The sequence below is a fragment of the Hippocampus guttulatus genome, chromosome 14, assembly GCF_054856545.1.
Source record: "Hippocampus guttulatus isolate MCC_2025c chromosome 14, RoL_Hgut_1.0, whole genome shotgun sequence".
Lineage (NCBI taxonomy): Eukaryota > Metazoa > Chordata > Actinopteri > Syngnathiformes > Syngnathidae > Hippocampus > Hippocampus guttulatus.
In genome coordinates this window covers 20,026,646-20,170,824 of record NC_141274.1, presented here as the reverse complement: position 1 = coordinate 20,170,824, position 144,179 = coordinate 20,026,646, and positions in this window count along the sequence as shown.

Below are 144,179 nucleotides of genomic sequence, written 5' to 3'. Positions count from 1 at the left end.
TGTCACGCCTAAACCAAAGGACTTATGCACACACTTGAACATGTATTTTGTTCAGGATGACCTCCTGAAGCCTAAATGAGCAATAATTTGACCACACAACTCATTCCTATGAAGATACATTCAAAGTCAGAAAGCGCGCTCAGCTTGGGCTGAAAATGCATTTAAAGCAATAAAAACTCAAATTGAGTGTCACGCCTAAACCAAAGGACTTATGCACACACTTCAACATGTATTTAGTTCAGGATGACCACCTGAAGCCTAAATGAGCATTAATTTGACTACACAACTCATTCCTATGAAGATACATTCAAACTCACAAAACGTGCTCAGCTCGGGCTGAAAATGCATTTAAAGCAATAAAAACTCAAATTGAGTGTCACGCCTAAACCAAAGGACTTATGCACACACTTCAACATGTATTTTGTTCAGGATGACCACCTGACGCCTAAATAAGCATTAATTTGACCACACAACTCATTCCTATGAAGATACATTCAAACTCACAAAACGTGCTCAGCTCGGGCTGAAAATGCATTTAAAGCAATAAAAACTCAAATTGAGTGTCACGCCTAAACCAAAGGACTTATACACACACTTCAACATGTATTTTGTTCAGGATGACCTCCTGAAGCCTAAATGAGCAATAATTTGACCACACAACTCATTCCTATGAAGATACATTCAAAGTCAGAAAGCGCGCTCAGCTCGGGCTGAAAAAGCATTTAAAGCAAAAAAAACTCAAATTGAGTGTCACGCCTACAACAAAGGACTTATGCACACACTTCAACATGTATTTAGTTCAGGATGACCACCTGAAGCCTAAATGAGCATTAATTTGACCACACAACTCATTCCTATGAAGATACATTCAAACTCACAAAACGTGCTCAGCTCGGGCTGAAAATGCATTTAAAGCAATAAAAACTCAAATTGAGTGTCACACCTAAACCAAAGGACTTATGCACACACTTCAACATGTATTTTGTTCAGGATGACCTCCTGAAAACCATATGAGCATTAATTTGACCACACAACTCATTCCTATGAAGATACATTCAAACTCACAAAACGTGCTCAGCTCGGGCTGAAAATGCATTTAAAGCAATAAAAACTCAAATTGAGTGTCACGCCTAAACCAAAGGACTTATGAACACACTTCAACATGTCTTTTGTTCAGGATGGCCTCCTGAAGCATAAATGAGCATTAATTTGACTACACAACTCATTCCAATGAAGATACATTCAAAGTCACAAAACGTGCTCAGCTCGGCCTGAAAATGCATTTAAAGCAATAAAAACTCAAATTGAGTGTCGCGCCCAAACCAAAGGACTTATGCACACACTTCAACATGTATTTTGTTCAGGATGACATCCTGAAGCCTAAATGAGCATTAATTTGACCACACAACTCATTCCTATGAAGATACATTCAAACTCACAAAATGTGCTCAGCTTGGGCTCAAAATGCATTTAAAGCAATGAAAACTTAAATTGAGTGTCACGCCTAAACCAAAGGACTTATGCACACACTTCAACATGTATTTAGTTCAGGATGACCACCTGAAGCCTAAATGAGCATTAATTTGACCACACAACTCATTCCTATGAAGATACATTCAAACTCACAAAACGTGCTCAGCTCGGGCTAAAAATGCATTTAAAGCAATAAAAACTCAAATTGAGTGTCACACCTAAACCAAAGGATTATGCACACACTTCAACATGTATTTTGTTCAGGATGACCTCCTGAAGCCTATATGAGCATTAATTTGACCACACAACTCATTCCTATGAAGATACATTCAAACTCACAAAACGTGCTCAGCTCGGGCTGAAAATGCATTTAAAGCAATAAAAACTCAAATTGAGTGTCACGCCTAAACCAAAGGACTTATGCGCACACTTCAACATGTATTTTGTTCAGGATGACCTCCTGAAGCCTATATGAGCATTAATTTGACCACACAACTCATTCCTATGAAGATACATTCAAACTCACAAAACGTGCTCAGCTCGGGCTGAAAATGCATTTAAAGCAATAAAAACTCAAATTGAGTGTCACGCCTAAACCAAAGGACTTATGCACACACTTCAACATGTATTTTGTTCAGGATGACCTCCTGAAGCCCATATGAGCATTAATTTGACTACACAACTCATTCCTATGAAGATACATTCAAACTCACAAAACGTGCTCAGCTCGGGCTGAAAATGCATTTAAAGCAATAAAAACTCAAATTGAGTGTCACGCCTAAACCAAAGGACTTATGCACACACTTCAACGTGTATTTTGTTCAGGATGACCACCTGAAGCCTAAATGAGCATTACTTTGACCACACAACTCATTCCTATAAAGATACATTCAAACTCACAAAACGTGCTCAGCTCGGGCTGAAAATGCATTTAAAGCAATAAAAACTCAAATTGAGTGTCACGCCTAAACCAAAGGACTTATGCACACACTTCAACATGTATTTTGTTCAGGATGACCACCTGAAGCCTAAATGAGCATTAATTTGACCACACAACTCATTCCTATGAAGATACATTCAAACTCACAAAACGTGCTCAGCTCGGGCTGAGAATGCATTTAAAGCAATAAAAACTCAAATTGAGTGTCACGCCTAAACCAAAGGACTTATGCACACACTTCAACATGTATTTTGTTCAGGATGACCTCTGAAGCCTAAATGAGCATTAATTTGACCACACAACTCATTCCTATGAAGATACATTCAAACTCACAAAACGTGCTCAGCTCGGGCTGAAAATGCATTTAAAGCAATAAAAACTCAAATTGAGTGTCACACCTAAACCAAAGGACTTATGCACACACTTCAACATGTATTTTGTTCAGGATGACCTCCTGAAGCCCATATGAGCATTAATATGACCACACAACTCATTCCTATGAAGATACATTCAAACTCACAAAACGTGCTCAGCTCGGGCTGAAAATGCATTTAAAGCAATAAAAACTCAAATTGAGTGTCACGCCTAAACCAAAGGACTTATGCACACACTTCAACATGTCTTTTGTTCAGGATGGCCTCCTGAAGCATAAATGAGCATTAATTTGACTACACAACTCATTCCAATGAAGATACATTCAAAGTCACAAAACGTGCTCAGCTCGGCCTGAAAATGCATTTAAAGCAATAAAAACTCAAATTGAGTGTCGCGCCCAAACCAAAGGACTTATGCACACACTTCAACATGTATTTTGTTCAGGATGAGATCCTGAAGCCTAAATGAGCATTAATTTGACCACACAACTCATTCCTATGAAGATACATTCAAACTCACAAAATGTGCTCAGCTTGGGCTCAAAATGCATTTAAAGCAATGAAAACTTAAATTGAGTGTCACGCCTAAACCAAAGGACTTATGCACACACTTCAACATGTATTTAGTTCAGGATGACCACCTGAAGCCTAAATGAGCATTAATTTGACCACACAACTCATTCCTATGAAGATACATTCAAACTCACAAAACGTGCTCAGCTCGGGCTAAAAATGCATTTAAAGCAATAAAAACTCAAATTGAGTGTCACGCCTAAACCAAAGGACTTATGCACACACTTCAACATGTATTTTGTTCAGGATGACCTCCTTGAAGCCTAAATGAGCGATAATTTGACCACACAACTCATTCCTATGAAGATACATTCAAAGTCAGAAAGCGCGCTCAGCTCGGGCTGAAAATGCATTTAAAGCAATAAAAACTCAAATTGAGTGTCACACCTAAACCAAAGGACTTATGCACACACTTCAACATGTATTTTGTTCGGGATGACCACCTGAAGCCTAAATGAGCATTAATTTGACCACACAACTCATTCCTATGAAGATACATTCAAACTCACAAAACGTGCTCAGCTCGGGCTGAAAATGCATTTAAAGCAATAAAAACTCAAATTGAGTGTCACACCTAAACCAAAGGATTATGCACACACTTCAACATGTATTTTGTTCAGGATGACCTCCTGAAGCCTATATGAGCATTAATTTGACCACACAACTCATTCCTATGAAGATACATTCAAACTCACAAAACGTGCTCAGCTCGGGCTGAAAATGCATTTAAAGCAATAAAAACTCAAATTGAGTGTCACGCCTAAACCAAAGGACTTATGCACACACTTCAACATGTATTTTGTTCAGGATGACCTCCTGAAGCCTATATGAGCATTAATTTGACCACACAACTCATTCCTATGAAGATACATTCAAACTCACAAAACGTGCTCAGCTCGGGCTGAAAATGCATTTAAAGCAATAAAAACTCAAATTGAGTGTCACGCCTAAACCAAAGGACTTATGCACACACTTCAACATGTATTTTGTTCAGGATGACCTCCTGAAGCCCATATGAGCATTAATTTGACTACACAACTCATTCCTATGAAGATACATTCAAACTCACAAAACGTGCTCAGCTCGGGCTGAAAATGCATTTAAAGCAATAAAAACTCAAATTGAGTGTCACGCCTAAACCAAAGGACTTATGCACACACTTCAACGTGTATTTTTTTCAGGATGACCACCTGAAGCCTAAATGAGCATTACTTTGACCACACAACTCATTCCTATAAAGATACATTCAAACTCACAAAACGTGCTCAGCTCGGGCTGAAAATGCATTTAAAGCAATAAAAACTCAAATTGAGTGTCACGCCTAAACCAAAGGACTTATGCACACACTTCAACATGTATTTTGTTCAGGATGACCACCTGAAGCCTAAATGAGCATTAATTTGACCACACAACTCATTCCTATGAAGATACATTCAAACTCACAAAACGTGCTCAGCTCGGGCTGAAATGCATTTAAAGCAATAAAAACTCAAATTGAGTGTCACACCTAAACCAAAGGACTTATGCACACACTTCAACATGTATTTTGTTCAGGATGACCTCCTGAAGCCCATATGAGCATTAATATGACCACACAACTCATTCCTATGAAGATACATTCAAACTCACAAAACGTGCTCAGCTCGGGCTGAAAATGCATTTAAAGCAATAAAAACTCAAATTGAGTGTCACGCCTAAACCAAAGGACTTATGCACACACTTCAACATGTCTTTTGTTCAGGATGGCCTCCTGAAGCATAAATGAGCATTAATTTGACTACACAACTCATTCCAATGAAGAGTCACCAGAGACCAACCAGCCGAACGCCAGCGAGCGTGAGGGAGCCGGCAACCCCACTTGCCACGTTAGAAACACCCAGCAGCAAGCCCACTGGACACGTCACAAACTAGCATACAACTGGCTAGCAACGAGACCCGACAAAATGCCACCCAAACAGAAGCAAGACACAAAGCAGGATGAGGATTTCCTGACCCTCACTCAAGTAAACGAATTACTCCAGCAACAAAAAGAGCTTTTTACGGCGCTCTTGCAACAACAACAGGAAAATTTCAAAGGATTTGTCAAGATGATAATAGACTCAACAAACTCACGACTTGACACTTTTACCAGGGAAGTCCAAGAAATAAAAACCAGCATCAACTTTACCCAAAAAGAGGTAGACGACATTAAAAAAAATCTAATCTGTCAAACTGGCCATTCCAAAGACATGCAAACAGAATTCTACAAAATATGTGACGGCATGCTTGTATTAACAGACAAGATGGACTACTTGGAAGGACAGTCAAGAAGAAACAACTTGGTAATTGATGGAATTGAAGAAAAACCGGGAGAAACGTGGACTGAAACAGAGGAAAAAGTTCAAAAAATCCTCAAGGAGAAGCTGCTGATACAGGGGCAAATTGAGGTGGAGAGAGCTCACCGCACAGGAAGACAAGAACCTGGAAGACCTCGTCCGAGGCCAGTTGTGGTGAAATTTCTCAAATACAAGGACAGATCAAGGATCCTACAAAAAGCAAAATACTTAAAAGGCTCCAACATCTACATCAACGAAGACTTTACAGATGCCGTACGACAAAAAAGAAAAGAGCTCCTCCCAAAATTAAAAGCTGCACGTGACAGAGGGGAAACTGCCTACTTAAGACATGACAAACTTATCGTCCACCCCCGCACCAGTACTCCAACACAACAGGCTCGAGTTCAACACCATCAAGCAGCATACTGAGAATTATTCACCACCCGAAGATATAAACTCTGACCCTACTGAAGCAGGAAATTCACATACCAAAAACATGGACTTCGAACCCTTTGATGACCCTTCCAACCCTTTGATGACTTCCAACCCTACTGACCACAAGATATTTGACCCTGAGAACAACTTGGACCCGGACAATAACTTTTTCAAGACCGACCGACCGCGAGGGAGCCAGCGACGACCGACCGTGAGGGAGCCAGTGATGACCGCGAGGAAGCCAGCGACGACTGCAGGGAAGCAAGCGACCGCGAGGAAGCCGGGAGACAACCAGCCAGCGACCACCGCGAGGGAGCCAGCGACGACCGCAAGGGAGCCAGAGACGACCGAGAGGAAACCAGCGACGACTGCAGGGGAGCCAGTGACCGCGAGGGAGCCGGGAGACAGCGAGCCTGAGGGAGCCGGGAGACAACCAGCCAGCGCGCGTGAGAGAGCCGGGAGGCAGCCAGCCAGCGAGCGTGAGGGAGTCGGCGACGACCGCAAGGGAGCCAGCGACCACGAGGGACCCAGAAGACGTCCAGCCAGCAACCGCGAGGGAGCCAGTGATGACGGCGAGAGAGCGAGCGACGACAGCGAGGGAACCAACGACGACCGCGAGGGAGCCAGCGACGACCGCGTGGGAGCGGGAAATTCACATCCCAAAAACATGGACTTCCAACCCTTTGAAGATATTGACTATAAGCCATTCGATCCCGAGAACAATTTGGACCCAGACAACAACTTCTTCCAGAACAAACAAAGGGTAACAAACTCTGACTATTACCTGGATGAACAATTCAACACTAATATAAAATTGGAAAATGCACTTTCAGTAATACACTTAAACAGTAGAAGTCTCTATAAAAACTTCACAAAAATCAAAGAATACCTGACTAAATTCAATAAATTTAAAATAATTGCCATATCAGAAACTTGGCTTGATGAAGATAAAACAACTGAAATGGAAATAGAAGGTTATGAAATGTTTGCAACTAATAGGGAAAACAAAAAAGGAGGGGGGGTTGCAATATATGTAGACAAAGCACTTAAATGCAGTAAAATCGAGAGATTGACAAACACAATAGAAAACCTAATGGAATGTCTAACCATTGAAATACATAATAAAAAGGCATCAAATATCATCATAAGTTGCATCTATAGGACACCAGGATCATGTATTGACACATTCAATAAAAAACTAACAGATATGCTCAGTTACAACAACGATAAGAAAACACGAATAATATGTGGTGACTTTAACATTGACTTATTAAACCCAAATGGACACAAAAAAACAACCGACTTCATAAATACTATGTACAGCAACAGCTTTTTCCCAGTAATCCTGAAACCTAGCAGAATAACAGTTGACACGGCCACATTAATAGATAACATATTTATAAATAAGATTGACCATAAAATGGAAAGTGGACTTCTCATTAATGACATAAGTGACCACCTACCTGTTTTTGCAGTTTTTCATCATTATTTTGATAGAAAAGCTAAGTCAACAACTCACATAACAGAAATAAGACTAAGAACCCAACGCTCCACCGACGCCTTTAAGCAAGACCTAGAAAAACAAAACTGGACCGAGGTCTACTCAAACGAAGACCCAAATACAGCGTTTGAAGTATTTCAGTCTACCATAATCTCTTTATATGATAAACATTTTCCATTAACTAAAGTCTCCAAAAAGTATAAAGACCCAAGTAAGCCATGGATAACGAAAGGCATAGAAAACGCATGTAAAAAGAAAAACAATTTATATAAATTGTTTTTAAAATTGAGAACTGAAGAAGCAGAAAAAAAATATAAGACCTATAAAAATAAACTAGTAAATATTATAAGAACCAGTAAAAGAGATCATTATCATGCACTATTAGAGCAGAATAAAAGTAACACACAAGAAATATGGAAGATACTTAACCAAGTAATCAGAAATAGTCCTAAAAAAATGTATTATCCAGAGTATTTTATCAAAGGCAAAAATACTATTTTGGAAAAAACTGCAGAAATAGCAACTGAATTTAATGAGTATTTTGTCAACATCGGCAGTAACCTAGCAAAACAAATTCCTGATCCAACAAACTTGTTTGAAATAGATAGATATGTAGAAAAAAACTCCTCCACGATGTTCCTTACTGCTGTAAAACAAGAAGAAGTATCAAATATTATAAAAACTTTTAAAAATAAAAAGTCAACTGATTGCTTTAATATTGACATGACAATAATAAAGCAGATTATAGAATATGTAGTGCGACCTTTCACGCACATATGCAACCTGTCATTCAAAGCTGGTATCTTTCCATCAAAAATGAAAATTGCTAAAGTTATTCCAATCTATAAAAGTGGAGAAAGACATCGGTTTACAAATTATAGACCAATATCACTACTACCACAATTTTCAAAAATATTAGAAAAACTATTTTCTCGCAGACTTGATAGCTTTATACAAAAGCATGCGCTGTTAAGTGAGAATCAATATGGCTTCAGGGAAAAACGGACCACCTCAATGGCAGTTATGGAGTTTGTGGAAGCATTAGCCACTAATATAGACAACAAAGAATTTACTGTTGGGGTTTTCCTAGATCTAAAAAAAGCTTTTGACACAATAGATCACAGTATATTATTGAAAAAACTAGAAAGATATGGCATTAGAGGTGTAGCTTATAAATGGATAAAAAGTTATTTAGAAAACAGATATCAGTACGTGCAACTCAACAATAAAAAAACGAATCAACTAAAAATCACTCACGGAGTTCCTCAGGGGTCAGTGCTTGGTCCAAAACTATTCATCTTATATATAAATGATATCTGCAAGGTCTCAAAACAATTTAAATGTGTCCTATTTGCTGATGATACAACTTTCTACTGTTCTGGAATAAATCTGAAACAGCTCCTGACAACCGTAGAAAACGAATTAAACAAATTAAAAAACTGGTTCGACAGAAATAAATTGTCACTTAACCTGAAAAAATCGAAGTTAATTGTTTTTGGCACAAGACCAATCAAACACCAAGCTAAAATTATGGTAAACTCAATTGAGATAGAAAGAGCGTATGAAACCAAGTTTCTCGGATTAGTAATAGACTCAAAACTATGTTGGAAGCCACATATCGATAACGTAAAAAGAAAAATAGCCAAAACCGTAGGGATCCTCTACAAAACCAAGGAAGTGCTAAATAAGAGATCTTTGTACACATTATACACTTCATTATTATTACCATATATGACCTACTGTGTGGAAATATGGGGAAATGCCTGCAAAACAAACACACTCCCTATTCTCAACCTACAAAAAAAAGCAATTCGAATTATTAATAGATCAAAATATACGGAACCCACAAATCCACTATTTATCAAATTAAATACGATGAAATTTTATGACCTGGTTGACTTTAAAATCGCCCAATTAATGTACAAAGCACACAATAACCTGCTCTGCCAAAACATTCAGAAGTTTTTCGAAATTCGAGAAAGCAGCTATGATTTAAGAGGTACCAACTTATTCAAAAAACTCAAAACAAGAACAAACATCAAGCAAAGAAGTGTATCTATCAAAGGTGTTAATCTGTGGAATAATCTCGAAACGGACCTGAAAATGAGTAAATCGCTTGCTGAGTTCAAAAACAAATTCAAAAAAATAGTACAAACAACCTACATCAATCAGAGTTACAATGATAAATTCAAAACATTAAATATAATGATAAATCAGAACTAAGTTGATAAATAGAGAAAGGTATATAAATATCCATTATGAATACAAGAGAAAATTGACACAAGAGTGTCAGGGTGTGGAAGTATATAATCCCGATACAAACCAAAAGTTGTAAAAATATCACGGTTAAGGGTAAAGTATGAGCCTTAATGGAGACTTCTTTCTTCTTACTTTTTTCTTTTCTGATTGATATAAAAATGATTTATTAGATACAATCACATAACGGGGTAGGACTAGATAAGTTTTTTACTTCTTCCTACTCCCTTGAACATAATAACTGTGTTGTATGAAGATTGATTTCTTTCTTTTTTTATCTACCTTATTTTCTGTCAAATTATTACTGTATATGTGTTTTATGTTCAATAAACAAACCAAACCAAACCAAACCAAGATACATTCAAAGTCACAAAACGTGCTCAGCTCGGCCTGAAAATGCATTTAAAGCAATAAAAACTCAAATTGAGTGTCGCGCCCAAACCAAAGGACTTATGCACACACTTCAACATGTATTTTGTTCAGGATGACCTCCTGAAGCCTAAATGAGCATTAATTTGACCACACAACTCATTCCTATGAAGATACATTCAAACTCACAAAACGTGCTCAGCTCGGGCTGAAAATGCATTTAAAGCAATAAAAACTCAAATTGAGTGTCACGCCTAAACCAAAGGACTTATGCACACACTTCAACATGTCTTTTGTTCAGGATGGCCTCCTGAAGCATAAATGAGCATTAATTTGACTACACAACTCATTCCAATGAAGATACATTCAAAGTCACAAAACGTGCTCAGCTCGGCCTGAAAATGCATTTAAAGCAATAAAAACTCAAATTGAGTGTCGCGCCCAAACCAAAGGACTTATGCACACACTTCAACATGTATTTTGTTCAGGATGACCTCCTGAAGCCTAAATGAGCATTAATTTGACCACACAACTCATTCCTATGAAGATACATTCAAACTCACAAAATGTGCTCAGCTTGGGCTCAAAATGCATTTAAAGCAATGAAAACTTAAATTGAGTGTCACGCCTAAACCAAAGGACTTATGCACACACTTCAACATGTATTTTGTTCAGGATGACCTCCTGAAGCCTAAATGAGCATTAATTTGACCACACAACTCATTCCTATGAAGATACATTCAAACTCACAAAACATGCTCAGCTCGGGCTAAAAATGCATTTAAAGCAATAAAAACTCAAATTGAGTGTCACGCCTAAACCAAAGGACTTATGCACACACTTCAACATGTATTTTGTTCAGGATGACCACCTGAAGCCTAAATGAGCATTAATTTGACCACACAACTCATTCCTATGAAGATACATTCAAACTCACAAAACGTGCTCAGCTCGGGCTGAGAATGCATTTAAAGCAATAAAAACTCAAATTGAGTGTCACGCCTAAACCAAAGGACTTATGCACACACTTCAACATGTATTTTGTTCAGGATGACCTCTGAAGCCTAAATGAGCATTAATTTGACCACACAACTCATTCCTATGAAGATACATTCAAACTCACAAAACGTGCTCAGCTCGGGCTGAAAATGCATTTAAAGCAATAAAAACTCAAATTGAGTGTCACACCTAAACCAAAGGACTTATGCACACACTTCAACATGTATTTTGTTCAGGATGACCTCCTGAAGCCCATATGAGCATTAATATGACCACACAACTCATTCCTATGAAGATACATTCAAACTCACAAAACGTGCTCAGCTCGGGCTGAAAATGCATTTAAAGCAATAAAAACTCAAATTGAGTGTCACGCCTAAACCAAAGGACTTATGCACACACTTCAACATGTCTTTTGTTCAGGATGGCCTCCTGAAGCATAAATGAGCATTAATTTGACTACACAACTCATTCCAATGAAGATACATTCAAAGTCACAAAACGTGCTCAGCTCGGCCTGAAAATGCATTTAAAGCAATAAAAACTCAAATTGAGTGTGACGCCTAAACCAAAGGACCTATGCACACACTTCAACATGTATTTAGTTCAGGATAACCACCTGAAGCCTAAATGAGCATTAATTTGACCACACAACTCATTCCTATGAAGATACATTCAAACTCACAAAACGTGCTCAGCTCGGGCTGAAAATGCATTTAAAACAATAAAAACTCAAAATGAGTGTCACGCCTAAACCAAAGGACTTATGCACACACTTCAACATGTATTTTGTTCAGGATGACCTCCTGAAGCCTAAATGAGCAATAATTTGACTACACAACTCATTCCTATGAAGATACATTCAAAGTCAGAAAACGTGCTCAGCTCGGAATGAAAATGCATTTAAAGCAATAAAAACTCAAATTGAGTGTCACGCCTAAACCAAAGGACTTATGCACACACTTCAACATGTATTTTGTTCAGGATGACCTCCTGAAGCCCATATGAGCATTAATTTGACTACACAACTCATTCCTATGAAGATACATTCAAACTCACAAAACGTGCTCAGCTCGGGCTGAAAATGCATTTAAAGGAATAAAAACTCAAATTGAGTGTCACGCCTAAACCAAAGGACTTATGCACACACTTCAACGTGTGTTTTGTTCAGGATGACCTCCTTGAAGCCTAAATGAGCGATAATTTGACCACACAACTCATTCCTATGAAGATACATTCAAAGTCAGAAAGCGCGCTCAGCTCGGGCTGAAAATGCATTTAAAGCAATAAAAACTCAAATTGAGTGTCACGCCTAAACCAAAGGACTTATGCACACACTTCAACATGTATTTTGTTCAGGATGACCTCCTGAAGCCCATATGAGCATTAATTTGACTACACAACTCATTCCTATGAAGATACATTCAAACTCACAAAACGTGCTCAGCTCGGGCTGAAAATAAATTTAAAGCAATAAAAACTCAAATTGAGTGTCACGCCTAAACCAAAGGACTTATGCACACACTTCAACGTGTGTTTTGTTCAGGATGACCACCTGAAGCCTAAATGAGCATTACTTTGACCACACAACTCATTCCTATGAAGATACATTCAAACTCACAAAACGTGCTCAGCTCGGGCTGAAAATGCATTTAAAGCAATAAAAACTCAAATTGAGTGTCACACCTAAACCAAAGGACTTATGCACACACTTCAACATGTATTTTTTTCAGGATGACCTCCTGAAGCCCATATGAGCATTAATTTGACCACACAACTCATTCCTATGAAGATACATTCAAACTCACAAAACATGCTCAGCTCGGGCTGAAAATGCATTTAAAGCAATAAAAACTCAAATTGAGTGTCACGCCTAAACCAAAGGACTTATGCACACACTTCAACATGTATTTTGTTCAGGATGACCACCTGAAGCCTAAATGAGCATTAATTTGACCACACAACTCATTCCTATGAAGATACATTCAAACTCACAAAACGTGCTCAACTCGGGCTGAAAATGCATTTAAAGCAATAAAAACTCAAATTGAGTGTCACGCCTAAACCAAAGGACTTATGCACACACTTCAACATGTATTTTGTTCAGGATGACCACCTGAAGCCTAAATGCGCATTCATTTGACGACACAACTCATTCCTATGAAGATACATTCTAACTCACAAAACGTGCTCAGCTCGGCCTGAAAATGCATTTAAAGCAATAAAAACTCAAATTGAGTGTCACGCCTAAACCAAAGGACTTATGCACACACTTCAACATGTATTTTGTTCAGGATGACCTCCTGAAGCCCATATGAGAATTAATTTGACCAGACAACTCATTCCTATGAAGATACATTCAAACTCACAAAACGTGCTCAGCTCGGGCTGAAAATGCATTTAAAGCAATAAAAACTCAAATTGAGTGTCATGCCTAAACCAAAGGACTTATGCACACACTTCAACATGTATTTTGTTCAGGATGACCTCCTGAAGCCTAAATGAGCATTAATTTGACCAGACAACTCATTCCTATGAAGATACATTCTAACTGACAAAACGTGCTCAGCTCGGCCTGAAAATGCATTTAAAGCAATAAAAACTCAAATTGAGTGTCACGCCCAAACCAAAGGACTTATGCACACACTTCAACATGTATTTAGTTCAGGATGACCACCTGAAGCCTAAATGAGCATTAATTTGACCACACAACTCATTCCTATGAAGATACATTCAAACTCACAAAACGTGCTCATCTCGGGCTGAAAATGCATTTAAAGCAATAAAAACTCAAATTGAGTGTCACGCCTAAACCAAAGGACTTATGCACACACTTCAACATGTATTTTGTTCAGGATGACCACCTGAAGCCTAAATGAGCATTAATTTGACCACACAACTCATTCTATGAAGATACATTCAAACTCACAAAACGTGCTCAGCTCAGGCTGAAAATGCATTTAAAGCAATAAAAACTCAAATTGAGTGTCACGCCTAAACCAAAGGACTTATGCACACACTTCAACATGTATTTTGTTCAGGATGACCTCCTGAAGCCTAAATGAGCAATAATTTGACCACACAACTCATTCCTATGAAGATACATTTAAACTCACAAAACGTGCTCAGCTCGGGCTGAAAATGCATTTAAAGCAATAAAAACTCAAATTGAGTGTCACGCCTAAACCAAAGGACTTATGCACATACTTCAACATGTATTTTGTTCAGGATGACCACCTGAAGCCTAAATGAGCATTAATTTGACCACACAACTCATTCCTATGAAGATACATTCAAACTCACAAAACGTGCTCAGCTCGGGCTGAAAATGCATTTAAAGCAATAAAACCTCAAATTGAGTGTCACACCTAAACCAAAGGACTTATGCACACACTTCAACATGTATTTTGTTCAGGATGACCTCCTGAAGCCCATATGAGAATTAATTTGACCAGACAACTCATTCCTATGAAGATACATTCAAACTCACAAAACGTGCTCAGCTCGGGCTGAAAATGCATTTAAAGCAATAAAAACTCAAATTGAGTGTCACGCCTAAACCAAAGGACTTATGCACACACTTCAACATGTATTTTGTTCAGGATGACCTCCTGAAGCCTAAATAAGCATTAATTTGACCACACAACTCATTCCTATGAAGATACATTCAAACTCACAAAACGTGCTCAGCTCGGGCTGAAAATGCATTTAAAGCAATAAAAACTCAAATTGAGTGTCACACCTAAACCAAAGGACTTATGCACACACTTCAACATGTATTTTGTTCAGGATGACCTCCTGAAGCCCATATGAGCATTAATTTGACCACACAACTCATTCCAATGAAGATACATTCAAACTCACAAAACGTGCTCAGCTCGGGCTGAAAATGCATTTAAAGCAATAAAAACTCAAATTGAGTGTCACGCCTAAACCAAAGGACTTATGCACACACTTCAACATGTATTTTGTTCAGGATGACCTCCTGAAGCCCATATGAGCATTAATTTGACCACACAACTCATTCCTATGAAGATACATTCAAACTCACAAAACGTGCTCAGCTCGGGCTGAAAATGCATTTAAAGCAATAAAAACTCAAATTGAGTGTCACGCCTAAACCAAAGGACTTATGCACACACTTCAACATGTATTTTGTTCAGGATGACCTCCTGAAGCCTAAATGAGCAATAATTTGACCACACAACTCATTCCTATGAAGATACATTCAAACTCAAAAAACGTGCTCAGCTCTGGCTGAAAATGCATTTAAAGCAATAAAAACTCAAATTGAGTGTCACACCTAAACCAAAGGACTTATGCACACACTTCAACATGTATTTTGTTCAGGATGACCTCCTAAAGCCCATATGAGCATTAATTTGACCACACAACTCATTCCTATGAAGATACATCCAAACTCACAAAACGTGCTCAGCTCGGGCTGAAAATGCATTTAAAGCAATAAAAACTCAAATTGAGTGTCACGCCTAAACCAAAGGACTTATGCACACACTTCAACATGTATTTTGTTCAGGATGACCACCTGAAGCCTAAATGAGCATTAATTTGACCACACAACTCATTCCTATGAAGATACATTCAAACTCACAAAACGTGCTCAACTCGGGCTGAAAATGCATTTAAAGCAATAAAAACTCAAATTGAGTGTCACGCCTAAACCAAAGGACTTATTTACACACTTCAACATGTATTTTGTTCAGGATGACCTCCTGAAGCCCATATGAGCATTAATTTGACGCCTAAACCAAAGGACTTATGCACACACTTCAACATGTATTTTGTTCAAGATGACCTCCTGAAGCCTAAATGAGCATTCATTTGACGACACAACTCATTCCTATGAAGATACATTCTAACTCACAAAACGTGCTCAGCTCGGCCTGAAAATGCATTTAAAGCAATAAAAACTCAAATTGAGTGTCACGCCCAAATCAAAGGACTTATGCACACACTTCAACATGTATTTAGTTCAGGATGACCTCCTGAAGCCTAAATGAGCAATAATTTGACCACACAACTCATTCCTATGAAGATACATTTAAACTCACAAAACGTGCTCAGCTCGGGCTGAAAATGCATTTAAAGCAATAAAAGCTCAAATTGAGTGTCACGCCTAAACCAAAGGATTTATGCACACACTTCAACATGTATTTTGTTCAGGATGACCTCCTGAAGCCCATATGAGAATTAATTTGACCAGACAACTCATTCCTATGAAGATACATTCAAACTCACAAAACGTGCTCAGCTCGGGCTGAAAATGCATTTAAAGCAATAAAAACTCAAATTGAGTGTCACGCCTAAACCAAAGGACTTATGCACACACTTCAACATGTATTTTGTTCAGGATGACCACCTGAAGCCTAAATGAGCATTAATTTGACCACACAACTCATTCCTATGAAGATACATTCAAGCTCAGAAAACGCGCTCAGTTCGGCCTGAAAATGCATTTCGCAATAAAAACTCAAATTGAGTGTCACGCCTAAACCAAAGGGCTTATGCACACACTTCAACATGTATTTAGTTCAGGATGTCCTCCTGAAGCCTAAATGAGCATTAATTTGACTACACAACTCATTCCTATGAAGATACATTAAAAGTCAGAAAGCGCGCTCAGCTCGGGCTGAAAATGCATTTAAAGCAATAAAAACTCAAATTGAGTGTCACGCCTAAACCAAAGGACTTATGAACACACTTCAACATGTATTTTGTTCAAGATGACCTCCTGAAGCCCATATGAGAATTAATTTGACCAGACAACTCATTCCTATGAAGATACATTCAAACTCACAAAACGTGCTCAGCTCGGGCTGAAAATGCATTTAAAGCAATAAAAACTCAAATTGAGTGTCACACCTAAACCAAAGGATTTATGCACACACTTCAACATGTATTTTGTTCAGGATGACCTCCTGAAGCCCATATGAGAATTAATTTGACCAGACAACTCATTCCTATGAAGATACATTCAAACTCACAAAACGTGCTCAGCTCGGGCTGAAAATGCATTTAAAGCAATAAAAACTCAAATTGAGTGTCACGCCTAAACCAAAGGACTTATGCACACACTTCAACATGTATTTTGTTCAGGATGACCACCTGAAGCCTAAATGAGCATTAATTTGACCACACAACTCATTCCTATGAAGATACATTCAAGCTCAGAAAACGCGCTCAGTTCGGCCTGAAAATGCATTTCGCAATAAAAACTCAAATTGAGTGTCACGCCTAAACCAAAGGGCTTATGCACACACTTCAACATGTATTTAGTTCAGGATGTCCTCCTGAAGCCTAAATGAGCCTTAATTTGACTACACAACTCATTCCTATGAAGATACATTAAAAGTCAGAAAGCGCGCTCAGCTCGGGCTGAAAATGCATTTAAAGCAATAAAAACTCAAATTGAGTGTCACGCCTAAACCAAAGGACTTATGCACACACTTCAACATGTATTTTGTTCAAGATGACCTCCTGAAGCCTAAATGAGCATTCATTTGACGACACAACTCATTCCTATGAAGATACATTCTAACTCACAAAACGTGCTCAGCTCGGCCTGAAAATGCATTTAAAGCAATAAAAACTCAAATTGAGTGTCACGCCCAAATCAAAGGACTTATGCACACACTTCAACATGTATTTTGTTCAAGATGTCCTCCTGAAGCCTAAATGAGCATTAATTTGACCACACAACTCATTCCTATGAAGATACATTCAAACTCACAAAACATGCTCAGCTCGGGCTGAAAATGCATTTAAAGCAATAAAAACTCAAATTGAATGTCACGCCTAAACCAAAGGACTTATGCTCACACTTCAACATGTATTTAGTTCAGGATGACCACCTGAAGCCTAAATGCGCATTAATTTGACTACACAACTCATTCCTATGAAGATACATTCAAACTCACAAAACGTGCTCAGTTCGGGCTGAAAATGCATTTAAAGCAAAAAAAAACTCAAATTGAGTGTCACGCCTAAACAAAAGGACTTATTCACACACTTCAACATGTATTTTGTTCAGGATGACCTCCTGAAGCCTAAATGAGCATTAATTTGATCAGACAACTCATTCCTATGAAGATACATTCTAACTCACAAAACGTGCTCAGCTCGGCCTGAAAATGCATTTAAAGCAATAAAAACTCAAATTGAGTGTCACGCCTAAACCAAAGGACTTATGCACACACTTCAACATGTATTTTGTTCAGGATAACCTCCTGAAGCCTAAATCAGCAATAATTTGACCACACAACTCATTCCTATGAAGATACATTCAAAGTCAGAAAGCGCGCTCAGCTCGGGCTGAAAATGCATTTTAAGCAATAAAAACTCAAATTGAGTGTCACACCTAAACCAAAGGACTTATTCACACACTTCAACATGTATTTTGTTCAGGATGACCTCCTGAAGCCCATATGAGCATTAATTTGACTACACAACTCATTCCTATGAAGATACATTCAAACTCACAAAACGTGCTCAACTCGGGCTGAAAATGCATTTAAAGCAATAAAAACTCAAATTGAGTGTCACGCCTAAACCAAAGGACTTATGCACACACTTCAACATGTATTTTGTTCAGGATGACCACCTGAAGCCTAAATGAGCATTAATTTGACCACACAACTCATTCCTATGAAGATACATTCAAAGTCATAAAGCGCGCTCAGCTCGGGCTGAAAATGCATTAAAAGCAATAAAAACTCAAATTGAGTGTCACGCCTAAACCAAAGGTCTTATGCACACACTTCAACATGTTTTTTGTTCAGGATGACCTTCTGAAGCCTAAATGAGCATTAATTTGACCACACACTCATTCCTATGAAGATACATTCAAACTCAGAAAACGCCCTCAGTTCGGCCTGAAAATGCATTTCGCAATAAAAACTCAAATTGAGTGTCACGCCTAAACCAAAGGGCTTATGCACACACTTCAACATATATTTAGTTCAGGATGTCCTCCTGAAGCCTAAATGAGCATTAATTTGACCACACAACTCATTCCTATGAAGATACATTCAAACTCACAAAACGTGCTCAGTTCGGGCTGAAAATGCATTTAAAGCAAAAAAAAACTCAAATTGAGTGTCACGCCTAAACAAAAGGACTTATTCACACACTTCAACATGTATTTTGTTCAGGATGACCTCTTGAAGCCTAAATAAGCATTAATTTGACCACACATCTCATTCCTATTAAGATACATTCAAAGTCAGAAAGCGCGCTCAGCTCGGGGTGAAAATGCATTTAAAGCAATAAAAACTCAAATTGAGTGTCACGCCTAAACCAAAGGACTTATGCACACACTTCAACATGTATTTAGTTCAGGATGACCTCCTGAAGCCCATATGAGCATTAATTTGACCACACAACTCATTCCTATGAAGATACATTCAAACTCTCAAAACGTGCTCAGCTCGGGCTGAAAATGCATTTAAAGCAATAAAAACTCAAATTGATTGTCACGCCTAAACAAAAGGACTTATGCACACACTTCAACATGTATTTTGTTCAGGATGACCTCCTGAAGCCTAAATAAGCATTAATTTGACCACACAACTCATTCCTATGAAGATACATTCAAACTCACAAAATGCGCTCAGCTCGGGCTGAAAATGCATTTAAAGCAATAAAAAAATCAAATTGAGTGTCACGCCTAAACCAAAGGACTTATGCACACACTTCAACATGTATTTTGTTCAGGATAACCTCCTGAAGCCTAAATCAGCAATAATTTGACCACACAACTCATTCCTATGAAGATACATTCAAACTCACAAAACGTGCTCAGCTCGGGCTGAAAATGCATTTAAAGCAATAAAAACTCAAATTGAGTGTCACGCCTAAACCAAAGGACTTATGCACACACTTCAACATGTATTTTGTTCAGGATGACCTCCTGAAGCCTAAATGAGGATTAATTTGACTACACAACTCATTCCTATGAAGATACATTCAAAGTCAGAAAGCGCGCTCAGCTCGGGCTGAAAATGCATTTAAAGCAATAAAAACTCAAATTGAGTGTCACGCCTAAACCAAAGGACTTATGCACACACTTCAACATGTATTTAGTTCAGGATGACCACCTGAAGCCTAAATGCGCATTAATTTGACCACACAACTCATTCCTATGAAGATACATTCAAACTCACAAAACGTGCTCAGTTCGGGCTGAAAATGCATTTAAAGCAAAAAAAAACTCAAATTGAGTGTCACGCCTAAACAAAAGGACTTATGCACACACTTCAACATGTATTTTGTTCAGGATGACCTCCTGAAGCCTAAATAAGAATTAATTTGACCACACATCTCATTCCTATTAAGATACATTCAAAGTCAGAAAGCGCGCTCAGCTCGGGGTGAAAATGCATTTAAAGCAATAAAAACTCAAATTGAGTGTCACGCCTAAACCAAAGGACTTATGCACACACTTCAACATGTATTTAGTTCAGGATGACCTCCTGAAGCCCATATGAGCATTAATTTGACCACACAACTCATTCCTATGAAGATACATTCAAACTCTCAAAACGTGCTCAGCTCGGGCTGAAAATGCATTTAAAGCAATAAAAACTCAAATTGAGTGTCACGCCTAAACAAAAGGACTTATGCACACACTTCAACATGTATTTTGTTCAGGATGACCTCCTGAAGCCTAAATAAGCATTAATTTGACCACACAACTCATTCCTATGAAGATACATTCAAACTCACAAAACGCGCTCAGCTCGGGCTGAAAATGCATTTAAAGCAATAAAAAAATCAAATTGAGTGTCACGCCTAAACCAAAGGACTTATGCACACACTTCAACATGTATTTTGTTCAGGATAACCTCCTGAAGCCTAAATCAGCAATAATTTGACCACACAACTCATTCCTATGAAGATACATTCAAAGTCAGAAAGCGCGCTCAGCTCGGGCTGAAAATGCATTTAAAGCAATAAAAACTCAAATTGAGTGTCACACCTAAACCAAACGACTTATGCACACACTTTAACATGTATTTAGTTCCGGATGACCACCTGAACCCTAAATGAGCATTAATTTGACCACACAACTCATTCCTATAAAGATACATTCAAACTCACAAAACGTGCTCAGCTCGGGCTGAAAATGCATTTAAAGCAATAAAACCTCAAATTGAGTGTCACGCCTAAACAAAAGGACTTATGCACACACTTCAACATGTATTTTGTTCAGGATAACCTCCTGAAGCCTAAATCAGCAATAATTTGACCACACAACTCATTCCTATGAAGATACATTCAAAGTCAGAAAGCGCGCTCAGCTCGGCCTGAAAATGCATTTAAAGCAATAAAAACTCAAATTGAGTGTCACGCCTAAACCAAAGGACTTATGCACACACTTCAACATGTATTTTGTTCAGGATGACCTCCTGAAGCCCATATGAGCATTAATTTGACTACACAACTCATTCCTATGAAGATACATTCAAACTCACAAAACGTGCTCAGCTCGGGCTGAAAATGCATTTAAAGCAATAAAAACTCAAATTGAGTGTCACGCCTAAACCAAAGGACTTATGCGCACACTTCAACATGTATTTTGTTCAGGATGACCACCTGACGCCTAAATGAGCATTAATTTGACCACACAACTCATTCCTATGAAGATACATTCAAACTCACAAAACATGCTCAACTCGGGCTGAAAATGCATTTAAAGCAATAAAAACTCAAATTGAGTGTCACGCCTAAACCAAAGGACTTATGCTCACACTTTAACATGTATTTAGTTCAGGATGACCACCTGAAGCCTAAATGAGCATTAATTTGACTACACAACTCATTCCTATGAAGATACATTCAAACTCACAAAACGTGCTCAGCTCGGGCTGAAAATGCATTTAAAGCAATAAAACCTCAAATTGAGTGTCACACCTAAACCAAAGGACTTATGCACACACTTCAACATGTATTTTGTTCAGGATGACCTCCTGAAGCCCATATGAGCATTAATTTGACTACACAACTCATTCCTATAAAGATACATTCAAACTCACAAAACGTGCTCAGCTCGGGCTGAAAATGCATTTAAAGCAATAAAAACTCAAATTGAGTGTCACGCCTAAACCAAAGGACTTATGCACACACTTCAACATGTATTTAGTTCAGGATGACCACCTGAAGCCTAAATGAGCATTAATTTGACCACACAACTCATTCCTATGAAGATACATTCAAACTCACAAAACGTGCTCAACTCGGGCTGAAAATGCATTTTAAGCAATAAAAACTCAAATTGAGTGTCACGCCTAAACCAAAGGACTTATGCACACACTTCAACATGTATTTTGTTCAGGATGACCTCCTGAAGCCCATATGAGCATTAATTTGACTACACAACTCATTCCTATGAAGATACATTCAAACTCACAAAACGTGCTCAGCTCGGGCTGAAAATGCATTTAAAGCAATAAAAACTCAAATTGAGTGTCACGCCTAAACCAAAGGACTTATGCACACACTTCAACATGTATTTTTTTCAGGATGACCACCTGACGCCTAAATGAGCATTAATTTGACCACACAACTCATTCCTATGAAGATACATTCAAACTCACAAAACGTGCTCAACTCGGGCTGAAAATGCATTTAAAGCAATAAAAACTCAAATTGAGTGTCACGCCTAAACCAAAGGACTTATGCTCACACTTCAACATGTATTTAGTTCAGGATGACCACCTGAAGCCTAAATGCGCATTAATTTGACCACACAACTCATTCCTATGAAGATACATTCAAACTCACAAAACGTGCTCAGTTCGGGCTGAAAATGCATTTAAAGCAAAAAAAAACTCAAATTGAGTGTCACGCCTAAACAAAAGGACTTATGCACACACTTCAACATGTATTTTGTTCAGGATGACCTCCTGAAGCCTAAATAAGAATTAATTTGACCACACATCTCATTCCTATTAAGATACATTCAAAGTCAGAAAGCGCGCTCAGCTCGGGGTGAAAATGCATTTAAAGCAATAAAAACTCAAATTGAGTGTCACGCCTAAACCAAAGGACTTATGCACACACTTCAACATGTATTTAGTTCAGGATGACCTCCTGAAGCCCATATGAGCATTAATTTGACCACACAACTCATTCCTATGAAGATACATTCAAACTCTCAAAACGTGCTCAGCTCGGGCTGAAAATGCATTTAAAGCAATAAAAACTCAAATTGAGTGTCACGCCTAAACAAAAGGACTTATGCACACACTTCAACATGTATTTTGTTCAGGATGACCTCCTGAAGCCTAAATAAGCATTAATTTGACCACACAACTCATTCCTATGAAGATACATTCAAACTCACAAAACGCGCTCAGCTCGGGCTGAAAATGCATTTAAAGCAATAAAAAAATCAAATTGAGTGTCACGCCTAAACCAAAGGACTTATGCACACACTTCAACATGTATTTTGTTCAGGATAACCTCCTGAAGCCTAAATCAGCAATAATTTGACCACACAACTCATTCCTATGAAGATACATTCAAAGTCAGAAAGCGCGCTCAGCTCGGGCTGAAAATGCATTTAAAGCAATAAAAACTCAAATTGAGTGTCACACCTAAACCAAACGACTTATGCACACACTTTAACATGTATTTAGTTCCGGATGACCACCTGAACCCTAAATGAGCATTAATTTGACCACACAACTCATTCCTATAAAGATACATTCAAACTCACAAAACGTGCTCAGCTCGGGCTGAAAATGCATTTAAAGCAATAAAACCTCAAATTGAGTGTCACGCCTAAACAAAAGGACTTATGCACACACTTCAACATGTATTTTGTTCAGGATAACCTCCTGAAGCCTAAATCAGCAATAATTTGACCACACAACTCATTCCTATGAAGATACATTCAAAGTCAGAAAGCGCGCTCAGCTCGGCCTGAAAATGCATTTAAAGCAATAAAAACTCAAATTGAGTGTCACGCCTAAACCAAAGGACTTATGCACACACTTCAACATGTATTTTGTTCAGGATGACCTCCTGAAGCCCATATGAGCATTAATTTGACTACACAACTCATTCCTATGAAGATACATTCAAACTCACAAAACGTGCTCAGCTCGGGCTGAAAATGCATTTAAAGCAATAAAAACTCAAATTGAGTGTCACGCCTAAACCAAAGGACTTATGCGCACACTTCAACATGTATTTTGTTCAGGATGACCACCTGACGCCTAAATGAGCATTAATTTGACCACACAACTCATTCCTATGAAGATACATTCAAACTCACAAAACATGCTCAACTCGGGCTGAAAATGCATTTAAAGCAATAAAAACTCAAATTGAGTGTCACGCCTAAACCAAAGGACTTATGCTCACACTTTAACATGTATTTAGTTCAGGATGACCACCTGAAGCCTAAATGAGCATTAATTTGACTACACAACTCATTCCTATGAAGATACATTCAAACTCACAAAACGTGCTCAGCTCGGGCTGAAAATGCATTTAAAGCAATAAAACCTCAAATTGAGTGTCACACCTAAACCAAAGGACTTATGCACACACTTCAACATGTATTTTGTTCAGGATGACCTCCTGAAGCCCATATGAGCATTAATTTGACTACACAACTCATTCCTATAAAGATACATTCAAACTCACAAAACGTGCTCAGCTCGGGCTGAAAATGCATTTAAAGCAATAAAAACTCAAATTGAGTGTCACGCCTAAACCAAAGGACTTATGCACACACTTCAACATGTATTTAGTTCAGGATGACCACCTGAAGCCTAAATGAGCATTAATTTGACCACACAACTCATTCCTATGAAGATACATTCAAACTCACAAAACGTGCTCAACTCGGGCTGAAAATGCATTTTAAGCAATAAAAACTCAAATTGAGTGTCACGCCTAAACCAAAGGACTTATGCACACACTTCAACATGTATTTTGTTCAGGATGACCTCCTGAAGCCCATATGAGCATTAATTTGACTACACAACTCATTCCTATGAAGATACATTCAAACTCACAAAACGTGCTCAGCTCGGGCTGAAAATGCATTTAAAGCAATAAAAACTCAAATTGAGTGTCACGCCTAAACCAAAGGACTTATGCACACACTTCAACATGTATTTTTTTCAGGATGACCACCTGACGCCTAAATGAGCATTAATTTGACCACACAACTCATTCCTATGAAGATACATTCAAACTCACAAAACGTGCTCAACTCGGGCTGAAAATGCATTTAAAGCAATAAAAACTCAAATTGAGTGTCACGCCTAAACCAAAGGACTTATGCTCACACTTCAACATGTATTTAGTTCAGGATGACCACCTGAAGCCTAAATGAGCATTAATTTGACTACACAACTCATTCCTATGAAGATACATTGAAACTCACAAAACGTGCTCAGCTCGGGCTGAAAATGCATTTAAAGCAATAAAAACTCAAATTGAGTGTCACACCTAAACCAAAGGACTTATGCACACACTTCAACATGTATTTTGTTCAGGATGACCTCCTGAAGCCCATATGAGCATTAATTTGACTACACAACTCATTCCTATAAAGATACATTCAAACTCACAAAACGTGCTCAGCTCGGGCTGAAAATGCATTTAAAGCAATAAAAACTCAAATTGAGTGTCACACCTAAACCAAAGGACTTATGCACACACTTCAACATGTATTTAGTTCAGGATGACCACCTGAAGCCTAAATGAGCATTAATTTGACCACACAACTCATTCCTATGAAGATACATTCAAACTCACAAAACGCGCTCAGCTCGGGCTGAAAATGCATTTAAAGCAATAAAAACTCAAATTTAGTGTCACACCTAAACCAAAGGACTTATGCACACACTTCAACATGTATTTAGTTCAGGATGACATCCTGAAGCCCATATGAGCATTAATTTGACTACACAACTCATTCCTATGAAGATACATTCAAAGTCAGGAAGCGCGCTCAGCTCGGGCTGAAAATGCATTTAATTTCAAGCAATAAAAACTCAAATTGAGTGTCACGCCTAAACCAAAGGACTCATGCACACACTTCAACATGTATTTTGTTCACGATGACCACCTGAAGCCTAAATGAGCATTAATTTGACCACACAACTCATTCCTATGAAGATACATTCAAACACACAAAACGTGCTCAGCTCGGCCTGAAAATGCATTTAAAGGAATAAAAACTCAAATTGAGTGTCACGCCTAAACCAAAGGACTTATGCACACACTTCAACATGTATTTTGTTCAGGATGACCACCTGACGCCTAAATGAGCATTAATTTGACCACACAACTCATTCCTATGAAGATACATTCAAACTCACAAAACGTGCTCAGCTCGGGCTGAAAATGCTTTTAAAGCAATAAAAACTCAAATTGAGTGTCACGCCTAAACCAAAGGACTTATGCACACACTTCAACATGTATTTTGTTCAGGATGACCTCCTGAAGCCTAAATCAGCAATAATTTGACCACACAACTCATTCCTATGAAGATACATTCAAAGTCAGAAAGCGCGCTCAGCTCGGGCTGAAAATGCATTTAATTTAAAGCAATAAAAACTCAAATTGAGTGTCACGCCTAAACCAAAGGACGTATGCACACACTTCAACATGTATTTAGTTCAGGATGACCACCTGAAGCCTAAATGAGCATTAATTTGACCACACAACTCATTCCTATGAAGATACATTCAAACTCACAAAACGTGCTCAGCTTGGGCTGAAAATGCATTTAAAGCAATAAAAACTCAAATTGAGTGTCACACCTAAACCAAGGGACTTATGCACACACTTCAACATGTATTTTGTTCAGGATGACCTCCTGAAGCCCATATGAGCATTAATTTGACTACACAACTCATTCCTATGAAGATACATTCAAACTCACAAAACGTGCTCAGCTCGGGCTGAAAATGCATTTAAAGCAATAAAAACTCAAATTGAGTGTCACGCCTAAACCAAAGGACTTATGCACACACTTCAACATGTATTTAGTTCAGGATGACCACCTGAAGCCTAAAGGAGCATTAATTTGAGCACACAACTCATTCTATGAAGATACATTCAAACTCACAAAACGTGCTCAGCTCGGGCTGAAAATGCATTTAAAGCAATAAAAACTCAAATTGAGTGTCACGCCTAAACCAAAGGACTTATGCACACACTTCAACATGTATTTTGTTCAGGATGACCACCTGAAGCCTAAATGAGCATTAATTTGACCACACAACTCATTCCTATGAAGATACATTCAAACTCACAAAACGTGCTCAACTCGGGCTGAAAATGCATTTAAAGCAATAAAAACTCAAATTGAGTGTCACGCCTAAACCAAAGGACTTATGCACACACTTCAACATGTATTTAGTTCAGGATGACCACCTGAAGCCTAAATGAGCATTAATTTGACCACAAAACTCATTCCTATGAAGATACATTCAAACTCACAAAACGTGCTCAACTCGGGCTGAAAATGCATTTAAAGCAATAAAAGCTCAAATTGAGTGTCACACCTAAACCAAAGGACTTATGCACACACTTCAACATGTATTTTGTTCAGGATGACCTCCTGAAGCCTAAATGAGCATTAATTTGACCACACAACTCATTCCTATGAAGATACATTCAAACTCACAAAACGTGCTCAGCTCGGGCTGAAAATGCATTTAAAGCAATAAAAACTCAAATTGAGTGTCACACCTAAACCAAAGGACTTATGCACACACTTCAACATGTATTTAGTTCAGGATGACCACCTGAAGCCTAAATGAGCATTAATTTGACCACACAACTCATTCCTATGAAGATACATTCAAACTCACAAAACATGCTCAGCTCGGGCTGAAAATGCATTTAAAGCAATAAAAACTCAAATTGAATGTCACGCCTAAACCAAAGGACTTATGCACACACTTCAACATTTACTTAGTTCAGGATGTCCTCCTGAAGCCTAAATGAGCATTAATTTGACCACACAACTCATTCCTATGAAGATACATTCAAACTCACAAAACGTGCTCAGCTCGGGCTGAAAATGCATTTAAAGCAATAAAAACTCAAATTGAGTCTCACGCCTAAACCAAAGGACTTATGCACACACTTCAACATGTATTTTGTTCAGGATGACCTCCTGAAGCCCATATGAGCATTAATTTGACTACACAACTCATTCCTATGAAGATACATTCAAACTCATAAAACGTGCTCAGCTCGGGCTGAAAATGCATTTAAAGCAATAAAAACTCAAATTGAGTGTCACGCCTAAACCAAAGGACTTATCCACACACTTCAACATGTATTTTGTTCAGGATGACCTCCTGAAGCCCATATGAGCATTAATTTGACTACACAACTCATTCCTATGAAGATACATTCAAACTCACAAAGCGCGCTCAGCTCGGGCTGAAAATGCATTTAAAGCAATAAAAACTCAAATTGAGTGTCACGCCTAAACCAAAGGAATTATGCACACACTTCAACATGTATTTAGTTCAGGATGACCACCTGAAGCCTAAATGAGCATTAATTTGACCACACAACTCATTCCTATGAAGATACATTCAAACTCACAAAACGTGCTCAGCTTGGGCTGAAAATGCATTTAAAGCAATAAAAACTCAAATTGAGTGTCACGCCTAAACCAAGGGACTTATGCACACACTTCAACATGTATTTTGTTCAGGATGACCTCCTGAAGCCCATATGAGCATTAATTTGACTACACAACTCATTCCTATTAAGATACATTCAAACTCACAAAACGTGCTCAGCTCGGGCTGAAAATGCATTTAAAGCAATAAAAACTCAAATTGAGTGTCAAGCCTAAACCAAAGGACTTATGCACACACTTCAACATGTATTTAGTTCAGGATGACCACCTGAAGCCTAAATGAGCATTAATTTGACCACACAACTCATTCCTATGAAGATACATTCAAACTCACAAAACGTGCTCAGCTCGGGCTGAAAATGCATTTAAAGCAATACAAACTCAAATTGAGTCTCACGCCTAAACCAAAGGACTTATGCACACACTTCAACATGTATTTTGTTCAGGATGACCTCCTGAAGCCCATATGAGCATTAATTTGACTACACAACTCATTCCTATGAAGATACATTCAAACTCATAAAACGTGCTCAGCTCGGGCTGAAAATGCATTTAAAGCAATAAAAACTCAAATTGAGTGTCACGCCTAAACCAAAGGACTTATGCACACACTTCAACATGTATTTTGTTCAGGATGACCTCCTGAAGCCCATATGAGCATTAATTTGACTACACAACTCATTCCTATGAAGATACATTCAAACTCACAAAGCGCGCTCAGCTCGGGCTGAAAATGCATTTAAAGCAATAAAAACTCAAATTGAGTGTCACGCCTAAACCAAAGGAATTATGCACACACTTCAACATGTATTTAGTTCAGGATGACCACCTGAAGCCTAAATGAGCATTAATTTGACCACACAACTCATTCCTATGAAGATACATTCAAACTCACAAAACGTGCTCAGCTCGGGCTGAAAATGCATTTAAAGCAATAAAAACTCAAATTGAGTGTCACGCCTAAACCAAGGGACTTATGCACACACTTCAACATGTATTTTGTTCAGGATGACCTCCTGAAGCCCATATGAGCATTAATTTGACTACACAACTCATTCCTATGAAGATACATTCAAACTCACAAAACGTGCTCAGCTCGGGCTGAAAATGCATTTAAAGCAATAAAAACTCAAATTGAGTGTCACGCCTAAACCAAAGGACTTATGCACACACTTCAACATGTATTTAGTTCAGGATGACCACCTGAAGCCTAAATGAGCATTAATGTGACCACACAACTCATTCCTATGAAGATACATTCAAACTCACAAAACGTGCTCACCTCGGGCTGAAAATGCATTTAAAGCAATAAAAACTCAAATTGAGTGTCACGCCTAAACCAAAGGACTTATGCACACACTTCAACATGTATTTTGTTCAGGATGACCTCCTGAAGCCCATATGAGCATTAATTTGACCACACAACTCATTCCTATGAAGATACATTCAAACACACAAAACGTGCTCAGCTCGGCCTGAAAATGCATTTAAAGCAATAAAAACTCAAATTGAGTGTCACGCCTAAACCAAAGGACTTATGCACACACTTCAACATGTATTTTGTTCAGGACGACCACCTGACGCCTAAATGAGCATTAATTTGACCACACAACTCATTCCTATGAAGATACATTCAAACTCACAAAACGTGCTCAGCTCGGGCTGAAAATGCATTTAAAGCAATAAAAACTCAAATTGAGTGTCACGCCTAAACCAAAGGACTTATGCACACACTTCAACATGTATTTAGTTCAGGATGACCACCTGAAGCCTAAATGAGCATTAATTTGACCACACAACTCATTCCTATGAAGATACATTCAAACTCACAAAACGTGCTCAGCTCGGGCTGAAAATGCATTTAAAGCAATAAAAACTCAAATTGACTGTCACACCTAAACCAAAGGACTTATGCACACACTTCAACATGTATTTTGTTCAGGATGACCTCCTGAAGCCCATATGAGCATTAATTTGACTACACAACTTATTCCTATGAAGATACATTCAAACTCACAAAACGTGCTCAGCTCGGGCTGAAAATGCATTTAAAGCAATAAAAACTCAAATTGAGTGTCACGCCTAAACCAAAGGACTTATGCACACACTTCAACATGTATTTTGTTCAGGATGACCTCCTGAAGCCTAAATAAGCATTAATTTGACCACACAACTCATTCCTATGAAGATACATTCAAACTCACAAAACGCGCTCAGCTCGGGCTGAAAAAGCATTTAAAGCAATAAAAACTCAAATTGAGTGTCACACCTAAACCAAAGGACTTATGCACACACTTCAACATGTATTTTGTTCAGGATGACCTCCTGAAGCCCATATGAGCATTAATTTGACTACACAACTCATTCCTATGAAGATACATTCAAACTCACAAAACGTGCTCAGCTCGGGCTGAAAATGCATTTAAAGCAATAAAAACTCAAATTGAGTGTCACGCCTAAACCAAAGGACTTATGCACACACTTCAACATGTATTTTGTTCAGGATGACTTCCTGAAGCCCATATGAGCATTAATTTGACTACACAACTCATTCCTATGAAGATACATTCAAACTCACAAAACGTGCTCAGCTCGGGCTGAAAATGCATTTAAAGCAATAAAAACTCAAATTGAGTGTCACGCCTAAACCAAAGTACTTATGCACACACTTCAACATGTATTTAGTTCAGGATGACCACCTGAAGCCTAAATGAGCATTAATTTGACCACACAACTCATTCCTATGAAGATACATTCAAACTCACAAAACGTGCTCAACTCGGGCTGAAAATGCATTTAAAGCAATAAAAACTCAAATTGAGTGTCACGCCTAAACCAAAGGATTTATGCACACACTTCAACATGTATTTTGTTCAGGATGACCTCCTGAAGCCCATATGAGCATTAATTTGACTACACAACTCATTCCTATGAAGATACATTCAAACTCACAAAACGTGCTCAGCTCGGGCTGAAAATGCATTTAAAGCAATAAAAACTCAAATTGAGCGTCACACCTAAACCAAAGGACTTATGCACACACTTCAACATGTATTTTGTTCAGGATGACCTCCTGAAGCCTAAATAAGCATTAATTTGACTACACAACTCATTCCTATGAAGATACATTCAAACTCACAAAACGTGCTCACCTCGGGCTGAAAATGCATTTAAAGCAATAAAAACTCAAATTGAGTGTCACACCTAAACCAAAGGACTTATGCACACACTTCAACATGTATTTTGTTCAGGACGACCACCTGAAGCCTAAATGAGCATTAATTTGACCACACAACTAATTCCTATGAAGATACATTCAAACTCACAAAACGTGCTCAGCTCGGGCTGAAAATGCATTTAAAGCAATAAAACTCAAATTGAGTGTCACACCTAAACCAAAGGACTTATTCACACACTCCAACGTGTATTTTGTTCAGGATGACCTCCTGAAGCCCAAATAAGCATTAATTTGACTACACAACTTATTCCTATGAAGATACATTCAAAATCACAAAACGTGCTCAGCTCGGGCTGAAAATGCATTTAAAGCAATAAAAACTCAAATTGAGTGTCACGCCTAAACCAAAGGACTTATGCACACACTTCAACATGTATTTTGTTCAGGATGACCTCCTGAAGCCTAAATAAGCATTAATTTGACCACACAACTCATTCCTATGAAGATACATTCAAACTCACAAAACGCGCTCAGCTCGGGCTGAAAATGCATTTAAAGCAATAAAAACTCAAATTTAGTGTCACACCTAAACCAAAGGACTTATGCACACACTTCAACATGTATTTAGTTCAGGATGACATCCTGAAGCCCATATGAGCATTAATTTGACTACACAACTTATTCCTATGAAGATACATTCAAACTCACAAAACGTGCTCAGCTCGGGCTGAAAATGCATTTAAAGCAATAAAAACTCAAATTGAGTGTCACACCTAAACCAAAGGACTTATGCACACACTTCAACATGTATTTTGTTCAGGATGACCTCCCGAAGCCCATATCAGCATTAATTTGACCACACAACTCATTCCTATGAAGATACATTCAAACTCACAAAACGTGCTCAGCTCGGGCTGAAAATGCATTTAAAGCAATAAAAACTCAAATTGAGTGTCACGCCTAAACCAAAGGACTCATGCACACACTTCAACATGTATTTTGTTCAGGATGACCTCCTGAAGCCCATATGAGCATTAATTTGACTACACAACTCATTCCTATGAAGATACATTCAAACTCACAAAACGTGCTCAGCTCGGGCTGAAAATGCATTTAAAGCAATAAAAACTCAAATTGAGTGTCACGCCTAAACCAAAGGACTTATGCACACACTTCAACATGTATTTAGTTCAGGATGACCACCTGAAGCCTAAATGAGCATTAATTTGACCACACAACTCATTCCTATGAAGATACATTCAAACTCACAAAACGTGCTCAACTCGGGCTGAAAATGCATTTAAAGCAATAAAAACTCAAATTGAGTGTCACGCCTAAACCAAGGGACTTATGCACACACTTCAACATGTATTTTGTTCAGGATGACCTCCTGAAGCCCATATGAGCATTAATTTGACTACACAACTCATTCCTATTAAGATACATTCAAACTCACAAAACGTGCTCAGCTCGGGCTGAAAATGCATTTAAAGCAATAAAAACTCAAATTGAGTGTCAAGCCTAAACCAAAGGACTTATGCACACACTTCAACATGTATTTAGTTCAGGATGACCACCTGAAGCCTAAATGAGCATTAATTTGACCACACAACTCATTCCTATGAAGATACATTCAAACTCACAAAACGTGCTCAGCTCGGGCTGAAAATGCATTTAAAGCAATACAAACTCAAATTGAGTCTCACGCCTAAACCAAAGGACTTATGCACACACTTCAACATGTATTTTGTTCAGGATGACCTCCTGAAGCCCATATGAGCATTAATTTGACTACACAACTCATTCCTATGAAGATACATTCAAACTCATAAAACGTGCTCAGCTCGGGCTGAAAATGCATTTAAAGCAATAAAAACTCAAATTGAGTGTCACGCCTAAACCAAAGGACTTATGCACACACTTCAACATGTATTTTGTTCAGGATGACCTCCTGAAGCCCATATGAGCATTAATTTGACTACACAACTCATTCCTATGAAGATACATTCAAACTCACAAAGCGCGCTCAGCTCGGGCTGAAAATGCATTTAAAGCAATAAAAACTCAAATTGAGTGTCACGCCTAAACCAAAGGAATTATGCACACACTTCAACATGTATTTAGTTCAGGATGACCACCTGAAGCCTAAATGAGCATTAATTTGACCACACAACTCATTCCTATGAAGATACATTCAAACTCACAAAACGTGCTCAGCTCGGGCTGAAAATGCATTTAAAGCAATAAAAACTCAAATTGAGTGTCACGCCTAAACCAAGGGACTTATGCACACACTTCAACATGTATTTTGTTCAGGATGACCTCCTGAAGCCCATATGAGCATTAATTTGACTACACAACTCATTCCTATGAAGATACATTCAAACTCACAAAACGTGCTCAGCTCGGGCTGAAAATGCATTTAAAGCAATAAAAACTCAAATTGAGTGTCACGCCTAAACCAAAGGACTTATGCACACACTTCAACATGTATTTAGTTCAGGATGACCACCTGAAGCCTAAATGAGCATTAATGTGACCACACAACTCATTCCTATGAAGATACATTCAAACTCACAAAACGTGCTCACCTCGGGCTGAAAATGCATTTAAAGCAATAAAAACTCAAATTGAGTGTCACGCCTAAACCAAAGGACTTATGCACACACTTCAACATGTATTTTGTTCAGGATGACCTCCTGAAGCCCATATGAGCATTAATTTGACCACACAACTCATTCCTATGAAGATACATTCAAACACACAAAACGTGCTCAGCTCGGCCTGAAAATGCATTTAAAGCAATAAAAACTCAAATTGAGTGTCACGCCTAAACCAAAGGACTTATGCACACACTTCAACATGTATTTTGTTCAGGACGACCACCTGACGCCTAAATGAGCATTAATTTGACCACACAACTCATTCCTATGAAGATACATTCAAACTCACAAAACGTGCTCAGCTCGGGCTGAAAATGCATTTAAAGCAATAAAAACTCAAATTGAGTGTCACGCCTAAACCAAAGGACTTATGCACACACTTCAACATGTATTTAGTTCAGGATGACCACCTGAAGCCTAAATGAGCATTAATTTGACCACACAACTCATTCCTATGAAGATACATTCAAACTCACAAAACGTGCTCAGCTCGGGCTGAAAATGCATTTAAAGCAATAAAAACTCAAATTGACTGTCACACCTAAACCAAAGGACTTATGCACACACTTCAACATGTATTTTGTTCAGGATGACCTCCTGAAGCCCATATGAGCATTAATTTGACTACACAACTTATTCCTATGAAGATACATTCAAACTCACAAAACGTGCTCAGCTCGGGCTGAAAATGCATTTAAAGCAATAAAAACTCAAATTGAGTGTCACGCCTAAACCAAAGGACTTATGCACACACTTCAACATGTATTTTGTTCAGGATGACCTCCTGAAGCCTAAATAAGCATTAATTTGACCACACAACTCATTCCTATGAAGATACATTCAAACTCACAAAACGCGCTCAGCTCGGGCTGAAAAAGCATTTAAAGCAATAAAAACTCAAATTGAGTGTCACACCTAAACCAAAGGACTTATGCACACACTTCAACATGTATTTTGTTCAGGATGACCTCCTGAAGCCCATATGAGCATTAATTTGACTACACAACTCATTCCTATGAAGATACATTCAAACTCACAAAACGTGCTCAGCTCGGGCTGAAAATGCATTTAAAGCAATAAAAACTCAAATTGAGTGTCACGCCTAAACCAAAGGACTTATGCACACACTTCAACATGTATTTTGTTCAGGATGACTTCCTGAAGCCCATATGAGCATTAATTTGACTACACAACTCATTCCTATGAAGATACATTCAAACTCACAAAACGTGCTCAGCTCGGGCTGAAAATGCATTTAAAGCAATAAAAACTCAAATTGAGTGTCACGCCTAAACCAAAGTACTTATGCACACACTTCAACATGTATTTAGTTCAGGATGACCACCTGAAGCCTAAATGAGCATTAATTTGACCACACAACTCATTCCTATGAAGATACATTCAAACTCACAAAACGTGCTCAACTCGGGCTGAAAATGCATTTAAAGCAATAAAAACTCAAATTGAGTGTCACGCCTAAACCAAAGGATTTATGCACACACTTCAACATGTATTTTGTTCAGGATGACCTCCTGAAGCCCATATGAGCATTAATTTGACTACACAACTCATTCCTATGAAGATACATTCAAACTCACAAAACGTGCTCAGCTCGGGCTGAAAATGCATTTAAAGCAATAAAAACTCAAATTGAGCGTCACACCTAAACCAAAGGACTTATGCACACACTTCAACATGTATTTTGTTCAGGATGACCTCCTGAAGCCTAAATAAGCATTAATTTGACTACACAACTCATTCCTATGAAGATACATTCAAACTCACAAAACGTGCTCACCTCGGGCTGAAAATGCATTTAAAGCAATAAAAACTCAAATTGAGTGTCACACCTAAACCAAAGGACTTATGCACACACTTCAACATGTATTTTGTTCAGGACGACCACCTGAAGCCTAAATGAGCATTAATTTGACCACACAACTAATTCCTATGAAGATACATTCAAACTCACAAAACGTGCTCAGCTCGGGCTGAAAATGCATTTAAAGCAATAAAACTCAAATTGAGTGTCACACCTAAACCAAAGGACTTATTCACACACTCCAACGTGTATTTTGTTCAGGATGACCTCCTGAAGCCCAAATAAGCATTAATTTGACTACACAACTTATTCCTATGAAGATACATTCAAAATCACAAAACGTGCTCAGCTCGGGCTGAAAATGCATTTAAAGCAATAAAAACTCAAATTGAGTGTCACGCCTAAACCAAAGGACTTATGCACACACTTCAACATGTATTTTGTTCAGGATGACCTCCTGAAGCCTAAATAAGCATTAATTTGACCACACAACTCATTCCTATGAAGATACATTCAAACTCACAAAACGCGCTCAGCTCGGGCTGAAAATGCATTTAAAGCAATAAAAACTCAAATTTAGTGTCACACCTAAACCAAAGGACTTATGCACACACTTCAACATGTATTTAGTTCAGGATGACATCCTGAAGCCCATATGAGCATTAATTTGACTACACAACTTATTCCTATGAAGATACATTCAAACTCACAAAACGTGCTCAGCTCGGGCTGAAAATGCATTTAAAGCAATAAAAACTCAAATTGAGTGTCACACCTAAACCAAAGGACTTATGCACACACTTCAACATGTATTTTGTTCAGGATGACCTCCCGAAGCCCATATCAGCATTAATTTGACCACACAACTCATTCCTATGAAGATACATTCAAACTCACAAAACGTGCTCAGCTCGGGCTGAAAATGCATTTAAAGCAATAAAAACTCAAATTGAGTGTCACGCCTAAACCAAAGGACTCATGCACACACTTCAACATGTATTTTGTTCAGGATGACCTCCTGAAGCCCATATGAGCATTAATTTGACTACACAACTCATTCCTATGAAGATACATTCAAACTCACAAAACGTGCTCAGCTCGGGCTGAAAATGCATTTAAAGCAATAAAAACTCAAATTGAGTGTCACGCCTAAACCAAAGGACTTATGCACACACTTCAACATGTATTTAGTTCAGGATGACCACCTGAAGCCTAAATGAGCATTAATTTGACCACACAACTCATTCCTATGAAGATACATTCAAACTCACAAAACGTGCTCAACTCGGGCTGAAAATGCATTTAAAGCAATAAAAACTCAAATTGAGTGTCACGCCTAAACCAAAGGACTTATGCACACACTTCAACATGTATTTAGTTCAGGATGACCACCTGAAGCCTAAATGAGCATTAATTTGACCACACAACTCATTCCTATGAAGATACATTCAAACTCACAAAACGTGCTCAGCTCGGGCTGAAAATGCATTTAAAGCAATAAAAACTCAAATTGAGCGTCACACCTAAACCAAAGGACTTATGCACACACTTCAACATGTATTTTGTTCAGGATGACCTCCTGAAGCCTAAATAAGCATTAATTTGACCACACAACTCATTCCTATGAAGATACATTCAAACTCAGAAAACGCGCTCAGCTCGGGCTGAAAATGCATTTAAAGCAATAAAAACTCAAATTGAGTGTCACACCTAAACCAAAGGACTTATGCACACACTTCAACATGTATTTAGTTCAGGATGACCTCCCGAAGCCCATATCAGCATTAATTTGACCACACAACTCATTCCTATGAAGATACATTCAAACTCACAAAACGTGCTCAGCTCGGGCTGAAAATGCATTTAAAGCAATAAAAACTCAAATTGAGTGTCACGCCTAAACCAAAGGACTCATGCACACACTTCAACATGTATTTTGTTCAGGATGACCTCCTGAAGCCCATATGAGCATTAATTTGACTACACAACTCATTCCTATGAAGATACATTCAAACTCACAAAACGTGCTCAGCTCGGGCTGAAAATGCATTTAAAGCAATAAAAACTCAAATTGAGTGTCACGCCTAAACCAAAGGACTTATGCACACACTTCAACATGTATTTAGTTCAGGATGACCACCTGAAGCCTAAATGAGCATTAATTTGACCACACAACTCATTCCTATGAAGATGCATTCAAACTCACAAAACGTGCTCAACTCGGGCTGAAAATGCATTTAAAGCAATAAAAACTCAAATTGAGTGTCACGCCTAAACCAAAGGACTTATGCACACACTTCAACATGTATTTAGTTCAGGATGACCACCTGAAGCCTAAATGAGCATTAATTTGACCACACAACTCATTCCTATGAAGATACATTCAAACTCACAAAACGTGCTCAGCTCGGGCTGAAAATGCATTTAAAGCAATAAAAACTCAAATTGAGCGTCACACCTAAACCAAAGGACTTATGCACACACTTCAACATGTATTTAGTTCAGGATGACCACCTGAAGCCTAAATGAGCATTAATTTGACCACACAACTCATTCCTATGAAGATACATTCAAACTCACAAAACGTGCTCAGCTCGGGCTGAAAATGCATTTAAAGCAATAAAAACTCAAATTGAGCGTCACACCTAAACCAAAGGACTTATGCACACACTTCAACATGTATTTTGTTCAGGATGACCTCCTGAAGCCTAAATAAGCATTAATTTGACCACACAACTCATTCCTATGAAGATACATTCAAACTCAGAAAACGCGCTCAGCTCGGGCTGAAAATGCATTTAAAGCAATAAAAACTCAAATTGAGTGTCACGCCTAAACCAAAGGACCTATGCACACACTTCAACATGTATTTTGTTCAGGATGACCTCCTGAAGCCTAAATAAGCATTAATTTGACCACACAACTCATTCCTATGAAGATACATTCAAACTCACAAAACGTGCTCAGCTCGGGCTGAAAATGCATTTAAAGCAATAAAAACTCAAATTGAGTGTCACGCCTAAACCAAAGTACTTATGCACACACTTCAACATGTATTTAGTTCAGGATGACCACCTGAAGCCTAAATGAGCATTAATTTGACCACACAACTCATTCCTATGAAGATACATTCAAACTCACAAAACGTGCTCAACTCGGGCTGAAAATGCATTTAAAGCAATAAAAACTCAAATTGAGTGTCACGCCTAAACCAAAGGATTTATGCACACACTTCAACATGTATTTTGTTCAGGATGACCTCCTGAAGCCCATATGAGCATTAATTTGACTACACAACTCATTCCTATGAAGATACATTCAAACTCACAAAACGTGCTCAGCTCGGGCTGAAAATGCATTTAAAGCAATAAAAACTCAAATTGAGCGTCACACCTAAACCAAAGGACTTATGCACACACTTCAACATGTATTTTGTTCAGGATGACCTCCTGAAGCCTAAATAAGCATTAATTTGACTACACAACTCATTCCTATGAAGATACATTCAAACTCACAAAACGTGCTCACCTCGGGCTGAAAATGCATTTAAAGCAATAAAAACTCAAATTGAGTGTCACACCTAAACCAAAGGACTTATGCACACACTTCAACATGTATTTTGTTCAGGACGACCACCTGAAGCCTAAATGAGCATTAATTTGACCACACAACTAATTCCTATGAAGATACATTCAAACTCACAAAACGTGCTCAGCTCGGGCTGAAAATGCATTTAAAGCAATAAAACTCAAATTGAGTGTCACACCTAAACCAAAGGACTTATTCACACACTCCAACGTGTATTTTGTTCAGGATGACCTCCTGAAGCCCAAATAAGCATTAATTTGACTACACAACTTATTCCTATGAAGATACATTCAAAATCACAAAACGTGCTCAGCTCGGGCTGAAAATGCATTTAAAGCAATAAAAACTCAAATTGAGTGTCACGCCTAAACCAAAGGACTTATGCACACACTTCAACATGTATTTTGTTCAGGATGACCTCCTGAAGCCTAAATAAGCATTAATTTGACCACACAACTCACTCCTATGAAGATACATTCAAACTCACAAAACGCGCTCAGCTCGGGCTGAAAATGCATTTAAAGCAATAAAAACTCAAATTTAGTGTCACACCTAAACCAAAGGACTTATGCACACACTTCAACATGTATTTAGTTCAGGATGACATCCTGAAGCCCATATGAGCATTAATTTGACTACACAACTTATTCCTATGAAGATACATTCAAACTCACAAAACGTGCTCAGCTCGGGCTGAAAATGCATTTAAAGCAATAAAAACTCAAATTGAGTGTCACACCTAAACCAAAGGACTTATGCACACACTTCAACATGTATTTTGTTCAGGATGACCTCCCGAAGCCCATATCAGCATTAATTTGACCACACAACTCATTCCTATGAAGATACATTCAAACTCACAAAACGTGCTCAGCTCGGGCTGAAAATGCATTTAAAGCAATAAAAACTCAAATTGAGTGTCACGCCTAAACCAAAGGACTCATGCACACACTTCAACATGTATTTTGTTCAGGATGACCTCCTGAAGCCCATATGAGCATTAATTTGACTACACAACTCATTCCTATGAAGATACATTCAAACTCACAAAACGTGCTCAGCTCGGGCTGAAAATGCATTTAAAGCAATAAAAACTCAAATTGAGTGTCACGCCTAAACCAAAGGACTTATGCACACACTTCAACATGTATTTAGTTCAGGATGACCACCTGAAGCCTAAATGAGCATTAATTTGACCACACAACTCATTCCTATGAAGATACATTCAAACTCACAAAACGTGCTCAACTCGGGCTGAAAATGCATTTAAAGCAATAAAAACTCAAATTGAGTGTCACGCCTAAACCAAAGGACTTATGCACACACTTCAACATGTATTTAGTTCAGGATGACCACCTGAAGCCTAAATGAGCATTAATTTGACCACACAACTCATTCCTATGAAGATACATTCAAACTCACAAAACGTGCTCAGCTCGGGCTGAAAATGCATTTAAAGCAATAAAAACTCAAATTGAGCGTCACACCTAAACCAAAGGACTTATGCACACACTTCAACATGTATTTTGTTCAGGATGACCTCCTGAAGCCTAAATAAGCATTAATTTGACCACACAACTCATTCCTATGAAGATACATTCAAACTCAGAAAACGCGCTCAGCTCGGGCTGAAAATGCATTTAAAGCAATAAAAACTCAAATTGAGTGTCACACCTAAACCAAAGGACTTATGCACACACTTCAACATGTATTTAGTTCAGGATGACCTCCCGAAGCCCATATCAGCATTAATTTGACCACACAACTCATTCCTATGAAGATACATTCAAACTCACAAAACGTGCTCAGCTCGGGCTGAAAATGCATTTAAAGCAATAAAAACTCAAATTGAGTGTCACGCCTAAACCAAAGGACTCATGCACACACTTCAACATGTATTTTGTTCAGGATGACCTCCTGAAGCCCATATGAGCATTAATTTGACTACACAACTCATTCCTATGAAGATACATTCAAACTCACAAAACGTGCTCAGCTCGGGCTGAAAATGCATTTAAAGCAATAAAAACTCAAATTGAGTGTCACGCCTAAACCAAAGGACTTATGCACACACTTCAACATGTATTTAGTTCAGGATGACCACCTGAAGCCTAAATGAGCATTAATTTGACCACACAACTCATTCCTATGAAGATACATTCAAACTCACAAAACGTGCTCAACTCGGGCTGAAAATGCATTTAAAGCAATAAAAACTCAAATTGAGTGTCACGCCTAAACCAAAGGACTTATGCACACACTTCAACATGTATTTAGTTCAGGATGACCACCTGAAGCCTAAATGAGCATTAATTTGACCACACAACTCATTCCTATGAAGATACATTCAAACTCACAAAACGTGCTCAGCTCGGGCTGAAAATGCATTTAAAGCAATAAAAACTCAAATTGAGCGTCACACCTAAACCAAAGGACTTATGCACACACTTCAACATGTATTTTGTTCAGGATGACCTCCTGAAGCCTAAATAAGCATTAATTTGACCACACAACTCATTCCTATGAAGATACATTCAAACTCAGAAAACGCGCTCAGCTCGGGCTGAAAATGCATTTAAAGCAATAAAAACTCAAATTGAGTGTCACACCTAAACCAAAGGACTTATGCACACACTTCAACATGTATTTAGTTCAGGATGACCACCTGAAGCCTAAAAGAGCATTAATTTGACCACACATCTCATTCCTATGAAGATACATTCAAACTCACAAAACATGCTCAGCTCGGGCTGAAAATGCATTTAAAGCAATAAAAACTCAAATTGAATGTCACGCCTAAACCAAAGGACTTATGCACACACTTCAACATGTATTTTGTTCAGGACGACCACCTGAAGCCTACATGAGCATTAATTTGACCACACAACTCATTCTATGAAGATACATTCAAACTCACAAAACGTGCTCAGCTCGGGCTGAAAATGCATTTAAAGCAATAAAAACTCAAATTGAGTGTCACACCTAAACCAAAGGACTTTTGCACACACTTCAACATGTATTTGTTCAGGATGACCTCCTGAAGCCCATATGAGCATTAATTTGACCACACAACTCATTCCTATGAAGATACATTCAAACTCACAAAACGTGCTCAGCTCGGGCTGAAAATGCATTTAAAGCAATAAAAACTCAAATTGAGTGTCACGCCTAAACCAAAGGACTTATGCACACACTTCAACATGTATTTTGTTCAGGATGACCACCTGACGCCTAAATGAGCATTAATTTGACCACACAACTCATTCCTATGAAGATACATTCAAACTCACAAAACTGGCTCAGCTCGGGCTGAAAATGCATTTAAAGCAATAAAAACTCAAATTGAGTGTCACGCCTAAACCAAAGGACTTATGCACACACTTCAACATGTATTTTGTTCAGGATGACCTCCTGAAGCCTAAATCAGCAATAATTTGACCACACAACTCATTCCTATGAAGATACATTCAAAGTCAGAAAGCGCGCTCAGCTCGGGCTGAAAATGCATTTAATTTAAAGCAATAAAAACTCAAATTGAGTGTCACACCTAAACCTAAGGACTTATGCACACACTTCAACATGTATTTTGTTCAGGATGACCTCCTGAAGCCCATATGAGCATTAATTTGACTACACAACTCATTCCTATGAAGATACATTCAAACACACAAAACGTGCTCAGCTCGGCCTGAAAATGCATTTAAAGCAATAAAAACTCAAATTGAGTGTCACACCTAAACCAAAGGAATTATGCACACACTTCAACATGTATTTAGTTCAGGATGACCACCTGAAGCCTAAATGAGCATTAATTTGACCACACAACTCATTCCTATGAAAATACATTCAAACTCACAAAACGTGCTCAGCTCGGGCTGAAAATGCATTTAAAGCAATAAAAACTCAAATTGAGTGTCACGCCCAAACCAAAGGAATTATGCACACACTTCAACATGTATTTTGTTCAGGATGACCACCTGAAGCCTAAATGAGCATTAATTTGACCACACAACTCATTCCTATGAAGATACATTCAAACTCACAAAACGTGCTCAACTCGGGCTGAAAATGCATTTAAAGCAATAAAAACTCAAATTGAGTGTCACGCCTAAACCAAAGGACTTATGCACACACTTCAACATGTATTTTGTTCAGGATGACCTCCTGAAGCCCATATGAGCATTAATTTGACCACACAACTCATTCCTATGAAGATACATTCAAACACACAAAACGTGCTCAGCTCGGCCTTCAAATGCATTTAAAGCAATAAAAACTCAAATTGAGTGTCACGCCTAAACCAAAGGACTTATGCACACACTTCAACATGTATTTTGTTCAGGATGACCACCTGACGCCTAAATGAGCATTAATTTGACCACACAACTCATTCCTATGAAGATACATTCAAACTCACAAAACGTGCTCAGCTCGGGCTGAAAATGCATTTAAAGCAATAAAAACTCATATTGAGTGTCACGCCTAAACCAAAGGACTTATACACACACTTCAACATGTATTTTGTTCAGGATGACCTCCTGAAGCCTAAATCAGCAATAATTTGACCACACAACTCATTCCTATGAAGATACATTCAAAGTCAGAAAGTGCGCTCAGCTCGGGCTGAAAATGCATTTAATTTAAAGCAATAAAAACTCAAATTGAGTGTCACGCCTAAACCAAAGGACTTATGCACACACTTCAACATGTATTTAGTTCAGGATGACCACCTGAAGCCTAAATGAGCATTAATTTGACCACACAACTCATTCCTATGAAGATACATTCAAACTCACAAAACGTGCTCAGCTCGGGCTGAAAATGCATTTAAAGCAATAAAAACTCAAATTGAGTGTCACGCCTAAACCAAAGGACTTATTCACACATTTCAACATGTATTTTGTTCAGGATGACCTCCTGAAGCCTAAATAAGCATTAATTTGACCACACAACTCATTCCTATGAAGATACATTCAAACTCACAAAACGCGCTCAGCTCGGGCTGAAAATGCATTTAAAGCAATAAAAACTCAAATTGAGTGTCACACCTAAACCAAAGGACTTATGCACACACTTCAACATGTATTTAGTTGAGGATGACCACCTGAAGCCTAAATGAGCATTAATCTGACCACACAACTCATTCCTATAAAGATACATTCAAACTCACAAAACATGCTCAGCTCGGGCTGAAAATGCATTTAAAGCAATAAAAACTCAAATTGAATGTCACGCCTAAACCAAAGGACTTATGCACACACTTCAACATGTATTTTGTTCAGGATGACCACCTGAAGCCTAAATGAGCATTAATTTGACCACACAACTCATTCCTATGAAGATACATTCAAATTCAAAAAACGTGCTCAGCTCGGGCTGAAAATGCATTTAATTTAAAGCAATAAAAACTCAAATTGAGTGTCACACCTAAACCAAAGGACTTATGCACACACTTCAACATGTATTTTGTTCAGGATGACCTCCTGAAGCCCATATGAGCATTAATTTGACCACACAACTCATTCCTATGAAGATACATTCAAACTCACAAAACGTGCTCAGCTCGGGCTGAAAATGCATTTAAAGCAATAAAAACTCAAATTGAGTGTCACGCCTAAACCAAAGGACTTATGCACACACTTCAACATGTATTTTGTTCACGATGACCACCTGAAGCCTAAATCAGCATTAATTTGACCACACAACTCATTCCTATGAAGATACATTCAAACTCACAAAACGTCCTCAACTCGGGCTGAAAATGCATTTAAAGCAATAAAAGCTCAAATTGAGTGTCACGCCTAAACCAAAGGACTTATGCACACACTTCAACATGTATTTTGTTCAGGATGACCTCCTGAAGCCCATATGAGCATTAATTTGACCACACAACTCATTCCTATGAAGATACATTCAAACACACAAAACGTGCTCAGCTCGGCCTGAAAATGCATTTAAAGCAATAAAAACTCAAATTGAGTGTCACGCCCAAACCAAAGGACTTATGCACACACTTCAACATGTATTTTGTTCAGGATGACCTCCTGAAGCCCATATGAGCATTAATTTGACCACACAACTCATTCCTATGAAGATACATTCAAACTCACAAAACGTGCTCAGCTTGGGCTGAAAATGCATTTAAAGCAATAAAAACTCAAATTGAGTGTCACGCCTAAACCAAAGGACTTATGCACACACTTCAACATGTATTTTGTTCACGATGACCACCTGAAGCCTAAATGAGCATTAATTTGACCACACAACTCATTCCTATGAAGATACATTCAAACTCACAAAACGTGCTCAACTCGGGCTGAAAATGCATTTAAAGCAATAAAAGCTCAAATTGAGTGTCACGCCTAAACCAAAGGACTTATGCACACACTTCAACATGTATTTTGTTCAGGATGACCTCCTGAAGCCCATATGAGCATTAATTTGACCACACAACTCATTCCTATGAAGATACATTCAAACACACAAAACGTGCTCAGCTCGGCCTGAAAATGCATTTAAAGCAATAAAAACTCAAATTGAGTGTCACGCCTAAACCAAAGGACTTATGCACACACTTCAACATGTATTTTGTTCAGGATGACCACCTGACGCCTAAATGAGCATTAATTTGACTACACAACTCATTCCTATGAAGATCCATTCAAACTCACAAAACGTGCTCAGCTCGGGCTGAAAATGCATTTAAAGCAATAAAAACTCAAATTGAGTGTCACGCCTAAACCAAAGGACTTATGCACACACTTCAACATGTATTTAGTTCAGGATGACCACCTGAAGCCTAAATGAGCATTAATTTGACCACACAACTCATTCCTATGAAGATACATTCAAACTCACAAAACGTGCTCAGCTCGGGCTGAAAATGCATTTAAAGCAATAAAAACTCAAATTGAGTGTCACACCTAAACCAAAGGACTTATGCACACACTTCAACATGTATTTTGTTCAGGAAGACCTTCTGAAGCCCATATGAGCATTAATTTGACTACACAACTCATTCCTATGAAGATACATTCAAACTCACAAAACGTGCTCAGCTAGGGCTGAAAATGCATTTAAAGCAATAAAAACTCAAATTGAGTGTCACGCCTAAACCAAAGGACTTATGCACACACTTCAACATGTATTTTGTTCAGGATGACCTCCTGAAGCCTAAATAAGCATTAATCTGTCCACACAACTCATTCCTATGAAGATACATTCAAACTCACAAAACGCGCTCAGCTCGGGCTGAAAATGCATTTAAAGCAATAAAAACTCAAATTGAGTGTCACACCTAAACCAAAGGACTTATGCACACACTTCAACATGTATTTAGTTCAGGATGACCACCTGAAGCCTAAATGAGCATTAATTTGACCACACATCTCATTCCTATGAAGATACATTCAAACTCACAAAACATGCTCAGCTCGGGCTGAAAATGCATTTAAAGCAATAAAAACTCAAATTGAGTGTCACGCCTAAACCAAAGGACCTATGCACACACTTCAACATGTATTTTGTTCAGGATGACCTCCTGAAGCCCATATGAGCATTAAATTTACCACACAACTCATTCCTATGAAGATACATTCAAACTCACAAAACGTGCTCAGCTCGGGCTGAAAATGCATTTAAAGCAATAAAAACTCAAATTGAGTGTCACGCCTAAACCAAAGGACTTATGCACACACTCCAACATGTATTTTGTTCAGGATGACCTCCTGAAGCCCAAATAAGCATTAATTTGACCACACAACTCATTCTATGAAGATACATTCAAACTCACAAAACGTGCTCAGCTCGGGCTGAAAATGCATTTAAAGCAATAAAACTAGAATTGAGTGTCACACCTAAACCAAAGGACTTATGCACACACTCCAACATGTATTTTGTTCAGGATGACCTCCTGAAGCCCAAATAAGCATTAATTTGACCACACAACTCATTCTATGAAGATACATTCAAACTCACAAAACGTGCTCAGCTCGGGCTGAAAATGCATTTAAAGCAATAAAAACTCAAATTGAGTGTCACGCCTAAACAAAAGGACTTATGCACACACTTCAACATGTATTTTGTTCAGGATGACCTCCTGAAGCCTAAATAAGCAATAATTTGACCACACAACTCATTCCTATGAAGATACATTCAAAGTCAGAAAGCGCGCTCAGCTCGGGCTGAAAATGCATTTAATTTAAAGCAATAAAAACTCAAATTGAGTGTCACACCTAAACCTAAGGACTTATGCACACACTTCAACATGTATTTTGTTCAGGATGACCTCCTGAAGCCCATATGAGCATTAATTTGACTACACAACTCATTCCTATGAAGATACATTCAAACACACAAAACGTGCTCAGCTCGGCCTGAAAATGCATTTAAAGCAATAAAAACTCAAATTGAGTGTCACACCTAAACCAAAGGAATTATGCACACACTTCAACATGTATTTAGTTCAGGATGACCACCTGAAGCCTAAATGAGCATTAATTTGACCACACAACTCATTCCTATGAAAATACATTCAAACTCACAAAACGTGCTCAGCTCGGGCTGAAAATGCATTTAAAGCAATAAAAACTCAAATTGAGTGTCACGCCCAAACCAAAGGAATTATGCACACACTTCAACATGTATTTTGTTCAGGATGACCACCTGAAGCCTAAATGAGCATTAATTTGACCACACAACTCATTCCTATGAAGATACATTCAAACTCACAAAACGTGCTCAACTCGGGCTGAAAATGCATTTAAAGCAATAAAAACTCAAATTGAGTGTCACGCCTAAACCAAAGGACTTATGCACACACTTCAACATGTATTTTGTTCAGGATGACCTCCTGAAGCCCATATGAGCATTCATTTGACCACACAACTCATTCCTATGAAGATACATTCAAACACACAAAACGTGCTCAGCTCGGCCTTCAAATGCATTTAAAGCAATAAAAACTCAAATTGAGTGTCACGCCTAAACCAAAGGACTTATGCACACACTTCAACATGTATTTTTTTCAGGATGACCACCTGACGCCTAAATGAGCATTAATTTGACCACACAACTCATTCCTATGAAGATACATTCAAACTCACAAAACGTGCTCAGCTCGGGCTGAAAATGCATTTAAAGCAATAAAAACTCATATTGAGTGTCACGCCTAAACCAAAGGACTTATACACACACTTCAACATGTATTTTGTTCAGGATGACCTCCTGAAGCCTAAATCAGCAATAATTTGACCACACAACTCATTCCTATGAAGATACATTCAAAGTCAGAAAGTGCGCTCAGCTCGGGCTGAAAATGCATTTAATTTAAAGCAATAAAAACTCAAATTGAGTGTCACGCCCAAAACAAAGGACTTATGCACACACTTCAACATGTATTTTGTTCAGGATGACCTCCTGAAGCCCATATGAGCATTAATTTGACCACACAACTCATTCCTATGAAGATACATTCAAACTCACAAAACGTGCTCAGCTTGGGCTGAAAATGCATTTAAAGCAATAAAAACTCAAATTGAGTGTCACGCCTAAACCAAAGGACTTATGCACACACTTCAACATGTATTTTGTTCACGATGACCACCTGAAGACTAAATGAGCATTAATTTGACCACACAAGTCATTCCTATGAAGATACATTCAAACTCACAAAACGTGCTCAACTCGGGCTGAAAATGCATTTAAAGCAATAAAAGCTCAAATTGAGTGTCACGCCTAAACCAAAGGACTTATGCACACACTTCAACATGTATTTTGTTCAGGATGACCTCCTGAAGCCCATATGAGCATTAATTTGACCACACAACTCATTGCTATGAAGATACATTCAAACACACAAAACGTGCTCATCTCGGGCTGAAAATGCATTTAAAGCAATAAAAACTCAAATTGAGTGTCACGCCTAAACCAAAGGACTTATGCACACACTTCAACATGTATTTTGTTCAGGATGACCACCTGAAGCCTAAATGAGCATTAATTTGACCACACAACTCATTCTATGAAGATACATTCAAACTCACAAAACGTGCTCAGCTCAGGCTGAAAATGCATTTAAAGCAATAAAAACTCAAATTGAGTGTCACGCCTAAACCAAAGGACTTATGCACACACTTCAACATGTATTTTGTTCAGGATGACCACCTGAAGCCTAAATGAGCATTAATTTGACCACACAACTCATTCCTATGAAGATACATTCAAACTCACAAAACGTGCTCAGCTCGGGCTGAAAATGCATTTAAAGCAATAAAAACTCAAATTGAGTGTCACGCCTAAACCAAAGGACTAATGCACACACTTCAACATGTATTTTGTTCAGGATGACCACCTGAAGCCTAAATGAGCATTAATTTGACCACACAACTCATTCCTATGAAGATACATTCAAACTCACAAAACGTGCTCAGCTCGGGCTGAAAATGCATTTAAAGCAATAAAAACTCAAATTGAGTGTCACGCCTAAACCAAAGGACTTATGCACACACTTCAACATGTATTTTGTTCAGGATGACCACCTGACGCCTAAATGAGCATTAATTTGACCACACAACTCATTCCTATGAAGATACATTCAAACTCACAAAACGCGCTCAGCTCGGGCTGAAAATGCATTTAAAGCAATAAAAACTCAAATTGAGTGTAACGCCTAAACCAAAGGACTTATGCACACACTACAACATGTATTTTGTTCAGGGTGACCTCCTGAAGCCTAAATAAGCATTAATTTGACCACACAACTCATTCCTATGAAGATACATTCAAACTCACAAAACGCGCTCAGCTCGGGCTGAAAATGCATTTAAAGCAATAAAAACTCAAATTTAGTGTCACACCTAAACCAAAGGACTTATGCACACACTTCAACATGTATTTAGTTCAGGATGACATCCTGAAGCCCATATGAGCATTAATTTGTCTACACAACTCATTCCTATGAAGATACATTCAAACTCACAAAACGTGCTCAACTCGGGCTGAAAATGCATTTAAAGCAATAAAAACTCAAATTGAGTGTCACGCCTAAACCAAAGGACTTATGCACACACTTCAACATGTATTTAGTTCAGGATGACCACCTGAAGCCTAAATGAGCATTAATTTGACCACACAACTCATTCCTATGAAGATACATTCAAACTCACAAAACGTGCTCAGCTCGGGCTGAAAATGCATTTAAAGCAATAAAAACTCAAATTGAGTGTCACACCTAAACCAAAGGACTTATGCACAAACTTCAACATGTATTTTGTTCAGGATGACCTTCTGAAGCCCATATGAGCATTAATTTGACTACACAACTCATTCCTATGAAGATACATTCAAACTCACAAAACGTGCTCAGCTCGGGCTAAAAATGCATTTAAAGCAATAAAAACTCAAATTGAGTGTCAGGCCTAAACCAAAGGACTTATGCACACACTTCAACATGTATTTTGTTCAGGATGACCTCCTGAAGCCCAAATCAGCAATAATTTGACCACACAACTCATACCTATGAAGATACATTCAAAGTCAGAAAGCGCGCTCAGCTCGGGCTGAAAATGCATTTAATTTAAAGCAATAAAAACTCAAATTGAGTGTCACGCCTAAACCAAAGGACTTATGCACACACTTCAACATGGATTTAGTTCAGGATGACCACCTGAAGCCTAAATGAGCATTAATTTGACCACACAACTCATTCCTATGAAGATACATTCAAACTCACAAAACGCGCTCAGCTCGGGCTGAAAATGCATTTAAAGCAATAAAAACTCAAATTTAGTGTCACACCTAAACCAAAGGACTTATGCACACACTTCAACATGTATTTAGTTCAGGATGACATCCTGAAGCCCATATGAGCATTAATTTGACTACACAACTCATTCCTATGAAGATACATTCAAACTCAAAAAACGTGCTCAGCTCGGGCTGAAAATGCTTTTAAAGCAATAAAAACTCAAATTGAGTGTCACGCCTAAACCAAAGGACTTATGCACACACTTCAACATGTATTTTGTTCAGGATGACCTCCTGAAGCCCATATGAGCATTAATTTGACCACACAACTCATTCCTATGAAGATACATTCAAACTCACAAAACGTGCTCAGCTCGGGCTGAAAATGCATTTAAAGCAATAAAAACTCAAATTGAGTGTCACGCCTAAACCAAAGGACTTATGCACACAGTTCAACATGTATTTAGTTCAGGATGACCACCTGAAGCCTAAATGAGCATTAATTTGACCACACAACTCATTCCTATGAAGATACATTCAAACTCACAAAACGTGCTCAGCTCGGGCTGAAAATGCATTTAAAGCAATAAAAACTCAAATTGAGTGTCACGCCTAAACCAAAGGACTTATGCACACACTTCAACATGTATTTTTTTCAGGATGACCTTCTGAAGCCCATATGAGCATTAATTTGACTACACAACTCATTCCTATGAAGATACATTCAAAATCACAAAACGTGCTCAGCTCGGGCTGAAAATGCATTTAAAGCAATAAAAACTCAAATTGAGTGTCACGCCTAAACCAAAGGACTTATGCACACACTTCAACATGTATTTTGTTCAGGATGACCTCCTGAAGCCTAAATAAGCATTAATCTGACCACACAACTCATTCCTATGAAGATACATTCAAACTCACAAAACGCGCTCAGCTCGGGCTGAAAATGCATTTAAAGCAATAAAAACTCAAATTGAGTGCCACACCTAAACCAAAGGACTTATGCACACACTTCAACATGTATTTAGTTCAGGATGACCACCTGAAGCCTAAATGAGCATTAATTTGACCACACATCTCATTCCTATGAAGATACATTCAAACTCACAAAACATGCTCAGCTCGGGCTGAAAATGCATTTAAAGCAATAAAAACTCAAATTGAGTGTCACGCCTAAACCAAAGGACCTATGCACACACTTCAACATGTATTTTGTTCAGGATGACCTCCTGAAGCCCATATGAGCATTAATTTGACAACACAACTCATTCCTATGAAGATACATTCAAACTCACAAAACGTGCTCAGCTCGGGCTGATAATGCATTTAAAGCAATAAAACTCAAATTGAGTGTCACACCTAAACCAAAGGACTTATGCACACACTCCAACATGTATTTTGTTTAGGATGACCTCCTGAAGCCCAAATAAGCATTAATTTGACCACACAACTCATTCTATGAAGATACATTCAAACTCACAAAACGTGCTCAGCTCGGGCTGAAAATGCATTTAAAGCAATAAAAACTCAAATTGAGTGTCACACCTAAACCAAAGGACTTATGCACACACTTCAACATGTATTTTGTTCAGGATGACCCTCTGAACCCCATATGAGCATTAATTTGACTACACGACTCATTCCTATGAAGATACATTTAAACTCACAAAACTTGCTTAGCTCGGGCTGAAAATGCATTTAAAGCAATAAAAACTCAAATTGAGTGTCACGCCTAAACCAAAGGACTTATGCACACACTTCAACATGTATTTTATTCAGGATGACCACCTGAAGCCTAAATGAGCATTAATTTGACCACACAACTCATTCCTATGAAGATACATTCAAACTCACAAAACGTGCTCAGCTCGGGCTGAAAATGCATTTAAAGCAATAAAAACTCAAATTGAGTGTCACGCCTAAACCAAAGGACTTATGCACACACTTCAACATGTGTTTTGTTCAGGATGACCTCCTGAAGCCCATATGAGCATTAATTTGACCACACAACTCATTCCTATGAAGATACATTCAAACACACAAAACGTGCTCAGCTCGGCCTGAAAATGCATTTAAAGCAATAAAAACTCAAATTGAGTGTCACGCCTAAACCAAAGGACTTATGCACACACTTCAACATGTATTTTGTTCAGGATGACCACCTGACGCCTAAATGAGCATTAATTTGACCACACAACTCATTCCTATGAAGATACATTCAAACTCACAAAACGCGCTCAGCTCAGGCTGAAAATGCATTTAAAGCAATAAAAACTCAAATTGAGTGTCACGCCTAAACCAAAGGACTTATGCACACACTACAACATGTATTTTGTTCAGGGTGACCTCCTGAAGCCTAAATAAGCATTAATTTGACCACACAACTCATTCCTATGAAGATACATTCAAACTCACAAAACGCGCTCAGCTCGGGCTGAAAATGCATTTAAAGCAATAAAAACTCAAATTTAGTGTCACACCTAAACCAAAGGATTTATGCACACACTTCAACATGTATTTAGTTCAGGATGACATCCTGAAGCCCATATGAGCATTAATTTGTCTACACAACTCATTCCTATGAAGATACATTCAAACTCACAAAACGTGCTCAACTCGGGCTGAAAATGCATTTAAAGCAATAAAAACTCAAATTGAGTGTCACGCCTAAACCAAAGGACTTATGCACACACTTCAACATGTATTTTGTTCAGGATGACCTCCTGAAGCCCATATGAGCATTAATTTGACTACACAACTCATTCCTATGAAGATACATTCAAACTCACAAAACGTGCTCAGCTCCGGCTGAAAATGCATTTAAAGCAATAAAAACTCAAATTGAGTGTCACGCCTAAACCAAAGGACTTATGCACACACTTCAACATGTATTTTGTTCAGGATGACCTCCTGAAGCCCATATGAGCATTAATTTGACTACACAACTCATTCCTATGAAGATCCATTCAAACTCACAAAACGTGCTCAGCTCGGGCTGAAAATGCATTTAAAGCAATAAAAACTCAAATTGAATGTCACGCCTAAACCAAAGGACTTATGCACACACTTCAACATGTATTTAGTTCAGGATGACCACCTGAAGCCTAAATGAGCATTAATTTGACCACACAACTCATTCCTATGAAGATACATTCAAACTCACAAAACGTGCTCAGCTCGGGCTGAAAATGCATTTAAAGCAATAAAAACTCAAATTGAGTGTCACACCTAAACCAAAGGACTTATGCACACACTTCAACATGTATTTTGTTCAGGAAGACCTTTTGAAGCCCATATGAGCATTAATTTGACTACACAACTCATTCCTATGAAGATACATTCAAACTCACAAAACGTGCTCAGCTAGGGCTGAAAATGCATTTAAAGCAATAAAAACTCAAATTGAGTGTCACGCCTAAACCAAAGGACTTATGCACACACTTCAACATGTATTTTGTTCAGGATGACCTCCTGAAGCCTAAATAAGCATTAATCTGTCCACACAACTCATTCCTATGAAGATACATTCAAACTCACAAAACACGCTCAGCTCGGGCTGAAAATGCATTTAAAGCAATAAAAACTCAAATTGAGTGTCACACCTAAACCAAAGGACTTATGCACACACTTCAACATGTATTTAGTTCAGGATGACCACCTGAAGCCTAAATGAGCATTAATTTGACCACACATCTCATTCCTATGAAGATACATTCAAACTCACAAAACATGCTCAGCTCGGGCTGAAAATGCATTTAAAGCAATAAAAACTCAAATTGAGTGTCACGCCTAAACCAAAGGACCTATGCACACACTTCAACATGTATTTTGTTCAGGATGACCTCCTGAAGCCCATATGAGCATTAAATTTACCACACAACTCATTCCTATGAAGATACATTCAAACTCACAAAACGTGCTCAGCTCGGGCTGAAAATGCATTTAAAGCAATAAAAACTCAAATTGAGTGTCACGCCTAAACCAAAGGACTTATGCACACACTCCAACATGTATTTTGTTCAGGATGACCTCCTGAAGCCCAAATAAGCATTAATTTGACCACACAACTCATTCTATGAAGATACATTCAAACTCACAAAACGTGCTCAGCTCGGGCTGAAAATGCATTTAAAGCAATAAAACTCAAATTGAGTGTCACACCTAAACCAAAGGACTTATGCACACACTCCAACATGTATTTTGTTCAGGATGACCTCCTGAAGCCCAAATAAGCATTAATTTGACCACACAACTCATTCTATGAAGATACATTCAAACTCACAAAACGTGCTCAGCTCGGGCTGAAAATGCATTTAAAGCAATAAAAACTCAAATTGAGTGTCACGCCTAAACAAAAGGACTTATGCACACACTTCAACATGTATTTTGTTCAGGATGACCTCCTGAAGCCTAAATAAGCATTAATTTGACCACACAACTCATTCCTATGAAGATACATTCAAACTCACAAAACGTGCTCAGCTCGGGCTGAAAATGCATTTAAAGAAATAAAAACTTAAATTGAGTGTCACACCTAAACCAAAGGACTTATGCACACACTTCAACATGTATTTTGTTCAGGATGACTTCCTGAAGCCCATATGAGCATTAATTTGACTACACAACTCATTCCTATGAAGATACATTCAAACTCACAAAACGTGCTCAGCTCGGGCTGAAAATGCATTTAAAGCAATAAAAACTCAAATTGAGTGTCACGCCTAAAAAAGGACTTATCACACACTTGCACATGTATTTAGTTCAGGATTACCTCCTGAAGCCCATATGAGCATTAATTTGACCACACAACTCATTCCTATGAAGATACATTCAAACTCTCAAAATGTGCTCAGCTCGGGCTGAAAATGCATTTAAAGCAATAAAAACTCAAATTGAGTGTCACACCTAAACCAAAGGACTTATGCACACACTTCAACATGTATTTTGTTCAGGATGACTTCCTGAAGCCCATATGAGCATTAATTTGACCACACAACTCATTCCTATGAAGATACATTCAAACTCTCAAAATGTGCTCAGCTCGGGCTGAAAATGCATTTAAAGCAATAAAAACTCAAATTGAGTGTCACGCCTAAACCAAAGGACTTATGCACACACTTCAACATGTATTTTGTTCAGGATGACCACCTGAAGCCTAAATGAGCATTAATTTGACCACACAACTAATTCCTATGAAGATACATTCAAACTCACAAAACGTGCTCAGCTCGGGCTGAAAATGCATTTAAAGCAATAAAACTCAAATTGAGTGTCACACCTAAACCAAAGGACTTATTCACACACTCCAACGTGTATTTTGTTCAGGATGACCTCCTGAAGCCCAAATAAGCATTAATTTGACCACACAACTCATTCTATGAAGATACATTCAAACTCACAAAACGTGCTCAGCTCGGGCTGAAAATGCATTTAAAGCAATAAAAACTCAAATTTAGTGTCACGCCTAAACAAAAGGACTTATGCACACACTTCAACATGTATTTTGTTCAGGATGACCTCCTGAGGCCTAAATAAGCATTAATTTGACCACACAACTCATTCCTATGAAGATACATTCAAACTCACAAAACGTGCTCAGCTCGGGCTGAAAATGCATTTAAAGCAATAAAAACTCAAATTGAGTGTCACGCCTAAACCAAAGGACTTATGCACACACTTCAACATGTATTTTGTTCAGGATGACCACCTGACGCCTAAATGAGCATTAATTTGACCACACAACTCATTCCTATGAAGATACATTCAAACTCACAAAACGTGCTCAGCTCGGGCTGAAAATGCATTTAAAGCAATAAAAACTCAAATTGAGTGTCACGCCTAAACCAAAGGACTTATGCACACACTTCAACATGTGTTTTGTTCAGGATGACCTCCTGAAGCCCATATGAGCATTAATTTGACCACACAACTCATTCCTATGAAGATACATTCAAACACACAAAACGTGCTCAGCTCGGCCTGAAAATGCATTTAAAGCAATAAAAACTCAAATTGAGTGTCACGCCTAAACCAAAGGACTTATGCACACACTTCAACATGTATTTTGTTCAGGATGACCACCTGACGCCTAAATGAGCATTAATTTGATCACACAACTCATTCCTATGAAGATACATTCAAACTCACAAAACGCGCTCAGCTCAGGCTGAAAATGCATTTAAAGCAATAAAAACTCAAATTGAGTGTCACGCCTAAACCAAAGGACTTATGCACACACTACAACATGTATTTTGTTCAGGGTGACCTCCTGAAGCCTAAATAAGCATTAATTTGACCACACAACTCATTCCTATGAAGATCCATTCAAACTCACAAAACGTGCTCAGCTCGGGCTGAAAATGCATTTAAAGCAATAAAAACTCAAATTGAGTGTCACGCCTAAACCAAAGGACTTATGCACACACTTCAACATGTATTTAGTTCAGGATGACCACCTGAAGCCTAAATGAGCATTAATTTGACCACACAACTCATTCCTATGAAGATACATTCAAACTCACAAAACGTGCTCAGCTCGGGCTGAAAATGCATTTAAAGCAATAAAAACTCAAATTGAGTGTCACACCTAAACCAAAGGACTTATGCACACACTTCAACATGTATTTTGTTCAGGAAGACCTTTTGAAGCCCATATGAGCATTAATTTGACTACACAACTCATTCCTATGAAGATACATTCAAACTCACAAAACGTGCTCAGCTAGGGCTGAAAATGCATTTAAAGCAATAAAAACTCAAATTGAGTGTCACGCCTAAACCAAAGGACTTATGCACACACTTCAACATGTATTTTGTTCAGGATGACCTCCTGAAGCCTAAATAAGCATTAATCTGTCCACACAACTCATTCCTATGAAGATACATTCAAACTCACAAAACACGCTCAGCTCGGGGTGAAAATGCATTTAAAGCAATAAAAACTCAAATTGAGTGTCACACCTAAACCAAAGGACTTATGCACACACTTCAACATGTATTTAGTTCAGGATGACCACCTGAAGCCTAAATGAGCATTAATTTGACCACACATCTCATTCCTATGAAGATACATTCAAACTCACAAAACATGCTCAGCTCGGGCTGAAAATGCATTTAAAGCAATAAAAACTCAAATTGAGTGTCACGCCTAAACCAAAGGACCTATGCACACACTTCAACATGTATTTTGTTCAGGATGACCTCCTGAAGCCCATATGAGCATTAAATTTACCACACAACTCATTCCTATGAAGATACATTCAAACTCACAAAACGTGCTCAGCTCGGGCTGAAAATGCATTTAAAGCAATAAAAACTCAAATTGAGTGTCACGCCTAAACCAAAGGACTTATGCACACACTCCAACATGTATTTTGTTCAGGATGACCTCCTGAAGCCCAAATAAGCATTAATTTGACCACACAACTCATTCTATGAAGATACATTCAAACTCACAAAACGTGCTCAGCTCGGGCTGAAAATGCATTTAAAGCAATAAAACTCAAATTGAGTGTCACACCTAAACCAAAGGACTTATGCACACACTCCAACATGTATTTTGTTCAGGATGACCTCCTGAAGCCCAAATAAGCATTAATTTGACCACACAACTCATTCTATGAAGATACATTCAAACTCACAAAACGTGCTCAGCTCGGGCTGAAAATGCATTTAAAGCAATAAAAACTCAAATTGAGTGTCACGCCTAAACAAAAGGACTTATGCACACACTTCAACATGTATTTTGTTCAGGATGACCTCCTGAAGCCTAAATAAGCATTAATTTGACCACACAACTCATTCCTATGAAGATACATTCAAACTCACAAAACGTGCTCAGCTCGGGCTGAAAATGCATTTAAAGAAATAAAAACTTAAATTGAGTGTCACACCTAAACCAAAGGACTTATGCACACACTTCAACATGTATTTTGTTCAGGATGACTTCCTGAAGCCCATATGAGCATTAATTTGACTACACAACTCATTCCTATGAAGATACATTCAAACTCACAAAACGTGCTCAGCTCGGGCTGAAAATGCATTTAAAGCAATAAAAACTCAAATTGAGTGTCACGCCTAAAAAAGGACTTATCACACACTTGCACATGTATTTAGTTCAGGATTACCTCCTGAAGCCCATATGAGCATTAATTTGACCACACAACTCATTCCTATGAAGATACATTCAAACTCTCAAAATGTGCTCAGCTCGGGCTGAAAATGCATTTAAAGCAATAAAAACTCAAATTGAGTGTCACACCTAAACCAAAGGACTTATGCACACACTTCAACATGTATTTTGTTCAGGATGACTTCCTGAAGCCCATATGAGCATTAATTTGACCACACAACTCATTCCTATGAAGATACATTCAAACTCTCAAAATGTTCTCAGCTCGGGCTGAAAATGCATTTAAAGCAATAAAAACTCAAATTGAGTGTCACGCCTAAACCAAAGGACTTATGCACACACTTCAACATGTATTTTGTTCAGGATGACCACCTGAAGCCTAAATGAGCATTAATTTGACCACACAACTAATTCCTATGAAGATACATTCAAACTCACAAAACGTGCTCAGCTCGGGCTGAAAATGCATTTAAAGCAATAAAACTCAAATTGAGTGTCACACCTAAACCAAAGGACTTATTCACACACTCCAACGTGTATTTTGTTCAGGATGACCTCCTGAAGCCCAAATAAGCATTAATTTGACCACACAACTCATTCTATGAAGATACATTCAAACTCACAAAACGTGCTCAGCTCGGGCTGAAAATGCATTTAAAGCAATAAAAACTCAAATTTAGTGTCACGCCTAAACAAAAGGACTTATGCACACACTTCAACATGTATTTTGTTCAGGATGACCTCCTGAGGCCTAAATAAGCATTAATTTGACCACACAACTCATTCCTATGAAGATACATTCAAACTCACAAAACGTGCTCAGCTCGGGCTGAAAATGCATTTAAAGCAATAAAAACTCAAATTGAGTGTCACGCCTAAACCAAAGGACTTATGCACACACTTCAACATGTATTTTGTTCAGGATGACCACCTGACGCCTAAATGAGCATTAATTTGACCACACAACTCATTCCTATGAAGATACATTCAAACTCACAAAACGTGCTCAGCTCGGGCTGAAAATGCATTTAAAGCAATAAAAACTCAAATTGAGTGTCACGCCTAAACCAAAGGACTTATGCACACACTTCAACATGTGTTTTGTTCAGGATGACCTCCTGAAGCCCATATGAGCATTAATTTGACCACACAACTCATTCCTATGAAGATACATTCAAACACACAAAACGTGCTCAGCTCGGCCTGAAAATGCATTTAAAGCAATAAAAACTCAAATTGAGTGTCACGCCTAAACCAAAGGACTTATGCACACACTTCAACATGTATTTTGTTCAGGATGACCACCTGACGCCTAAATGAGCATTAATTTGATCACACAACTCATTCCTATGAAGATACATTCAAACTCACAAAACGCGCTCAGCTCAGGCTGAAAATGCATTTAAAGCAATAAAAACTCAAATTGAGTGTCACGCCTAAACCAAAGGACTTATGCACACACTACAACATGTATTTTGTTCAGGGTGACCTCCTGAAGCCTAAATAAGCATTAATTTGACCACACAACTCATTCCTATGAAGATCCATTCAAACTCACAAAACGTGCTCAGCTCGGGCTGAAAATGCATTTAAAGCAATAAAAACTCAAATTGAGTGTCACGCCTAAACCAAAGGACTTATGCACACACTTCAACATGTATTTAGTTCAGGATGACCACCTGAAGCCTAAATGAGCATTAATTTGACCACACAACTCATTCCTATGAAGATACATTCAAACTCACAAAACGTGCTCAGCTCGGGCTGAAAATGCATTTAAAGCAATAAAAACTCAAATTGAGTGTCACACCTAAACCAAAGGACTTATGCACACACTTCAACATGTATTTTGTTCAGGAAGACCTTTTGAAGCCCATATGAGCATTAATTTGACTACACAACTCATTCCTATGAAGATACATTCAAACTCACAAAACGTGCTCAGCTAGGGCTGAAAATGCATTTAAAGCAATAAAAACTCAAATTGAGTGTCACGCCTAAACCAAAGGACTTATGCACACACTTCAACATGTATTTTGTTCAGGATGACCTCCTGAAGCCTAAATAAGCATTAATCTGTCCACACAACTCATTCCTATGAAGATACATTCAAACTCACAAAACACGCTCAGCTCGGGCTGAAAATGCATTTAAAGCAATAAAAACTCAAATTGAGTGTCACACCTAAACCAAAGGACTTATGCACACACTTCAACATGTATTTAGTTCAGGATGACCACCTGAAGCCTAAATGAGCATTAATTTGACCACACATCTCATTCCTATGAAGATACATTCAAACTCACAAAACATGCTCAGCTCGGGCTGAAAATGCATTTAAAGCAATAAAAACTCAAATTGAGTGTCACGCCTAAACCAAAGGACCTATGCACACACTTCAACATGTATTTTGTTCAGGATGACCTCCTGAAGCCCATATGAGCATTAAATTTACCACACAATTCATTCCTATGAAGATACATTCAAACTCACAAAACGTGCTCAGCTCGGGCTGAAAATGCATTTAAAGCAATAAAAACTCAAATTGAGTGTCATGCCTAAACCAAAGGACTTATGCACACACTTCAACATGTATTTTGTTCAGGATGACCTCCTGAAGCCTAAATAAGCATTGATTTGACCACACAACTCATTCCTATGAAGATACATTCAAACTCACAAAACGCGCTCAGCTCGGGCTGAAAATGCATTTAAAGCAATAAAAACTCAAATTGAGTGTCACACCTAAACCAAAGGACTTATGCACACACTTCAACATGTATTTAGTTCAGGATGACCACCTGAAGCCTAAATGAGCATTAATTTGACCACACAACTCATTCCTATGAAGATACATTCAAACTCACAAAACGTGCTCAGCTCGGGCTGAAAATGCATTTAAAGCAATAAAAACTCAAATTGAGTGTCACGCCTAAACCAAAGGACTTATGCACACACTACAACATGTATTTTGTTCAGGGTGACCTCCTGAAGCCTAAATAAGCATTAATTTGACCACACAACTCATTCCTATGAAGATACATTCAAACTCACAAAACGCGCTCAGCTCCGGCTGAAAATGCATTTAAAGCAATAAAAACTCAAATTTAGTGTCACACCTAAACCAAAGGACTTATGCACACACTTCAACATGTATTTAGTTCAGGATGACATCCTGAAGCCCATATGAGCATTAATTTGTCTACACAACTCATTCCTATGAAGATACATTCAAACTCACAAAACGTGCTCAACTCGGGCTGAAAATGCATTTAAAGCAATAAAAACTCAAATTGAGTGTCACGCCTAAACCAAAGGACTTATGCACACATTTCAACATGTATTTTGTTCAGGATGACCACCTGACGCCTAAATGAGCATTAATTTGATCACACAACTCATTCCTATGAAGATACATTCAAACTCACAAAACGCGCTCAGCTCGGGCTGAAAATGGATTTAAAGCAATAAAAACTCAAATTTAGTGTTACACCTAAACCAAAGGATTTATGCACACACTTCAACATGTATTTAGTTCAGGATGACATCCTGAAGCGCATATGAGCATTAATTTGTCTACACAACTCATTCCTATGAAGATACATTCAAACTCACAAAACGTGCTCAGCTCGGGCTGAAAATGCATTTAAAGCAATAAAAACTCAAATTGAGTGTCACGCCTAAACCAAAGGACTTATGCACACACTTCAACATGTATTTTGTTCAGGATGACCTCCTGAAGGCCATATGAGCATTAATTTGACTACACAACTCATTCCTATGAAGATACATTCAAACTCACAAAACGTGCTCAGCTCCGGCTGAAAATGCATTTAAAGCAATAAAAACTCAAATTGAGTGTCACGCCTAAACCAAAGGACTTATGCACACACTTCAACATGTATTTTGTTCAGGATGACCTCCTGAAGCCCATATGAGCATTAATTTGACTACACAACTCATTCCTATGAAGATACATTCAAACTCACAAAACGTGCTCAGCTCGGGCTGAAAATGCATTTAAAGCAATAAAAACTCAAATTGAGTGTCACGCCTAAACCAAAGGACTTATGCACACACTTCAACATGTATTTAGTTCAGGATGACCACCTGAAGCCTAAATGAGCATTAATTTGACCACACAACTCATTCCTATGAAGATACATTCAAACTCACAAAACGTGCTCAGCTCGGGCTGAAAATGCATTTAAAGCAATAAAAACTCAAATTGAGTGTCACACCTAAACCAAAGGACTTATGCACACACTTCAACATGTATTTTGTTCAGGAAGACCTTCTGAAGCCCATATGAGCATTAATTTGACTACACAACTCATTCCTATGAAGATACATTCAAACTCACAAAACGTGCTCAGCTAGGGCTGAAAATGCATTTAAAGCAATAAAAACTCAAATTGAGTGTCACGCCTAAACCAAAGGACTTATGCACACACTTCAACATGTATTTTGTTCAGGATGACCTCCTGAAGCCTTAATAAGCATTAATCTGACCACACAACTCATTCCTATGAAGATACATTCAAACTCACAAAACGTGCTCAGCTCGGGCTGAAAATGCATTTAAAGCAATAAAAACTCAAATTGAGTGTCACGCCTAAACCAAAGGACTTATGCACACACTTCAACATGTATTTAGTTCAGGATGACCACCTGAAGCCTAAATGAGCATTAATTTGACCACACAACTCATTCCTATGAAGATACATTCAAACTCACAAAACGTGCTCAGCTCGGGCTGAAAATGCATTTAAAGCAATAAAAACTCAAATTGAGTGTCACGCCTAAACCAAAGGACTTATGCACACACTTCAACATGTATTTTGTTCAGGATGAGCTTCTGAATCCCATATGAGCATTAATTTGACTACACAACTCATTCCTATGAAGATACATTCAAACTCACAAAACGTGCTCAGCTCGGGCTGAAAATGCATTTAAAGCAATAAAAACTCAAATTGAGTGTCATGCCTAAACCAAAGGACTTATGCACACACTTCAACATGTATTTTGTTCAGGATGACCTCCTGAAGCCTAAATAAGCATTGATTTGACCACACAACTCATTCCTATGAAGATACATTCAAACTCACAAAACGCGCTCAGCTCGGGCTGAAAATGCATTTAAAGCAATAAAAACTCAAATTGAGTGTCACACCTAAACCAAAGGACTTATGCACACACTTCAACATGTATTTAGTTCAGGATGACCACCTGAAGCCTAAATGAGCATTAATTTGACCACACAACTCATTCCTATGAAGATACATTCAAACTCACAAAACGTGCTCAGCTCGGGCTGAAAATGCATTTAAAGCAATAAAAACTCAAATTGAGTGTCACGCCTAAACCAAAGGACTTATGCACACACTACAACATGTATTTTGTTCAGGGTGACCTCCTGAAGCCTAAATAAGCATTAATTTGACCACACAACTCATTCCTATGAAGATACATTCAAACTCACAAAACGCGCTCAGCTCCGGCTGAAAATGCATTTAAAGCAATAAAAACTCAAATTTAGTGTCACACCTAAACCAAAGGACTTATGCACACACTTCAACATGTATTTAGTTCAGGATGACATCCTGAAGCCCATATGAGCATTAATTTGTCTACACAACTCATTCCTATGAAGATACATTCAAACTCACAAAACGTGCTCAACTCGGGCTGAAAATGCATTTAAAGCAATAAAAACTCAAATTGAGTGTCACGCCTAAACCAAAGGACTTATGCACCTATTTCAACATGTATTTTGTTCAGGATGACCTCCTGAAGCCCATATGAGCATTAATTTGACTACACAACTCATTCCTATGAAGATACATTCAAACTCACAAAACGTGCTCAGCTCGGGCTGAAAATGCATTTAAAGCAATAAAAACTCAAATTGAGTGTCACACCTAAACCAAAGGACTTATGCACACACTTCAACATGTATTTTGTTCAGGAAGGCCTTCTGAAGCCCATATGAGCATTAATTTGACTACACAACTCATTCCTATGAAGATACATTCAAACTCACAAAACGTGCTCAGCTCGGGCTGAAAATGCATTTAAAGCAATAAAAACTCAAATTGAGTGTCACGCCTAAAAAAGGACTTATCACACACTTGCACATGTATTTAGTTCAGGATTACCTCCTGAAGCCCATATGAGCATTAATTTGACCACACAACTCATTCCTATGAAGATACATTCAAACTCTCAAAATGTGCTCAGCTCGGGCTGAAAATGCATTTAAAGCAATAAAAACTCAAATTGAGTGTCACACCTAAACCAAAGGACTTATGCACACACTTCAACATGTATTTTGTTCAGGATGACTTCCTGAAGCCCATATGAGCATTAATTTGACCACACAACTCATTCCTATGAAGATACATTCAAACTCTCAAAATGTGCTCAGCTCGGGCTGAAAATGCATTTAAAGCAATAAAAACTCAAATTGAGTGTCACACCTAAACCAAAGGACTTATGCACACACTTCAACATGTATTTTGTTCAGGATGACCACCTGAAGCCTAAATGAGCATTAATTTGACCACACAACTAATTCCTATGAAGATACATTCAAACTCACAAAACGTGCTCAGCTCGGGCTGAAAATGCATTTAAAGCAATAAAACTCAAATTGAGTGTCACACCTAAACCAAAGGACTTATTCACACACTCCAACGTGTATTTTGTTCAGGATGACCTCCTGAAGCCCAAATAAGCATTAATTTGACCACACAACTCATTCTATGAAGATACATTCAAACTCACAAAACGTGCTCAGCTCGGGCTGAAAATGCATTTAAAGCAATAAAAACTCAAATTTAGTGTCACGCCTAAACAAAAGGACTTATGCACACACTTCAACATGTATTTTGTTCAGGATGACCTCCTGAGGCCTAAATAAGCATTAATTTGACCACACAACTCATTCCTATGAAGATACATTCAAACTCACAAAACGGGCTCAGCTCGGGCTGAAAATGCATTTAAAGCAATAAAAACTCAAATTGAGTGTCACGCCTAAACCAAAGGACTTATGCACACACTTCAACATGTATTTTGTTCAGGATGACCACCTGACGCCTAAATGAGCATTAATTTGACCACACAACTCATTCCTATGAAGATACATTCAAACTCACAAAACGTGCTCAGCTCGGGCTGAAAATGCATTTAAAGCAATAAAAACTCAAATTGAGTGTCACGCCTAAACCAAAGGACTTATGCACACACTTCAACATGTGTTTTGTTCAGGATGACCTCCTGAAGCCCATATGAGCATTAATTTGACCACACAACTCATTCCTATGAAGATACATTCAAACACACAAAACGTGCTCAGCTCGGCCTGAAAATGCATTTAGAGCAATAAAAACTCAAATTGAGTGTCACGCCTAAACCAAAGGACTTATGCACACACTTCAACATGTATTTTGTTCAGGATGACCACCTGACGCCTAAATGAGCATTAATTTGATCACACAACTCATTCCTATGAAGATACATTCAAACTCACAAAACGCGCTCAGCTCAGGCTGAAAATGCATTTAAAGCAATAAAAACTCAAATTGAGTGTCACGCCTAAACCAAAGGACTTATGCACACACTACAACATGTATTTTGTTCAGGGTGACCTCCTGAAGCCTAAATAAGCATTAATTTGACCACACAACTCATTCCTATGAAGATACATTCAAACTCACAAAACGCGCTCAGCTCGGGCTGAAAATGCATTTAAAGCAATAAAAACTCAAATTGAGTGTCACGCCTAAACCAAAGGACTTATGCACACACTTCAACATGTATTTTGTTCAGGAAGACCTTCTGAAGCCCATATGAGCATTAATTTGACTACACAACTCATTCCTATGAAGATACATTCAAACTCACAAAACGTGCTCAACTCGGGCTGAAAATGCATTTAAAGCAATAAAAACTCAAATTGAGTGTCACGCCTAAACCAAAGGACTTATGCACACACTTCAACATGTATTTTGTTCAGGATGACCTCCTGAAGCCCATATGAGCATTAATTTGACTACACAACTCATTCCTATGAAGATACATTCAAACTCACAAAACGTGCTCAGCTCCGGCTGAAAATGCATTTAAAGCAATAAAAACTCAAATTGAGTGTCACACCTAAACCAAAGGACTTATGCACACACTTCAACATGTATTTTGTTCAGGATGACCTCCTGAAGCCCATATGAGCATTAATTTGACTACACAACTCATTCCTATGAAGATACATTCAAACTCACAAAACGTGCTCAGCTCGGGCTGAAAATGCATTTAAAGCAATAAAAACTCAAATTGAGTGTCACGCCTAAACCAAAGGACTTATGCACACACTTCAACATGTATTTAGTTCAGGATGACCACCTGAAGCCTAAATGAGCATTAATTTGACCACACAACTCATTCCTATGAAGATACATTCAAACTCACAAAACGTGCTCAGCTCGGGCTGAAAATGCATTTAAAGCAATAAAAACTCAAATTGAGTGTCACACCTAAACCAAAGGACTTATGCACACACTTCAACATGTATTTTGTTCAGGAAGACCTTCTGAAGCCCATATGAGCATTAATTTGACTACACAACTCATTCCTATGAAGATACATTCAAACTCACAAAACACGCTCAGCTCGGGCTGAAAATGCATTTAAAGCAATAAAAACTCAAATTGAGTGTCACGCCTAAACCAAAGGACTTATGCACACACTTCAACATGTATTTTGTTCAGGATGACCTCCTGAAGCCCATATGAGCATTAATTTGACTACACAACTCATTCCTATGAAGATACATTCAAACTCACAAAACGTGCTCAACTCGGGCTGAAAATGCATTTAAAGGAATAAAAACTCAAATTGAGTGTCACGCCTAAACCAAAGGACTTATGCACACACTTCAACATGTATTTTGTTCAGGATGACCTCCTGAAGCCCATATGAGCATTAATTTGACCACACAACTCATTCCTATGAAGATACATTCAAAGTCAGAAAGCGCGCTCAGCTCGGCTGAAAATGCATTTAATTTAAAGCAATAAAAACTCAAATTGAGTGTCACGCCTAAACCAAAGGACTTATGCACACACTTCAACATGTATTTAGTTCAGGATGACCACCTGAAGCCTAAATGAGCATTAATTTGACCACACAACTCATTCCTATGAAGATACATTCAAACTCACAAAACGTGCTCAACTCGGGCTGAAAATGCATTTAAAGCAATAAAAACTCAAATTGAGTGTCACGCCTAAACCAAAGGACTTATGCACACACTTCAACATGTATTTTGTTCAGGATGACCTCCTGAAGCCCATATGAGCATTAATTTGACCAAACAACTCATTCCTATGAAGATACATTCAAACACACAAAACGTGCTCAGCTCGGCCTGAAAATGCATTTAAAGCAATAAAAACTCAAATTGAGTGTCACGCCTAAACCAAAGGACTTATGCACACACTACAACATGTATTTTTTTCAGGGTGACCTCCTGAAGCCTAAATAAGCATTAATTTGACCACACAACTCATTCCTATGAAGATACATTCAAACTCACAAAACGCGCTCAGCTCGGGCTGAAAATGCATTTAAAGCAATAAAAACTCAAATTTAGTGTCACACCTAAACCAAAGGACTTATGCACACACTTCAACATGTATTTAGTTCAGGATGACATCCTGAAGCCCATATGAGCATTAATTTGTCTACACAACTCATTCCTATGAAGATACATTCAAACTCACAAAACGTGCTCAACTCGGGCTGAAAATGCATTTAAAGCAATAAAAACTCAAATTGAGTGTCACGCCTAAACCAAAGGACTTATGCACACACTTCAACATGTATTTTGTTCAGGGTGACCTCCTGAAGCCCATATGAGCATTAATTTGACTACAAAACTCATTCCTATGAAGATACATTCAAACTCACAAAACGTGCTCAGCTCGGGCTAAAAATGCATTTAAAGCAATAAAAACTCAAATTGAGTGTCACGCCTAAACCAAAGGACTTATGCACACACTTCAACATGTATTTTGTTCAGGATGACCACCTGACGCCTAAATGAGCATTAATTTGACCACACAACTCATTCCTATGAAGATACATTCAAAGTCAGAAAGCGCGCTCAGCTCGGGCTGAAAATGCATTTAATTTAAAGCAATAAAAACTCAAATTGAGTGTCACGCCTAAACCAAAGGACTTATGCACACACTTCAACATGTATTTAGTTCAGGATGACCACCTGAAGCCTAAATGAGCATTAATTTGACTACACAACTCATTCCTATGAAGATACATTCAAACTCACAAAACGTGCTCAGCTCGGGCTGAAAATGCATTTAAAACAATTAAAACTCAAATTGAGTGTCACACCTAAACCAAAGGACTTATGCACACACTTCAACATGTATTTTGTTCAGGATGACCTCCTGAAGCCCATATGAGCATTAATTTGACTAAACAACTCATTCCTATAAAGATACATTCAAACTCACAAAACGTGCTCAGCTCGGGCTGAAAATGCATTTAAAGCAATAAAAACTCAAATTGAGTGTCACGCCTAAACCAAAGGACTTATGCACACACTTCAACATGTATTTTGTTCAGGATGACCTCCTGAAGCCCATATGAGCATTAATTTGACTACACAACTCATTCCTATGAAGATACATTCAAACTCACAAAACGTGCTCAGCTCGGGCTGAAAATGCATTTAAAGCAATAAAAACTCAAATTGAGTGTCACGCCTAAACCAAAGGACTTATGCACACACTTCAACATGTATTTTGTTCACGGTGACCACCTGAAGCCTAAATGAGCATTAATTTGACCACACAACTCATTCCTATGAAGATACATTCAAACTCACAAAACGTGCTCAACTCGGGCTGAAAATGCATTTAAAGCAATAAAAGCTCAAATTGAGTGTCACGCCTAAACCAAAGGACTTATGCACACACTTCAACATGTATTTTGTTCAGGATGACCTCCTGAAGCCCATATGAGCATTAATTTGACCACACAACTCATTCCTATGAAGATACATTCAAACACACAAAACGTGCTCAGCTCGGCCTGAAAATGCATTTAAAGCAATAAAAACTCAAATTGAGTGTCACGCCTAAACCAAAGGACTTATGCACACACTACAACATGTATTTTGTTCAGGGTGACCTCCTGAAGCCTAAATAAGCATTAATTTGACCACACAACTCATTCCTATGAAGATACATTCAAACTCACAAAACGTGCTCAGCTCGGGCTGAAAATGCATTTAAAGCAATAAAAACTCAAATTGAGTGTCACGCCTAAACCAAAGGACTTATGCACACACTTCAACATGTATTTTGTTCACGATGACCACCTGAAGCCTAAATGAGCATTAATTTGACCACACAACTCATTCCTATGAAGATACATTCAAACTCACAAAACGTGCTCAACTCGGGCTGAAAATGCATTTAAAGCAATAAAAGCTCAAATTGAGTGTCACGCCTAAACCAAAGGACTTATGCACACACTTCAACATGTATTTTGTTCAGGATGACCTCCTGAAGCCCATATGAGCATTAATTTGACCACACAACTCATTCCTATGAAGATACATTCAAACACACAAAACGTGCTCAGCTCGGCCTGAAAATGCATTTAAAGCAATAAAAACTCAAATTGAGTGTCACGCCTAAACCAAAGGACTTATGCACACACTTCAACATGTATTTTGTTCAGGATGACCACCTGACGCCGAAATGAGCATTAATTTGACCACACAACTCATTCCTATGAAGATACATTCAAACTCACAAAACGCGCTCAGCTCGGGCTGAAAATGCATTTAAAGCAATAAAAACTCAAATTGAGTGTCACGCCTAAACCAAAGGACTTATGCACACACTACAACATGTATTTTGTTCAGGGTGACCTCCTGAAGCCTAAATAAGCATTAATTTGACCACACAACTCATTCCTATGAAGATACATTCAAACTCACAAAACGCGCTCAGCTCGGGCTGAAAATGCATTTAAAGCAATAAAAACTCAAATTTAGTGTCACACCTAAACCAAAGGACTTATGCACACACTTCAACATGTATTTAGTTCAGGGTGACCTCCTGAAGCCTAAATAAGCATTAATTTGACCACACAACTCATTCCTATGAAGATACATTCAAACTAACAAAACGTGCTCAACTCGGGCTGAAAATGCATTTAAAGCAATAAAAATTCAAATTGAGTGTCACGCCTAAACCAAAGGACTTATGCACACACTTCAACATGTATTTTGTTCAGGATGACCTCCTGAAGCCCATATGAGCATTAATTTGACTACACAACTCATTCCTATGAAGATACATTCAAACTCACAAAACGTGCTCAGCTCGGGCTGAAAATGCATTTAAAGCAATAAAAACTCAAATTGAGTGTCACGCCTAAACCAAAGGACTTATGCACACACTTCAACATGTATTTTGTTCAGGATGACCACCTGACGCCCAAATGAGCATTAATTTGACCACACAACTCATTCCTATGAAGATACATTCAAAGTCAGAAAGCGCGCTCAGCTCGGGCTGAAAATGCATTTAATTTAAAGCAATAAAAACTCAAATTGAGTGTCACGCCTAAACCAAAGGACTTATGCACACACTTCAACATGTATTTAGTTCAGGATGACCACCTGAAGCCTAAATGAGCATTAATTTGACCACACAACTCATTCCTATGAAGATACATTCAAACTCACAAAACGTGCTCAGCTCGGGCTGAAAATGCATTTAAAGCAATAAAAACTCAAATTTAGTGTCACACCTAAACCAAAGGACTTATGCACACACTTCAACATGTATTTTGTTCAGGATGACCTCCTGAAGCCCATATGAGCATTAATTTGACCACACAACTCATTCCTATGAAGATACATTCAAACACACAAAACGTGCCCAGCTCGGCCTGAAAATGCATTTAAAGCAATAAAAACTCAAATTGAGTGTCACGCCTAAACCAAAGGACTTATGCACACACTTCAACATGTATTTTGTTCAGAATGACCACCTGACGCCTAAATGAGCATTAATTTGACCACACAACTCATTCCTATGAAGATACATTCAAACTCACAAAACGCGCTCAGCTCGGCCTGAAAATGCATTTAAAGCAATAAAAATTCAAATTGAGTGTCACGCCTAAACCAAAGGACTTATGCACACACTACAACATGTATTTTGTTCAGGGTGACCTCCTGAAGCCTAAATAAGCATTAATTTGACCACACAACTCATTCCTACGAAGATACATTCAAACTCACAAAACGCGCTCAGCTCGGGCTGAAAATGCATTTAAAGCAATAAAAACTCAAATTTAGTGTCACACCTAAACCAAAGGACTTATGCACACACTTCAACATGTATTTAGTTCAGGATGACATCCTGAAGCCCATATGAGCATTAATTTGTCTACAAAACTCATTCCTATGAAGATACATTCAAACTCACAAAACGTGCTCAACTCGGGCTGAAAATGCATTTAAAGCAATAAAAACTCAAATTGAGTGTCACGCCTAAACCAAAGGACTTATGCACACACTTCAACATGTATTTTGTTCAGGATGACCTCCTGAAGCCCATATGAGCATTAATTTGACTACACAACTCATTCCTATGAAGATACATTCAAACTCACAAAACGTGCTCAGCTCGGGCTGAAAATGCATTTAAAGCAATAAAAACTCAAATTGAGTGTCACGCCTAAACCAAAGGACTTATGCACACACTTCAACATGTATTTTGTTCAGGATGACCACCTGAAGCCTAAATGAGCATTAATTTAACCACACAACTCATTCCTATGAAGATACATTCAAACTCACAAAACGTGCTCAGCTCGGGCTGAAAATGCATTTAAAGCAATAAAAACTCAAATTGAGTGTCACGCCTAAACCAAAGGACTTATGCACACACTTCAACATGTATTTTGTTCACGATGACCACCTGAAGCCTAAATGAGCATTAATTTGACCACACAACTCATTCCTATGAAGATACATTCAAACTCACAAAACGTGCTCAACTCGGGCTGAAAATGCATTTAAAGCAATAAAAGCTCAAATTGAGTGTCACGCCTAAACCAAAGGACTTATGCACACACTTCAACATGTATTTTGTTCAGCATGACCTCCTGAAGCCCATATGAGCATTAATTTGACCACACAACTCATTCCTATGAAGATACATTCAAACACACAAAACGTGCTCAGCTCGGCCTGAAAATGCATTTAAAGCAATAAAAACTCAAATTGAGTGTCACGCCTAAACCAAAGGACTTATGCACACACTTCAACATGTATTTTGTTCAGGATGACCACCTGACGCCTAAATGAGCATTAATTTGACCACACAACTCATTCCTATGAAGATACATTCAAACTCACAAAACGCGCTCAGCTCGGGCTGAAAATGCATTTAAAGCAATAAAAACTCAAATTGAGTGTCACGCCTAAACCAAAGGACTTATGCACACACTACAACATGTATTTTGTTCAGGGTGACCTCCTGAAGCCTAAATAAGCATTAATTTGACCACACAACTCATTCCTATGAAGATACATTCAAACTCACAAAACGCGCTCAGCTCGGGCTGAAAATGCATTTAAAGCAATAAAAACTCAAATTTAGTGTCACACCTAAACCAAAGGACTTATGCACACACTTCAACATGTATTTAGTTCAGGATGACATCCTGAAGCCCATATGAGCATTAATTTGTCTACAAAACTCATTCCTATGAAGATACATTCAAACTCACAAAACGTGCTCAACTCGGGCTGAAAATGCATTTAAAGCAATAAAAACTCAAATTGAGTGTCACGCCTAAACCAAAGGACTTATGCACACACTTCAACATGTATTTTGTTCAGGATGACCTCCTGAAGCCCATATGAGCATTAATTTGACTACACAACTCATTCCTATGAAGATACATTCAAACTCACAAAACGTGCTCAGCTCGGGCTGAAAATGCATTTAAAGCAATAAAAACTCAAATTGAGTGTCACGCCTAAACCAAAGGACTTATGCACACACTTCAACATGTATTTTGTTCAGGATGACCACCTGACGCCCAAATGAGCATTAATTTGACCACACAACTCATTCCTATGAAGATACATTCAAAGTCAGAAAGCGCGCTCAGCTCGGGCTGAAAATGCATTTAATTTAAAGCAATAAAAACTCAAATTGAGTGTCACGCCTAAACCAAAGGACTTATGCACACACTTCAACATGTATTTAGTTCAGGATGACCACCTGAAGCCTAAATGAGCATTAATTTGACCACACAACTCATTCCTATGAAGATACATTCAAACTCACAAAACGTGCTCAGCTCGGGCTGAAAATGCATTTAAAGCAATAAAAACTCAAATTTAGTGTCACACCTAAACCAAAGGACTTATGCACACACTTCAACATGTATTTTGTTCAGGATGACCTCCTGAAGCCCATATGAGCATTAATTTGACCACACAACTCATTCCTATGAAGATACATTCAAACACACAAAACGTGCTCAGCTCGGCCTGAAAATGCATTTAAAGCAATAAAAACTCAAATTGAGTGTCACGCCTAAACCAAAGGACTTATGCACACACTTCAACATGTATTTTGTTCAGAATGACCACCTGACGCCTAAATGAGCATTAATTTGACCACACAACTCATTCCTATGAAGATACATTCAAACTCACAAAACGCGCTCAGCTCAGCCTGAAAATGCATTTAAAGCAATAAAAACTCAAATTGAGTGTCACGCCTAAACCAAAGGACTTATGCACACACTACAACATGTATTTTGTTCAGGGTGACCTCCTGAAGCCTAAATAAGCATTAATTTGACCACACAACTCATTCCTATGAAGATACATTCAAACTCACAAAACGCGCTCAGCTCGGGCTGAAAATGCATTTAAAGCAATAAAAACTCAAATTTAGTGTCACACCTAAACCAAAGGACTTATGCACACACTTCAACATGTATTTAGTTCAGGATGACATCCTGAAGCCCATATGAGCATTAATTTGTCTACAAAACTCAATCCTATGAAGATACATTCAAACTCACAAAACGTGCTCAACTCGGGCTGAAAATGCTTTTAAAGCAATAAAAACTCAAATTGAGTGTCACGCCTAAACCAAAGGACTTATGCACACACTTCAACATGTATTTTGTTCAGGATGACCTCCTGAAGCCCATATGAGCATTAATTTGACCACACAACTCATTCCTATGAAGATACATTCAAACACACAAAACGTGCTCAGCTCGGCCTGAAAATGCATTTAAAGCAATAAAAACTCAAATTGAGTGTCACGCCTAAACCAAAGGACTTATGCACACACTTCAACATGTATTTTGTTCAGGATGACCACCTGACGCCTAAATGAGCATTAATTTGACCACACAACTCATTCCTATGAAGATACATTCAAACTCACAAAACGCGCTCAGCTCGGGCTGAAAATGCATTTAAAGCAATAAAAACTCAAATTGAGTGTCACGCCTAAACCAAAGGACTTATGCACACACTACAACATGTATTTTGTTCAGGGTGACCTCCTGAAGCCTAAATAAGCATTAATTTGACCACACAACTCATTCCTATGAAGATACATTCAAACTCACAAAACGCGCTCAGCTCGGGCTGAAAATGCATTTAAAGCAATAAAAACTCAAATTTAGTGTCACACCTAAACCAAAGGACTTATGCACACACTTCAACATGTATTTAGTTCAGGATGACATCCTGAAGCCCATATGAGCATTAATTTGTCTACAAAACTCATTCCTATGAAGATACATTCAAACTCACAAAACGTGCTCAACTCGGGCTGAAAATGCATTTAAAGCAATAAAAACTCAAATTGAGTGTCACGCCTAAACCAAAGGACTTATGCACACACTTCAACATGTATTTTGTTCAGGATGACCTCCTGAAGCCCATATGAGCATTAATTTGACTACACAACTCATTCCTATGAAGATACATTCAAACTCACAAAACGTGCTCAGCTCGGGCTGAAAATGCATTTAAAGCAATAAAAACTCAAATTGAGTGTCACGCCTAAACCAAAGGACTTATGCACACACTTCAACATGTATTTTGTTCAGGATGACCACCTGACGCCCAAATGAGCATTAATTTGACCACACAACTCATTCCTATGAAGATACATTCAAAGTCAGAAAGCGCGCTCAGCTCGGGCTGAAAATGCATTTAATTTAAAGCAATAAAAACTCAAATTGAGTGTCACGCCTAAACCAAAGGACTTATGCACACACTTCAACATGTATTTAGTTCAGGATGACCACCTGAAGCCTAAATGAGCATTAATTTGACCACACAACTCATTCCTATGAAGATACATTCAAACTCACAAAACGTGCTCAGCTCGGGCTGAAAATGCATTTAAAGCAATAAAAACTCAAATTTAGTGTCACACCTAAACCAAAGGACTTATGCACACACTTCAACATGTATTTTGTTCAGGATGACCTCCTGAAGCCCATATGAGCATTAATTTGACCACACAACTCATTCCTATGAAGATACATTCAAACACACAAAACGTGCTCAGCTCGGCCTGAAAATGCATTTAAAGCAATAAAAACTCAAATTGAGTGTCACGCCTAAACCAAAGGACTTATGCACACACTTCAACATGTATTTTGTTCAGAATGACCACCTGACGCCTAAATGAGCATTAATTTGACCACACAACTCATTCCTATGAAGATACATTCAAACTCACAAAACGCGCTCAGCTCGGCCTGAAAATGCATTTAAAGCAATAAAAACTCAAATTGAGTGTCACGCCTAAACCAAAGGACTTATGCACACACTACAACATGTATTTTGTTCAGGGTGACCTCCTGAAGCCTAAATAAGCATTAATTTGACCACACAACTCATTCCTATGAAGATACATTCAAACTCACAAAACGCGCTCAGCTCGGGCTGAAAATGCATTTAAAGCAATAAAAACTCAAATTTAGTGTCACACCTAAACCAAAGGACTTATGCACACACTTCAACATGTATTTAGTTCAGGATGACATCCTGAAGCCCATATGAGCATTAATTTGTCTACAAAACTCAATCCTATGAAGATACATTCAAACTCACAAAACGTGCTCAACTCGGGCTGAAAATGCATTTAAAGCAATAAAAACTCAAATTGAGTGTCACGCCTAAACCAAAGGACTTATGCACACACTTCAACATGTATTTTGTTCAGGATGACCTCCTGAAGCCCATATGAGCATTAATTTGACTACACAACTCATTCCTATGAAGATACATTCAAACTCACAAAACGTGCTCAGCTCGGGCTGAAAATGCATTTAAAGCAATAAAAACTCAAATTGAGTGTCACGCCTAAACCAAAGGACTTATGCACACACTTCAACATGTATTTTGTTCAGGATGACCACCTGACGCCTAAATGAGCATTAATTTGACCACACAACTCATTCCTATGAAGATACATTCAAAGTCAGAAAGCGCGCTCAGCTCGGGCTGAAAATGCATTTAATTTTAAGCAATAAAAACTCAAATTGAGTGTCACGCCTAAACCAAAGGACTTATGCACACACTTCAACATGTATTTAGTTCAGGATGACCACCTGAAGCCGAAATGAGCATTAATTTGACCACACAACTCATTCCTATGAAGATACATTCAAACTCACAAAACGTGCTCAGCTCGGGCTGAAAATGCATTTAAAGCAATAAAAACTCAAATTGAGTGTCACACCTAAACCAAAGGACTTATGCACACACTTCAGCATGTATTTTGTTCAGGATGACCTCCTGAAGCCCATATGAGCATTAATTTGACTACAGAACTCATTCCTATGAAGATCCATTCAAACTCACAAAACGTGCTCAGCTCGGGCTGAAAATGCATTTAAAGCAATAAAAACTCAAATTGAGTGTCACGCCTAAACCAAAGGACTTATGCACACACTTCAACATGTATTTTGTTCACGATGACCACCTGAAGCCTAAATGAGCATTAATTTGACCACACAACTCATTCCTATGAAGATACATTCAAACTCACAAAACGTGCTCAACTCGGGCTGAAAATGCATTTAAAGCAATAAAAGCTCAAATTGAGTGTCACGCCTAAACCAAAGGACTTATGCACACACTTCAACATGTATTTTGTTCAGGATGACCTCCTGAAGCCCATATGAGCATTAATTTGACCACACAACTCATTCCTATGAAGATACATTCAAACACACAAAACGTGCTCAGCTCGGCCTGAAAATGCATTTAAAGCAATAAAAACTCAAATTGAGTGTCACGCCCAAAACAAAGGACTTATGCACACACTTCAACATGTATTTTGTTCAGGATGACCTCCTGAAGCCCATATGAGCATTAATTTGACCACACAACTCATTCCTATGAAGATACATTCAAACTCACAAAACGTGCTCAGCTTGGGCTGAAAATGCATTTAAAGCAATAAAAACTCAAATTGAGTGTCACGCCTAAACCAAAGGACTTATGCACACACTTCAACATGTATTTTGTTCACGATGACCACCTGAAGCCTCAATGAGCATTAATTTGACCACACAACTCATTCCTATGAAGATACATTCAAACTCACAAAACGTGCTCAACTCGGGCTGAAAATGCATTTAAAGCAATAAAAGCTCAAATTGAGTGTCACGCCTAAACCAAAGGACTTATGCACACACTTCAACATGTATTTTGTTCAGGATGACCTCCTGAAGCCCATATGAGCATTAATTTGACCACACAACTCATTGCTATGAAGATACATTCAAACACACAAAACGTGCTCAGCTCGGCCTGAAAATGCATTTAAAGCAATAAAAACTCAAATTGAGTGTCACGCCCAAACCAAAGGACTTATGCACACACTTCAACATGTATTTAGTTCAGGATGACCACCTGAAGCCTAAATGAGCATTATTTTGACCACATAACTCATTCCTATGAAGATACATTCAAACTCACAAAACGTGCTCATCTCGGGCTGAAAATGCATTTAAAGCAATAAAAACTCAAATTGAGTGTCACGCCTAAACCAAAGGACTTATGCACACACTTCAACATGTATTTTGTTCAGGATGACCACCTGAAGCCTAAATGAGCATTAATTTGACCACACAACTCATTCTATGAAGATACATTCAAACTCACAAAACGTGCTCAGCTCAGGCTGAAAATGCATTTAAAGCAATAAAAACTCAAATTGAGTGTCACGCCTAAACCAAAGGACTTATGCACACACTTCAACATGTATTTTGTTCAGGATGACCATCTGAAGCCTAAATGAGCATTAATTTGACCACACAACTCATTCCTATGAAGATACATTCAAACTCACAAAACGTGCTCAGCTCGGGCTGAAAATGCATTTAAAGCAATAAAAACTCAAATTGAGTGTCACGCCTAAACCAAAGGACTTATGCACACACTTCAACATGTATTTTGTTCAGGATGACCACCTGAAGCCTAAATGAGCATTAATTTGACCACACAACTCATTCCTATGAAGATACATTCAAATTCACAAAACGTGCTCAACTCGGGCTGAAAATGCATTTAAAGCAATAAAAAATTAAATTGAGTGTCACGCCTAAACCAAAGGACTTATGCACACACTTCAACATGTATTTTGTTCAGGATGACCACCTGAAGCCTAAATGAGCATTAATTTGACCACACAACTCATTCTATGAAGATACATTCAAACTCACAAAACGTGCTCAGCTCAGGCTGAAAATGCATTTAAAGCAATAAAAACTCAAATTGAGTGTCACGCCTAAACCAAAGGACTTATGCACACACTTCAACATGTATTTTGTTCAGGATGACCACCTGACGCCTAAATGAGCATTAATTTGACCACACAACTCATTCCTATGAAGATACATTCAAACTCACAAAACGCGCTCAGCTCGGGCTGAAAATGCATTTAAAGCAATAAAAACTCAAATTGAGTGTAACGCCTAAACCAAAGGACTTATGCACACACTACAACATGTATTTTGTTCAGGGTGACCTCCTGAAGCCTAAATAAGCATTAATTTGACCACACAACTCATTCCTATGAAGATACATTCAAACTCACAAAACGCGCTCAGCTCGGGCTGAAAATGCATTTAAAGCAATAAAAACTCAAATTTAGTGTCACACCTAAACCAAAGGACTTATGCACACACTTCAACATGTATTTAGTTCAGGATGACATCCTGAAGCCCATATGAGCATTAATTTGTCTACACAACTCATTCCTATGAAGATACATTCAAACTCACAAAACGTGCTCAACTCGGGCTGAAAATGCATTTAAAGCAATAAAAACTCAAATTGAGTGTCACGCCTAAACCAAAGGACTTATGCACACACTTCAACATGTATTTAGTTCAGGATGACCACCTGAAGCCTAAATGAGCATTAATTTGACCACACAACTCATTCCTATGAAGATACATTCAAACTCACAAAACGTGCTCAGCTCGGGCTGAAAATGCATTTAAAGCAATAAAAACTCAAATTGAGTGTCACACCTAAACCAAAGGACTTATGCACACACTTCAACATGTATTTTGTTCAGGATGACCTTCTGAAGCCCATATGAGCATTAATTTGACTACACAACTCATTCCTATGAAGATACATTCAAACTCACAAAACGTGCTCAGCTCGGGCTAAAAATGCATTTAAAGCAATAAAAACTCAAATTGAGTGTCAGGCCTAAACCAAAGGACTTATGCACACACTTCAACATGTATTTTGTTCAGGATGACCTCCTGAAGCCCAAATCAGCAATAATTTGACCACACAACTCATACCTATGAAGATACATTCAAAGTCAGAAAGCGCGCTCAGCTCGGGCTGAAAATGCATTTAATTTAAAGCAATAAAAACTCAAATTGAGTGTCACGCCTAAACCAAAGGACTTATGCACACACTTCAACATGGATTTAGTTCAGGATGACCACCTGAAGCCTAAATGAGCATTAATTTGACCACACAACTCATTCCTATGAAGATACATTCAAACTCACAAAACGCGCTCAGCTCGGGCTGAAAATGCATTTAAAGCAATAAAAACTCAAATTTAGTGTCACACCTAAACCAAAGGACTTATGCACACACTTCAACATGTATTTAGTTCAGGATGACATCCTGAAGCCCATATGAGCATTAATTTGACTACACAACTCATTCCTATGAAGATACATTCAAACTCAAAAAACGTGCTCAGCTCGGGCTGAAAATGCTTTTAAAGCAATAAAAACTCAAATTGAGTGTCACGCCTAAACCAAAGGACTTATGCACACACATCAACATGTATTTTGTTCAGGATGACCTCCTGAAGCCCATATGAGCATTAATTTGACCACACAACTCATTCCTATGAAGATACATTCAAACTCACAAAACGTGCTCAGCTCGGGCTGAAAATGCATTTAAAGCAATAAAAACTCAAATTGAGTGTCACGCCTAAACCAAAGGACTTATGCACACAGTTCAACATGTATTTAGTTCAGGATGACCACCTGAAGCCTAAATGAGCATTAATTTGACCACACAACTCATTCCTATGAAGATACATTCAAACTCACAAAACGTGCTCAGCTCGGGCTGAAAATGCATTTAAAGCAATAAAAACTCAAATTGAGTGTCACGCCTAAACCAAAGGACTTATGCACACACTTCAACATGTATTTTGTTCAGGATGACCTTCTGAAGCCCATATGAGCATTAATTTGACTACACAACTCATTCCTATGAAGATACATTCAAACTCACAAAACGTGCTCAGCTCGGGCTGAAAATGCATTTAAAGCAATAAAAACTCAAATTGAGTGTCACGCCTAAACCAAAGGACTTATGCACACACTTCAACATGTATTTTGTTCAGGATGACCTCCTGAAGCCTAAATAAGCATTAATCTGACCACACAACTCATTCCTATGAAGATACATTCAAACTCACAAAACGCGCTCAGCTCGGGCTGAAAATGCATTTAAAGCAATAAAAACTCAAATTGAGTGCCACACCTAAACCAAAGGACTTATGCACACACTTCAACATGTATTTAGTTCAGGATGACCACCTGAAGCCTAAATGAGCATTAATTTGACCACACATCTCATTCCTATGAAGATACATTCAAACTCACAAAACATGCTCAGCTCGGGCTGAAAATGCATTTAAAGCAATAAAAACTCAAATAGAGTGTCACGCCTAAACCAAAGGACCTATGCACACACTTCAACATGTATTTTGTTCAGGATGACCTCCTGAAGCCCATATGAGCATTAATTTGACCACACAACTCATTCCTATGAAGATACATTCAAACTCACAAAACGTGCTCAGCTCGGGCTGAAAATGCATTTAAAGCAATAAAACTCAAATTGAGTGTCACACCTAAACCAAAGGACTTATGCACACACTCCAACATGTATTTTGTTTAGGATGACCTCCTGAAGCCCAAATAAGCATTAATTTGACCACACAACTCATTCTATGAAGATACATTCAAACTCACAAAACGTGCTCAGCTCGGGCTGAAAATGCATTTAAAGCAATAAAAACTCAAATTGAGTGTCACACCTAAACCAAAGGACTTATGCACACACTTCAACATGTATTTTGTTCAGGATGACCCTCTGAACCCCATATGAGCATTAATTTGACTACACGACTCATTCCTATGAAGATACATTTAAACTCACAAAACTTGCTTAGCTCGGGCTGAAAATGCATTTAAAGCAATAAAAACTCAAATTGAGTGTCACGCCTAAACCAAAGGACTTATGCACACACTTCAACATGTATTTTGTTCAGGATGACCTCCTGAAGCCTAAATAAGCAATAATTTGACCACACAACTCATTCCTATGAAGATACATTCAAAGTCAGAAAGCGCGCTCAGCTCGGGCTGAAAATGCATTTAATTTAAAGCAATAAAAACTCAAATTGAGTGTCACACCTAAACCTAAGGACTTATGCACACACTTCAACATGTATTTTGTTCAGGATGACCTCCTGAAGCCCATATGAGCATTAATTTGACTACACAACTCATTCCTATGAAGATACATTCAAACACACAAAACGTGCTCAGCTCGGCCTGAAAATGCATTTAAAGCAATAAAAACTCAAATTGAGTGTCACACCTAAACCAAAGGAATTATGCACACACTTCAACATGTATATTGTTCAGGATGACCACCTGAAGCCTAAATGAGCATTAATTTGACCACACAACTCATTCTATGAAGATACATTCAAACTCACAAAACGTGCTCAGCTCGGGCTGAAAATGCATTTAAAGCAATAAAAACTCAAATTGAGTGTCACGCCTAAACCAAAGGACTTATGCACACACTTCAACATGTATTTTGTTCAGGATGACCTCCTGAAGCCTAAATGAGCAATAATTTGACCACACAACTCATTCCTATGAAGATACATTCAAACTCAAAAAACGTGCTCAGCTCGGGCTAAAAATGCATTTAAAGCAATAAAAACTCAAATTGAGTGTCACACCTAAACCAAAGGACTTATGCACACACTTCAACATGTATTTTGTTCAGGATGACCTCCTGAAGCCCATATGAGCATTAATTTGACCACACAACTCATTCCTATGAAGATACATTCAAACTCACAAAACGTGCTCAGCTCGGGCTGAAAATGCATTTAAAGCAATAAAACTCAAATTGAGTGTCACACCTAAACCAAAGGACTTATGCACACACTTCAACATGTATTTTGTTCAGGATGACCTCCTGAAGCCCATATGAGCATTAATTTGACCACACAATTCATTCCTATGAAGATACATTCAAACTCACAAAACGTGCTCAGCTCGGGCTGAAAATGCATTTAAAGCAATAAAACTCAAATTGAGTGTCACACCTAAACTAAAGGACTTATTCACACACTTCAACATGTATTTTGTTCAGGATGACCTCCTGAAGCCCATATGAGCATTAATTTGACCACACAACTCATTCCTATGAAGATACATTAAAAGTCAGAAAGCGCGCTCAGCTCGGGCTGAAAATGCATTTAATTTAAAGCAATAAAAACTCAAATTGAGTGTCACGCCTAAACCAAAGGACTTATGCACACACTTCAACATGTATTTTGTTCAGGATGACCTCCTGAAGCCCATATGAGCATTAATTTGACCACACAACTCATTCCTATGAAGATACATTCAAAGTCAGAAAGCGCGCTCAGCTCGGGCTGAAAATGCATTTAAAGCAATAAAAACTCAAATTGAGTGTCACGCCTAAACCAAAGGACTTATGCACACACTTCAACATGTATTTTGTTCAGGATGACCTCCTGAAGCCTAAATGAGCAATAATTTGACCACACAACTCATTCCTATGAAGATACATTCAAAGTCAGAAAGCGCGCTCAGCTCGGGCTGAAAATGCATTTAAAGCAATAAAAACTCAAATTGAGTGTCACGCCTAAACCAAAGGACTTATGCACACACTTCAACATGTATTTAGTTCAGGATGACCACCTGAAGCCTAAATGAGCATTAATTTGACTACACAACTCATTCCTATGAAGATACATTCAAACTCACAAAACGTGCTCAGCTCGGGCTGAAAATGCATTTAAAGCAATAAAAACTCAAAGTGAGTGTCACACCTAAACCAAAGGACTTATGCACACACTTCAACATGTATTTTGTTCAGGATGACCTCCTGAAGCCCATATGAGCATTAATTTGACTACACAACTCATTCCTATAAAGATACATTCAAACTCACAAAACGTGCTCAGCTCGGGCTGAAAATGCATTTAAAGCAATAAAAACTCAAATTGAGTGTCACGCCTAAACCAAAGGACTTATGCCCACACTTCAACATGTATTTAGTTCAGGATGACCACCTGAAGCCTAAATGAGCATTAATTTGACCACACAACTCATTCCTATGAAGATACATTCAAACTCGGAAAACGTACTCAGCTCGGGCTGAAAATGCATTTAAAGCAATAAAACTCAAATTGAGTGTCACACCTAAACCAAAGGACTTATGCACACACTCCAACATGTATTTTGTTTAGGATGACCTCCTGAAGCCCAAATAAGCATTAATTTGACCACACAACTCATTCTATGAAGATACATTCAAACTCACAAAACGTGCTCAGCTCGGGCTGAAAATGCATTTAAAGCAATAAAAACTCAAATTGAGTGTCACACCTAAACCAAAGGACTTATGCACACACTTCAACATGTATTTTGTTCAGGATGACCCTCTGAACCCCATATGAGCATTAATTTGACTACACGACTCATTCCTATGAAGATACATTTAAACTCACAAAACTTGCTTAGCTCGGGCTGAAAATGCATTTAAAGCAATAAAAACTCAAATTGAGTGTCACGCCTAAACCAAAGGACTTATGCACACACTTCAACATGTATTTTGTTCAGGATGACCTCCTGAAGCCTAAATAAGCAATAATTTGACCACACAACTCATTCCTATGAAGATACATTCAAAGTCAGAAAGCGCGCTCAGCTCGGGCTGAAAATGCATTTAATTTAAAGCAATAAAAACTCAAATTGAGTGTCACACCTAAACCTAAGGACTTATGCACACACTTCAACATGTATTTTGTTCAGGATGACCTCCTGAAGCCCATATGAGCATTAATTTGACTACACAACTCATTCCTATGAAGATACATTCAAACACACAAAACGTGCTCAGCTCGGCCTGAAAATGCATTTAAAGCAATAAAAACTCAAATTGAGTGTCACACCTAAACCAAAGGAATTATGCACACACTTCAACATGTATATTGTTCAGGATGACCACCTGAAGCCTAAATGAGCATTAATTTGACCACACAACTCATTCTATGAAGATACATTCAAACTCACAAAACGTGCTCAGCTCGGGCTGAAAATGCATTTAAAGCAATAAAAACTCAAATTGAGTGTCACGCCTAAACCAAAGGACTTATGCACACACTTCAACATGTATTTTGTTCAGGATGACCTCCTGAAGCCTAAATGAGCAATAATTTGACCACACAACTCATTCCTATGAAGATACATTCAAACTCAAAAAACGTGCTCAGCTCGGGCTAAAAATGCATTTAAAGCAATAAAAACTCAAATTGAGTGTCACACCTAAACCAAAGGACTTATGCACACACTTCAACATGTATTTTGTTCAGGATGACCTCCTGAAGCCCATATGAGCATTAATTTGACCACACAACTCATTCCTATGAAGATACATTCAAACTCACAAAACGTGCTCAGCTCGGGCTGAAAATGCATTTAAAGCAATAAAACTCAAATTGAGTGTCACACCTAAACCAAAGGACTTATGCACACACTTCAACATGTATTTTGTTCAGGATGACCTCCTGAAGCCCATATGAGCATTAATTTGACCACACAATTCATTCCTATGAAGATACATTCAAACTCACAAAACGTGCTCAGCTCGGGCTGAAAATGCATTTAAAGCAATAAAACTCAAATTGAGTGTCACACCTAAACTAAAGGACTTATTCACACACTTCAACATGTATTTTGTTCAGGATGACCTCCTGAAGCCCATATGAGCATTAATTTGACCACACAACTCATTCCTATGAAGATACATTAAAAGTCAGAAAGCGCGCTCAGCTCGGGCTGAAAATGCATTTAATTTAAAGCAATAAAAACTCAAATTGAGTGTCACGCCTAAACCAAAGGACTTATGCACACACTTCAACATGTATTTTGTTCAGGATGACCTCCTGAAGCCCATATGAGCATTAATTTGACCACACAACTCATTCCTATGAAGATACATTCAAAGTCAGAAAGCGCGCTCAGCTCGGGCTGAAAATGCATTTAAAGCAATAAAAACTCAAATTGAGTGTCACGCCTAAACCAAAGGACTTATGCACACACTTCAACATGTATTTTGTTCAGGATGACCTCCTGAAGCCTAAATGAGCAATAATTTGACCACACAACTCATTCCTATGAAGATACATTCAAAGTCAGAAAGCGCGCTCAGCTCGGGCTGAAAATGCATTTAAAGCAATAAAAACTCAAATTGAGTGTCACGCCTAAACCAAAGGACTTATGCACACACTTCAACATGTATTTAGTTCAGGATGACCACCTGAAGCCTAAATGAGCATTAATTTGACTACACAACTCATTCCTATGAAGATACATTCAAACTCACAAAACGTGCTCAGCTCGGGCTGAAAATGCATTTAAAGCAATAAAAACTCAAAGTGAGTGTCACACCTAAACCAAAGGACTTATGCACACACTTCAACATGTATTTTGTTCAGGATGACCTCCTGAAGCCCATATGAGCATTAATTTGACTACACAACTCATTCCTATAAAGATACATTCAAACTCACAAAACGTGCTCAGCTCGGGCTGAAAATGCATTTAAAGCAATAAAAACTCAAATTGAGTGTCACGCCTAAACCAAAGGACTTATGCCCACACTTCAACATGTATTTAGTTCAGGATGACCACCTGAAGCCTAAATGAGCATTAATTTGACCACACAACTCATTCCTATGAAGATACATTCAAACTCGGAAAACGTACTCAGCTCGGGCTGAAAATGCATTTAAAGCAATAAAAACTCAAATTGAGTGTCACACCTAAACCGAAGGACTTATGCACACACTTCAACATGTATTTAGTTCAGGATGACCTCCTGAAGCCTAAATCAGCAATAATTTGACCACACAACTCATTCCAATGAAGATACATTCAAAGTCAGAAAGTGCGCTCAGCTCGGGCTGAAAATGCATTTAATTTAAGGCAATAAAAAATCAAATTGAGTGTCACGCCTAAACCAAAGGACTTATGCACACACTTCAACATGTATTTTGTTCAGGATGACCTCCTGAAGCCTAAATAAGCATTAATTTGACCACACAACTCATTCCTATGACGATACATTCAAACTCACAAAACGCGCTCAGCTCGGGCTGAAAATGCATTTAAAGCAATAAAAACTCAAATTGAGTGTCACACCTAAACCGAAGGACTTATGCACACACTTCAACATGTATTTAGTTCAGGATGACCACCTGAAGCCTAAATGAGCATTAATTTGACCACACAACTCATTCCTATGAAGATACATTCAAACTCACAAAACGTGCTCAGCTCGGGCTGAAAATGCATTTAAAGCAATAAAAACTCAAATTGAGTGTCACGCCTAAACCAAAGGACTTATGCACACACTTCAACATGTATTTTGTTCAGGATGACCTTCTGAACCCCATATGAGCATTAATTTGACTACACAACTCATTCCTATGAAGATACATTCAAACTCACAAAACGTGCTCAGCTCGGGCTGAAAATGCATTTAAAGCAATAAAATCTCAAATTGAGTGTCACGCCTAAACCAAAGGACTTATGCACACACTTCAACATGTATTTTATTCAGGATGACCTCCTGGAGCCTAAATAAGCATTAATTTGACCACACAACTCATTCCTATGAAGATACATTCAAACTCACAAAACGCGCTCAGCTCGGGCTGAAAATGCATTTAAAGCAATAAAAACTCAAATTGAGTTTCACACCTAAACCAAAGGACTTATGCACACACTTCAACATGTATTTAGTTCAGGATGACCACCTGAAGCCTAAATGGGCATTAATTTGACCACACAACTCATTCCTATGAAGATACATTCAAACTCACAAAACGTGCTCAGCTCGGGCTGAAAATGCATTTAAAGCAATAAAAACTCAAATTGAGTGTCACGCCTAAACCAAAGGACTTATGCACACACTTCAACATGTATTTAGTTCAGGATGACCACCTGAAGCCTAAATGAGCATTAATTTGACCACAAAACTCATTCCTATGAAGATACATTCAAACTCACAAAACGTGCTCAACTCGGGCTGAAAATGCATTTAAAGGAATAAAAACTCAAATTGAGTGTCACGCCTAAACCAAAGGACTTATGCACACACTTCAACATGTATTTAGTTCAGGATGACATCCTGAAGCCCATATGAGCATTAATTTGACTACACAACTCATTCCTATGAAGATACATTCAAACTCACAAAACGTGCTCAGCTCGGGCTGAAAATGCATTTAAAGCAATAAAAACTCAAATTGAGTGTCACGCCTAAACCAAAGGACTTATGCACACACTTCAACATGTATTTTGTTCAGGATGACCACCTGACGCCTAAATGAGCATTAATTTGACCACACAACTCATTCCTATGAAGATACATTCAAAGTCAGAAAGCGCGCTCAGCTCGGGCTGAAAATGCATTTAATTTAAAGCAATAAAAACTCAAATTGAGTGTCACGCCTAAACCAAAGGACTTATGCACACACTTCAACATGTATTTAGTTCAGGATGACCACCTGAAGCCTAAATGAGCATTAATTTGACCACACAACTCATTCCTATGAAGATACATTCAAACTCACAAAACGTGCTCAGCTTGGGCTGAAAATGCATTTAAAGCAATAAAAACTCAAATTGAGTGTCACACCTAAACCAAAGGACTTATGCACACACTTCAACATGTATTTTGTTCAGGATGACCTCCTGAAGCCCATATGAGCATTAATTTGACTACACAACTCATTCTATGAAGATACATTCAAACTGACAAAACGTGCTCAGCTCGGGCTGAAAATGCATTTAAAGCAATAAAAACTCAAATTGAGTGTCACGCCTAAACCAAAGGACTTATGCACACACTTCAACATGTATTTTGTTCAGGATGACCTCCTGAAGCCCATATGAGGATTAATTTGACTACACAACTCATTCCTATGAAGATACATTCAAACTCACAAAACGTGCTCAGCTCGGGCTGAAAATGCATTTAAAGCAATAAAAACTCAAATTGAGTGTCACGCCTAAACCAAAGGACTTATGCACACTTTTCAACATGTATTTTGTTCAGGATGACCTCCTGAAGCCTAAATCAGCAATAATTTCACCACACAACTCATTCCTATGAAGATACATTCAAAGTCAGAAAGCGCGCTCAGCTCGGGCTGAAAATGCATTCAATTTAAAGCAATAAAAACTCAAATTGAGTGTCACGCCTAAACCAAAGGACTTATTCACACACTTCAACATGTATTTAGTTCAGGATGACCACCTGAAGCCTAAATGAGCATTAATTTGACCACACAACTCATTCCTATGAAGATCCATTCAAACTCACAAAACGTGCTCAGCTCGGGCTGAAAATGCATTTAAAGCAATAAAAACTCAAATTGAGTGTCACACCTAAACCAAAGGACTTATGCACACACTTCAACATGTATTTTGTTCAGGATGACCTCCTGAAGCCTAAATAAGCATTAATTTGACCACACAACTCATTCCTATGAAGATACATTCAAACTCACAAAACGCGCTCAGCTCGGGCTGAAAATGCATTTAAAGCAATAAAAACTCAAATTGAGTGTCACACCTAAACCAAAGGACTTATGCACACACTTCAACATGTATTTTGTTCAGGATGACCTCCTGAAGCCCATATGAGCATTAATTTGACCACACAACTCATTCCTATGAAGATACATTCAAACTCACAAAACGTGCTCAGCTCGGGCTGAAAATGCATTTAAAGCAATAAAACTCAAATTGAGTGTCACACCTAAACCAAAGGACTTATTCACACACTTCAAAATGTATTTTGTTCAGGATGACCTCCTGAAGCCTAAATGAGCAATAATTTGACCACACAACTCATTCCTATGAAGATACATTTAAACTCACAAAACGCGCTCAGCTCGGGCTGAAAATGCATTTAAAGCAATTAAAACTCAAATTGAGTGTCACGCCTAAACCAAAGGACTTATGCACACACTTCAACATGTATTTTGTTCAGGATGACCACCTGAAGCCTAAATGAGCATTAATTTGACCACACAACTCATTCCTATGAAGATACATTCAAACTCACAAAACGCGCTCAGCTCGGGCTGAAAATGCATTTAAAGCAATAAAAACTCAAATTTAGTGTCACACCTAAACCAAAGGACTTATGCACACACTTCAACATGTATTTAGTTCAGGATGACATCCTGAAGCCCATATGAGCATTAATTTGACTACACAACTCATTCCTATGAAGATACATTCAAACTCACAAACCGTGCTCAACTCGGGCTGAAAATGCATTTAAAGCAATAAAAACTCAAATTGAGTGTCACACCTAAACCAAAGGACTTATGCACACACTTCAACATGTATTTTGTTCAGGATGACCTCCTGAAGCCCATATGAGCATTAATTTGACTACACAACTCATTCCTATGAAGATACATTCAAACTCACAAAACGTGCTCAGCTCGGGCTGAAAATGCATTTAAAGCAATAAAAACTCAAATTGAGTGTCACGCCTAAACCAAAGGACTTATGCACACACTTCAACATGTATTTAGTTCAGGATGACCACCTGAAGCCTAAATGAGCATTAATTTGACCACACAACTCATTCCTATGAAGATACATTCAAACTCACAAAACGTGCTCAGCTCGGGCTGAAAATGCATTTAAAGCAATAAAAATTCAAATTGAGTGTCACGCCTAAACCAAAGGACTTATGCACACACTTCAACATGTATTTTGTTCAGGATGACCTTCTGAAGCCCATATGAGCATTAATTTGACTACACAACTCATTCCTATGAAGATACATTCAAACTCACAAAACATGCTCAGCTCGGGCTGAAAATGCATTTAAAGCAATAAAAACTCAAATTGAATGTCACGCCTAAACCAAAGGACTTATGCACACACTTCAACATGTATTTTGTTCAGGATGACCACCTGAAGCCTAAATGAGCATTAATTTGACCACACAACTCATTCTATGAAGATACATTCAAAATCACAAAACGTGCTCAGCTCGGGCTGAAAATGCATTTAAAGCAATAAAAGCTCAAATTGAGTGTCACGCCTAAACCAAAGGACTTATGCACACACTTCAACATGTATTTTGTTCAGGATGACCTCCTGAAGCCCATATGAGCATTAATTTGACCACACAACTCATTCCTATGAAGATACATTCAAACACACAAAACGTGCTCAGCTCGGCCTGAAAATGCATTTAAAGCAATAAAAACTCAAATTGAGTGTCACGCCTAAACCAAAGGACTTATGCACACACTTCAACATGTATTTTGTTCAGGATGACCACCTGACGCCTAAATGAGCATTAATTTGACCACACAACTCATTCCTATGAAGATACATTCAAACTCACAAAACGCGCTCAGCTCGGGCTGAAAATGCATTTAAAGCAATAAAAACTCAAATTGAGTGTCACGCCTAAACCAAAGGACTTATGCACACACTACAACATGTATTTTGTTCAGGGTGACCTCCTGAAGCCTAAATAAGCATTAATTTGACCACACAACTCATTCCTATGAAGATACATTCAAACTCACAAAACGCGCTCAGCTCGGGCTGAAAATGCATTTAAAGCAATAAAAACTCAAATTGAGTGTCACGCCTAAACCAAAGGACTTATGCACACACTTCAACATGTATTTTGTTCAGGATGACCTCCTGAAGCCCATATGAGCATTAATTTGACCACACAACTCATTCCTATGAAGATACATTCAAACACACAAAACGTGCTCAGCTCGGCCTGAAAATGCATTTAAAGCAATAAAAACTCAAATTGAGTGTCACGCCTAAACCAAAGTACTTATGCACACACTTCAACATGTATTTTGTTCAGGATGACCACCTGACGCCTAAATGAGCATTAATTTGACCACACAACTCATTCCTATGAAGATACATTCAAACTCACAAAACGCGCTCAGCTCGGGCTGAAAATGCATTTAAAGCAATAAAAACTCAAATTGAGTGTCACGCCTAAACCAAAGGACTTATGCACACACTACAACATGTATTTTGTTCAGGGTGACCTCCTGAAGCCTAAATAAGCATTAATTTGACCACACAACTCATTCCTATGAAGATACATTCAAACTCACAAAACGCGCTCAGCTCGGGCTGAAAATGCATTTAAAGCAATAAAAACTCAAATTGAGTGTCACGCCTAAACCAAAGGACTTATGCACACACTTCAACATGTATTTTGTTCAGGATGACCTCCTGAAGCCCATATGAGCATTAAATTGACTACACAACTCATTCCTATGAAGATACATTCAAACTCACAAAACGTGCTCAGCTCGGCCTGAAAATGCATTTAAAGCAATAAAAACTCAAATTGAGTGTCACGCCTAAACCAAAGGACTTATGCACACACTTCAACATGTATTTTGTTCAGGATGACCACCTGACGCATAAATGAGCATTAATTTGACCACACAACTCATTCCTATGAAGATACATTCAAAGTCAGAAAGCGCGCTCAGCTCGGGCTGAAAATGCATTTAATTTAAATCAATAAAAACTCAAATTGAGTGTCACGCCTAAACCAAAGGACTTATGCACACACTTCAACATGTATTTAGTTCAGGATGACCACCTGAAGCCTAAATGAGCATTAATTTGACTACACAACTCATTCCTATGAAGATACATTCAAACTCACAAAACGTGCTCAGCTCGGGCTGAAAATGCATTTAAAGCAATTAAAACTCAAATTGAGTGTCACACCTAAACCAAAGGACTTATGCACACACCTCAACATGTATTTTGCTCAGGATGACCTCCTGAAGCCCATATGAGCATTAGTTTGACTACACAACTCATTCCTATAAAGATACATTGAAACTCACAAAACGTGCTCAGCTCGGGCTGAAAATGCATTTAAAGCAATAAAAACTCAAATTGAGTGTCACGCCTAAACCAAAGGACTTATGCACACACTTCAACATGTGTTTTGTTCAGGATGACCTCCTGAAGCCTAAATGAGCAATAATTTGACCACACAACTCATTCCTATGAAGATACATTCAAACTCAAAAAAAGTGCTCAGCTCGGGCTGAAAATGCATTTAAAGCAATAAAAACTCAAATTGAGTGTCACACCTAAACCAAAGGACTTATGCACACACTTCAACATGTATTTTGTTCAGGATGACCTTCTGAAGCCCATATGAGCATTAATTTGACCACACAACTCATTCCTATGAAGATACATTCAAACTCACAAAACGTGCTCAGCTCGGGCTGAAAATGCATTTAAAGCAATAAAAACTCAAATTGAGTGTCACGCCTAAACCAAAGGACTTATGCACACACTTCAACATGTATTTTGTTCACGATGACCACCTGAAGCCTAAATGAGCATTAATTTGACCACACAACTCATTCCTATGAAGATACATTCAAACTCACAAAACGCGCTCAACTCGGGCTGAAAATGCATTTAAAGCAATAAAAGCTCAAATTGAGTGTCACGCCTAAACCAAAGGACTTATGCACACACTTCAACATGTATTTTGTTCAGGATGACCTCCTGAAGCCCATATGAGCATTAATTTGACCACACAACTCATTCCTATGAGAATACATTCAAACTCACAAAACGCGCTCAACTCGGGCTGAAAATGCATTTAAAGCAATAAAAACTCAAATTGAGTGTCACGCCTAAACCAAAGGACTTATGCACACACTTCAACATGTATTTTGTTCAGGATGACCACCTGACGCCTAAATGAGCATTAATTTGACCACACAACTCATTCCTATGAAGATACATTCAAAGTCAGAAAGCGCGCTCAGCTCGGGCTGAAAATGCATTTAATTTAAAGCAATAAAAACTCAAATTGAGTGTCACGCCTAAACCAAAGGACTTATGCACACACTTCAACATGTATTTAGTTCAGGATGACCACCTGAAGCCTAAATGAGCATTAATTTGACTACACAACTCATTCCTATGAAGATACATTCAAACTCACAAAACGTGCTCAGCTCGGGCTGAAAATGCATTTAAAGCAATTAAAACTCAAATTGAGTGTCACACCTAAACCAAAGGACTTATGCACACACTTCAACATGTATTTTGTTCAGGATGACCACCTGAAGCCTAAATGAGCATTAATTTGACCACACAACTCATTCCTATGAAGATACATTCAAACTCACAAAACTTGCTCAGCTCGGGCTGAAAATGCATTTAAAGCAATAAAAACTCAAATTGAGTGTCACGCCTAAACCAAAGGACTTATGCACACACTTCAACATGTATTTTGTTCAGGATGACCTCCTGAAGCCTAAATGAGCAATAATTTGACCACACAACTCATTCCTATGAAGATACATTCAAACTCACAAAACGTGCTCAGCTCGGGCTGAAAATGCATTTAAAGCAATAAAAACTCAAATTGAGTGTCACACCTAAACCAAAGGACTTATGCACACACTTCAACATGTATTTTGTTCAGGATGACCTCCTGAAGCCCATATGAGCATTAATTTGACCACACAACTCATTCCTATGAAGATACATTCAAACTCACAAAACGTGCTCAGCTCGGGCTGAAAATGCATTTAAAGCAATAAAACTCAAATTGAGTGTCACACCTAAACCAAAGGACTTATTCACACACTTCAAAATGTATTTTGTTCAGGATGACCTCCTGAAGCCTAAATGAGCAATAATTTGACCACACAACTCATTCCTATGAAGATACATTTAAACTCACAAAACGCGCTCAGCTCGGGCTGAAAATGCATTTAAAGCAATTAAAACTCAAATTGAGTGTCACGCCTAAACCAAAGGACTTATGCACACACTTCAACATGTATTTTGTTCAGGATGACCACCTGAAGCCTAAATGAGCATTAATTTGACCACACAACTCATTCCTATGAAGATACATTCAAACTCACAAAACGCGCTCAGCTCGGGCTGAAAATGCATTTAAAGCAATAAAAACTCAAATTTAGTGTCACACCTAAACCAAAGGACTTATGCACACACTTCAACATGTATTTAGTTCAGGATGACATCCTGAAGCCCATATGAGCATTAATTTGACTACACAACTCATTCCTATGAAGATACATTCAAACTCACAAACCGTGCTCAACTCGGGCTGAAAATGCATTTAAAGCAATAAAAACTCAAATTGAGTGTCACACCTAAACCAAAGGACTTATGCACACACTTCAACATGTATTTTGTTCAGGATGACCTCCTGAAGCCCATATGAGCATTAATTTGACTACACAACTCATTCCTATGAAGATACATTCAAACTCACAAAACGTGCTCAGCTCGGGCTGAAAATGCATTTAAAGCAATAAAAACTCAAATTGAGTGTCACGCCTAAACCAAAGGACTTATGCACACACTTCAACATGTATTTAGTTCAGGATGACCACCTGAAGCCTAAATGAGCATTAATTTGACCACACAACTCATTCCTATGAAGATACATTCAAACTCACAAAACGTGCTCAGCTCGGGCTGAAAATGCATTTAAAGCAATAAAAATTCAAATTGAGTGTCACGCCTAAACCAAAGGACTTATGCACACACTTCAACATGTATTTTGTTCAGGATGACCTTCTGAAGCCCATATGAGCATTAATTTGACTACACAACTCATTCCTATGAAGATACATTCAAACTCACAAAACATGCTCAGCTCGGGCTGAAAATGCATTTAAAGCAATAAAAACTCAAATTGAATGTCACGCCTAAACCAAAGGACTTATGCACACACTTCAACATGTATTTTGTTCAGGATGACCACCTGAAGCCTAAATGAGCATTAATTTGACCACACAACTCATTCTATGAAGATACATTCAAAATCACAAAACGTGCTCAGCTCGGGCTGAAAATGCATTTAAAGCAATAAAAGCTCAAATTGAGTGTCACGCCTAAACCAAAGGACTTATGCACACACTTCAACATGTATTTTGTTCAGGATGACCTCCTGAAGCCCATATGAGCATTAATTTGACCACACAACTCATTCCTATGAAGATACATTCAAACACACAAAACGTGCTCAGCTCGGCCTGAAAATGCATTTAAAGCAATAAAAACTCAAATTGAGTGTCACGCCTAAACCAAAGGACTTATGCACACACTTCAACATGTATTTTGTTCAGGATGACCACCTGACGCCTAAATGAGCATTAATTTGACCACACAACTCATTCCTATGAAGATACATTCAAACTCACAAAACGCGCTCAGCTCGGGCTGAAAATGCATTTAAAGCAATAAAAACTCAAATTGAGTGTCACGCCTAAACCAAAGGACTTATGCACACACTACAACATGTATTTTGTTCAGGGTGACCTCCTGAAGCCTAAATAAGCATTAATTTGACCACACAACTCATTCCTATGAAGATACATTCAAACTCACAAAACGCGCTCAGCTCGGGCTGAAAATGCATTTAAAGCAATAAAAACTCAAATTGAGTGTCACGCCTAAACCAAAGGACTTATGCACACACTTCAACATGTATTTTGTTCAGGATGACCTCCTGAAGCCCATATGAGCATTAATTTGACCACACAACTCATTCCTATGAAGATACATTCAAACACACAAAACGTGCTCAGCTCGGCCTGAAAATGCATTTAAAGCAATAAAAACTCAAATTGAGTGTCACGCCTAAACCAAAGGACTTATGCACACACTTCAACATGTATTTTGTTCAGGATGACCACCTGACGCCTAAATGAGCATTAATTTGACCACACAACTCATTCCTATGAAGATACATTCAAACTCACAAAACGCGCTCAGCTCGGGCTGAAAATGCATTTAAAGCAATAAAAACTCAAATTGAGTGTCACGCCTAAACCAAAGGACTTATGCACACACTACAACATGTATTTTGTTCAGGGTGACCTCCTGAAGCCTAAATAAGCATTAATTTGACCACACAACTCATTCCTATGAAGATACATTCAAACTCACAAAACGCGCTCAGCTCGGGCTGAAAATGCATTTAAAGCAATAAAAACTCAAATTGAGTGTCACGCCTAAACCAAAGGACTTATGCACACACTTCAACATGTATTTTGTTCAGGATGACCTCCTGAAGCCCATATGAGCATTAAATTGACTACACAACTCATTCCTATGAAGATACATTCAAACTCACAAAACGTGCTCAGCTCGGCCTGAAAATGCATTTAAAGCAATAAAAACTCAAATTGAGTGTCACGCCTAAACCAAAGGACTTATGCACACACTTCAACATGTATTTTGTTCAGGATGACCACCTGACGCATAAATGAGCATTAATTTGACCACACAACTCATTCCTATGAAGATACATTCAAAGTCAGAAAGCGCGCTCAGCTCGGGCTGAAAATGCATTTAATTTAAATCAATAAAAACTCAAATTGAGTGTCACGCCTAAACCAAAGGACTTATGCACACACTTCAACATGTATTTAGTTCAGGATGACCACCTGAAGCCTAAATGAGCATTAATTTGACTACACAACTCATTCCTATGAAGATACATTCAAACTCACAAAACGTGCTCAGCTCGGGCTGAAAATGCATTTAAAGCAATTAAAACTCAAATTGAGTGTCACACCTAAACCAAAGGACTTATGCACACACCTCAACATGTATTTTGCTCAGGATGACCTCCTGAAGCCCATATGAGCATTAGTTTGACTACACAACTCATTCCTATAAAGATACATTGAAACTCACAAAACGTGCTCAGCTCGGGCTGAAAATGCATTTAAAGCAATAAAAACTCAAATTGAGTGTCACGCCTAAACCAAAGGACTTATGCACACACTTCAACATGTGTTTTGTTCAGGATGACCTCCTGAAGCCTAAATGAGCAATAATTTGACCACACAACTCATTCCTATGAAGATACATTCAAACTCAAAAAAAGTGCTCAGCTCGGGCTGAAAATGCATTTAAAGCAATAAAAACTCAAATTGAGTGTCACACCTAAACCAAAGGACTTATGCACACACTTCAACATGTATTTTGTTCAGGATGACCTTCTGAAGCCCATATGAGCATTAATTTGACCACACAACTCATTCCTATGAAGATACATTCAAACTCACAAAACGTGCTCAGCTCGGGCTGAAAATGCATTTAAAGCAATAAAAACTCAAATTGAGTGTCACGCCTAAACCAAAGGACTTATGCACACACTTCAACATGTATTTTGTTCACGATGACCACCTGAAGCCTAAATGAGCATTAATTTGACCACACAACTCATTCCTATGAAGATACATTCAAACTCACAAAACGCGCTCAACTCGGGCTGAAAATGCATTTAAAGCAATAAAAGCTCAAATTGAGTGTCACGCCTAAACCAAAGGACTTATGCACACACTTCAACATGTATTTTGTTCAGGATGACCTCCTGAAGCCCATATGAGCATTAATTTGACCACACAACTCATTCCTATGAGAATACATTCAAACTCACAAAACGCGCTCAACTCGGGCTGAAAATGCATTTAAAGCAATAAAAACTCAAATTGAGTGTCACGCCTAAACCAAAGGACTTATGCACACACTTCAACATGTATTTTGTTCAGGATGACCACCTGACGCCTAAATGAGCATTAATTTGACCACACAACTCATTCCTATGAAGATACATTCAAAGTCAGAAAGCGCGCTCAGCTCGGGCTGAAAATGCATTTAATTTAAAGCAATAAAAACTCAAATTGAGTGTCACGCCTAAACCAAAGGACTTATGCACACACTTCAACATGTATTTAGTTCAGGATGACCACCTGAAGCCTAAATGAGCATTAATTTGACTACACAACTCATTCCTATGAAGATACATTCAAACTCACAAAACGTGCTCAGCTCGGGCTGAAAATGCATTTAAAGCAATTAAAACTCAAATTGAGTGTCACACCTAAACCAAAGGACTTATGCACACACTTCAACATGTATTTTGTTCAGGATGACCACCTGAAGCCTAAATGAGCATTAATTTGACCACACAACTCATTCCTATGAAGATACATTCAAACTCACAAAACTTGCTCAGCTCGGGCTGAAAATGCATTTAAAGCAATAAAAACTCAAATTGAGTGTCACGCCTAAACCAAAGGACTTATGCACACACTTCAACATGTATTTTGTTCAGGATGACCTCCTGAAGCCTAAATGAGCAATAATTTGACCACACAACTCATTCCTATGAAGATACATTCAAACTCAAAAAACGTGCTCAGCTCGGTCTGAAAATGCATTTAAAGCAATAAAAACTCAAATTGAGTGTCACACCTAAACCAAAGGACTTATGCACACACTTCAACATGTGTTTTGTTCAGGATGACCTCCTGAAGCCTAAATGAGCAATAATTTGACCACACAACTCATTCCTATGAAGATACATTCAAACTCAAAAAACGTGCTCAGCTCGGGCTGAAAATGCATTTAAAGCAATAAAAACTCAAATTGAGTGTCACACCTAAACCAAAGGACATATGCACACACTTCAACATGTATTTTGTTCAGGATGACCTCCTGAAGCCCATATGAGCATTAATTTGACCACACAACTCATTCCTATGAAGATACATTCAAACTCACAAAACGTGCTCAGCTCGGGCTGAAAATGCATTTAAAGCAATAAAAACTCAAATTGAGTGTCACGCCTAAACCAAAGGACTTATGCACACACTTCAACATGTATTTTGTTCACGATGACCACCTGAAGCCTAAATGAGCATTAATTTGACCACACAACTCATTCCTATGAAGATACATTCAAACTCACAAAACGCGCTCAACTCGGGCTGAAAATGCATTTAAAGCAATAAAAGCTCAAATTGAGTGTCACGCCTAAACCAAAGGACTTATGCACACACTTCGACATGTATTTTGCTCAGGATGACCTCCTGAAGCCCATATGAGCATTAGTTTGACTACACAACTCATTCCTATAAAGATACATTGAAACTCACAAAACGTGCTCAGCTCGGGCTGAAAATGCATTTAAAGCAATAAAAACTCAAATTGAGTGTCACGCCTAAACCAAAGGACTTATGCACACACTTCAACATGTATTTTGTTCACGATGACCACCTGAAGCCTAAATGAGCATTAATTTGACCACACAACTCATTCCTATGAAGATACATTCAAACTCACAAAACGCGCTCAACTCGGGCTGAAAATGCATTTAAAGCAATAAAAGCTCAAATTGAGTGTCACGCCTAAACCAAAGGACTTATGCACACACTTCAACATGTATTTTGTTCAGGATGACCTCCTGAAGCCCATATGAGCATTAATTTGACCACACAACTCATTCCTATGAGAATACATTCAAACTCACAAAACGCGCTCAACTCGGGGTGAAAATGCATTTAAAGCAATAAAAACTCAAATTGAGTGTCACGCCTAAACCAAAGGACTTATGCACACACTTCAACATGTATTTTGTTCAGGATGACCACCTGACGCCTAAATGAGCATTAATTTGACCACACAACTCATTCCTATGAAGATACATTCAAAGTGAGAAAGCGCGCTCAGCTCGGGCTGAAAATGCATTTAATTTAAAGCAATAAAAACTCAAATTGAGTGTCACGCCTAAACCAAAGGACTTATGCACACACTTCAACATGTATTTAGTTCAGGATGACCACCTGAAGCCTAAATGAGCATTAATTTGACTACACAACTCATTCCTATGAAGATACATTCAAACTCACAAAACGTGCTCAGCTCGGGCTGAAAATGCATTTAAAGCAATTAAAACTCAAATTGAGTGTCACACCTAAACCAAAGGACTTATGCACACACTTCAACATGTATTTTGTTCAGGATGACCACCTGAAGCCTAAATGAGCATTAATTTGACCACACAACTCATTCCTATGAAGATACATTCAAACTCACAAAACGTGCTCAGCTCGGGCTGAAAATGCATTTAAAGCAATAAAAACTCAAATTGAGTGTCACGCCTAAACCAAAGGACTTATGCACACACTTCAACATGTATTTTGTTCAGGGTGACCTCCTGAAGCCTAAATAAGCATTAATTTGACCACACAACTCATTCCTATGAAGATACATTCAAACTCACAAAACGTGCTCAGCTCGGGCTGAAAGTGCATTTAAAGCAATAAAAACTCAAATTGAGTGTCACGCCTAAACCAAAGGACTTATGCACACACTTCAACATGTATTTTGTTCAGGATGACCACCTGAAGCCTAAATGAGCATTAATTTGACCACACAACTCATTCCTATGAAGATACATTCAAACTCACAAAACTTGCTCAGCTCGGGCTGAAAATGCATTTAAAGCAATAAAAACTCAAATTGAGTGTCACGCCTAAACCAAAGGACTTATGCACACACTTCAACATGTATTTTGTTCAGGATGACCTCCTGAAGCCTAAATGAGCAATAATTTGACCACACAACTCATTCCTATGAAGATACATTCAAACTCAAAAAACGTGCTCAGCTCGGTCTGAAAATGCATTTAAAGCAATAAAAACTCAAATTGAGTGTCACACCTAAACCAAAGGACTTATGCACACACTTCAACATGTATTTTGTTCAGGATGACCTCCTGAAGCCTAAATGAGCAATAATTTGACCACACAACTCATTCCTATGAAGATACATTCAAACTCAAAAAACGTGCTCAGCTCGGTCTGAAAATGCATTTAAAGCAATAAAAACTCAAATTGAGTGTCACACCTAAACCAAAGGACTTATGCACACACTTCAACATGTATTTTGTTCAGGATGACCTCCTGAAGCCCATATGAGCATTAATTTGACCACACAACTCATTCCTATGAAGATACATTCAAACTCACAAAACGTGCTCAGCTCGGGCTGAAAATGCATTTAAAGCAATAAAAACTCAAATTGAGTGTCACGCCTAAACCAAAGGACTTATGCACACACTTCAACATGTATTTTATTCAGGATGACCTCCTGAAGCCTAAATAAGCATTAATTTGACCACACAACTCATTCCTATGAAGATACATTCAAACTCAAAAAACGTGCTCAGCTCGGTCTGAAAATGCATTTAAAGCAATAAAAACTCAAATTGAGTGTCACACCTAAACCAAAGGACTTATGCACACACTTCAACATGTATTTAGTTCAGGATGACATCCTGAAGCCCATATGAGCATTAATTTGTCTAGACAACTCATTCCTATGAAGATACATTCAAACTCACAAAACGTGCTCAACTCGGGCTGAAAATGCATTTAAAGCAATAAAAACTCAAATTGAGTGTCACGCCTAAACCAAAGGACTTATGCACACACTTCAACATGTATTTTGTTCAGGATGACCTCCTGAAGCCCATATGAGCATTAATTTGACTACACAACTCATTCCTATGAAGATACATTCAAACTCACAAAACGTGCTCAGCTCGGGCTGAAAATGCATTTAAAGCAATAAAAACTCAAATTGAGTGTCACGCCTAAACCAAAGGACTTATGCACACACTTCAACATGTATTTTGTTCAGGATGACCACCTGACGCCTAAATGAGCATTAATTTGACCACACAACTCATTCCTATGAAGATACATTCAAACTCACAAAACGTGCTCAACTCGGGCTGAAAATGCATTTAAAGCAATAAAAACTCAAATTGAGTGTCACACCTAAACCAAAGGACTTATGCACACACTTCAACATGTATTTTGTTCAGGATGACCTCCTGAAGCCCATATGAGCATTAATTTGACCACACAACTCATTCCTATGAAGATACATTCAAACTCACAAAACGTGCTCAGCTCGGGCTGAAAATGCATTTAAAGCAATAAAAACTCAAATTGAGTGTCACGCCTAAACCAAAGGACTTATGCACACACTTCAACATGTATTTTATTCAGGATGACCTCCTGAAGCCTAAATAAGCATTAATTTGACCACACAACTCATTCCTATGAAGATACATTCAAACTCAAAAAACGTGCTCAGCTCGGTCTGAAAATGCATTTAAAGCAATAAAAACTCAAATTGAGTGTCACACCTAAACCAAAGGACTTATGCACACACTTCAACATGTATTTAGTTCAGGATGACATCCTGAAGCCCATATGAGCATTAATTTGTCTACACAACTCATTCCTATGAAGATACATTCAAACTCACAAAACGTGCTCAACTCGGGCTGAAAATGCATTTAAAGCAATAAAAACTCAAATTGAGTGTCACGCCTAAACCAAAGGACTTATGCACACACTTCAACATGTATTTTGTTCAGGATGACCTCCTGAAGCCCATATGAGCATTAATTTGACTACACAACTCATTCCTATGAAGATACATTCAAACTCACAAAACGTGCTCAGCTCGGGCTGAAAATGCATTTAAAGCAATAAAAACTCAAATTGAGTGTCACGCCTAAACCAAAGGACTTATGCACACACTTCAACATGTATTTTGTTCAGGATGACCACCTGACGCCTAAATGAGCATTAATTTGACCACACAACTCATTCCTATGAAGATACATTCAAAGTCAGAAAGCGCGCTCAGCTCGGGCTGAAAATGCATTTAAAGCAATAAAAACTCAAATTGAGTGTCACGCCTAAACCAAAGGACTTATGCACACACTTCAACATGTATTTTGTTCAGGATGACCTCCTGAAGCCTAAATCAGCAATAATTTGACCACACAACTCATTCCTATGAAGATACATTCAAAGTTAGAAAGTGCGCTCAGCTCGGGCTGAAAATGCATTTAATTTAAAGCAATAAAAACTCCAATTGAGTGTCACGCCTAAACCAAAGGACTTATGCACACACTTCAACATGTATTTAGTTCAGGATGACCACCTGAAGCCTAAATGAGCATTAATTTGACCACACAACTCATTCCTATGAAGATACATTCAAACTCACAAAACGTGCTCAGCTCGGGCTGAAAATGCATTTAAAGCAATAAAAACTCAAATTGAGTGTCACACCTAAACCAAAGGACTTATGCACACATTTCAACATGTATTTTGTTCAGGATGACCTTCTGAACCCCATATGAGCATTAATTTGACTACACAACTCATTCCTATGAAGATACATTCAAACTCACAAAACGTGCTCAGCTCGGGCTGAAAATGCATTTAAAGCAATAAAAACTCAAATTGAGTGTCACGCCTAAACCAAAGGACTTATGCACACACTTCAACATGTATTTTATTCAGGATGACCTCCTGAAGCCTAAATAAGCATTAATTTGACCACACAACTCATTCCTATGAAGATACATTCAAACTCACAAAACACGCTCAGCTCGGGCTGAAAATGCATTTAAAGCAATAAAAACTCAAATTGAGTGTCACGCCTAAACCAAAGGACTTATGCACACACTTCAACATGGATTTTGTTCACGATGACCACCTGAAGCCTAAATGAGCATTAATTTGACCACACAACTCATTCCTATGAAGATACATTCAAACTCACAAAACGTGCTCAACTCGGGCTGAAAATGCATTTAAAGCAATAAAAGCTCAAATTGAGTGTCACGCCTAAACCAAAGGACTTATGCACACACTTCAACATGTATTTTGTTCAGGATGACCTCCTGAAGCCCATATGAGCATTAATTTGACCACACAACTCATTCCTATGAAGATACATTCAAACACACAAAACGTGCTCAGCTCGGCCTGAAAATGCATTTAAAGCAATAAAAACTCAAATTGAGTGTCACGCCTAAACCAAAGGACTTATGCACACACTTCAACATGTATTTAGTTCAGGATGACCACCTGAAGCCTAAATGAGCATTAATTTGACTACACAACTCATTCCTATGAAGATACATTCAAACTCACAAAACGTGCTCAGCTTGGGCTGAAAATGCATTTAAAGCAATTAAAACTCAAATTGAGTGTCACACCTAAACCAAAGGACTTATGCACACACTTCAACATGTATTTTGTTCAGGATGACCACCTGAAGCCTAAATGAGCATTAATTTGACCACACAACTCATTCCTATGAAGATACATTCAAACTCACAAAACTTGCTCAGCTCGGGCTGAAAATGCATTTAAAGCAATAAAAACTCAAATTGAGTGTCACGCCTAAACCAAAGGACTTATGCACACACTTCAACATGTATTTTGTTCAGGGTGACCTCCTGAAGCCTAAATAAGCATTAATTTGACCACACAACTCATTCCTATGAAGATACATTCAAACTCACAAAACGTGCTCAGCTCGGGCTGAAAGTGCATTTAAAGCAATAAAAACTCAAATTGAGTGTCACGCCTAAACCAAAGGACTTATGCACACACTTCAACATGTATTTTGTTCAGGATGACCTCCTGAAGCCTAAATGAGCAATAATTTGACCACACAACTCATTCCTATGAAGATACATTCAAACTCAAAAAACGTGCTCAGCTCGGTCTGAAAATGCATTTAAAGCAATAAAAACTCAAATTGAGTGTCACACCTAAACCAAAGGACTTATGCACACACTTCAACATGTATTTTGTTCAGGATGACCTCCTGAAGCCCATATGAGCATTAATTTGACCAAATAACTCATTCCTATGAAGATACATTCAAACTCACAAAACGTGCTCAGCTCGGGATGAAAATGCATTTAAAGCAATAAAAACTCAAATTGAGTGTCACGCCTAAACCAAAGGACTTATGCACACACTTCAACATGTATTTAGTTCAGGATGACCACCTGAAGCCTAAATGAGCATTAATTTGACCACACAACTCATTCCTATGAAGATACATTCAAACTCACAAAACGTGCTCAACTCAGGCTGAAAATGCATTTAAAGCAATAAAAACTCAAATTGAGTGTCACGCCTAAACCAAAGGACTTATGCACACACTTCAACATGTATTTTGTTCGGGATGACCTCCTGAAGCCCATATGAGCATTAATTTGACCACACAACTCATTCCTATGAAGATACATTCAAACACACAAAACGTGCTCAGCTCGGCCTGAAAATGCATTTAAAGCAATAAAAACTCAAATTGAGTGTCACGCCTAAACCAAAGGACTTATGCACACACTTCAACATGTATTTTGTTCAGGATGACCACCTGACGCCTAATTGAGCATTAATTTGACCACACAACTCATTCCTATGAAGATACATTCAAACTCACAAAACGCGCTCAGCTCGGGCTGAAAATGCATTTAAAGCAATAAAAACTCAAATTGAGTGTCACGCCTAAACCAAAGGACTTATGGACACACTTCAACATGTATTTTGTTCAGGATGACCTCCTGAAGCCCATATGATCATTAATTTGACCACACAACTCATTCTTATGAAGATACATTCAAACACACAAAACGTGCTCAGCTCGGCCTGAAAATGCATTTAAAGCAATAAAAACTCAAATTGAGTGTCACGCCTAAACCAAAGGACTTATGCACACACTTCAACATGTATTTAGTTCAGGATGACCACCTGACGCCTAAATGAGCATTAATTTGACCACACAACTCATTCCTATGAAGATACATTCAAACTCACAAAACGTGCTCAGCTCGGGCTGAAAATGCATTTAAAGCAATAAAAACTCAAATTGAGTGTCACACCTAAACCAAAGGACTTATGCACACATTTCAACATGTATTTTGTTCAGGATGACCTTCTGAACCCCATATGAGCATTAATTTGACTACACAACTCATTCCTATGAAGATACATTCAAACTCACAAAACGTGCTCAGCTCGGGCTGAAAATGCATTTAAAGCAATAAAAACTCAAATTGAGTGTCACGCCTAAACCAAAGGACTTATGCACACACTTCAACATGTATTTTATTCAGGATGACCTCCTGAAGCCTAAATAAGCATTAATTTGACCACACAACTCATTCCTATGAAGATACATTCAAACTCACAAAACACGCTCAGCTCGGGCTGAAAATGCATTTAAAGCAATAAAAACTCAAATTGAGTGTCACGCCTAAACCAAAGGACTTATGCACACACTTCAACATGGATTTTGTTCACGATGACCACCTGAAGCCTAAATGAGCATTAATTTGACCACACAACTCATTCCTATGAAGATACATTCAAACTCACAAAACGTGCTCAACTCGGGCTGAAAATGCATTTAAAGCAATAAAAGCTCAAATTGAGTGTCACGCCTAAACCAAAGGACTTATGCACACACTTCAACATGTATTTTGTTCAGGATGACCTCCTGAAGCCCATATGAGCATTAATTTGACCACACAACTCATTCCTATGAAGATACATTCAAACACACAAAACGTGCTCAGCTCGGCCTGAAAATGCATTTAAAGCAATAAAAACTCAAATTGAGTGTCACGCCTAAACCAAAGGACTTATGCACACACTTCAACATGTATTTAGTTCAGGATGACCACCTGAAGCCTAAATGAGCATTAATTTGACTACACAACTCATTCCTATGAAGATACATTCAAACTCACAAAACGTGCTCAGCTTGGGCTGAAAATGCATTTAAAGCAATTAAAACTCAAATTGAGTGTCACACCTAAACCAAAGGACTTATGCACACACTTCAACATGTATTTTGTTCAGGATGACCACCTGAAGCCTAAATGAGCATTAATTTGACCACACAACTCATTCCTATGAAGATACATTCAAACTCACAAAACTTGCTCAGCTCGGGCTGAAAATGCATTTAAAGCAATAAAAACTCAAATTGAGTGTCACGCCTAAACCAAAGGACTTATGCACACACTTCAACATGTATTTTGTTCAGGGTGACCTCCTGAAGCCTAAATAAGCATTAATTTGACCACACAACTCATTCCTATGAAGATACATTCAAACTCACAAAACGTGCTCAGCTCGGGCTGAAAGTGCATTTAAAGCAATAAAAACTCAAATTGAGTGTCACGCCTAAACCAAAGGACTTATGCACACACTTCAACATGTATTTTGTTCAGGATGACCTCCTGAAGCCTAAATGAGCAATAATTTGACCACACAACTCATTCCTATGAAGATACATTCAAACTCAAAAAACGTGCTCAGCTCGGTCTGAAAATGCATTTAAAGCAATAAAAACTCAAATTGAGTGTCACACCTAAACCAAAGGACTTATGCACACACTTCAACATGTATTTTGTTCAGGATGACCTCCTGAAGCCCATATGAGCATTAATTTGACCAAATAACTCATTCCTATGAAGATACATTCAAACTCACAAAACGTGCTCAGCTCGGGATGAAAATGCATTTAAAGCAATAAAAACTCAAATTGAGTGTCACGCCTAAACCAAAGGACTTATGCACACACTTCAACATGTATTTAGTTCAGGATGACCACCTGAAGCCTAAATGAGCATTAATTTGACCACACAACTCATTCCTATGAAGATACATTCAAACTCACAAAACGTGCTCAACTCAGGCTGAAAATGCATTTAAAGCAATAAAAACTCAAATTGAGTGTCACGCCTAAACCAAAGGACTTATGCACACACTTCAACATGTATTTTGTTCGGGATGACCTCCTGAAGCCCATATGAGCATTAATTTGACCACACAACTCATTCCTATGAAGATACATTCAAACACACAAAACGTGCTCAGCTCGGCCTGAAAATGCATTTAAAGCAATAAAAACTCAAATTGAGTGTCACGCCTAAACCAAAGGACTTATGCACACACTTCAACATGTATTTTGTTCAGGATGACCACCTGACGCCTAATTGAGCATTAATTTGACCACACAACTCATTCCTATGAAGATACATTCAAACTCACAAAACGCGCTCAGCTCGGGCTGAAAATGCATTTAAAGCAATAAAAACTCAAATTGAGTGTCACGCCTAAACCAAAGGACTTATGGACACACTTCAACATGTATTTTGTTCAGGATGACCTCCTGAAGCCCATATGATCATTAATTTGACCACACAACTCATTCTTATGAAGATACATTCAAACACACAAAACGTGCTCAGCTCGGCCTGAAAATGCATTTAAAGCAATAAAAACTCAAATTGAGTGTCACGCCTAAACCAAAGGACTTATGCACACACTTCAACATGTATTTTGTTCAGGATGACCACCTGACGCCTAAATGAGCATTAATTTGACCACACAACTCATTCCTATGAAGATACATTCAAACTCACAAAACGCGCTCAGCTCGGGCTGAAAATGCATTTAAAGCAATAAAAACTCAAATTGAGTGTCACGCCTAAACCAAAGGACTTATGCACACACTTCAACATGTATTTTGTTCAGGATGACCTCCTGAAGCCCATATGAGCATTAATTTGACTACACAACTCATTCCTATGAAGATACATTCAAACTCACAAAACGTGCTCAGCTCGGGCTGAAAATGCATTTAAAGCAATAAAAACTCAAATTGAGTGTCACGCCTAAACCAAAGGACTTATGCACACACTTCAACATGTATTTTGTTCAGGATGACCTCCTGAAGCCTAAATAAGCATTAATTTGACCACACAACTCATTCCTATGAAGATACATTCAAACTCACAAAACGCGCTCAGCTCGGGCTGAAAATGCATTTAAAGCAATAAAAACTCAAATTGAGTGTCACGCCTAAACCAAAGGACTTATGCACACACTTCAACATGTATTTTGTTCAGGATGACCTCCTGAAGCCCATATGAGCATTAATTTGACTACACAACTCATTCCTATGAAGATACATTCAAACTCACAAAACGTGCTCAGCTCGGGCTGAAAATGCATTTAAAGCAATAAAAACTCAATTGAGTGTCACGCCTAAACCAAAGGACTTATGCACACACTTCAACATGTATTTTGTTCAGGATGACCACCTGACGCCTAAATGAGCATTAATTTGACCACACAACTCATTCCTATGAAGATACATTCAAAGTCAGAAAGCGCGCTCAGCTCGGGCTGAAAATGCATTTAAAGCAATAAAAACTCAAATTGAGTGTCACGCCTAAACCAAAGGACTTATGCACACACTTCAACATGTATTTTGTTCAGGATGACCTCCTGAAGCCTAAATCAGCAATAATTTGACCACACAACTCATTCCTATGAAGATACATTCAAAGTCAGAAAGTGCGCTCAGCTCGGGCTGAAAATGCATTTAATTTAAAGCAATAAAAACTCCAATTGAGTGTCACGCCTAAACCAAAGGACTTATGCACACACTTCAACATGTATTTAGTTCAGGATGACCACCTGAAGCCTAAATGAGCATTAATTTGACCACACAACTCATTCCTATGAAGATACATTCAAACTCACAAAACGTGCTCAGCTCGGGCTGAAAATGCATTTAAAGCAATAAAAACTCAAATTGAGTGTCACGCCTAAACCAAAGGACTTATGCACACACTTCAACATGTATTTTGTTCAGGATGACCTCCTGAAGCCTAAATGAGCAATAATTTGACCACACAACTCATTCCTATGAAGATACATTCAAACTCAAAAAACGTGCTCAGCTCGGTCTGAAAATGCATTTAAAGCAATAAAAACTCAAATTGAGTGTCACACCTAAACCAAAGGACTTATGCACACACTTCAACATGTATTTTGTTCAGGATGACCTCCTGAAGCCCATATGAGCATTAATTTGACCAAATAACTCATTCCTATGAAGATACATTCAAACTCACAAAACGTGCTCAGCTCGGGATGAAAATGCATTTAAAGCAATAAAAACTCAAATTGAGTGTCACGCCTAAACCAAAGGACTTATGCACACACTTCAACATGTATTTAGTTCAGGATGACCACCTGAAGCCTAAATGAGCATTAATTTGACCACACAACTCATTCCTATGAAGATACATTCAAACTCACAAAACGTGCTCAACTCAGGCTGAAAATGCATTTAAAGCAATAAAAACTCAAATTGAGTGTCACGCCTAAACCAAAGGACTTATGCACACACTTCAACATGTATTTTGTTCGGGATGACCTCCTGAAGCCCATATGAGCATTAATTTGACCACACAACTCATTCCTATGAAGATACATTCAAACACACAAAACGTGCTCAGCTCGGCCTGAAAATGCATTTAAAGCAATAAAAACTCAAATTGAGTGTCACGCCTAAACCAAAGGACTTATGCACACACTTCAACATGTATTTTGTTCAGGATGACCACCTGACGCCTAATTGAGCATTAATTTGACCACACAACTCATTCCTATGAAGATACATTCAAACTCACAAAACGCGCTCAGCTCGGGCTGAAAATGCATTTAAAGCAATAAAAACTCAAATTGAGTGTCACGCCTAAACCAAAGGACTTATGGACACACTTCAACATGTATTTTGTTCAGGATGACCTCCTGAAGCCCATATGATCATTAATTTGACCACACAACTCATTCTTATGAAGATACATTCAAACACACAAAACGTGCTCAGCTCGGCCTGAAAATGCATTTAAAGCAATAAAAACTCAAATTGAGTGTCACGCCTAAACCAAAGGACTTATGCACACACTTCAACATGTATTTTGTTCAGGATGACCACCTGACGCCTAAATGAGCATTAATTTGACCACACAACTCATTCCTATGAAGATACATTCAAACTCACAAAACGCGCTCAGCTCGGGCTGAAAATGCATTTAAAGCAATAAAAACTCAAATTGAGTGTCACGCCTAAACCAAAGGACTTATGCACACACTTCAACATGTATTTTGTTCAGGATGACCTCCTGAAGCCCATATGAGCATTAATTTGACTACACAACTCATTCCTATGAAGATACATTCAAACTCACAAAACGTGCTCAGCTCGGGCTGAAAATGCATTTAAAGCAATAAAAACTCAAATTGAGTGTCACGCCTAAACCAAAGGACTTATGCACACACTTCAACATGTATTTTGTTCAGGATGACCTCCTGAAGCCTAAATAAGCATTAATTTGACCACACAACTCATTCCTATGAAGATACATTCAAACTCACAAAACGCGCTCAGCTCGGGCTGAAAATGCATTTAAAGCAATAAAAACTCAAATTGAGTGTCACGCCTAAACCAAAGGACTTATGCACACACTTCAACATGTATTTTGTTCAGGATGACCTCCTGAAGCCCATATGAGCATTAATTTGACTACACAACTCATTCCTATGAAGATACATTCAAACTCACAAAACGTGCTCAGCTCGGGCTGAAAATGCATTTAAAGCAATAAAAACTCAATTGAGTGTCACGCCTAAACCAAAGGACTTATGCACACACTTCAACATGTATTTTGTTCAGGATGACCACCTGACGCCTAAATGAGCATTAATTTGACCACACAACTCATTCCTATGAAGATACATTCAAAGTCAGAAAGCGCGCTCAGCTCGGGCTGAAAATGCATTTAAAGCAATAAAAACTCAAATTGAGTGTCACGCCTAAACCAAAGGACTTATGCACACACTTCAACATGTATTTTGTTCAGGATGACCTCCTGAAGCCTAAATCAGCAATAATTTGACCACACAACTCATTCCTATGAAGATACATTCAAAGTCAGAAAGTGCGCTCAGCTCGGGCTGAAAATGCATTTAATTTAAAGCAATAAAAACTCCAATTGAGTGTCACGCCTAAACCAAAGGACTTATGCACACACTTCAACATGTATTTAGTTCAGGATGACCACCTGAAGCCTAAATGAGCATTAATTTGACCACACAACTCATTCCTATGAAGATACATTCAAACTCACAAAACGTGCTCAGCTCGGGCTGAAAATGCATTTAAAGCAATAAAAACTCAAATTGAGTGTCACACCTAAACCAAAGGACTTATGCACACACTTCAACATGTATTTTGTTCAGGATGACCTTCTGAACCCCATATAAGCATTAATTTGACCACACAACTCATTCCTATGAAGATACATTCAAACTCACAAAACACGCTCAGCTCGGGCTGAAAATGCATTTAAAGCAATAAAAACTCAATTTGAGTGTCACGCCTAAACCAAAGTACTTATGCACACACTTCAACATGGATTTTGTTCAAGATGACCTCCTGAAGCCTAAATGAGCAATAATTTGATTACACAACTCATTCCTATGAAGATACATTCAAACTCAAAAAACGTGCTCAGCTCGGGCTGAAAATGCATTTAAAGCAATAAAAACTCAAATTGAGTGTCACACCTAAACCAAAGGACTTATGCACACACTTCAACATGTATTTTGTTCAGGATGACCTCCTGAAGCCCATATGAGCATTAATTTGACCACACAACTCATTCCTATGAAGATACATTCAAACTCACAAAACGTGCTCAGCTCGGGCTGAAAATGCATTTAAAGCAATAAAAACTCAAATTGAGTGTCACGCCTAAACCAAAGGACTTATGCACACACTTCAACATGTATTTTGTTCACGATGACCACCTGAAGCCTAAATGAGCATTAATTTGACCACACAACTCATTCCTATGAAGATACATTCAAACTCACAAAACGCGCTCAGCTCGGGCTGAAAATGCATTTAAAGCAATAAAAACTCAAATTGAGTGTCACGCCTAAACCAAAGGACTTATGGACACACTTCAACATGTATTTTGTTCAGGATGACCTCCTGAAGCCCATATGATCATTAATTTGACCACACAACTCATTCTTATGAAGATACATTCAAACACACAAAACGTGCTCAGCTCGGCCTGAAAATGCATTTAAAGCAATAAAAACTCAAATTGAGTGTCACGCCTAAACCAAAGGACTTATGCACACACTTCAACATGTATTTTGTTCAGGATGACCACCTGACGCCTAATTGAGCATTAATTTGACCACACAACTCATTCCTATGAAGATACATTCAAACTCAAAAAACGTGCTCAGCTCGGGCTGAAAATGCATTTAAAGCAATAAAAACTCAAATTGAGTGTCACGCCTAAACCAAAGGACTTATGCACACACTTCAACATGTATTTTGTTCAGGATGACCACCTGAAGCCTAAATGAGCATTAATTTGACCACACAACTCATTCCTATGAAGATACATTCAAACTCACAAAACGCGCTCAGCTCGGGCTGAAAATGCATTTAAAGCAATAAAAACTCAAATTGAGTGTCACGCCTAAACCAAAGGACTTATGGACACACTTCAACATGTATTTTGTTCAGGATGACCTCCTGAAGCCCATATGATCATTAATTTGACCACACAACTCATTCTTATGAAGATACATTCAAACACACAAAACGTGCTCAGCTCGGCCTGAAAATGCATTTAAAGCAATAAAAACTCAAATTGAGTGTCACGCCTAAACCAAAGGACTTATGCACACACTTCAACATGTATTTTGTTCAGGATGACCACCTGACGCCTAATTGAGCATTAATTTGACCACACAACTCATTCCTATGAAGATACATTCAAACTCAAAAAACGTGCTCAGCTCGGGCTGAAAATGCATTTAAAGCAATAAAAACTCAAATTGAGTGTCACGCCTAAACCAAAGGACTTATGCACACACTTCAACATGTATTTTGTTCAGGATGACCACCTGAAGCCTAAATGAGCATTAATTTGACCACACAACTCATTCCTATGAAGATACATTCAAACTCACAAAACGTGCTCAGCTCGGGCTGAAAATGCATTTAAAGCAATAAAACTCAAATTGAGTGTCACACCTAAACCAAAGGACTTATTCACACACTCCAACGTGTATTTTGTTCAGGATGACCTCCTGAAGCCCAAATAAGCATTAATTTGACCACACAACTCATTCTATGAAGATACATTCAAACTCACAAAACGTGCTCAGCTCGGGCTGAAAATGCATTTAAAGCAATAAAAACTCAAATTTAGTGTCACGCCTAAACAAAAGGACTTATGCACACACTTCAACATGTATTTTGTTCAGGATGACCTCCTGAAGCCTAAATCAGCAATAATTTGACCACACAACTCATTCCTATGAAGATACATTCAAAGTCAGAAAGTGCGCTCAGCTCGGGCTGAAAATGCATTTAATTTAAAGCAATAAAAACTCCAATTGAGTGTCACGCCTAAACCAAAGGACTTATGCACACACTTCAACATGTATTTAGTTCAGGATGACCACCTGAAGCCTAAATGAGCATTAATTTGACCACACAACTCATTCCTATGAAGATACATTCAAACTCACAAAACGTGCTCAGCTCGGGCTGAAAATGCATTTAAAGCAATAAAAACTCAAATTGAGTGTCACACCTAAACCAAAGGACTTATGCACACACTTCAACATGTATTTTGTTCAGGATGACCTTCTGAACCCCATATAAGCATTAATTTGACCACACAACTCATTCCTATGAAGATACATTCAAACTCACAAAACACGCTCAGCTCGGGCTGAAAATGCATTTAAAGCAATAAAAACTCAAATTGAGTGTCACGCCTAAACCAAAGTACTTATGCACACACTTCAACATGGATTTTGTTCAAGATGACCTCCTGAAGCCTAAATGAGCAATAATTTGATTACACAACTCATTCCTATGAAGATACATTCAAACTCAAAAAACGTGCTCAGCTCGGGCTGAAAATGCATTTAAAGCAATAAAAACTCAAATTGAGTGTCACACCTAAACCAAAGGACTTATGCACACACTTCAACATGTATTTTGTTCAGGATGACCTCCTGAAGCCCATATGAGCATTAATTTGACCACACAACTCATTCCTATGAAGATACATTCAAACTCACAAAACGTGCTCAGCTCGGGCTGAAAATGCATTTAAAGCAATAAAAACTCAAATTGAGTGTCACGCCTAAACCAAAGGACTTATGCACACACTTCAACATGTATTTTGTTCACGATGACCACCTGAAGCCTAAATGAGCATTAATTTGACCACACAACTCATTCCTATGAAGATACATTCAAACTCACAAAACGCGCTCAGCTCGGGCTGAAAATGCATTTAAAGCAATAAAAACTCAAATTGAGTGTCACGCCTAAACCAAAGGACTTATGGACACACTTCAACATGTATTTTGTTCAGGATGACCTCCTGAAGCCCATATGATCATTAATTTGACCACACAACTCATTCTTATGAAGATACATTCAAACACACAAAACGTGCTCAGCTCGGCCTGAAAATGCATTTAAAGCAATAAAAACTCAAATTGAGTGTCACGCCTAAACCAAAGGACTTATGCACACACTTCAACATGTATTTTGTTCAGGATGACCACCTGACGCCTAATTGAGCATTAATTTGACCACACAACTCATTCCTATGAAGATACATTCAAACTCAAAAAACGTGCTCAGCTCGGGCTGAAAATGCATTTAAAGCAATAAAAACTCAAATTGAGTGTCACGCCTAAACCAAAGGACTTATGCACACACTTCAACATGTATTTTGTTCAGGATGACCTCCTGAAGCCCATATGAGCATTAATTTGACCACACAACTCATTCCTATGAAGATACATTCAAACACACAAAACGTGCTCAGCTCGGCCTGAAAATGCATTTAAAGCAATAAAAACTCAAATTGAGTGTCACGCCTAAACCAAAGGACTTATGCACACACTTCAACATGTATTTTGTTCAGGGTGACCTCCTGAAGCCTAAATAAGCATTAATTTGACCACACAACTCATTCCTATGAAGATACATTCAAACTCACAAAACGCGCTCAGCTCGGGCTGAAAATGCATTTAAAGCAATAAAAACTCAAATTGAGTGTCACGCCTAAACCAAAGGACTTATGGACACACTTCAACATGTATTTTGTTCAGGATGACCTCCTGAAGCCCATATGATCATTAATTTGACCACACAACTCATTCTTATGAAGATACATTCAAACACACAAAACGTGCTCAGCTCGGCCTGAAAATGCATTTAAAGCAATAAAAACTCAAATTGAGTGTCACGCCTAAACCAAAGGACTTATGCACACACTTCAACATGTATTTTGTTCACGATGACCACCTGAAGCCTAAATGAGCATTAATTTGACCACACAACTCATTCCTATGAAGATACATTCAAACTCAAAAAACGTGCTCAGCTCGGGCTGAAAATGCATTTAAAGCAATAAAAACTCAAATTGAGTGTCACGCCTAAACCAAAGGACTTATGCACACACTTCAACATGTATTTTGTTCAGGATGACCTCCTGAAGCCCATATGAGCATTAATTTGACCACACAACTCATTCCTATGAAGATACATTCAAACACACAAAACGTGCTCAGCTCGGCCTGAAAATGCATTTAAAGCAATAAAAACTCAAATTGAGTGTCACGCCTAAACCAAAGGACTTATGCACACACTTCAACATGTATTTTGTTCAGGATGACCACCTGACGCCTAATTGAGCATTAATTTGACCACACAACTCATTCCTATGAAGATACATTCAAACTCACAAAACGCGCTCAGCTCGGGCTGAAAATGCATTTAAAGCAATAAAAACTCAAATTGAGTGTCACGCCTAAACCAAAGGACTTATGGACACACTTCAACATGTATTTTGTTCAGGATGACCTCCTGAAGCCCATATGATCATTAATTTGACCACACAACTCATTCTTATGAAGATACATTCAAACACACAAAACGTGCTCAGCTCGGCCTGAAAATGCATTTAAAGCAATAAAAACTCAAATTGAGTGTCACGCCTAAACCAAAGGACTTATGCACACACTTCAACATGTATTTTGTTCAGGATGACCACCTGACGCCTAAATGAGCATTAATTTGACCACACAACTCATTCCTATGAAGATACATTCAAACTCACAAAACGCGCTCAGCTCGGGCTGAAAATGCATTTAAAGCAATAAAAACTCAAATTGAGTGTCACGCCTAAACCAAAGGACTTATGCACACACTTCAACATGTATTTTGTTCAGGATGACCACCTGACGCCTAAATGAGCATTAATTTGACCACACAACTCATTCCTATGAAGATACATTCAAACTCACAAAACGCGCTCAGCTCGGGCTGAAAATGCATTTAAAGCAATACAAACTCAAATTGAGTGTCACACCTAAACCAAAGGACTTATGCACACACTTCAACATGTATTTAGTTCAGGATGTCCTCCTGAAGCCCATATGATCATTAATTTGACCACACAACTCATTATTATGAAGATACATTCAAACACACAAAACGTGCTCAGCTCGGCCTGAAAATGCATTTAAAGCAATAAAAACTCAAATTGAGTGTCACGCCTAAACCAAAGGACTTATGCACACACTTCAACATGTATTTTGTTCAGGATGACCACCTGACGCCTAAATGAGCATTAATTTGACCACACAACTCATTCCTATGAAGATACATTCAAACTCACAAAACGCGCTCAGCTCGGACTGAAAATGCATTTAAAGCAATAAAAACTCAAATTGAGTGTCACGCCTAAACCAAAAGACTTATGCACACACTTCAACATGTATTTTGTTCAGGGTGACCTCCTGAAGCCTAAATAAGCATTAATTTGACCACACAACTCATTCCTATGAAGATACATTCAAACTCACAAAACGCGCTCAGCTCGGGCTGAAAATGCATTTAAAGCAATAAAAACTCAAATTTAGTGTCACACCTAAACCAAAGGACTTATGCACACACTTCAACATGTATTTAGTTCAGGATGACATCCTGAAGCCCATATGAGCATTAATTTGTCTACACAACTCATTCCTATGAAGATACATTCAAACTCACAAAACGTGCTCAACTCGGGCTGAAAATGCATTTAAAGCATTAAAAACTCAAATTGAGTGTCACGCCTAAACCAAAGGACTTATGCACACACTTCAACATGTAGTTTGTTCAGGATGACCTCCTGAAGCCCATATGAGCATTAATTTGACTACACAACTCATTCCTATGAAGATACATTCAAACTCACAAAACGTGCTCAGCTCGGGCTGAAAATGCATTTAAAGCAATAAAAACTCAAATTGAGTGTCACGCCTAAACCAAAGGACTTATGCACACACTTCAACATGTATTTTGTTCAGGATGACCACCTGACGCCTAAATGAGCATTAATTTGACCACACGACTCATTCCTATGAAGATACATTCAAAGTCAGAAAGCGCGCTCAGCTCGGGCTGAAAATGCATTTAAAGCAATAAAAACTCAAATTGAGTGTCACGCCTAAACCAAAGGACTTATGCACACACTTCAACATGTATTTTGTTCAGGATGACCTCCTGAAGCCTAAATCAGCAATAATTTGACCACACAACTCATTCCTATGAAGATACATTCAAAGTCAGAAAGTGCGCTCAGCTCGGGCTGAAAATGCATTTAATTTAAAGCAATAAAAACTCCAATTGAGTGTCACGCCTAAACCAAAGGACTTATGCACACACTTCAACATGTATTTAGTTCAGGATGACCACCTGAAGCCTAAATGAGCATTAATTTGACCACACAACTCATTCCTATGAAGATACATTCAAACTCACAAAACGTGCTCAGCTCGGGCTGAAAATGCATTTAAAGCAATAAAAACTCAAATTGAGTGTCACACCTAAACCAAAGGACTTATGCACACATTTCAACATGTATTTTGTTCAGGATGACCTTCTGAACCCCATATGAGCATTAATTTGACTACACAACTCATTCCTATGAAGATACATTCAAACTCACAAAACGTGCTCAGCTCGGGCTGAAAATGCATTTAAAGCAATAAAAACTCAAATTGAGTGTCACGCCTAAACCAAAGGACTTATGCACACACTTCAACATGTATTTTATTCAGGATGACCTCCTGAAGCCTAAATAAGCATTAATTTGACCACACAACTCATTCCTATGAAGATACATTCAAACTCACAAAACACGCTCAGCTCGGGCTGAAAATGCATTTAAAGCAATAAAAACTCAAATTGAGTGTCACGCCTAAACCAAAGGACTTATGCACACACTTCAACATGGATTTTGTTCAAGATGACCTCCTGAAGCCTAAATGAGCAATAATTTGATTACACAACTCATTCCTATGAAGATACATTCAAACTCAAAAAACGTGCTCAGCTCGGGCTGAAAATGCATTTAAAGCAATAAAAACTCAAATTGAGTGTCACACCTAAACCAAAGGACTTATGCACACACTTCAACATGTATTTTGTTCAGGATGACCTCCTGAAGCCCATATGAGCATTAATTTGACCACACAACTCATTCCTATGAAGATACATTCAAACTCACAAAACGTGCTCAGCTCGGGCTGAAAATGCATTTAAAGCAATAAAAACTCAAATTGAGTGTCACGCCTAAACCAAAGGACTTATGCACACACTTCAACATGTATTTTGTTCACGATGACCACCTGAAGCCTAAATGAGCATTAATTTGACCACACAACTCATTCCTATGAAGATACATTCAAACTCACAAAACGTGCTCAACTCGGGCTGAAAATGCATTTAAAGCAATAAAAGCTCAAATTGAGTGTCACGCCTAAACCAAAGGACTTATGCACACACTTCAACATGTATTTTGTTCAGGATGACCTCCTGAAGCCCATATGAGCATTAATTTGACCACACAACTCATTCCTATGAAGATACATTCAAACACACAAAACGTGCTCAGCTCGGCCTGAAAATGCATTTAAAGCAATAAAAACTCAAATTGAGTGTCACGCCTAAACCAAAGGACTTATGCACACACTTCAACATGTATTTTGTTCAGGATGACCACCTGACGCCTAAATGAGCATTCATTTGACCACACAACTCATTCCTATGAAGATACATTCAAACTCAAAAAAAGTGCTCAGCTCGGGCTGAAAATGCATTTAAAGCAATAAAAACTCAAATTGAGTGTCACGCCTAAACCAAAGGACTTATGCACACACTTCAACATGTATTTTGTTCAGGATGACCTCCTGAAGCCCATATGAGCATTAATTTGACCACACAACTCATTCCTATGAAGATACATTCAAACACACAAAACGTGCTCAGCTCGGCCTGAAAATGCATTTAAAGCAATAAAAACTCAAATTGAGTGTCACGCCTAAACCAAAGGACTTATGCATACACTTCAACATGTATTTTGTTCAGGATGACCACCTGACGCCTAATTGAGCATTAATTTGACCACACAACTCATTCCTATGAAGATACATTCAAACTCACAAAACGCGCTCAGCTCGGGCTGAAAATGCATTTAAAGCAATAAAAACTCAAATTGAGTGTCACGCCTAAACCAAAGGACTTATGGACACACTTCAACATGTATTTTGTTCAGGATGACCTCCTGAAGCCCATATGATCATTAATTTGACCACACAACTCATTCTTATGAAGATACATTCAAACACACAAAACGTGCTCAGCTCGGCCTGAAAATGCATTTAAAGCAATAAAAACTCAAATTGAGTGTCACGCCTAAACCAAAGGACTTATGCACACACTTCAACATGTATTTTGTTCAGGATGACCACCTGACGCCTAAATGAGCATTAATTTGACCACACAACTCATTCCTATGAAGATACATTCAAACTCACAAAACGCGCTCAGCTCGGGCTGAAAATGCATTTAAAGCAATAAAAACTCAAATTGAGTGTCACGCCTAAACCAAAGGACTTATGCACACACTTCAACATGTATTTTGTTCAGGGTGACCTCCTGAAGCCTAAATAAGCATTAATTTGACCACACAACTCATTCCTATGAAGATACATTCAAACTCACAAAACGCGCTCAGCTCGGGCTGAAAATGCATTTAGAGCAATAAAAACTCAAATTTAGTGTCACACCTAAACCAAAGGACTTATGCACACACTTCAACATGTATTTAGTTCAGGATGACATCCTGAAGCCCATATGAGCATTAATTTGTCTACAAAACTCATTCCTATGAAGATACATTCAAACTCACAAAACGTGCTCAACTCGGGCTGAAAATGCATTTAAAGCAATAAAAACTCAAATTGAGTGTCACGCCTAAACCAAAGGACTTATGCACACACTTCAACATGTATTTTGTTCAGGATGACCACCTAACGCCTAAATGAGCATTAATTTGACCACACAACTCATTCCTATGAAGATACATTCAAAGTCAGAAAGCGCGCTCAGCTCGGGCTGAAAATGCATTTAAAGCAATAAAAACTCAAATTGAGTGTCACGCCTAAACCAAAGGACTTATGCACACACTTCAACATGTATTTTGTTCAGGATGACCTCCTGAAGCCTAAATCAGCAATAATTTGACCACACAACTCATTCCTATGAAGATACATTCAAAGTCAGAAAGTGCGCTCAGCTCGGGCTGAAAATGCATTTAATTTAAAGCAATAAAAACTCCAATTGAGTGTCACGCCTAAACCAAAGGACTTATGCACACACTTCAACATGTATTTAGTTCAGGATGACCACCTGAAGCCTAAATGAGCATTAATTTGACCACACAACTCATTCCTATGAAGATACATTCAAACTCACAAAACGTGCTCAGCTCGGGCTGAAAATGCATTTAAAGCAATAAAAACTCAAATTGAGTGTCACACCTAAACCAAAGGACTTATGCACACATTTCAACATGTATTTTGTTCAGGATGACCTTCTGAACCCCATATGAGCATTAATTTGACTACACAACTCATTCCTATGAAGATACATTCAAACTCACAAAACGTGCTCAGCTCGGGCTGAAAATGCATTTAAAGCAATAAAAACTCAAATTGAGTGTCACGCCTAAACCAAAGGACTTATGCACACACTTCAACATGTATTTTATTCAGGATGACCTCCTGAAGCCTAAATAAGCATTAATTTGACCACACAACTCATTCCTATGAAGATACATTCAAACTCACAAAACACGCTCAGCTCGGGCTGAAAATGCATTTAAAGCAATAAAAACTCAAATTGAGTGTCACGCCTAAACCAAAGGACTTATGCACACACTTCAACATGGATTTTGTTCAAGATGACCTCCTGAAACCTAAATGAGCAATAATTTGATTACACAACTCATTCCTATGAAGATACATTCAAACTCAAAAAACGTGCTCAGCTCGGGCTGAAAATGCATTTAAAGCAATAGAAACTCAAATTGAGTGTCACACCTAAACCAAAGGACTTATGCACACACTTCAACATGTATTTTGTTCAGGATGACCTCCTGAAGCCCATATGAGCATTAATTTGACCACACAACTCATTCCTATGAAGATACATTCAAACTCACAAAACGTGCTCAGCTCGGGCTGAAAATGCATTTAAAGCAATAAAAACTCAAATTGAGTGTCACGCCTAAACCAAAGGACTTATGCACACACTTCAACATGTATTTTGTTCACGATGACCACCTGAAGCCTAAATGAGCATTAATTTGACCACACAACTCATTCCTATGAAGATACATTCAAACTCACAAAACGTGCTCAACTCGGGCTGAAAATGCATTTAAAGCAATAAAAGCTCAAATTGAGTGTCACGCCTAAACCAAAGGACTTATGCACACACTTCAACATGTATTTTGTTCAGGATGACCTCCTGAAGCCCATATGAGCATTAATTTGACCACACAACTCATTCCTATGAAGATACATTCAAACACACAAAACGTGCTCAGCTCGGCCTGAAAATGCATTTAAAGCAATAAAAACTCAAATTGAGTGTCACGCCTAAACCAAAGGACTTATGCACACACTTCAACATGTATTTTGTTCAGGATGACCACCTGACGCCTAAATGAGCATTCATTTGACCACACAACTCATTCCTATGAAGATACATTCAAACACACAAAACGTGCTCAGCTCGGCCTGAAAATGCATTTAAAGCAATAAAAACTCAAATTGAGTGTCACGCCTAAACCAAAGGACTTATGCACACACTTCAACATGTGTTTTGTTCAGGATGACCTCCTGAAGCCTAAATGAGCAATAATTTGACCACACAACTCATTCCTATGAAGATACATTCAAACTCAAAAAAAGCGCTCAGCTCGGGCTGAAAATGCATTTAAAGCAATAAAAACTCAAATTGAGTGTCACGCCTAAACCAAAGGACTTATGCACACACTTCAACATGTATTTTGTTCAGGATGACCTCCTGAAGCCCATATGAGCATTAATTTGACCACACAACTCATTCCTATGAAGATACATTCAAACCCACAAAACGTGCTCAGCTCGGCCTGAAAATGCATTTAAAGCAATAAAAACTCAAATTGAGTGTCACGCCTAAACCAAAGGACTTATGCACACACTTCAACATGTATTTTGTTCAGGATGACCACCTGACGCCTAATTGAGCATTAATTTGACCACACAACTCATTCCTATGAAGATACATTCAAACTCACAAAACGCGCTCAGCTCGGGCTGAAAATGCATTTAAAGCAATAAAAACTCAAATTGAGTGTCACGCCTAAACCAAAGGACTTATGGACACACTTCAACATGTATTTTGTTCAGGATGACCTCCTGAAGCCCATATGATCATTAATTTGACCACACAACTCATTCTTATGAAGATACATTCAAACACACAAAACGTGCTCAGCTCGGCCTGAAAATGCATTTAAAGCAATAAAAACTCAAATTGAGTGTCACGCCTAAACCAAAGGACTTATGCACACACTTCAACATGTATTTTGTTCAGGATGACCACCTGACGCCTAAATGAGCATTAATTTGACCACACAACTCATTCCTAAGAAGATACATTCAAACTCACAAAACGCGCTCAGCTCGGGCTGAAAATGCATTTAAAGCAATAAAAACTCAAATTGAGTGTCACGCCTAAACCAAAGGACTTATGCACACACTTCAACATGTATTTTGTTCAGGGTGACCTCCTGAAGCCTAAATAAGCATTAATTTGACCACACAACTCATTCCTATGAAGATACATTCAAACTCACAAAACGCGCTCAGCTCGGGCTGAAAATGCATTTAAAGCAATAAAAACTCAAATTTAGTGTCACACCTAAACCAAAGGACTTATGCACACACTTCAACATGTATTTAGTTCAGGATGACATCCTGAAGCCCATATGAGCATTAATTTGTCTACACAACTCATTCCTATGAAGATACATTCAAACTCACAAAACGTGCTCAACTCGGGCTGAAAATGCATTTAAAGCAATAAAAACTCAAATTCAGTGTCACACCTAAACCAAAGGACTTATGCACACACTTCAACATGTATTTAGTTCAGGATGACATCCTGAAGCCCATATGAGCATTAATTTGTCTACACAACTCATTCCTATGAAGATACATTCAAACTCACAAAACGTGCTCAACTCGGGCTGAAAATGCATTTAAAGCAATAAAAAATCAAATTGAGTGCCACGCCTAAACCAAAGGACTTATGCACACACTTCAACATGTATTTTGTTCAGGATGACCTCCTGAAGCCCATATGAGCATTAATTTGACTACACAACTCATTCCTATGAAGATACATTCAAACTCACAAAATGTGCTCAGCTCGGGCTGAAAATGCATTTAAAGCAATAAAAACTCAAATTGAGTGTCACGCCTAAACCAAAGGACTTATGCACACACTTCAACATGTATTTTGTTCAGGATGACCACCTGACGCCTAAATGAGCATTAATTTGACCACACAACTCATTCCTATGAAGATACATTCAAAGTCAGAAAGCGCGCTCAGCTCGGGCTGAAAATGCATTTAAAGCAATAAAAACTCAAATTGAGTGTCACGCCTAAACCAAAGGACTTATGCACACACTTCAACATGTATTTTGTTCAGGATGACCTCCTGAAGCCTAAATCAGCAATAATTTGACCACACAACTCATTCCTATGAAGATACATTCAAAGTCAGAAAGTGCGCTCAGCTCGGGCTGAAAATGCATTTAATTTAAAGCAATAAAAACTCCAATTGAGTGTCACGCCTAAACCAAAGGACTTATGCACACACTTCAACATGTATTTAGTTCAGGATGACCACCTGAAGCCTAAATGAGCATTAATTTGACTACACAACTCATTCCTATGAAGATACATTCAAACTCACAAAATGTGCTCAGCTCGGGCTGAAAATGCATTTAAAGCAATAAAAACTCAAATTGAGTGTCACACCTAAACCAAAGGACTTATGCACACACTTCAACATGTATTTTGTTCAGGATGACCACCTGACGCCTAAATGAGCATTAATTTGACCACACAACTCATTCCTATGAAGATACATTCAAAGTCAGAAAGCGCGCTCAGCTCGGGCTGAAAATGCATTTAAAGCAATAAAAACTCAAATTGAGTGTCACGCCTAAACCAAAGGACTTATGCACACACTTCAACATGTATTTTGTTCAGGATGACCTCCTGAAGCCTAAATCAGCAATAATTTGACCACACAACTCATTCCTATGAAGATACATTCAAAGTCAGAAAGTGCGCTCAGCTCGGGCTGAAAATGCATTTAATTTAAAGCAATAAAAACTCCAATTGAGTGTCACGCCTAAACCAAAGGACTTATGCACACACTTCAACATGTATTTAGTTCAGGATGACATCCTGAAGCCCATATGAGCATTAATTTGTCTACACAACTCATTCCTATGAAGATACATTCAAACTCACAAAACGTGCTCAACTCGGGCTGAAAATGCATTTAAAGCAATAAAAACTCAAATTGAGTGCCACGCCTAAACCAAAGGACTTATGCACACACTTCAACATGTATTTTGTTCAGGATGACCTCCTGAAGCCCATATGAGCATTAATTTGACTACACAACTCATTCCTATGAAGATACATTCAAACTCACAAAATGTGCTCAGCTCGGGCTGAAAATGCATTTAAAGCAATAGAAACTCAAATTGAGTGTCACACCTAAACCAAAGGACTTATGCACACACTTCAACATGTATTTTGTTCAGGATGACCTCCTGAAGCCCATATGAGCATTAATTTGACCACACAACTCATTCCTATGAAGATACATTCAAACTCACAAAACGTGCTCAGCTCGGGCTGAAAATGCATTTAAAGCAATAAAAACTCAAATTGAGTGTCACGCCTAAACCAAAGGACTTATGCACACACTTCAACATGTATTTTGTTCACGATGACCACCTGAAGCCTAAATGAGCATTAATTTGACCACACAACTCATTCCTATGAAGATACATTCAAACTCACAAAACGTGCTCAACTCGGGCTGAAAATGCATTTAAAGCAATAAAAGCTCAAATTGAGTGTCACGCCTAAACCAAAGGACTTATGCACACACTTCAACATGTATTTTGTTCAGGATGACCTCCTGAAGCCCATATGAGCATTAATTTGACCACACAACTCATTCCTATGAAGATACATTCAAACACACAAAACGTGCTCAGCTCGGCCTGAAAATGCATTTAAAGCAATAAAAACTCAAATTGAGTGTCACGCCTAAACCAAAGGACTTATGCACACACTTCAACATGTATTTTGTTCAGGATGACCACCTGACGCCTAAATGAGCATTCATTTGACCACACAACTCATTCCTATGAAGATACATTCAAACACACAAAACGTGCTCAGCTCGGCCTGAAAATGCATTTAAAGCAATAAAAACTCAAATTGAGTGTCACGCCTAAACCAAAGGACTTATGCACACACTTCAACATGTGTTTTGTTCAGGATGACCTCCTGAAGCCTAAATGAGCAATAATTTGACCACACAACTCATTCCTATGAAGATACATTCAAACTCAAAAAAAGTGCTCAGCTCGGGCTGAAAATGCATTTAAAGCAATAAAAACTCAAATTGAGTGTCACGCCTAAACCAAAGGACTTATGCACACACTTCAACATGTATTTTGTTCAGGATGACCTCCTGAAGCCCATATGAGCATTAATTTGACCACACAACTCATTCCTATGAAGATACATTCAAACCCACAAAACGTGCTCAGCTCGGCCTGAAAATGCATTTAAAGCAATAAAAACTCAAATTGAGTGTCACGCCTAAACCAAAGGACTTATGCACACACTTCAACATGTATTTTGTTCAGGATGACCACCTGACGCCTAATTGAGCATTAATTTGACCACACAACTCATTCCTATGAAGATACATTCAAACTCACAAAACGCGCTCAGCTCGGGCTGAAAATGCATTTAAAGCAATAAAAACTCAAATTGAGTGTCACGCCTAAACCAAAGGACTTATGGACACACTTCAACATGTATTTTGTTCAGGATGACCTCCTGAAGCCCATATGATCATTAATTTGACCACACAACTCATTCTTATGAAGATACATTCAAACACACAAAACGTGCTCAGCTCGGCCTGAAAATGCATTTAAAGCAATAAAAACTCAAATTGAGTGTCACGCCTAAACCAAAGGACTTATGCACACACTTCAACATGTATTTTGTTCAGGATGACCACCTGACGCCTAAATGAGCATTAATTTGACCACACAACTCATTCCTATGAAGATACATTCAAACTCACAAAACGCGCTCAGCTCGGGCTGAAAATGCATTTAAAGCAATAAAAACTCAAATTGAGTGTCACGCCTAAACCAAAGGACTTATGCACACACTTCAACATGTATTTTGTTCAGGGTGACCTCCTGAAGCCTAAATAAGCATTAATTTGACCACACAACTCATTCCTATGAAGATACATTCAAACTCACAAAACGCGCTCAGCTCGGGCAGAAAATGCATTTAAAGCAATAAAAACTCAAATTTAGTGTCACACCTAAACCAAAGGACTTATGCACACACTTCAACATGTATTTAGTTCAGGATGACATCCTGAAGCCCATATGAGCATTAATTTGTCTACACAACTCATTCCTATGAAGATACATTCAAACTCACAAAACGTGCTCAACTCGGGCTGAAAATGCATTTAAAGCAATAAAAACTCAAATTCAGTGTCACACCTAAACCAAAGGACTTATGCACACACTTCAACATGTATTTAGTTCAGGATGACATCCTGAAGCCCATATGAGCATTAATTTGTCTACACAACTCATTCCTATGAAGATACATTCAAACTCACAAAACGTGCTCAACTCGGGCTGAAAATGCATTTAAAGCAATAAAAACTCAAATTGAGTGCCACGCCTAAACCAAAGGACTTATGCACACACTTCAACATGTATTTTGTTCAGGATGACCTCCTGAAGCCCATATGAGCATTAATTTGACTACACAACTCATTCCTATGAAGATACATTCAAACTCACAAAATGTGCTCAGCTCGGGCTGAAAATGCATTTAAAGCAATAAAAACTCAAATTGAGTGTCACGCCTAAACCAAAGGACTTATGCACACACTTCAACATGTATTTTGTTCAGGATGACCACCTGACGCCTAAATGAGCATTAATTTGACCACACAACTCATTCCTATGAAGATACATTCAAAGTCAGAAAGCGCGCTCAGCTCGGGCTGAAAATGCATTTAAAGCAATAAAAACTCAAATTGAGTGTCACGCCTAAACCAAAGGACCTATGCACACACTTCAACATGTATTTTGTTCAGGATGACCTCCTGAAGCCTAAATAAGCATTAATTTGACCACACAACTCATTCCTATGAAGATACATTCAAACTCATAAATAGCGCTCAGCTCGGGCTGCAAATGCATTTAAAGCAATAAAAACTCAAATTGAGTGTCACACCTAAACCAAAGGACTCATGCACACACTTCAACATGTATTTTGTTCAGGATGACCACCTGAAGCCTAAATGAGCATTAATTTGACCACACAACTCATTCCTATGAAGATACATTCAAACTCACAAAACTTGCTCAGCTCGGGCTGAAAATGCATTTAAAGCAATAAAAACTCAAATTGAGTGTCACGCCTAAACCAAAGGACTTATGCACACACTTCAACATGTATTTTGTTCAGGATGACCTCCTGAAGCCTAAATGAGCAATAATTTGACCACACAACTCATTCCTATGAAGATACATTCAAAGTCAGAAAGCGCACTCAGCTCGGGCTGAAAATGCATTTAAAGCAATAAAAACTCAAATTGAGTGTCACGCCTAAACCAAAGGACTTATGCACACACTTCAACATGTATTTAGTTCAGGATGACCACCTGAAGCCTAAATGAGCATTAATTTGACCACACAACTCATTCCTATGAAGATACATTCAAACTCACAAAACGTGCTGAGCTCGGGCTGAAAATGCATTTAAAGCAATAAAAACTCAAATTGAGTGTCACGCCTAAACCAAAGGACTTATGCACACACTTCAACATGTATTTTGTTCAGGATGACCACCTGAAGCCTAAATGAGCATTAATTTGACCACACAACTCATTCTATGAAGATACATTCAAACTCACAAAACGTGCTCAGCTCGGGCTGAAAATGCATTTAAAGCAATAAAAACTCAAATTGAGTGTCACGCCTAAACCAAAGGACTTATGCCCACACTTCAACATGTATTTAGTTCAGGATGACCACCTGAAGCCTAAATGAGCATTAATTTGACCACACAACTCATTGCTATGAAGATACATTCAAACTCACAAAACGTGCTCAGCTCGGGCTGAAAATGCATTTAAAGCAATAAAAACTCAAATTGAGTGTCACGCCTAAACCAAAGGACTTATGCACACCCTTCAACATGTATTTTGTTCAGGATGACCTCCTGAAGCCTAAATCAGCAAAAATTTCACCACACAACTCATTCCTATGAAGATACATTCAAAGTCAGAAAGCGCGCTCAGCTCGGGCTGAAAATGCATTTAATTTAAAGCAATAAAAACTCAAATTGAGTGTCACGCCTAAACCAAAGGACTTATGCACACACTTCAACATGTATTTAGTTCAGGATGACCACCTGAAGCCTAAATGAGCATTAATTTGACCACACAACTCATTCCTATGAAGATACATTCAAACTCACAAAACGTGCTCAGCTCGGGCTGAAAATGCATTTAAAGCAATAAAAACTCAAATTGAGTGTCACACCTAAACCAAAGGACTTATGCACACACTTCAACATGTATTTTGTTCAGGATGACCTCCTGAAGCCCATATGAGCAGTAATTTGACTACACAACTCATTCCTATGAAGATACATTCAAACTCACAAAACGTGCTCAGCTCGGGCTGAAAATGCATTTAAAGCAATAAAAACTCAAATTGAGTGTCACGCCTAAACCAAAGGACTTATGCACACACTTCAACATGTATTTAGTTCAGGATGACCACCTGAAGCCTAAATGAGCATTAATTTGACCACACAACTCATTCCTATGAAGATACATTCAAACTCACAAAACGTGCTCAACTCGGGCTGAAAATGCATTTAAAGCAATAAAAACTCAAATTGAGTGTCACGCCTAAACCAAAGGACTTATGCACACACTTCAACATGTATTTAGTTCAGGATGACCACCTGAAGCCTAAATGAGCATTAATTTGACTACACAACTCATTCCTATGAAGATACATTCAAACTCACAAAACGTGCTCAGCTCGGGCTGAAAATGCATTTAAAGCAATTAAAACTCAAATTGAGTGTCACACCTAAACCAAAGGACTTATGCACACACTTCAACATGTATTTTGTTCAGGATGACCTCCTGAAGCCTAAATAAGCATTAATTTGACCACACAACTCATTCCTATGAAGATACATTCAAACTCATAAAACGCGCTCAGCTCGGGCTGCAAATGCATTTAAAGCAATAAAAACTCAAATTGAGTGTCACACCTAAACCAAAGGACTTATGCACACACGTCAACATGTATTTTGTTCAGGATGACCACCTGAAGCCTAAATGAGCATTAATTTGACCACACAACTCATTCCTATAAAGATACATTCAAACTCACAAAACATGCTCAGCTCGGGCTGAAAATGCATTTAAAGCAATAAAAACTCAAATTGAATGTCACGCCTAAACCAAAGGACTCATGCACACACTTCAACATGTATTTTGTTCAGGATGACCACCTGAAGCCTAAATGAGCATTAATTTGACCACACAACTCATTCCTATGAAGATACATTCAAACTCACAAAACTTGCTCAGCTCGGGCTGAAAATGCATTTAAAGCAATAAAAACTCAAATTGAGTGTCACGCCTAAACCAAAGGACTTATGCACACACTTCAACATGTATTTTGTTCAGGATGACCTCCTGAAGCCTAAATGAGCAATACTTTGACCACACAACTCATTCCTATGAAGATACATTCAAAGTCAGAAAGCGCACTCAGCTCGGGCTGAAAATGCATTTAAAGCAATAAAAACTCAAATTGAGTGTCACGCCTAAACCAAAGGACTTATGCACACACTTCAACATGTATTTTGTTCAGGATGACCTCCTGAAGCCTAAATCAGCAATAATTTGACCACACAACTCATTCCTATGAAGATACATTCAAAGTCAGAAAGTGCGCTCAGCTCAGGCTGAAAATGCATTTCATTTAAAGCAATAAAAACTCCAATTGAGTGTCACGCCTAAACCAAAGGACTTATGCACACACTTCAACAAGTATTTAGTTCAGGATGACCACCTGAAGCCTAAATGAGCATTAATTTGACCACACAACTCATTCCTATGAAGATACATTCAAACTCACAAAACGCGCTCAGCTCGGGCTGAAAATGCATTTAAAGCAATAAAAACTCAAATTTAGTGTCACACCTAAACCAAAGGACTTATGCACACACTTCAACATGTATTTAGTTCAGGATGACATCCTGAAGCCCATATGAGCATTAATTTGTCTACACAACTCATTCCTATGAAGATACATTCAAACTCACAAAACGTGCTCAGCTCGGGATGAAAATGCATTTAAAGCAATAAAAACTCAAATTGAGTGTCACGCCTAAACCAAAGGACTTATGGACACACTTCAACATGTATTTTGTTCAGGATGACCTCCTGAAGCCCATATGATCATTAATTTGACCACACAACTCATTCTTATGAAGATACATTCAAACACACAAAACGTGCTCAGCTCGGCCTGAAAATGCATTTAAAGCAATAAAAACTCAAATTGAGTGTCACGCCTAAACCAAAGGACTTATGCACACACTTCAACATGTATTTTGTTCAGGATGACCACCTGACGCCTAAATGAGCATTAATTTGACCACACAACTCATTCCTATGAAGATACATTCAAACTCACAAAACGCGCTCAGCTCGGGCTGAAAATGCATTTAAAGCAATAAAAACTCAAATTGAGTGTCACGCCTAAACCAAAGGACTCATGCACACACTTCAACATGTATTTTGTTCAGGGTGACCTCCTGAAGCCTAAATAAGCATTAATTTGACCACACAACTCATTCCTATGAAGATACATTCAAACTCACAAAACGCGCTCAGCTCGGGCTGAAAATGCCTTTAAAGCAATAAAAACTCAAATTTAGTGTCACACCTAAACCAAAGGACTTATGCACACACTTCAACATGTATTTAGTTCAGGATGACATCCTGAAGCCCATATGAGCATTAATTTGTCTACACAACTCATTCCTATGAAGATACATTCAAACTCACAAAATGTGCTCAACTCGGGCTGAAAATGCATTTAAAGCAATAAAAACTCAAATTGAGTGTCACGCCTAAACCAAAGGACTTATGCACACACTTCAACATGTATTTTGTTCAGGATGACCTCCTGAAGCCCATATGAGCATTAATTTGACTACACAACTCATTCCTATGAAGATACATTCAAACTCACAAAACGTGCTCAGCTCGGGCTGAAAATGCATTTAAAGCAATAAAAACTCAAATTGAGTGTCACGCCTAAACCAAAGGACTTATGCACACACTTCAACATGTATTTTGTTCAGGATGACCACCTGACACCTAAATGAGCATTAATTTGACCACACAACTCATTCCTATGAAGATACATTCAAAGTCAGAAAGCGCGCTCAGCTTGGGCTGAAAATGCATTTAATTTAAAGCAATAAAAACTCAAATTGAGTGTCACGCCTAAACCAAAGGACTTATGCACACACTTCAACATGTATTTTGTTCAGGATGACCACCTGAAGCCTAAATGAGCATTAATTTGACTACACAACTCATTCCTATGAAGATACATTCAAACTCACAAAACGTGCTCAACTCGGGCTGAAAATGCATTTAAAGCAATAAAAACTCAAATTGAGTGTCACACCTAAACCAAAGGACTTATGCACACACTTCAACATGTATTTTGTTCAGGATGACCTCCTGAAGCCCATATGAGCATTAATTTGACTACACAACTCATTCCTATAAAGATACATTCAAACTCACAAAACGTGCTCAGCTCGGGCTGAAAATGCATTTAAAGCAATAAAAACTCAAATTGAGTGTCACGCCTAAACCAAAGGACTTATGCACACACTTCAACATGTATTTTGTTCAGGATGACCTCCTGAATCCTAAATCAGCAATAATTTCACCACACAACTCATTCCTATGAAGATACATTCAAATTCAGAAAGCGCGCTCAGCTCGGGCTGAAAATGCATTTAATTTAAAGCAATAAAAACTCAAATTGAGTGTCACGCCTAAACCAAAGGACTTATGCACACACTTCAACATGTATTTAGTTCTGGATGACCACCTGAAGCCTAAATGATTATTAATTTGACCACACAACTCATTCCTATGAAGATACATTCAAACTCACAAAACGTGCTCAGCTCGGGCTGAAAATGCATTTAAAGCAATAAAAACTCAAATTGAGTGTCACGCCTAAACCAAAGGACTTATGCACACACTTCAACATGTATTTTGTTCAGGATGACCTCCTGAAGCCCATTTGAGCATTAATTTGACTACACAACTCATTCCTATGAAGATACATTCAAACTCACAAAACGTGCTCAGCTCGGGCTGAAAATGCATTTAAAGCAATAAAAACTCAAATTGAGTGTCACGCCTAAACCAAAGGACTTATGCACACACTTCAACATGTATTTAGTTCAGGATGACCACCTGAAGCCTAAATGAGCATTAATTTGACCACACAACTCATTCCTATGAAGATACATTCAAACTCACAAAACGTGCTCAGCTCGGGCTGAAAATGCATTTAAAGCAATAAAAACTCAAATTGAGTGTCACGCCTAAACCAAAGGACTTATGCACACACGTCAACATGTATTTTGTTCAGGATGACCACCTGAAGCCTAAATGAGCATTAATTTGACCACACAACTCATTCCTATGAAGATACATTCAAACTCACAAAACATGCTCAGCTCGGGCTGAAAATGCATTTAAAGCAATAAAAACTCAAATTGAATGTCACACCTAAACCAAAGGACTTATGCACACACTTCAACATGTATTTTGTTCAGGATGACCACCTGAAGCCTAAATGAGCATTAATTTGACCACACAACTCATTCTATGAAGATACATTCAAACTCACAAAACGTGCTCAGCTCGGGCTGAAAATGCATTTAAAGCAATAAAAACTCAAATTGAGTGTCACGCCTAAACCAAAGGACTTATGCCCACACTTCAACATGTATTTAGTTCAGGATGACCACCTGAAGCCTAAATGAGCATTAATTTGACCACACAACTCTTTGCTATGAAGATACATTCAAACTCACAAAACGTGCTCAGCTCGGGCTGAAAATGCATTTAAAGCAATAAAAACTCAAATTGAGTGTCACGCCTAAACCAAAGGACTTATGCACACCCTTCAACATGTATTTTGTTCAGGATGACCTCCTGAAGCCTAAATCAGCAACAATTTCACCACACAGCTCATTCCTATGAAGATACATTCAAAGTCAGAAAGCGCGCTCAGCTCGGGCTGAAAATGCATTTAATTTAAAGCAATAAAAACTCAAATTGAGTGTCACGCCTAAACCAAAGGACTTATGCACACACTTCAACATGTATTTAGTTCAGGATGACCACCTGAAGCCTAAATGAGCATTAATTTGACCACACAACTCATTCCTATGAAGATACATTCAAACTCACAAAACGTGCTCAGCTCGGGCTGAAAATGCATTTAAAGCAATAAAAACTCAAATTGAGTGTCACACCTAAACCAAAGGACTTATGCACACACTTCAACATGTATTTTGTTCAGGATGACCTCCTGAAGCCCATATGAGCAGTAATTTGACTACACAACTCATTCCTATGAAGATACATTCAAACTCACAAAACGTGCTCAGCTCGGGCTGAAAATGCATTTAAAGCAATAAAAACTCAAATTGAGTGTCACGCCTAAACCAAAGGACTTATGCACACACTTCAACATGTATTTAGTTCAGGATGACCACCTGAAGCCTAAATGAGCATTAATTTGACCACACAACTCATTCCTATGAAGATACATTCAAACTCACAAAACGTGCTCAACTCGGGCTGAAAATGCATTTAAAGCAATAAAAACTCAAATTGAGTGTCACGCCTAAACCAAAGGACTTATGCATACACTTCAACATGTATTTAGTTCAGGATGACCACCTGAAGCCTAAATGAGCATTAATTTGACTACACAACTCATTCCTATGAAGATACATTCAAACTCACAAAACGTGCTCAGCTCGGGCTGAAAATGCATTTAAAGCAATTAAAACTCAAATTGAGTGTCACACCTAAACCAAAGGACTTATGCACACACTTCAACATGTATTTTGTTCAGGATGACCTCCTGAAGCCTAAATAAGCATTAATTTGACCACACAACTCATTCCTATGAAGATACATTCAAACTCATAAATAGCGCTCAGCTCGGGCTGCAAATGCATTTAAAGCAATAAAAACTCAAATTGAGTGTCACACCTAAACCAAAGGACTCATGCACACACTTCAACATGTATTTTGTTCAGGATGACCACCTGAAGCCTAAATGAGCATTAATTTGACCACACAACTCATTCCTATGAAGATACATTCAAACTCACAAAACTTGCTCAGCTCGGGCTGAAAATGCATTTAAAGCAATAAAAACTCAAATTGAGTGTCACGCCTAAACCAAAGGACTTATGCACACACTTCAACATGTATTTTGTTCAGGATGACCTCCTGAAGCCTAAATGAGCAATAATTTGACCACACAACTCATTCCTATGAAGATACATTCAAAGTCAGAAAGCGCACTCAGCTCGGGCTGAAAATGCATTTAAAGCAATAAAAACTCAAATTGAGTGTCACGCCTAAACCAAAGGACTTATGCACACACTTCAACATGTATTTAGTTCAGGATGACCACCTGAAGCCTAAATGAGCATTAATTTGACCACACAACTCATTCCTATGAAGATACATTCAAACTCACAAAACGTGCTGAGCTCGGGCTGAAAATGCATTTAAAGCAATAAAAACTCAAATTGAGTGTCACGCCTAAACCAAAGGACTTATGCACACACTTCAACATGTATTTTGTTCAGGATGACCACCTGAAGCCTAAATGAGCATTAATTTGACCACACAACTCATTCTATGAAGATACATTCAAACTCACAAAACGTGCTCAGCTCGGGCTGAAAATGCATTTAAAGCAATAAAAACTCAAATTGAGTGTCACGCCTAAACCAAAGGACTTATGCCCACACTTCAACATGTATTTAGTTCAGGATGACCACCTGAAGCCTAAATGAGCATTAATTTGACCACACAACTCATTGCTATGAAGATACATTCAAACTCACAAAACGTGCTCAGCTCGGGCTGAAAATGCATTTAAAGCAATAAAAACTCAAATTGAGTGTCACGCCTAAACCAAAGGACTTATGCACACCCTTCAACATGTATTTTGTTCAGGATGACCTCCTGAAGCCTAAATCAGCAAAAATTTCACCACACAACTCATTCCTATGAAGATACATTCAAAGTCAGAAAGCGCGCTCAGCTCGGGCTGAAAATGCATTTAATTTAAAGCAATAAAAACTCAAATTGAGTGTCACGCCTAAACCAAAGGACTTATGCACACACTTCAACATGTATTTAGTTCAGGATGACCACCTGAAGCCTAAATGAGCATTAATTTGACCACACAACTCATTCCTATGAAGATACATTCAAACTCACAAAACGTGCTCAGCTCGGGCTGAAAATGCATTTAAAGCAATAAAAACTCAAATTGAGTGTCACACCTAAACCAAAGGACTTATGCACACACTTCAACATGTATTTTGTTCAGGATGACCTCCTGAAGCCCATATGAGCAGTAATTTGACTACACAACTCATTCCTATGAAGATACATTCAAACTCACAAAACGTGCTCAGCTCGGGCTGAAAATGCATTTAAAGCAATAAAAACTCAAATTGAGTGTCACGCCTAAACCAAAGGACTTATGCACACACTTCAACATGTATTTAGTTCAGGATGACCACCTGAAGCCTAAATGAGCATTAATTTGACCACACAACTCATTCCTATGAAGATACATTCAAACTCACAAAACGTGCTCAACTCGGGCTGAAAATGCATTTAAAGCAATAAAAACTCAAATTGAGTGTCACGCCTAAACCAAAGGACTTATGCACACACTTCAACATGTATTTAGTTCAGGATGACCACCTGAAGCCTAAATGAGCATTAATTTGACCACACAACTCATTCCTATGAAGATACATTCAAACTCACAAAACGTGCTCAGCTCGGGCTGAAAATGCATTTAAAGCAATAAAAACTCAAATTGAGTGTCACACCTAAACCAGAGGACTTATGCACACATTTCAACATGTATTTTGTCCAGGATGGCCTTCTGAACCCCATATGAGCATTAATTTGACTACACAACTCATTCCTATGAAGATACATTCAAACTCACAAAACGTGCTCAGCTCGGGCTGAAAATGCATTTAAAGCAATAAAAACTCAAATTGAGTGTCACGCCTAAACCAAAGGACTTATGCACACACTTCAACGTGTATTTTATTCAGGATGACCTCCTGAAGCCTAAATAAGCATTAATTTGACCACACAACTCATTCCTATGAAGATACATTCAAACTCATAAAACGCGCTCAGCTCGGGCTGCAAATGCATTTAAAGCAATAAAAACTCAAATTGAGTGTCACACCTAAACCAAAGGACTTATGCACACACGTCAACATGTATTTTGTTCAGGATGACCACCTGAAGCCTAAATGAGCATTAATTTGACCACACAACTCATTCCTATAAAGATACATTCAAACTCACAAAACATGCTCAGCTCGGGCTGAAAATGCATTTAAAGCAATAAAAACTCAAATTGAATGTCACGCCTAAACCAAAGGACTCATGCACACACTTCAACATGTATTTTGTTCAGGATGACCACCTGAAGCCTAAATGAGCATTAATTTGACCACACAACTCATTCCTATGAAGATACATTCAAACTCACAAAACTTGCTCAGCTCGGGCTGAAAATGCATTTAAAGCAATAAAAACTCAAATTGAGTGTCACGCCTAAACCAAAGGACTTATGCACACACTTCAACATGTATTTTGTTCAGGATGACCACCTGAAGCCTAAATGAGCATTAATTTGACCACACAACTCATTCCTATGAAGATACATTCAAACTCACAAAACATGCTCAGCTCGGGCTAAAAATGCATTTAAAGCAATAAAAACTCAAATTGAATGTCACGCCTAAACCAAAGGACTTATGCACACACTTCAACATGTATTTTGTTCAGGATGACCACCTGAAGCCTAAATGAGCATTAATTTGACCACACAACTCATTCTATGAAGATACATTCAAACTCACAAAACGTGCTCAGCTCGGGCTGAAAATGCATTTAAAGCAATAAAAACTCAAATTGAGTGTCACGCCTAAACCAAAGGACTTATGCACACACGTCAACATGTATTTTGTTCAGGATGACCACCTGAAGCCTAAATGAGCATTAATTTGACCACACAACTCATTCCTATGAAGATACATTCAAACTCACAAAACGTGCTCAGCTCGGGCTGAAAATGCATTTAAAGCAATTAAAACTCAAATTGAGTGTCACACCTAAACCAAAGGACTTATGCACACACTTCAACATGTATTTTGTTCAGGATGACCTCCTGAAGCCTAAATAAGCATTAATTTGACCACACAACTCATTCCTATGAAGATACATTCAAACTCATAAAACGCGCTCAGCTCGGGCTGCAAATGCATTTAAAGCAATAAAAACTCAAATTGAGTGTCACACCTAAACCAAAGGACTCATGCACACACTTCAACATGTATTTTGTTCAGGATGACCACCTGAAGCCTAAATGAGCATTAATTTGACCACACAACTCATTCCTATGAAGATACATTCAAACTCACAAAACTTGCTCAGCTCGGGCTGAAAATGCATTTAAAGCAATAAAAACTCAAATTGAGTGTCACGCCTAAACCAAAGGACTTATGCACACACTTCAACATGTATTTTGTTCAGGATGACCTCCTGAAGCCTAAATGAGCAATAATTTGACCACACAACTCATTCCTATGAAGATACATTCAAAGTCAGAAAGCGCACTCAGCTCGGGCTGAAAATGCATTTAAAGCAATAAAAACTCAAATTGAGTGTCACGCCTAAACCAAAGGACTTATGCACACACTTCAACATGTATTTTGTTCAGGATGACCTCCTGAAGCCTAAATCAGCAATAATTTGACCACACAACTCATTCCTATGAAGATACATTCAAAGTCAGAAAGTGCGCTCAGCTCGGGCTGAAAATGCATTTCATTTAAAGCAATAAAAACTCCAATTGAGTGTCACGCCTAAACCAAAGGACTTATGCACACACTTCAACATGTATTTAGTTCAGGATGACCACCTGAAGCCTAAATGAGCATTAATTTGACCACACAACTCATTCCTATGAAGATACATTCAAACTTACAAAACGTGCTGAGCTCGGGCTGAAAATGCATTTAAAGCAATAAAAACTCAAATTGAGTGTCACGCCTAAACCAAAGGACTTATGCACACACTTCAACATGTATTTTGTTCAGGATGACCACCTGAAGCCTAAATGAGCATTAATTTGACCACACAACTCATTCTATGAAGATACATTCAAACTCACAAAACGTGCTCAGCTCGGGCTGAAAATGCATTTAAAGCAATAAAAACTCAAATTGAGTGTCACGCCTAAACCAAAGGACTTATGCCCACACTTCAACATGTATTTAGTTCAGGATGACCACCTGAAGCCTAAATGAGCATTAATTTGACCACACAACTCATTGCTATGAAGATACATTCAAACTCACAAAACGTGCTCAGCTCGGGCTGAAAATGCATTTAAAGCAATAAAAACTCAAATTGAGTGTCACGCCTAAACCAAAGGACTTATGCACACCCTTCAACATGTATTTTGTTCAGAATGACCTCCTGAAGCCTAAATCAGAAAAAATTTCACCACACAACTCATTCCTATGAAGATACATTCAAAGTCAGAAAGCGCGCTCAGCTCGGGCTGAAAATGCATTTAATTTAAAGCAATAAAAACTCAAATTGAGTGTCACGCCTAAACCAAAGGACTTATGCACACACTTCAACATGTATTTAGTTCAGGATGACCACCTGAAGCCTAAATGAGCATTAATTTGACCACACAACTCATTCCTATGAAGATACATTCAAACTCACAAAACGTGCTCAGCTCGGGCTGAAAATGCATTTAAAGCAATAAAAACTCAAATTGAGTGTCACACCTAAACCAAAGGACTTATGCACACACTTCAACATGTATTTTGTTCAGGATGACCTCCTGAAGCCCATATGAGCAGTAATTTGACTACACAACTCATTCCTATGAAGATACATTCAAACTCACAAAACGTGCTCAGCTCGGGCTGAAAATGCATTTAAAGCAATAAAAACTCAAATTGAGTGTCACGCCTAAACCAAAGGACTTATGCACACACTTCAACATGTATTTAGTTCAGGATGACCACCTGAAGCCTAAATGAGCATTAATTTGACCACACAACTCATTCCTATGAAGATACATTCAAACTCACAAAACGTGCTCAACTCGGGCTGAAAATGCATTTAAAGCAATAAAAACTCAAATTGAGTGTCACGCCTAAACCAAAGGACTTATGCACACACTTCAACATGTATTTAGTTCAGGATGACCACCTGAAGCCTAAATGAGCATTAATTTGACTACACAACTCATTCCTATGAAGATACATTCAAAC